At 38.8% G+C, this 116,765-nt stretch overlaps 3 protein-coding genes and 1 long non-coding RNA gene across 9 annotated transcripts in view; all 4 read left to right on the top strand.

Moving 5' to 3' along the window:
• The first annotated feature begins 6,562 nt into the window (after positions 1-6,562).
• LOC119720643 lies at positions 6,563-42,778 on the top strand. 4 transcript variants are annotated; one of them, XM_038190420.1, is made up of 16 exons: positions 6,563-6,825; positions 11,033-11,186; positions 11,515-11,611; positions 13,915-14,058; positions 14,973-15,143; positions 16,460-16,588; positions 17,756-17,927; positions 30,128-30,246; positions 31,194-31,511; positions 32,530-32,716; positions 34,667-34,815; positions 35,440-35,596; positions 36,980-37,089; positions 37,959-38,114; positions 40,152-40,292; positions 42,245-42,778. In XM_038190420.1, the coding sequence occupies exons 2-16, from the start codon at positions 11,043-11,045 to the stop codon at positions 42,649-42,651; spliced, it is 2,601 nt and encodes an 866-aa protein (XP_038046348.1). In that variant the 5' UTR covers positions 6,563-6,825; positions 11,033-11,042; the 3' UTR covers positions 42,652-42,778. The 4 variants fall into 4 exon arrangements, with proteins under 4 accessions (XP_038046348.1, XP_038046344.1, XP_038046347.1 ...); XM_038190416.1 differs by having other exon boundaries at positions 6,563-6,832; XM_038190419.1 differs by lacking the exon at positions 6,563-6,825 and adding an exon at positions 8,102-8,453.
• A 9,390-nt stretch (positions 42,779-52,168) lies between these two features.
• LOC119720190 lies at positions 52,169-99,820 on the top strand. Of its 3 annotated transcripts, none has more exons than XM_038189769.1 (16): positions 52,169-52,364; positions 56,574-56,727; positions 57,056-57,152; positions 59,455-59,598; positions 60,513-60,683; positions 62,519-62,647; positions 63,815-63,986; positions 88,039-88,157; positions 88,559-88,876; positions 89,898-90,084; positions 92,006-92,154; positions 93,681-93,837; positions 95,594-95,703; positions 96,349-96,504; positions 97,214-97,354; positions 99,288-99,820. In XM_038189769.1, exons 2-16 carry the CDS (start codon positions 56,584-56,586, stop codon positions 99,692-99,694), a joined length of 2,601 nt encoding a protein of 866 aa, XP_038045697.1. In that variant the 5' UTR covers positions 52,169-52,364; positions 56,574-56,583; the 3' UTR covers positions 99,695-99,820. The 3 variants fall into 3 exon arrangements, with proteins under 3 accessions (XP_038045697.1, XP_038045695.1, XP_038045696.1); XM_038189767.1 differs by having other exon boundaries at positions 52,169-52,371; XM_038189768.1 differs by lacking the exon at positions 52,169-52,364 and adding an exon at positions 55,713-56,095.
• Positions 99,821-107,974: 8,154 nt separating this feature from the next.
• Positions 107,975-112,814, top strand: LOC119721057. The gene is made up of 3 exons (XR_005270140.1): positions 107,975-108,221; positions 111,671-111,773; positions 112,596-112,814. It is a non-coding gene; the product is annotated as an uncharacterized LOC119721057 (long non-coding RNA).
• A 1,687-nt stretch (positions 112,815-114,501) lies between these two features.
• The window catches only part of LOC119720929, an 18,977-nt gene continuing 16,713 nt past the window's right edge, over positions 114,502-116,765 (top strand). The window contains exon 1 of the mRNA XM_038190795.1: positions 114,502-114,677. The gene's annotated coding sequence lies outside the window, so the exon portion shown is untranslated. The remainder of the gene's footprint in view (positions 114,678-116,765) is intronic.

Below are 116,765 nucleotides of genomic sequence, written 5' to 3'. Positions count from 1 at the left end.
GAAATAGAAATAACATATTACATGCGAATTGAAAATTCATTTTGGAGCGAAAAAGTCTTCAAATCTTGGCCAAAAACAGTTTTGTTCTTTTGATTTGCATATCTGTATTTTGAAGTCCTGAAGAGCAAATGGCTGGTGTTAATATTTGATAAGTACTAAGACTTTTCTTATGATTGTATATTTGTATGACTTTTTAAACAGTTCCACACGACATCTATTCTTGTTATATTTCTTATGACATGTATATTTGTATATTTATTACTTTTAAAATAAAATTGTATTTCCCGTGATCGCTTTTTGAGTTTCATCCCCAAAAAACTAATTTTCTAAATGACAATATAATTGTATTCACTTTTGAATGAGGCATCTTACCAAAAAAAAAAAAAAAAAAAATGGCCGACGTTTAATTTATAGTGAATTTGATTATTTTACAAATTAGTCGCAGCCAGACAATAATTCCATTCTCGCTGGGTAGGTTGGTTCCCGTCTCACAGTCAGTATCGATAATGTACATGTATGGACTGGGAACCAGCCTGCTAGCAAGGGGGTTCTGTTTTTGCCTAAAATATAATCCCTTTTTTTTCAGAGGGTTTCAGACGCCCAAGTAAAACAGGGTGTTTTGGGGTTGGAATAGCCTACAAGTTGAATTTGTGGAAGAGCACGGGTAGAGTAATTTAATGTGGGTGTTCTTTTTTGCTTTTAAGGTCCCAGGTGGATGCATAATGAAATATCCTACTGGAGTCTTATATAACGCAGGTATCTTCCAACAATTACGTACTCAAGGCGCTGGAAATTATTTCTATTATTTAATATTAGAGACAAGTAAATGAACATTTTATGAGAAATATGAGACCCACTATGTAGCACCTTATAAGGGTTTACAAGGTGCTGCGGCGCATATTGCAGCCACGGCCAGAAACACTGGGGCAAACCCCTTCTCTTTGTGATAAGTGTTACTGGGTTCTTAAACGTGAGTTACACAACGCGCGGGACCTACGAAGCAATAATGGTAAAGTGCCTTGCTGAAGAGCACAAGCACCATGTTCCCACAGTCAGGGTCTGAACCCATGCACCACAGCACACGAGTCGAACACTATAACCATTGGACCACAGCACCCCACATTAGTTTAATACAATCATACTTTGAAATCTGTTTAGTTAGCATGTGTTATGATATACATCTGTTGTAAATTATTCTTAGCACTTATTTAAAGTGCATGCCAAATTTTGCAGCTGTAGAAATAATATATTCTGCTTGAATTTAAGTTTTGTTAACATTCTTGCTTGCCTTAAAACTTGGTAACAAAAAAGCATATTTATATTGCTGAATTCTACACATACTGAGCAAACGTATGTTACAAATAGAAATAATTGTAAAAAAAAATTTCTATTTTCATACTCGTTTATAAATTAGAGATCTATTTTTTTCTATATCACATGTTATCAGAAAACAAATTGGAAGTTGTATAATTCTGCAAAAATGGCAGTATACTTTGGAAATGTTCGACATATGTATATTTCGGTACTTTTGCTGTGGCATATTTTTATATACATTTGCTTTTTGTATTAATAAATTGCATGCAGCAGGATTATATAACCAAAATGCACTTTCATTATGGTTCATATTTCCTTGGTGAAAAAGGTTGTAAAAATATTTTTTAACAAAATAAATTAGATAGATTTCTGTTTGCTTGCCAAGTTATATTTTTATATTTCCTTATCCTTCTCAAAACAGGGACATTTAGAGGTCTATTTTTTGTAATGCTTATCTGCTAATACTCAGACAGTACTTCTATATCCCTGTACTGCTGTCTATCTTGTGAAGTGATAGAAATATTTAGAAGTTATATTATGCTGAAATTGCTTAGGCCAAAAAAAAAAATAAGTCGGTCTCTGGTCAGCGCGCGCGTCGATTTTAATCATGCGCTTCGATCTTTTTTTTTCCAAAATGTTCCGCAGTAGCTCCAACAGCGCCCTCTATTTCCGCACCTCCTCAATTTTTTTTACCAAAGAGCACCAGGGAATGGGAAATTGCACCAAGGCAAATGATCGAAAGCACCAAGGCAAATTATGGAGGACACCAATGTACATGAGGACACCAAAAAAGCAAAATAGTACCTACCTTGTCTGTACAATCCAAGCTTGAAGAAAAAAAAAAAAGAAGCAAAAAAAAAAAAAAAGCTGTGTGGCCGCGTCAATTCCGGAACTTTGGTCTGACCAGAGACCGAATATTTTTTTTTTGGGGGGGGGGGCCTTATCAACAGTTTTTTTATGTGTATATTTTTGTTATTGTGCCACAGTGGATTTGTAAATGATTAGTACCTTTAATGTTGTAAATTTGAATACTTTTGAACTACAGGGTGACCCAAAAAGAAAGTGACAAGAGTTAGAAAAAAGATATGTGGCTTGCTCCATTTAATAAAAATAACATTGGCATAAAGTACATGTTACTGACTAGTAATCCGTCTGAACATTTCACGTAATTTGCATACTCTATTCACAATTTATTTTTATTTCAATAGAAATACCGCAGAATCCATCATTTACCGATACGCATTGATGGATACCCTTTAAATACAATGAACTAAAGAATTGCCAAGGAAAACAGACACAAATCACCATTCTCATTTCAGAAAAGACCTGATTTATTCCTCCTAAACAAACCACAAAATCTGCCAGTAAAAACGTTTCAGTCTCGACTCAAATAAAATTTTATTTTGAATTTGAATGTCTGGGTGTAATCTCTGGGCCCAATTTCATAGAGCTGCTTATAAGCATGAAATTTGCTTAGCACAAAAAAACCTTGCTTAATATAATCATGTTACCGGCCATGCGATGTACATTGCTTGTGACTGGTATTTAACTGTTGTTTACTTAGCATAACAATCGCATGGAGTTTTGGTGGGTAACCTGATTATATTAAGCGAACTTTTTTTTGCTTAAGCAAAGTTTTTGCTTTAATAAGCAGCTCTATGAAATTGGGCCCTGGTTCTCACTCAACTGTATGGCTTCAATGCATTTGGACAGCTGTAAAAACTAGGCTCTTGTAAAACATGCATAACTTCCAGATATGCCAACCATTACTCTTTTGGAGTAATTATTAGGATTTTGAGGCATGTTACTACTCTAGAAAATTCCAGCTGTCCTATACGCCAACATTGTGGTTATTTGAAAAGTACTGTGGTTACTCTTAAACTGACTGTTGTCCTATGTATTTACATTAGCATTACTCTTTGCAGGAAGAATCATTACTATTTTGTAGACTGTAATGTTGGCATCTCTGTAACTTCTGATAGCAAGGATCAATTTCAGTAATCCTTTTTTTTCTTCAGACGAGTGGAAAACATTGCTTTTTAAGGGGAAACATCATTAATCCTGATCACTTTCTTCTTAACTCGCCCTGTAATATTATTTTATTGTATCCTTTGATACTTTTGCATATACAGATTTGTTTACTTTGATAATTTTACTGTTGCAGATATTAGGTTTTGTCTCACTTTTGTCATTGTAGTTTTGACTACTTTGATATTCTTTAAGGTAGCTAATATATGTACTTGTTGGTACCTTTGCTGATGCAGATTTGAAGACTAGTACTTTTGCAACATAGATTTGTATACTTATGTTTCTCTTTTAGATATTACGCTTTGCCAAGTTTGTCATTGTAGATTTATCTAGTTTGATACTTTTGAGTTAGTTGTTATATGTAATTATTGCTGTCTTTGCTGATGCAGATTTGAAGACTAGTACTTTTGCAACATAGATTTGTATACTTATGTTTCTCTTTTAGATATTACGCTTTGCCAAGTTTGTCATTGAAGATTTATCTAGTTTGATACTTTTGAGTTAGTTGTTATATGAAATTATTGCTGACTTTGCTGATGCAGATTTGAAGACTAGCACTTTTGCAACATAGATTTGTATACATGTACTTATGTTTCTGTTCTAGATGTTAAGCTTTGCCAATTTTGTAATTGTAGATTTGTCTAGTTTGATACTTTTCATGTAGTTGATATATGTAATTATTGGTGTCTTTGCTGATGCAGCTTTGAAGACTAGTACTTTTGCAAGGTACTTTTTGTATACTTATTTTACTGTTGTAGATATTACGCTTTGTCGATGTTGTCATTGTAGACATAGTTATTCGTTGATACTTTTGCTGATGCAGATTTGAGGACTAGATTTCTGTACTTATTTTACTGTTATATAGATATTGCTTTGGCAATAATGTCAGAGTATAATGTATATAGATTTGTATTCTGTCTTGCTTTCAGCATATTTTAATAGCAATACATGCTTCTCGCTGAGTTTAACAGGATATACATATTTTGTAAACAGTAAAGAAAAATGCCTTGAACAGTCTGCACAAATCAAAGAACTTGTGGAATTTGAATGTTCCTTATGATCAGTGATAAGCCATTTGCAAGTGACCTTTTTACCCTTTTGGATTTAAATTTGAAAAACATCTGGTACACTGACTTGCTCAGAATGCCTGGCACATTTAACTTTGATTTCTCCAGACTAAAGACACTGTTGCTAATCACATGATTCGGGGCAACTTTTTGTATAGTTTTGTAAGAGACGCTCAGCGCCAATCGGAGCCAAATCTCCTGTTTAACGTCTGATATGTCAAAGCATGCAGATTTATGCGATCTCGCGCCTCAGCCAATCGGAGTCGACTTTACTGTAAATCGTGACGTCATTTCATTCCCAAGTCAGGACTAAAACTGTGGTTGGTCAATTCGAATGCAGTGTTTTGTAGTACAACAACAGCCGGGCGCGTGTCGCGTAACATAATACAGAGTGCGTGACCACAGTGTCTTGGGTATTTTTTTGTTATCGATGTCTTCGGTGAATGACAGAAAGACCCGATATAGAAAGCGCCCACTGATTGGTTAAAATCAAGAGGTCAAGATGCGGTTGTCCGAGTTGCATAGTTAATCAGCGAATCTGCTCAAATGTTATAGACCATGGCGAAATGTTACATAGACTATGCGGGAGCTGGGGGTTGCGAGCATGAGGCTTCAAGCCTGAAATAATCATGTGATATAGTAACAGTCTCTTTGGCCGGGAGAATGCAAAATTAAAACGTGCAAAAAATTGGATTAGGTCAGCGTTCCAGATTTTATTCAAATTTAACTCGCAAATGGCTTATTGTAGTCCATTCGACCAAATGTAAACGTAAAGTTTTCATTGGTTTCCATGCTGGAATTTTTTATTAGTGCTGAAATCTTCACTCTATGCATTTTATGTCAAGTATAAACATTCGTACAAGCATATTGTAACATTTTTTTTCAACATTTTGGGACTGGTTAAGTTTTCTTGATAAATGGCAAAGAACCAATGGCGTATTCGGGATGGCGTCGTTAAACAAAAGCAAAAAACAAAACACAACAAAACAAAAGTATTTTTAGGCTTCGAGACAGTAAAATCTTAATTGTGCCCCCCCCCCCCCCCCGCATCAAAATCTGGATACGCTATGCAAAGAATGCTGAATAAAATTTATGTAAACTTTTCTATATGTGATTTGAGTGTCTGTGGTTCACCGAGTGTAAAAAATGTGCTCTTGTCAAAGATCAACTTGAAACTTGTAAAACACTTTTTTAGTTTAAATAATGACAAAACACAGAGATGATACGGAAGAATTTACCCCGACTTTTACGAAGTAAAATGTTAAGACACAATACATAGTATGTACATGTAAAGTTCAGTCTTTTATTAAAATTAATTTCCAAAACCTATTTCGATGATGTTTTCACGAAGTGACAAAGACCTGCAAAAATCGATAATTTTTCGATTTAGAGTTTTGCTGGCCAATTTATTGCACATGACAAAAAGAAGAATTTGGCTGAGTTTCAAAGCGCAATATTGTTTACTTTTGTAATTATCGTAAACAAACATTTTACAAAAAGCCTGAAATCCGTGTTTTTCCGTTTTCTCGAAGTGACAAAAACTTACCTCGTTAGCCCTGTCTCAGATTTTGCGCGTTCCGTGTCCAGTGGCGTCACCAGACTTTTCAGTCTGGGGGGCACAGGGGGGCACCAGCATTTGATGGGGGGCACTTAGGTGGATACGGATCGCCGTCCTGGGGGAGGGGTCTAAGGGGAGGGGGTGCCCCCCTCCCCTTTGGAAAATTTTCGCATACGGAGGATGGGCTAGATGCAAAATGGGGCCACATTTGATGCTAAATTCGATCTGAAGATATCTCCAGAAATTGCTATTTAACCAACTCAGATGATGGGAGTTGAATATAACAAAATATATATATATTTTTTTACCAACCCAAATCTCAGATGGGGGGGGGGGGCACTCGGGGGGGCACTAGGTTTTCCAGGGGGCGACGCCACTGTCCGTGTCCATTTGTATATCATAAAAAAAGCCGCGTCGCCGCACCACTTTATGGGCAAGCTCCTTACCAGAAACCGGAGACTTTTTTTGGCCTTGTGGGGCTTTAACATGTATTCACCATTCAGTAAGTTTTACGTGTCGCGATTTTGCCTGAATCGGCACTCCATAAGAGACTTAACTTTCTTTGTAAAAAAAAAAAGTTACAAACTTTTCTTTCATCAGCAGTAAAGTGTAAGAGCGCCATCATGTGTTTCGCGCGCCGTGCGACTCGTCATCTAGCTCGATGCTCAAGATCATCGGGCGATCGCAAAGTGATTTCACGATACGACTCCGAGTGATTTTAAACAAGAAGGAAATCTTATCTTGAGGTCTTTGGGGCGTCGAATCTTAATCTACATGTTGCTTTTGTGTTGTACATTGTTTGAAGTGACAAAGTCCATCGCTCGATCTGATCTTGAAGTTGAATGACGATCTGAAGAGGTATCAGGTAGGCCTAACTAAACCTTTTCGATTTTCGCAATGCATCTGCCACTGGTCCAAGCCCCAAGGGCATGTCATGATGATGTGTCTGGAACAAACCAGGCAACTTGTGCAGGCCATGAGTAACAGTTACAATAAAATACAAATATCATTTGATTCCTCCTCATTTTATATCAAACAAGCTCACCACAATATCACAACTGTAGCCTAATACAATAGTCATCCTGAATCTCTTACTTTTATTCCTAAAGTTTAATAAAAGTAGCATAAAAAAAGCAAAGCAACCACTCTTTTCCTCAACAAAGCTTATAGTTATATTGTTCAATTTGTTGGCTTACGATCATCCACCATGCATACCGATTAACAAAGCGAAATCTCTTTAATTGTGGCAGCAAGTGGGGAATTCCAAAGTGTGCAGTTTTGGCGTTGTAGAAAAGAATCCTGCCTAATTCTGCGCAGGGGACGCTTCATGAAAAATATGTGCTGTCCGGGCCATGTACATTGTAACTCGATATAATTATAAACAGTTTTGTTAATAATAAGTTAGACTTGTTGGCTTTAGGAAAATATATTTCCTGAGCTTTTCAAACATATTTTCTTTGTTTTTCCTTTCTTTTTCAATGCCAATACACTTTTCATAATTTCAAGATTATTTTCAATATCCTATTTTGGAGATTTACACATATTTACATAAATAGATTTTACAGTCAATTGACCGGTTCCGCAATTTGACCAGTTCCGCAATTTCGGAAAACTAGCTCTCGTTTTCAGGAAGACGAAAACGCCAAGGACTTAAACTTTGGTATCGATGGAAAGGTTATTCAATCTACTTTTCAAAAATGGTTTTAGTTTTAGGATACTCACTTGCATTTAAAAATAAATCCCCTGCGACCGTCACTTGCCGTTAACGAACTGCCGAAATGGAACGCGCACGGAAGCGTGATTTCATGTTTGTCGGCCTGCTACACGATTGTTCAGGGGAATTAAATCATGGCCATAGATGCAACTTGTTCGGAAATTATTCATTATTCCACCATACAAATATAAGATTTGAAGTCTTTGAATTTTTTTTTCTATAGGCCTACCCACCAGAGTAACTGCTGGTCGTTTGACCGGTTCCGCAAACGCATTCATACTGCCTATACAATACACTGGCCATGGTGTGACTGTATTAACCAGTGCTGCTATTGATGACAAGTATTGTTGATGGCGGCCCCCTAGCGCGGCGCACATTATTTATTTTGGCATGAATCTTCTTTTTTTTTTTTACAACTTACAAGTTACAAAGAAATAGAGAATTTCTATTAATCCTTGTTTAAAAATGTCGAATTTGATGATCATTTCTGGGTGTTCAGTGAAAAATTGAAAACGAAATTGAAACGATGATTTTGTTTCTGTCCAGCTTCCGGACAGCACTGTAGGTTTTGGATAAAAAAATGTGGACTTCAAAATTTAAAATACAAAAATCTTTCTATAGTGAGCAAAATTCCCACTAAACGTTTTTCCTTTGCTCTAACAAAAATTCACCCCATACTTGGTGTTGAAGCGGTTGTGCCTCAGGGGTTTGGATTCATTTTAGAGTTACAACTCTCAACATCCAGGGTGCATGAGTCAGCCCAGGCTAGGAGGTGAGGTTTGTGGGAAACAATTAAAAATAGTGCATAATAATATGGAAAATAAAACGCAGGTGTGTTTCTAACCCAAAGGACATTTCCAGTAATTTAGTAAATTCAAAATTATCCTTTTTCGGTGGGTCCTTACCTTACTCTTTACCCTTTAAAACAAAAAGAAAAATAGGTCAACTAATATTTCATAATGAAGACCAGTCTCTTGTCAGTACAGAGACACAAATTTTGATTGTTTTCTTGTAGCGCAAAATTTGTCAAAAACTATAAACCATTTCTCATTTTTGTCTCAACTTGGTCATACACTAAATGATTTATATAAAATTTCTGTTTCATACAGACAATGCCAAAGACAAAGAAGAAGATTACGCCAGCCTCCTGATAGGACATAAGAGCTAGGCCATCAGCACATCTTTTTCAGTTTTACCTGTGAAGGTCAAGAAGAAGTTGAATATTATAGTGAAAGTACATGTAGCTGTGTGTCTTCATCACCATTCCTTTGAATTAATTTATTTATGTGACAAGTTCTTTTTTTTGTATAGTGCTAGCTTCTGGACTCTGGAGTGCTTAAATTATTTGTGTATAACAATTAAACAGACATGCAGGTGCCATAAAGGCAATAAATTTAAAGGCGTTACATACATTTTTATTAACCAGTACATGTAAAAGAGAAGTGAGGTGTTTTAAAAACTATGCTACTTTGCATGAAAAACCTACAGAACATGTCTATTTCTGTGATTCATCACCATTTATTTATATGACAGGTATAATTTTGGATTTAAAAGGGGTAGCTTCTTGAGTGCTTTAGTTTTGTATTACATTTACATTTTACACATGCTGGTATCACATGTCAATATATTGAAAGGGTTATCGGGATGTATGTGATGAATGTGTTGACATTTTCTTTTAAGAGCATCACCGAACGGTAGATGAGGTTTGCTAATACAGTTGCCCAAGCATGGTACACGTACAAAGTTAATATGTGCAACAACGTATGAGGAGTAACTGAACCCTCTCTTTAACTTTCCAACGACATTATAATTATAAATTGTCATTGCTATGAAACAGCCATAGGATTTATGACATTTTTAACAATTTGTTTTAATTTGTTTGTGAAATTTAATTTGAATGTGAAACAATATGTATGTGGCCTGTATGTATCTGGCCTGCTGAGGCCTGTTCCCCTCCCCTCCCGGCCCCCAGGTTCCCCCTACTGGATGTTGGTGCACACAAAATTAAGCATATTGTGTTTTTACCCTGAACAAATTGAAACACTTCCCCCCCCCCCCAAAAAAAAAGTAAAATGAAAAAAAGGGGAGGGAATAAACAAAAGTAAATAAATAATAATATTAAATAAACAAATAATATTAATAAACAGTGCTCCCCTGCAGACAATGATTCAGTTCCAATTCATACAGCCATGCAGTCACTTCCTTAAGTGTCATAGGAATTAAAATGATCCTGGAGAAAATATTAATTCAAATTCATAAATAGCTGGTCTGTGCTTATGTGAGAAAAAAGCCCAACCAACTGGAGCAACTCGGTACAAGGTATAAGACAACAACAAAAAAGAAAAATATTAGTGATTGCAAGATGATTGACAGAATGCATAAAAAGCTAGAAAGTCATTTAATTGGATTATTATTATTATTATTCTATCATTTCTGGTAATGAAACCAAGGATTTCTAAAAAGTGCCCCAAGCACTGAAGCTCGCAAACCTGAAGAAACCTGTGGAGAGAAGACAATGAGAAGAAATTACAGATTGAAGCAAGTCAAATAATTATATTAACGTAAACAAAGATCCAACGAACCATAACAACTTCATGGAGTTACATTTTGTCAATTTGGACGCATTATAATGTGCAGACCTTGGCTCATTCACAGTGAAATATAATCCACATCTTTTCTTGGCTGGTTTGGGGGCAAAAACGATCTAGATTTGGCCAGTAAACAAGGAATATTTTCAGTCCAGTCTCACAGAGGGCGCCGTTTGCGAAACCGGAAAACATTTGCGGAACTGGTCAAAGCACCGACCTCTACAAAATGTCCTGGCAAATTTCTCTTTCGAACGATCGCAGAAAACTATTCATATCATGAAGTAGGTGAGTAATTTGCGCAAATTTATAGATAGGTAGCTTCCCGTGAAAGCGCGTTTTTTTTCGCCACAAGACGCTTCAGACGATTTGCGATTGCGGAACCGGTCAAACGACTATTTTGCTTTTTTGGTGTCCTCATGTACATGCACATTGGTGTCCTCCATAATTTGCCTTGGTGCTCTCGATCATTTGCCTTGGTGCAATTTCCCATTCCTTGGTGCTCTTTGGTAAACAAAAATTGAGGAGGTGCGGCAATAGAGGGCGCTGTTGGAGCTACCGCGGAACATTTTGGAAAAAAAAAATTGACGCGCATGATTAAAAACGACGCGCGCGCTGACCAGAGACCGACTTATTTTTTTTTTGGCCTTACTAGTATTTAGACGGTGTCTCTTGTGTTCTTGTTGGCAATGTTGTTGCTTTCGTTTTGTTGGTTGTAGTTAACATTGTTTTGTAGCCGCAACTTTTTAATTTTCATTTGTTGCAGCTGGATCATCATGCAGCAGTACTTCACACCTGCACGTGGATTTGCTTTTGCTGTGATTGTGGTCGCCCTGTTTATGAGCCAAGCCTGCCATGGAAACGTCGACGATGAAAACATGATGTGTTACAAGCCCCCTCCTCCAACAAATTCAAGCACTGTAAGTCCCCGGTTCCTTTTTTTTCTCAGAACATGTTAAATTCAGGATCTTTACATTCTGTTCCTGAGTGATATTTTGCCGGAAGTAAAATGTCGTAAACGAAATTACCCATCTGTCTCCAAGTGATTTTCCTCATTTTACTTGAAGGAACATGAGTGTTACTTGGGGTGGTTACAGTTAGAAATCATTCTGCCAATCAATATCATATCAAGTGAAAGGGCTACCCAATGCAGCCGGGCTACGCGAGGGTTCCGGAAGCTCGCTGCGTGACCTTATACTTTCTGGTTAAGTCTCAATTTGTGATGGAGGTTATTCTTTCCTTGAATAGGAGGACCACAAATTATTTGATGTTGAGATGCAGATTCCTAACGTAGGTGATGTCCAAGCAACGCAGCAGAATGTGGAGTTAAAGATCAATGGCACATGTGAGTTCAGTAGAAGTACATTGTAGGTAACATTGTAAAGCAAGTGTAAATTACAGAGTTAAAAGCATGGATCTAATCACTTTCTTACCCAAGTCCCAGACTGCAGGGACCTTGAGTGCAGAAAAACATGCAGAGCTGACAAAATTCCCCAAAATCTTTCATGATGTATTAAAGACAAGGTCCTCATCAGTATTTCACCAGCCAAGCTTACTGAGTTTTTAAAGGAGACTTTTCTTCAACATTTTGCGCCTGAGAGTGAAGCCAATTGAATTCAATTTGAAGCCAAATGCTATCCGCTCACCGGCAAAGAAAGTACATTCGGGGGTGACCGAACGACGATCTTGCCTGACTGCAATATTTTTCCGCGAAGCGCAGCCACTGCGTGTACATATAGTACAAATCCCCTGGTCTACGCGCGTGCGTCACACACAAGGAACGGTGCGCGCGAGTCAACCAGCGAAATGTATGTGTCTCGCCCATGGGACGTTGTTGCTAGGTAAAAGGGCGCCCTCTTTGTTGGCGCTCAAAGCCCATAGGCTGGTGTCCAACTTTTGAAAAGATTGACACTTCAGTTGTCTGGTGGCATGACTAGAATGTTGGTACATGCATACAGATGCTTCTTTTGACACAGTTGATTGATGTAGTAGGCTACTAATTGAGGGGTGTTGGACTGGTTGTTTCAGGTGCCAGTCTATTTTCTTGTAATTCGGGCGATTCACAATGCAGTGCGCCACCAAGAGTTCGCCATGGAGAGTCCATTATTCAAATTTACGGTCGACAAAAACATGGCCCATTTGAATGATTGTCAGTAGACAAGTTGATCAAATATGTTATGGATTGGAGCATAGCGTTCTGCTGCCTTACATAAAACACCATATTGATAAGAAGAAAAGAAAAGGGCAAGCAAACAGATCCTCGAATTATAGGCTTACGAAACTACTGACCGGAAAAACTAACAAAATCAAATGTCCCGCGCTGCGAATTTGTCGACCATCTCCCACAATGCACTGGGAAAATGAACTCTTCGTGGCAAACTATTGGTGGCGCTCTGCATTGTGAATCGCCTGAATTGCATGCGAATTAGTTCATGTATAAGTTTTGGGACTAGTTACAGTCATACACAGTATTGAGTGTCCCATTTCTGGACATACATGTATCATGTAAACCAATTGTACACTAAATAATGTATTTATTGAAAAGACATAGGCCTACATGCATTTAGGCCACAGTTGCAAGGGTTAAGGCAAATCAGTTGTTGGATTCATTAGTGAATAAATATCATTCAGAATATTCATACTGAGACAGTTTACCCATTCCTATTGGTCCAGAGCCCTTCTCGTGGGTCAGTCTAAACTGCTGGAGGAACACTGGGTGGTTTTACACACTTCATTCCTGCGCTGCTGCGTTCTGCGCCAAATGGTGCAGTGCACGCCGCATGCGCGCCAGTCTCCAAAAAAGGATATTTTTAGCAGTAAGCCCGCAAGCTATCGGTACATATCATAGACACGGCAAGTGGCATAAAAGGGGTGTTTCACAAAATAGTGCTGAGCCCGAACTGCTGAGCCCGAACTTATTTAAAATAAGAGCGGCAATAGCTTGTACACTGCAGAACTGCAGTTACTCTAAACGCCAAACATAATACATGTAGTTGAACCTTAATGCAGTGTCAGCAGAAGAGAAATATCACTTCCCGTGATGTGGAAGCAAAAGGGGGTATTGTGAGCATGCGCATTCCTAAAATGTTTGCCCCAACTTCGAATTGCATTCAGTTCGGCACGCCAATGGCACAGCCTTTAGAACAGTGCCGTGTGCCTGCCTGTGTCCCTGCCGTTAAGAACGGCGATAGCGCAGCAGCCCTGTTGCCCCAAAAGGGCGTTGCCATGCCGAACTCAATTTGCCAAGCCAAATGGTTCTAAACACCGTGCTATCGCTGAGCTGAAGTTTAAAAGCGCCAAATTAATTGAGTTTGGCATGGCAGTAGCATGGTGTCTGGGCCGGGCCTAACTTGAGCTAAATCATTTGACTAACGTGAATTTTTGGCGTGTTTTGACTTTTTGAAAGTGGGAATAATTAGGCCTACTGGTATGCGCTTGGCCGGTACCGTACATGCACGTTTCAAACTGGATAGGGGCCTGGTCGGATAATGACCCTTGCCTTATGATCTGCTCGGGCCATTATCCACGTCCATGCAGGCTCCCAGCCGGTTTGAAATGTTTGTTTAAAACCAGCCAAGTGCATCTTATTCCCTTAGTACACTTGTAATATGTAACTCTAATAAGTGAATACATGTATACTTTTTGCAGGTGCTGTGAGAATCTTTATATCCTACACAATCGACGTCTACATGTTACTAGGCTCGTTTGTTGAGTGCACCTTCATGAATGGCAACATCTCAAGACACCGACCGTTTACTAGTCCCCTCTTGGTGTCCTGGCGACATACCAGGGGTATGTACACGTCCGTGCCACTCTTTTATTGTTTCATTTGTTTCTCCCTCTCTAATTTGTTTTTTCTTCATTAGTGTGAAATTTGTGCTTTAAGTATTTGCAAACATAAAAAACTACCAAATTATTATGAAATAGACTGTATTTGAAAAATACATAGTCCAACGCATCCTGTGAAATCATGGCACCTGGTGTTGTAATTTTTCCAAGAAAATTGGAATTTTTGTATCAATTTTCTAATGATGGTTGGCCGACCATCATTGGAAAAAACTGACTTTTTTTTTACCAAATACTGGCCCCAAATTACCAAATTTAGTTAGTCCACATTTTGTTTGCAATCGGTTACATATTTAAGGGTGGCATGGGTGGCTTTGCGTAAAGCACTCGCCTCTCACCACTGTGGCCCAGGTTCGAATCCTGGCCTGCCCCTACTAAAGAAAAAAAAAGGCCATAATGAGGTTGAGAATCAGTTGAGAGTTACTGTATTGCAAAAGAACTGAACTTTTTCTTCTGTTGAGCAATATTCTTCTGGTGAGCTGGACGAGATTTGGCAACTAAATATGTACAATGTATGAAATATATACTAAAACAAATAAAACATGGTTTATTTCGGGTGGGTAGTCGATTTTAGCTCCCATCGGTATTGGAAGTTTCGCCTTGGAAAGCACAGTAGTCAACTTCCAATATCTTGGGGGCTAATATCGACTATCCACCCTCAAACCATACAAAATATACTGGTATAGTTTTGGCCTTATCACGCTGAAAGTGCATCTCAAAGTCCAAAGCTATCCAGTCCTAATAAGGCTGTTTGTATATCTCAGCATTGCACACTTTTAATAAGAAATGATGAAACTTTTGTTGAGTGATGAGTGTTTAACGATACAAGGATTTACTGTAATTTATCTTTCCCTGGACAGATGATCCGTCGCGCATATTTTCAGATATGAGAACCAACTTCACAGTGGATAACATTGCTGCATCAGAGGGCCGGCTCCAGTTGGACTGCCAAATCAAGTTCACTGATTCTGAAGAAGCTGGTTTACTTGCTGGTCCTCTTATTAGCTCTGTAATAACAATGGAACTGAAAGGTACATTTGCCTGTAGACACCAGAATCTCAGTGTCCAAAACCAGAATTGTAGCGTCGGAAAAAGATCCTTGATTTAGGTACTCAGTGTTGGAGGCGAAACGTCATCGTAGAAAAAATAGAATCTAATTTTCAATAAAAGCTAGAACCAACATTTTAGTATAAGGAACCAGAATATTGGTGTGGGAACCAAAACCCCTGAACTAGAACTAGAACCCATTGTAAAAAATACAAACTCATTTTAGGTAGGAATCAAAACTTAAGTGTAGGAATCATTGCTTCGGTGTAGGAACCAGAACCTCAGTGAGGCTAGTGTAACTACAATCTCGGTGTAGGAACCTTAAACTTCAAGAAACATTCCTACACTAAATACCATAATCAGTCAACCTTAAGGTAGGAACCTGAATCACAATGTTGAAACTATGTGTAGAACCTCAGTGTAGGACATGCAGGATTTAGAACTGCATTGTTACATGTGCTAGAACCAAAACCGTAATGGAAGAGCAAACACTTTGGTGTTTCAACAGGAACCTCAATTAGAAACCAAAGTGTCACCGTAGGAACCATAATGTCAATTTCTAATTACCAGAACCTAAAACATCGATGAAAGCTTGTACCCGAACTTGAGTGTGGGAACCAGAATATTTGTGTGGGAACCAGGACCCCAGTGAATTAGGAGCTAGAACCTCATTGTAAAGAAAAAAACCTCATTGTAATCAAAACAAAACCTCATTGTAGGAATCAGTGATTCGGTGTAAGGAACCAGAACCTCAGTGAGGCTAGTACGTGTACATACCAACCTCTGTGTAAGAACACGAAAGTGTAGGAATCAGAACCTCAAGGTACACGTAGCAATCAGAACTCGTGCTATTCGTGAACCAGATCCTTAATGAAAGCAACTACAACCTACAAAAAGGAACCTTAATTGCAGTGTAGAAACTAGAACCTCAGTGTATGTTATGACCAGAACTTCAACGTGAAAGCAGAAACCTTGATAAAGGAGTGAAAACTTTTGGTGTTGCAACAAGAACCTTAATGTAGACACCAAAGTCTCACTGTGGGAACCACAAAATCAGTGTAGGAACCAGAACCTCAGGCTAGGAACCATCAAGGAGGAACAAAAATCTGATGTTGGGAAACAGAACCTCAGTAAATTAATTAATTCTAATAATTCAAGTGTTTGTATTCAAAAGGAAACCCTTCTGCTAGACCAATTTTTAGCGGTAAAGGCCTCACAAAGTGTTTGATTTGCAATGCACTTATCTCTCCAAGTACCGTTTGTAAAATCTTTTCACATTTCTCTTATTAATCCGGGACAGGTTGTCCTCATGCGAGGTACGGTGTGGACTGTGACCACCGGTGTTCATGCGCCCCTGGCATAGAGTGCCACCCTTTCACTGGTCAGTGCCTCTGCCCAAAAGGACTACAGGGAAGATCCTGCAGCAAAGGTGGGTATTCACTATAGACCTGTCGTCGTCATTGATATTCAGTTGCGCAGAAAATCATATTTTAATGCTGGAAATTAAAGCCCGGGAATGAGTCAGAGAGCTACCGGTACACTCGTCCCTATGGCATTCAAGCAGTCTGCTACCATTATTGATACTTTTACCATAAGCCATTAATTCTGTGGTGTGCGACGCTGACATTGTCAGTACATTTGTCATAAGAATGTTTAATTACTCCATCATGTTTACGTCAAAAAAATTCATAGTCCACAAGTTCCCTATTGAGACATAGCTAAAAAGCATCGTGAGTGCCCCTTTATAACCCTGGTTGAACCTTTGACCCAATATATATATCTGAGGCAAAGATCAGAACCAGGCCAATTCCCATGGGATTTGTATTGTCACTTGTAGTATTGTAATTATATTGTATTCTTATTAGTGTAGTGTAGCTGTAGCTGCTGTTATCACAAGGTCATCAATCATCCTGTCACTAGGCCAAGCCTTGATAGAGGGGGTCTTCATCCTTTTTGGGTGTTGTACCGAGGGGATGGCCAGGCAAAAACCAAGGAGATAAAACTCGAACATTTTTCGGCACGGGTACTGACCAAATACAGAGTAATCTGCAGTTCTGGTGATGGTATTTTTCTGAACTACCCTGCAGGTTGTGGTAAGGCTACCCTTGGGATCAAGCCTTACCTTTTGAGCCTTTTGAATAATCTTCCACTTAATGTTAGGAATGCTGCTACATTGTAGCCTTGGTGTTTTTAATTCAGTGCTGAAGACTCACCCACTTGCGACGCCGCTTGGCATTTCGCAATGTTTTTATTTTGAGTTACAAGCACATCGAGTTGCCGGCGAGTTTTATTTCATTATACAGCAAACGTTAAACAAAAAGTAAAAGAACAAATGGTAGATTTACTGTGGCGATATTTATTGTGGCAATATTTTCGATATCGTTCTTCAATATTGAAAACTTCGATATTTCAATATGATTAAGAAATTTTTATCAGCGATATCGATATCAAAATATATCGAATAATCGAGTTATATTGATACATTGACGGTCCTTAAAGTAATTTTTTTTTCATCATTTGCAAGATATCTTTTAAGTCACGACAATCAGCAGTTTGAAGTTGGCACTTGACTCTTTTGCACTGTTCTTCTACACAGTTGATCCAATGCTGGTGTTTGAAGGCCCTTCTACCGTATTTGTGCGCTACGGGGAGTCTGTAATGCTGACATGCGCTGCATACGGGATAGTGCCGTCACTGTGGTTTTGGGATCAAGATAGGCACAAGTTGGAAGTAACAAGTCACACAGAAGATGTGCCTTATCACCCAAGGTTAGTTGGATTTGGACTTTTTAAATCATTCTTTTTCTGTCACACGCATGCCGTGAATTCCTCTTTTAAATAAAACAACACTGTACATATGAGTCAATTTGTTAACAGTACATGTATATCCGGTAATAAAGATGTTGATCATTGAAATTCTGAATTGTGGGGCTGTACATGCATCATGTGCGGCATGGACTTTGCCTGTGGTTTTCCAAAAGTAGATCTGAAAGGAAAGGAACAAAGTAAAATGCCTGTCCGGAGAGCGGTGGACTGGCCGCTTGATTGTGTGTTTTTTTGGCAAATTGCCTTTAATTTATTAATCAGATACAGGTAATTATGCTACAGTGGGCTTATGAGTCCTGGTCCAAGATCCTGGTATGATGAAAAAAATACCTGGCTTTTATAAAGCAAAATCCCCACATGAAATAAACGATATTGTATGAATTGATTTTCCCCACATGTCACCGAAAAAGGAAAAAAAAGACTCTTCTTGCATTCTCCCTATATAGTCCAGTGCACAATTTTGTCACATATCCACTGGACTAATAGTAAAAGTAATTCAATTTTAGCCATACCCAACTCCTTCAGCCAAATTACATGGAGATGTTTTAGGGTTGTCCAGTTTGGAATAATTTAGTACGTATGTTTGATTACTTGAAACTGCGTTAGACCGAATATTCGGATATAAGTAAATGCCAGCTGCAACTGCGAGCCGTGCCGGTCGAAATGCAGAGCCAACCTCGTGTTCATGGATATGATCTTGCTGTTGTTTCCCATCATGCCTTGCACAATCTTAACCCCTGGAATTGTCTCATTTAAATGTGTCAAATAATGGCACATTTAAATTAGGACTGCAGTCGATGTATCTAACGCACGACGCCATGTTTAAAATGTTCAAAGTTTTTTTTTTTGAAGAACAAATCCTTTCAAACATAAGGTTTTGACGTTGCGTTATTTAGCAAGAATTTGTATTAAATGTACATGTACGTACCGCTTTAACAACCGAAGATACAGGTTCTTTTTGGCAAAAAATGAGGCTACCATAATCCATATCGTACAGGCATCGCGCAGTTTTGAAAAAAATATAATGTTTGTACGTGATGTGATGTGCGTAGCGCGCGAATGCCCTACATGTATAGGGCATGCAATCTTTGAAATGCGCGCGCAGTACGCTCTGAATAGCTGGTCTACGTTGTTTACGTGTTAATCACAGCCAGGGGTTAGTGAAGGAATACGCAAGTGCCCATGGAGTCAAGGCTGATGCAGAGCATGCCAGTTAAACTTTGTGTGCGGCGATCAACATGGTCCTCTGGAGTGATTTGCAGTAAGCATTTTATAGGGCCTAAATGTCAACATGGTCAAGGGCTTAAACCTGCTAAATTTAAAGGATAGGAACGGTGAATCGCAGTTGATCCAAAAAATGTACCGTCGACAAAAAAAGGTGGCACCTGACAATAATGCACCGGAATCTTACAATAAACATGCACGTTTGTTTTGGTTTTTGAATATTCAAACCGGCAAGAAGCTAATCGGATTTTCGATTGATGATCAAATATTCACATTCGGATATTCGGATATATTTGGGACAGTACAGCCCTTAGCTGTTACGTAAAGAAAGTTTCTCAGTGCAGAAAACATTTGCATCCACATTAATTTCTGATTTGCTGATAGTTTGTTATATAAAATCAAAATTTGTATCTTTAATTGAACCCATTAACAACACTAATTTCATCAGCACAAATGTTGCTTTATCGTTTACTTGGAAGATAAAAAACATTGTATTCTTTATCCTTATATTGCTAAATGACACCTTATTCATTTATTCTTATTTGATAGCTAGATTCATTTATGATGATTCATATTTTTGTATGAAGTAGTTCAAATAATTTGTACTTTATTGTAAATCTTTACAATTCAGCCTTTGGGCTGCGACAAATCGATAATGAAACCCTCGAATTGAATTGGTTTGTAGTAAAAAAACTTAAGGTAACCAACTTTGCACAACTTTATATTTGAGGCGTTCGGGCAAAATGAGACAGAACTCAGCAGAGGTCAAAATGAGGAGTTTGAGAAAAGAGAATAAAGTTCTCCTTCATATTGTTTGTTGCACTTCAATCGGACATTCCATTGACAAGTTATGGCTGTTTAAAGTTTGCATTTATCAACATGTCCAAAAGTAAAAACTATTAGAAAAAAGGCCTTTTAATACTAGACTTTTTGACCCCTTAGAAACACTTTTATTCCTCAATTTGTATACTATTTCCTTATTCTGTATGTACGGTACTGTACATATGGAGACATCATCAGTCATCACCGGTACCAAACATCAATAATTGAAACTCAAAAACAAAATCACCCCCATTAAATTTATTGAATTGAATTTATATAGAAATTATTCGCACATGGTGTTTCCGCTAACCTTTCATTATTTAGTATCTCCACCATGCAAAGCCTCAAATCTTACTAATACATGTGTTGATAGATTCAGGCCTGTAACCTGCACAGGGTCTGTGCAGAGGGTTCCCGCTACAGCCAAGGGAACACCTTGAAAATGAGTTTCCAATTTGTCAGTCTGGACTTTGGAAAAACCGAGGGGAATGGGGGGGGGGGGATATAATAAGGGAAAATTCACCGAATTTGGCAGTGAACCAAAAGGGAAGGAATTGGCCAGTTTGGCGCGTGTCAACCATCATGTGCTTTGTCCAAGTTGTCCTATTGACATGACTGCCTACAACATGTACATGGATGTACGTGAACTATATACACCCCGAGGACAGACAGACAACGGGAGAACAACAGATTCTTTGTTGTCCTCGAGAGTTCATCTTTTGCTGAAATCGGTCCTCGGTCATGCGTTTGTGTGCTTACTCTATTGGAGACAAAGAAAAAGACAAAGCATTGTCCTCGAGAGTATAGTAAAACACGACTGCGTGGTTATGCAGTGTGAATGTTACACACCAGTCAATAACAATTACATATGTAGCTGTGCAACACTACTTCTTGTTCTTCCACCAACCTTAAGCGAAAATATTTCTCATGTAATTTTGGGAATTGCTCAGGGAAATGTCAAGAAAAACTCAGTGAATTTTGTTTTCATACATGTAAATTGCTGGGAACCCAAATTTCTCAAATAGTACATGAACTGGTACATGTAGAAGAGTCTGTTGTGTTAAAGCGAAAATATTTCTCATGGAATTTTGGGAATTGCTCAGGGAAACATCAAGAAAACTCAGTGAATGTTGTTCTCATAAATTGCTGGGAACCCAAATTTCTCAAATAGTACATGAACTGGTAGAAGAGTCTGTTGTTTATTTTGCAGCGTTGTGCCGGATGTGGGTTCAGGAAATTGTCTATAGAAAAAAGACTTGGCCGGATAAGGATATAACAATAATGCATAAGCCGGTTACATGCTTATGATGTGAAAAACAAACAAATGACCCTTTGTTGAAAATTTAATACCCTTTTCAACTTCTCACGTATCAGAATCACTATCAGAGATGGAACAAAATAACAGAGTTTTAGGCTTTAGATATCTTGGTACATAACTCCAACATTACATGTACGAGAAGGTTTCATAAATTCTTTTTCTACGATACCGGTACATGTTGCAGGCTAAGTCTTTTTGATAACATTCATTTGAAATTGAAAATTATGATATTGAAACCAATTCCATTCGCTCCACTGTTTGGATAACATTAATTTTTACATCCTTATTGACAAAGACAACACACTTGGAAAGTGTGTTGATATTGTGGGCAAATTTCCAAACCATGCAGCCAAACAAAATAATGATAGTAACACATACTTGTTAGATAACAGCTTGGAAACTTACCGTAGAATGTGAAAAATAAATGGCACACGCAGGACGTTTTCAAAACTCATACAAAATAAGTCATTTTTAAGTACACTTTGTATGATGTTTGCTTCCACTTGACCGACAATTTTAGATTTGAACAGTCTTTGATGAGGATTGTAACACGGTTCAAATTCAGCTGCTGGCCATATGTTGCGTCCTTTGGCAAGCCACTTACTCCAAGTTGCCCCCCCCCCCCACCCCACCCCGGAGTATAAATAGGTACCAGCATTAGCTGGGGAGTAAGTTGCGATGGACCGGCATCCCATCCAGAGGGAAATAGATATTCTCAGTCATTTCATGGCAAGGAAATTTGAAGATAAACGCCAGCCGGAAGGGCCATAGAACATGTGTATTTGCTCATGACAGACTTAAATTTACTTTTACTTTCGTTTTCTCTCTTTTCTTGTTCAAAGTACTCCTTTTTTTTTTCAAAATGTATCCATGTTCCAATTTTTTCAGCATAAGAAAGTGACAATGTTAACATTGTTGAGGATATTTAGAATAGTTGGGACTGTCCCTATGTCACTTTCCCAAACCCTTTACATCTAACTAAATGCCTGAAAGTGCAAGTTCAACTGCAGTCTATACCCGGACTACAACATTTGTGTTCAAGGACACACAATCGCTTGTACAGCTCAAGGCTGTTATTTGGCACGTACCAGCACTGGTATGGCCTATTGAGGAAAGTTCCCACCGAAAAAGAAAAATACCGAGCTGTTCATGCATGCAAAAATGTACAATTGCTCAGGGAAGAAGTCTTTGTGGCCATTTGTATTTTTCCAAGTCCCCCAGGGTGCTTGCATTCCACCAGTGGAATGCAGCCCCATTTTGTTACCCCGTACGCTTGTATCACTTTGTGATGTGGATGTATGTGTATGAATGCTATTTAATAACATCGAAAAGTCTTTCTGTGTGAATAAGCCATTTCGGAGTTACAAAAATGTACTACTGCACGTACGCACATCAGATTCAACGATTTAACGGAAGATAAACAAAGCAGATAAATGCACACAAGTCTGTGGGGGACGTGGTAATCGAATCCACATTTTGCAATTTTGTTCTTGTAAAACAGAAGATGGAAATTTTTGTTCGCACACACAAAAGTTGGAGCACACAAAACAACGTAAACCATGGTGCCGTTGAAAACAATCAACATTTTGCATCTACTTCAAAATAAGAACTTTTCTTTAATTTCGTTGGTACCCCGCTATGACTTTGCATGCGTGTGGCGAACTGTTTAGGCGAGCCCTCAAATTAGAATCCTCCCTGGACCGTTCGGGGTTGAGCCCGCCCAGTATGTTGAAGGGATTGGGACCTTGCATGGAACCGATCGGCCTGGATTAACTCCACCAGGCTTCTGCACCATGGCTCTGGCTCATCACAAAGGAACAAATTTGCGACGCGCTAATCCTCCAGTAGGCAACAATGACTGTGATGAGCTTCATAGAAGTTGCCGCTGGTAATCCCAGCGGGCCGAATAATCCTCCAACAATGGCCAGACTTCAATTTATGTTGCCTATTGTGAAACCCTGAGTCACCAGTTTGGACCGATTGGGGCGTCACGCTTCAGTGACCGGGTGGCTTCTGGCTTCGCACCGATTGGGGTGAAAGAAATTAGCATACCGGACCCGGTACCCGAACGGTCTGATAACTGATGGCTCGCCTTATCCCCCGACCCTAATCGTTGTCATGGGATGTGCACATGCACAGTAGTACATTTTTGTAACTCCGAAATGGCTTATTGTCGTCAATGAATTACAAATATATGTGTTGTCAACACCCTGAGGAGGGATATGGGTGTGGCCGATCACATCAGAGATTACGACACGGAAGATCTGCCACCCAGAAAGACCTCGGCTGAGGCCACCATGATTGACTGATTCAGTCGCATAACCAGGGTTTTGTTTGCCCATTGCAAAATATAATTTTTGCCCCAGCAAATTTGCCGGCAGAGCCTTCGGATATTTTTTGCCTGCCAAAGGAAAAAAGCTGATATAATCATGGAGGCTATTTGACAATACCTAGGTGATGCTAATCATTGCAAGCACGTTTGCCGACGGCCACAATATTTTGCAGAGCAGGAGAATTTAGCCGAGAAAAACAACTCGGGGAAGCTACAAGCCCAATTTTGCATAATTTATAATCCATTTTTGCCGTCCCGAGTTTGCTCTGCAGCATCCCAATTTTGCTTTGAAAATCGGTAGCCTGTTGCAGTCTGCACTCCATTGGTTACACCTTGGGATTGATTGACAAACAGACAGATGGCCAATATGATTGACAATAATCGAAGACATATCACATAAATGGATTGCCAACAGCACACAATGGATTCTCAAAATCCAAAAATGAATTAACAACATCATTTAATAAACTGAGGACATCAAATAATGGGATACCATTATGGATTGTGATAATGAATTTAATGAACCACACGTCGACAATCCATCACATAATAACATAACATCATCACAATTAGATGAGGACATCACATAATGAACTAAGGACATCACATATGAACTGAGGACATCACATAATGAACTGAGGACATCACATTATCAGCAGAGGACATCACATAATGAACTTAGGACATCGATCCCGTTCTGGATTGTCAACATGTGATAATGAATTTAATGAACCAAAGATATCACATAATACATTTACAACATCACAATGAACTGAGGACATCACTTAATGAACTGAGGACATCACATTGTAAACAGAGGACATCACATAATGAACTTAGGACGTCGATCCCGTCCTGGATTGTCAACATGTGATAATTAATTTGATGAACCATAGACATCACATAATACATTTACAGCATCACAATGAACTGAGCACATAATGAAGTGAGGGCATCACATTGTCAACAGAGGACATCACACATATGTATTGAACTTCTGTAAGGATATCACATAATGAACTAAGGACATCAGATAATACTGACCTTAGAACATCCCCTGATGGAATGTGATGATGAATTTAAGGAAATAAGGACATAACATAATACATTTACAACATAACTGGTATCACAATGAACTGAAGAGTCACGTAATGAATTGAGAACATCACATAATGATCTGAGGACGTCACATAATGAACTGAGGGCATCACATAATGTTTAATCCATGGTTTTAATATACTTTGTTAACAAATTCTCTTTCATGTATAATTTGAAACATATTGGAAGCTGGTCTCATCAGCACATTATAGGCTTCCAACTTTGTGATTTAATAAAGCAAATAATAAGAATGACTATAATAATTATGAACTGAGGACATCACATACATTGCACATACCGTACTGGTACATGTACCGGTAGGTATCACATAGTCAGGTAAACATCACACAATTCATTGATGACATTTTACAGCTTAACAATATGAAAGAAAACCTTCTGGTAACATTGTAAATTGGTACATTTGGCATTCCATACTTCACAGTTTACATACACATTTATAGTACATACCCGCTTTCATCACCCAATTGAGGTAATAGTCATCACGTACCGGTACCAATTAAAGGGGCACTTGGTCCTGAAATCCCTGAAAATGTCATGTTTAGGATTAAGTACTTAGCCTATTTCAAACATCTGGTTGAAAGGAAACCAATCTTATGTCTTACCGTTCCCGGGAAAGACGAAAAAAAAAACCGGTTGAGTACGAATACGTTTTTGTGTCGTTCTCATGCACATGTGACGATATACACGTGTGTCTCGGGAACAGCGGTGACCAATCACCAATGAAAAAAAAAAATGGTTTCTTCAACGTCCGCAAAAGGTGAACATTTTACGATTGAAATCACAACTAGCATAAAAACAGCTAAAATTTATGGGGTCGCAAAAGTGGACCCCGAAATTCGTTTTCACACGCATAATGCAGGGATAACACAAAAACGCCCACTTTTTAAAGGATAGTTGTGTGGATGTTTATATCCTACTTTTAAATGTTCTTTCAGATTAACATCATCTCTTTCAAAGTGTGTTTTGTAGCCCAATTGGGCTGTTCCAGGAGCCAGTGTCCCTTTAATGCTATAGGTAATAGTCTGGGGAATCCCCTGGAAATTGGTAAATGCTTGCTGTATTGGACCAGACAAAAAGCTATAGGGTCATTCCATGCCAACTCAACAAATGGTGCACACCATCACCTCTTGGATTTTTTTCTTTTTTGGTGTACTGAAAGATACTTAGGAGAAATGCAAATTCTGAAAATTTGGGGTCTCTACGACTTTTCGTTCTTGCGCAACAGCATTTTGAAATTTGAGGTGGGCGGGGCCAAAAGTGCGTCGCATCATGAAATTCAATGTTTAAAGGGCCATATATTTAAAACTATACCCCCCAGACATTTCAAACTTGGTAATCTGGGCTATTTTTTGCTGTAGATTTCAAATATTTAAACAGAAAGAAAGTAGCTTGTTTCATTTTTAAGTTAGAGGGGCCCCAAAATGGCCCAAAACTCATCTGGACCAATGTTCGGGGGGGGGTGTAAGTCAAAAATTGAAAATATTTTTTTCACCAAATTTTTTGCCTGTAATAGCCCCCAATTGAAACTACTTTCATGTAAAATCTTACACTTATATTAACTTCATTGAATAAGATATAGCCCTTGCAAAAAGCAAATTGTTTATTTTTACGATAACTTGACCCCCCCAAAAACCAACGTCAGACATTCCGCACCAAATTTTGCTTCACATATGTTTGAGGTTGGTCCTTAGTGAAGTCCTCTGAAAAGTTTCATGTTGGTGTCTAAATGTCTTCAGTGGATAGCTGGGCTTTATAATGAGTCTATATCTTACGATGCTGGTTCCGTAACATACAAGTACACGTACCGGTACCTAGAATAACAGCAGTCGGTACATAAAGAACAAGTTGGGTATGAAACTTAGCTTACATTTGTACATGTAGACTTTTGATCAGTTGATATAATTGTTTACAGTTTCACAGGTGAAATTATGCATTCCTTGTGATGTAGTTTTGATGAAGTTGAATGAGTTGCATGATGGTTGGCTCACTAAGTTTGTATTGCCTTCCACCGCTATGTAGAAGTTATGGTGTTGGTACGCAACACAACACATCAACAAATGGAATGTTACATTTATCCTCTCTTTGTGGCCAATAGAGAGTATTTGTTGATTCCGTCCTGTACATGAAGCAGACATACACATCCTCATGAAGTTGTGATACATCTTCTACAATAGCAATGTACCAAACATCATCATAGACCACACAAACATATTTTCCTGGGTTGAGGTTAGCTGCTACAATTGGTGCATGATGAGTTTGAGCATACATGCAACTCCTTGGATGAACTAGGTTTCCCCTTATCCATAATGAAAACTAAGATCAATCAGGTTTAACCATAGACCCTCTACTCAAACTGAATCATTTCTCTTTGGTTCAGGTTAGTGCTATACTATGCTATGCAAGTGAGAACTGGTTAATTACTACAATGTACACATGACATGCATGCTGTGTGATGAGCACATGGAAAGAATAAGACTGTCAAGTCATTTAACCTAATTTGCATATAATGCACACGTAGGTCTACAAGCAACTGTTTATTGAGCAGGAAATGGGTAGTCTTGACCCAAGTCTTTCAAAAGTCGGGGGATTTTGTTGTGCTGGTTCCGTAAAATACAAGTACATGTACATGTACATGTACATGTATGTTACGGAACCTGCAGCATCATAAGATATAGACTCTTTATAAAGCCCAGCTATCCACTGAAGACATTTAGACACCAACATGAAACTTTTCAGAGGACTTCACCAAGGACCAACCTCAAACATATGTGAAGCAAAATTTGGTGCGGCATGTCTGACGTTGGTTTTTTTTTTGGGGGGGGGGTCAAGTTATCGTAAAAAGAAACAATTTGCTTTTTGCAAGGGCTATATCTCATTCAATAAATTTAATATAAGTGTAAGATTTTACACGAAAGTAGTTTCAATTGGGGGCTATTACAGGCAAAAAATTTGGTGAAAAAAATATTTTCAATTTTTGACTTACACCCCCCCGAACATTGGTCCAGATGAGTTTTGGGCCATTTTGGGGCCCCTCTAACTTAAAAATGAAACAAGCTACTTTCTTTCTGTTTAAATATTTGAAATCTACAGCACAAAATAGCCCAGATTACCAAGTTTGAAATGTCTGGGGGGTATAGTTTTAAATACATGGCCCTTTAAACATTGAATTTCATGATGCGACGCACTTTTGGCCCCGCCCACCTCAAATTTCAAAATGCTGTTGCGCAAGAACGAAAAGTCGTAGAGACCCCAAATTTTCAGAATTTGCATTTCTCCTAAGTATCTTTCAGTGCACCAAAAAAGAAAAAAATCCAAGAGGTGATGGTGTGCACCATTTGTTGAGTTGGCATGGAATGACCCTATACATGTACTGGTACAATAGGTCAAGGCAATCTGCATGACTGGCCATGCACAGTAAACTTCTGCTATTTACAAAGTACATGTACCATGATTGTGTACTCAATATTTGCCAAAGAAAATTCCATCCCCTATGACTCCCTATTTTTGGCAAGGCCTACAATGCTTATTTTATTTTACAAAGTGCAGTGCTTATTTTACATAATAGATAATTAATAAATAATTTTACAAGAAATAGACTGTATGGCACATATATGCTGACATGAAACAACCAGACCAACATACACCCCCTTAATTAGTACTGCTTTAATCAACTGTGTCAAAACAAACATCTGAAATTGGTCTGTATTTCTACTCATTTCTCCACAGTCTAATTGCCACCAGACTGCTGGACTAGAGGGCAGTCTTTTCAAACAGTTGGACCATGGTTGGACATGTCCCAGTCTAGTCTTTGGCCTCAAATTGAAATCGCTTGGCTTCACCCTCAGGTGCAACGTATACATACATATATTCAGGAAAAGTCTCCTTGAAATATTAAATTAACCCTAACTCCCTAGGGGGTGTGCAAAATTATATTGAAATTGGAGGATTCAGGCTGTTAGGGCTAAGACTTGAAACTTGGCTGACGAAATACTGAGGATCTTGTCTTTGCCTCATAACAATTTAAGAGAATTTTGTCAGCTAATTAAGTTGGCATGAATTTGTTTTTCATGTTTTTTTTCTGCACTCAAGGTCCCAGTCTTGGATCACGCCCAAATTAAGTCACGATATGCTACCAACATTAGCAATGCTGCAAACCTGGGAAATAGCAAACGGGGATCACTCGGAGAGTACGGCTTTATTACACACAAGCTGATTTACCCGATCATAGATCGGGTAGGGCGTATTTGTGTTGGGGTTGAAAATGTGGGGAGTTAAATGTAAATGGGGGATTTAGTTGAGAAGACATGCAGTTATACTATGGAAAAGCAACTTCTGTGGTGCGATATGAGACAATTTGTGACCACTACAACCAATTGTTTTGAGCAAAAGATCATCTTTTAAACATCATTTTCGAGTTTGGAGTCATTGAATCAGCTATTCTGAGCAATAAAATCATTATAGTAGGCTACAATTTTTAATCAGGGACGAAAAAGTGGGGGGGGGGACCAAACGATATGATATCCCCCACTTTAGAACTTTAAAATGTGAGTGGGGGTGTCCCCCACCGATTGAGGCCCATGATAAATTTGTACCATAGCATGTATAGCTGTCTGTAAATTTCCCTGTTGGTCTGTTAAATGGGCATTTTGTAAGGCAGTCACATTTGTGGGAAAACGTAGTTGAAAGACTTACCGCACGGTAGTACACAGGCGAAGGCTTATTGTACAGTTTTGCCAATAAGTCATAATGCAGTAAAACGTGAAGGTGCAACAGTCTGGGTATGGGCGATCAGACTTGTCGTTTACAATGCAAATAATGAGTGTTACCATATTTTCAAGTAAACCACAATCAGGGGAATATGACTAGGTCATGGCTAGGTGTACAACAATTTTAAAGTTGAGCAAAGAAATTGACTGGAGCAGAGTTTGAACCAGTGACATCTGGGCCCAATTACACGGCGCTGCTAAGCACACGATTGTTTGCTAACAGAGCCTCCGTCTATTTCATGGAGACCGTAAACATAAGCACAACAAAAGGAACGCTAACTTCAGAGGAAAAATTTGCTAAACTTAGTGACGTAACAATGGAAATCTCCATGCACGCGCGACTGTTAGCACACACACGCCGTGAAATAGTGCTTAAGGTTAGCAAATGTTTCTGCTATGCTAAGCACAACTTTTGTGCTAACTGTTAAGCAGCGCCGTGAAATTGGGCCCTGGACTTTATCTTAACTTTTGATGGTTCTCGGCTTACTGTCATATTACATGTAAATAAAGGAAAACCCCCAAAATATGATGATTTTTTTCCTCCTTTTACATGTATATGTAGGCCGTTTCACCTGGATACGAATGTCACAGCCACAGGTCCAGAAGTTAACGGCGTCTACACATGCCGTGTCGTGGACAACAACAGGTTGTACAGCAAAAATGTGACAGTTATTGTGACAAGTAAGTCATGCTGTGCTGTGAAGTTTTTAAGTTACAGTGTTGCTCAACTCTTTTGTTCTTGGGACTAATTACCGTAGTGAGTTTTGCTTCAAACAAAACCATACTGAATTTGGTCTTGTACCGGTAATGTGGGGAATATTTCTCTTTTCAGTTTCGGCCGTATAATCCTGGAGTGCATGCTGACTTAAAGGGAAGATACAACATTTGGAAACATCAAAATAAAAATGATTAAATTACCACAAAATTCTGTACTGGACTTTTAGGGAATGACAGTCTAAAGCATCTCATACAATGATGGCTCCTGGTGTGCTGACATTTTCAAGTAAAGTGGTATTTTTGTATCAATTTGCAACCATGGTCGGCCGACCAGCGTTGGAGAAAACTGGCTTTTTTTGAAAAACTGCTCCCAATTTTTCATATTTAGTTTTTCCGCATTTTCTTTGCAATTGATTACACACTTGTGAAGCGGTACAAGCCAGCTAGACTGATTCTCTGACCTTATAATTCCCCATTTTTTTTAGTGGGGTCAGGGAACTGACGACAAGAACATGATTGGTTTTCTTGGTTTTTCCAGCATCTATGAACCCAAAACGTAAAACAAGTCAGTGTAACAATATTCGCTTTAACATACTATTCCTCCAAATCCATTTATTTCTGAAAATTACAGCAAAAGCAAATGTTGTACATTCCCTTTAACAATTTTACTACAAATTTGGCTAACATGTCATTGATAATTGCCAATCTTCTTTGCAGGTAAAGTTCAGATGGTTTAAAACAAATTAGGTCAGAAAATGAACAAACGTTGATGAACTAATTTTTTTGCAGCAATCTGCATTCAAGTTTCAAATAACATACATATACTGGTATGTACATGTCATGCAAGGTGTACTGTAGCTGAGTGATTTCTTATTATTTGTTTGTCATAAAATAATTTAAATCTTCCACAGATATTCCGGATCCTTTCCTGGAAGCACCTAGCAACAAATCTGTGCTCCTTGGACACAGCGTGGAGTTCCGTTGCAGAACCAAACCCGAGGCTGGTACCCTGACCTTGGTGGTGAGGAACCAGACCATTAACCAGTGGCCATCTGATGGAGAGGGGAACCAGACTAGAGGCCAGTCGCTGGTGGTCAGGGAGAGGAACCAGACTGTTTCGATTGTCATTGAGAGCGTGCGATTTGAGGATGCGGGGAGATACAGATGCATTGTGGGCCACGAAGGGGGAAACGACGACGCTGTAGCAGATGCATTGCTCACAGTTCAAAGTAAAAAAATCGTTGTTAGAGTTAAATTTGGGGAAATCCCTTTTTGAATACCAATTACAGTTTCCAACTGTCCCCCTGGAACTGGAAGAGCTACATGTATACTTTTGTCCTCAACCAATCAGAATCAGCTTCAAACGCTGTCACATCCAATCGCTGTTTTTTCTTTTCCAGCTCTTTCAAGTTTAGAGAAGTCACTATTATAAGAAGCCACTTTTAATATTATTTTTAGTAGTACCGGTAGTCCATGTTGAGCACGTTTCAGGCAGCTTTACAGAGATTTACGGTTTATTTCATAATTGTTGAAAAGCTTTAGAGATTGCTTTTACAAGGTGTTATATTTATAGCCTACATACTAATCATTTATGCTAAATAATGCTTTTGAAAAAGGTAAAGGCAAGCTATAACGATAAACTGTATGTACATGTATGCATGAATTGTATGACTTGTATCTATAATGCCAATTACCCAAGATTCCTTATTGTCAGAAATTTGCCAGTAGTGTGCATGAGGTCATAAATAAGCAGCTGGGGTCAATTTCATAGAGCTGCTTAAGCACAAAATTTGCTTAAGCACAAAAACGTCTTGCTTAATAAAATCAGGTTACCGGCCAAAACTCCATGCGATTGTTATGCTAAGTAAACAACAGCTAAATACCAGTCACAAGCAATGTACATCACATGGAGTTTTGGCCGGTAACCTAATTTTACTAAGCAATTTTTTTTCGTGCTTAAGCAAATTTTCTGCTTAAGCAGCTCTATGAAATTGGGCCATCATTGCAAAAAGTACCATACCTCTGTGAAATTAAAGTGGTAAAGCCCACCACAAGTCCATCACAAATCCTTGTCACAATTAAGTACTCAAATGAATGATGTGACCAAAGTACCTGGTACATATATTCCTTTGTTATTGTTCATCAACTGGTACATGTAAGTTTGTGACTGGATGTGTGGAATGACTTGAGGTTTTCTCTTGCCCAGACTTGTGATGGACACCTACTTCTCTCTGTACATTTTCACAGGCCCGGGATCAGAGCCTTTTGTTGCAGACTGGCCATCAGGAGCCGATCTTTCAGGGAGCGTTGTGAGTTTGCGTGAAGGTCAGCTGCTCAACCTAACATGCGCGGTGCGAGAGGCTTATCCAGAGCCACGCTTGGTATGGCTTATTGGACATGAGGACTTCACGGCGAAAGCTAAACTGCGGTCCAGGTATATATTTGAATGCCATCATTGACAGTTTCATTATACATTGTAAGTTTTCGTTTATTTAACTGAATTATACTAGTATGGCCTAGTAATTGTATGGGTTTGTGAATCGTGTTCAGAGGGTCAGGGGTTCAACTTTAGCTGCTTGCAGTATCTTTTGTCCTTGGGCAAGCCACTTTACCCTTTCTTGTCTCTCTCCATCCAGGAGGTCAAATTGGTTTCATGAGCTGTAATGTATAACCTGCGATGTCTTTTATGCAAAAGAAATAATAATAATATTAATAATAATCGAGACTTGTAATGCGCCATGTCTGTCACATAGTGACACTCCTGGCGCAGTTTCTCACTGGATAAAATGCCAGCTTTTCACTGGATAGAATGCCAGATGAGATGGGCTTCATTTGAAGTCCCACATTCATTTTATAAACTTACTTATATTTACTTTATTGCAGTTTTTGTTTCCTATTAAGTAGAGGGTTTCAGTTTCGCTTGATTTGAATGTTTTCCGTCCATAGTGTTTTTCTTTTTCTTTTTCCTTTGTTTTTCTTTTCAATTTTTTAATTTACTTGTATTTGTCATTGTGGTACTCGGGTCTTGTACAAACTATTTCCTTGTTTTCTGAACAAAAAATTAGCTACTAGCTCTTCATCAATTCATGTGTGTTATTCATTTTGGCACTGGTCTTGTAAAAAACTGCTTGCTTTAACTGAAGACAAATGAGCTGCAGGGCCCATAATCTAGTTTATTGGCGTTCATTAAGGACATGTTCTGTCAAAATCAGACTTTTCTGGGCATAAGGTCAAAAATGAGATTTTTGCATATTGTTAAAATATGTTCTGTTTCCTTTTAATAGGTGGTTTAATTTTTGAAACTGGTCATTCCTGGGCAGAGTTCAAATGCTATTTTGAAGTTCATTGGGTCGAAAAGTAAAAAACAGAGAAAATGGACACGAACGTCACAAAACAGACATTTCGTTAACTGATATACCTTAACAAATCATCAAATATACTATAATTAGAGATCAAATTAGGGTTTCAAACTGTTATAGTATATTTTAGACATGCTCAGGATTACAAATATGCAAAAATTAGAAAATGGAAAAAAAATCACCCCCACAGCGTTTTTTGGCTGTATCTCAATTTCAACCTCTGCCCAGAAGCGTCTGCTTTTGACAGAACAGGTCCCGGGCTTGCAATGGATGTTACATGAATAATGAGTGCAATGGTAAGAAGAATTTCATGAGGTGACTGTTCCATCTGGTACTGGACGAAATAATTATTCTTTCCATTCAACATTCATTGTTTTGTATTACACCTGAAAATACATGTATCCGCATCATGCACCTCCAATAATGTGACTTTGCAGTGGAACTTCTACCGTATTTACTGTTGAATGAAACTGCAGTGGACCAGGCCATACTGGTACCTACATGTGGGGTGCTGTGGTCCAATGGTTACGGTGTTCGACTCGTGTGCCGTGGTACATGGGTTCCAATCCTGACCGTCGGAACATGGTGCTGGTGCTCTTGAGCAAGGCACTTTACCATTATTGCTTCGTCCTTCGGATGGGACGTAAAGCCGTAGGTCCCGTGTGTTGTGTAATGCACGTTATTAAAAGAACCCAGTAACACTTATCGCTAAGAGAAGGGGTTTGCCCCGGTTTTTCTGGCAGTGGCTGCAATATGCGCTGCAGCATCTTGTAAACCCTTATAAGGTGCTACATAATGGGTCTCACATTTCTCATAAACTTTATTTACCTTTCTTTAATAATAGACATATCTCCAGCGCTTTGAGTACCTAATAGTTGGTGATACGTGCGCTAAATAAGACTCCGATATTATTATTATTACATGTATGACCAGGATTTATTCAGGTGTTGCATCAGAATTTTTTGCACAAGCTCAGTTTGTTAACCTGTAAACAATTGTTTTGTATCTCCATATTTGTGCTGCAGAACTTCACCTAATGGTGTGTCCTTTGATGTTGAAAGCGACCTCATTTTTGCCCCAACCTGGCAGGATGATGGGAAGATCATATCATGTGTTTCTGATGTGGCCTCCCTTGGGACAGTCTCAAGCCCCGATGTCATCCTCAATGTGTCATGTAAGCACTCATTAGCTGGCTGGCTTAAAGCTATAGTCCATCATTTGCAGCCATCCGAAAAGTAACTGGTGTAATTATTGTTGAAAAACATACTCGGTTAAAAGATAGTAAGGGGACTAAACTCCCTGTGAAATTATTCTTTCTGGCAAACTGTCATTTTGAAGTAATCAACGAAAGAAGGCCTTTCCAATGGTGCGTCTTAAGACGCACCGTAGGAAAATTTAAATTAGTAGTTCGTTTTGTTATTCGGCGAAGTGCGCGCAAGCATTGGCACGACGCACACGCGTGCGCGGTTGCTTTAATTCGTCGGATCGGTGCGCGACATCACATAGCTGCAATCGGCTCAGTGAGAACGTGTATTGGACGCAGAATTAAGGCCCAATTCAAAACATGATTCAGCAACTATTGATTTGAATCGAGATCCTAGAATGTTGTTTTTCTCGAAATATACAGCTAAAGCTGAGCTGAAACCTCATCGGGTTAGTTGTTCAGCACCCTTCTTTAGAACTTGAGCACTTTTGTTGCTTCAAACGAACAAAATGCACAAATTACAAATGATGGACTATACCTTTAAGCCAAAATACTTATTTTAATGATGTCCTGATTTTATTTGCACATCCTTAGATGTTCCCAAGGTGTCCATTTCCCCACGTGAGAAGACCATTCAGCATGACGAGAAGCCCCTGTTCACATGCTGGGCGCCGGCCAAACCGCCGGTCACCAGCTACAACTGGACCCTGCAACAGAAGAACGGCAAGGTCATCCAGCGGTCCACTGGGATGTAAGTTTAGTTTCACTTCAAATCTCTCGCTTGTCCAGCAGCCGCGTTTTCACGAAACAGTGCGTAACGTACGCCGTGCTCAGGATTTAAGCAACAAATTTGTTGGGCAGCTGCGCAATGTACTTATGATCAATTGCAGGAAACTTGGCGTAGCTGATGCGCAACATTTCAAATAATTTAATCATCTTGGACGAGGATAATAATACCATTTAAGACAGCTGTTTGTGTATAATTTCTGTTCGGTCAGTAAACAGTCATTGAATCACCTCCGCCCATAATTTTGAAAACAATTTTGACCAACTTTGGAATCGTGAACACTAAAATTCTGTCACAGGTAAACAAGGAAAATTCATTCAATACAAACGTAAAACTGTGAGTGTCTTGTATCAATCTTGATGAGTTCAGCAATGACAGGTTTCACAATGATTACAATTTGCCAGTTAAAATAATTTATTTTCAGATGTTATGCCATAACTTACGCTGCCTAATTTGATTGTGTAAGTTACTACTATGCCATAATTTGCTGTGTAATTCGTGGACTTTTGTGAGTTGTGTCATAACTGAAATGTTTTGCACGAAAAATGTTGTGAAACTTGTAAAATTGTGGTGCAAATGGAGTTACCCCCATTGCGTAAAGTTACGTGAAATCGGATTCCAGACAATTTTAGTTGCCTAAAAACAGCATTGTGATTTCAAAAATATATCACATAAGAAGCTATATATAGTCAGCTATTTGCCCGTGAAATACATGTACATTTTACACTCCCCGAAAGCACAACATTGTCTGCTATTTATCAGGTGAACAAATTATGAAGCTATCACTACATATTGCACTCATTCTTAAAGTCGAGGTGTTTCAAGCATTTTTGTAGCTTTTTTGGTTGAAGGACCTCAAAATGAGGTCACCAAACTAAGCTAAACTAATTAAGATTCGTATGTTTGCTAGATCTATGAATACTACCGGTAGTCGGGCTCAGATGTTTATTTTTTTTGGGGGGGGGGGGTATCTGGCATCCAGTTTACATACTAGGAAATATGAGGAACATAGACTGTGGTGAAACACAGACTTACAGGCACAATTTCTGCTGGTTTGCAGCATTGCTAATGTTGCTAGCATCGTGACTTCGGGCATGATTCCTGGCTACTTGGCATATACTGGTAATTTATGGCATCTAACTAGCGCCCCTTGATAGCACTGGAACTGGTACATTGTTTTAGAGGTCGCAGGTTCAAACCCCACTTCACTCAATTTACTGGTTGAATTTTATAATAGCTGTAAATACATCTAGTCAGTTTTTGTTTGTAGTTTATTTGATGAGAAGAAATTTCGGATAGGTTTTATATGCCTCCTATTTTTCATACCTTTTGCTGCTTTGGTCCTAGGTCAGTGAGAGTACCAGCTCTAGACCCAGATCACAACATGGCCACCCTCACCTGCTCTGCAACAAATGAGTATGGCACCAACAACAGCAAAGCAGTCATCAAAGTCTTTGGTATGCACAGTGCCCTCTTTAGTTTCTTGTCAAAAAGTGGCAGGCAGGAAATGTGACCTGCCATAACATAATGAGGAATAACCCCCATCTTTGACTTTTCACGTTATGTACATCATATTAAAGTGCAAATCGTTGGCTTTCCAATGATACCAAATTTATTTCTTTAGCTTAATTTATTTCAAAGTGTGACGCAGGAACTTCAACTGTCCCGCCAAGTTCCGCTAACTTCATTTCGAGAAAAACGGCTTTAAAAAAAAAGACACGTATTGCGCCGTCAACGGCAGTGAAAAATGTTCCTTACTTTCCACTTTTGTGGTATTTTTTTCCCAACAAAAATGAATAGGGTGAATCTTGGATACCTTGGCTACTCAAAAATACAAAACAATCAATATCGATTTTGACATGATTTTCTAATATCTGACTTCAGGCGTCGGTTACTCATAACAAGGTTGGGGGGACATTCCTCATTTTGCCACAGTAGGTCACATATAAAATGTGTGTTCACAACTGGACTGTAAAGATGCACTGCAGTCCTCTCCAACAAATTTGTGTTTTTTTCTTCAGACAAAATTCCCACATTTATGTTTTATTTTAATGAAAATTTTAAAAAAGTTCTTTATTTTGGTTTCTGTTTGTATGTTAACAGATCCGCCCTGCAAGCAGACAGGCTCCCAGGCCAGTTCCTAAATTGTTTAATCATGATAGGGGATGGGAACCAGTCTGCCCTGTGTGAGCTGAACTATTGTTTGGCTACAAATAATTGTGAAATTTTTGAAGTATATGCAATTATTCCATGACTAAACATAGACCAATTTCGTTTGTTTGTTGTCTCATTCAAAAGTGAATAATAGCTGTTCTCTGCATCACAGATGACCCTGATGATGACGTGGAGGTTCCCTGGGTCATCATGATATCAGCCCTGTCAGTCCTTGCTATTCTCATGGTAGTCATGCCCATACTCATCTACAGACACCGCGGCAAGATACAGGACCTCTTCTTTAAGAACAAAAAGAAATCAAATCAAGGTAAAAAAACACCCAAATAATAAAATAAAAAGGAGCAAATTCAAGTTGCCATTGGAGGCATATATTTCGTCACCGTTTTCACGAAGAGCCACGTATGTCGATTTTGAAGAAAAAGTGTTTTCGAGATAATCGCAAAAGAATTCCTCATATTTTAAAACTGCAAAAAATACCACTTTGCAACAACTTTGTGAAGCAAGGAAACCATCACACTATTCTGTGTGAGCTGAATTTTTACATGAACCCAGTAATAAGACTTAATTCAGCAGTTAATTAGTGAAAATTAATTAGTAAACATATGTGGCTCTTCGTGAAAACGCAAATTCAGGTTTCCGACATATTGGCCCTTTCTGTTCAATGTGTATTTCCATAGGCGCGCGTGAGTATGCGCGCCCAGCTGAAAATGTAACAAAGATATGTGGCTCTTCGTGAAAACGCAAATCTCACTTGACCTACTTTTACGTATTTCCGTGCAATGGGTTTTGTACGCGTTCAAAGGGCCAAAATGTATGTGGCTCTTCGTGAAAATGCAAAATTCATTTATCGAGATTTTGGCCCCTTGCAACATTAATGTAACTTGGAAATTAATGTTTTGCTTACAGAAACTTGTCAAAATGGTTAAGTACATTGTTTTAAAGCAAAATATTGAAAAAAAATCAAAATCGAAAAAAATGATAATTTTTGACATGTGGCTTTTCGTGAAAACGGTGACGATTTATACTGCTTTATCCACAGGTACGAAAAAATGGGAAAAAGTAAATTCCATTTCAGTCATTGCCATAGGTATTTATTTTGTACTTTTTTTAAAAACTGTAAAGTGACAGAGTAGCATCCCCCTCCTACATGTACACATCTCATCCCTTAAATTTTTGTTAAAGGGAAGATACATCATTTGCAAACATCAAAAAATTGAGTAATCAAATTATCATGAAATATCTTACTGGGTTGTTAGGGAATGACAGCCTAAAGCATCCTTAAAAGTTGTAGCTCCTGGTGTGCTGACATTTTCAAGAAAAAGTATATTTTTCCAACGTTGGTCGGCTGACCAGCGTTGGAGAAAACTGGCTTTTTTTTCAAAAAGTGCTCCTACTTTTTATATTTAGTTTGTCTGCATTTTCTTTGCAATTGATTACACACCGGGGAAGACTACAACCCTGCTATAGACTGATTCTCTGATCGTACAATTCCCAAAAGGCTATAAATTGCTCCGTTTCATCTTAAGTGGGGTCAGGAAACCAGACTACAAGAATATGATTGGTTTTCTTGGTTTTTCCAGCATCTACGAACCCAAAACGTGTTCAACAAGTCATTGTAACAATATTTGCTATAACATACTAATCCTCCAAATCCATTTCTATCTGAAAATTGCAACAGATGCAAATGTTGTACATTCCCTTTAAAAGTCCACTTCTCCTTGAAATGAATCTTTAAGAGATGTTTCACGGATGTTTTCCTGGGGGCTTAAAGGACTCATCCTGTAAGGGTATTTTCACGTTTTTTTAATGGATTATCATTGGTTATACATAATGGTGCACTGTGTCTATTAATCTCCGTGGGTAAACAGAAGACTTTCCCAAGCGTGTTTTCACGGACTCCTAATCCCCCTTAATATGCTGAAAAATCCGTGAAAATTTAGTTCATGGTAAATTCAAGGGAAAATGGCTCTGTAACCAATCTTTAAGGGATGAAGATGTTCATAGTGTCAATTCCTCCCATTAACAAAGAAAGCATGTCTCTAACTCATCAGTGAAATGTGGTCTGCACTAGTTTGTCAGACTGATTTGGGTGATATTTTTCCGCAGAGGTTTTTTTTTGTCAGGAAAATTGCCGATGGACAGTAATGTAAACAGAATATTTGCCCATCAGAGATTCAAAAAAGAAGGGGGGGGGGGCGGGGAGTATTTGACACAGCAAACCTCAATTCGGTTAAAACGCATACTTTTAGTTCATTGCATGTCCTTTGTTGAAGTGCACATTGATAATAAAGCCTACCATATAAAATCATAAATTGTCTGACTTTTAATTGTCTTCACTGAACAGAGGGCAAGTCACATGACGTCTTTGTGGCCTACAAAGGCGGTGGAGACGAGGAAGAGTTTGTGATTCATTGTCTGGTACCCAAGCTCAAGGAGTGGGGCTGTGATGTCTGTGTGCATTATCAGAACTTCCTACCCGGGAGAGGTAATTAAAAAAGGAACCAGTCTGATTATGCCTTTGACATTTCTGACTATGACGGGCTGGGAATATTAACTCTTTCAGAGCCCGCGAAATTTGACAAGTTTAACCCTTAAGTGCCCAACTTCGAGCGTTTTTGTTAATTGTTCAAAATTCTGTTAAAAAAAAAAGGAAATAAGTTTTACTCACTAAATTTGTTGTTGTTGCTCTCTGGTATATCCTTGGTACATTGGAAAGTCAAAAGTAGTCAAATACATAGTGATACACCCTGAAACACTGTCCTGCACACAGGGGAATTCCGCACTTGTTGCCCAAAATACGAGTTTTAGTGCTGCGCCCTCTCGCAAGAACTCGAATAAAGAAATAAATACAGGTCGTACATGCATGAAAATGGCACCATTAGAAAGAGCGAGAGCACCCCCTTTTGATAACATGTTTACTCTACCTCGCACATGTACGAGGCTTGGCGATTTTAATCAGGAACATTACCTCGTACATGTACGAGGTTGGCGCTTTCGTACTAACAAATATACCTCGTACATGTACGAGTTTGGCACTAACTGTAGAAGGTGCAGTGTCAAAAGCCCAAGCTGAAACCAACATTAGACAGCTATATATTGGATTAAAGCTATAGTCCATCATTTGCAGCCATCCGAAAAGTAACTGGCGTAATTATTGTTGAAAAACATACATGTACTTGGTTGAAAGATAGTAAGGGGACTAAACTCCCTGTGAAATTATTCTTTCTGGCAAGCTGTCATTTTGAAGTAATCAACGAAAGAAGGACTTTCCAACAGTGTGTCTTAAGACGAACCGTAGGAAAATTTAAATTAGTAGTTCGTTTTGTTATTCGGCGAAGCGCGCGCAAGCATTGGCACGACACACACGCGCGCGCGGTTGATATAATTCGTCGGATCAGTGCGCGACATCACGTATAGCTGCAATCGGCTCAGTGAGAATTCAGGCCCATTTCAAAACATGATTCAGCAACTTTTGATTTGAAATTGAGATCCCAGAATGCTGTTTTTCTCGGAATGTACAGCTGAAGCTAAGCTGAAACTTCATCAGGTTAGTTGTTCAGTATCCTTCATTAGATTTTGAACACTTTTGTTGCTTCAAACGAGCAAAATGCACAAATTACAAATGATGGACTATATCTTTAAGTCTTACAGTCTGTGATTTGCAGCGGAATTGAGGATTTGCATCCACAAGACGTCCCGTGAACGGTGCAAGATCTGCCATTTTGGAAGTCTAGCATGCTTGATCAATCATACAGAACATTGCATTGTTGGTAATGTGCATGTTCTGCAGTTTTTTGTCACTGTCAATATCCAATTTTTCTCCCAAAAGTCATTAGTTACCCCCCCCCCCAAAAAAACATTTGAACACTGAGGACATGAAAGATGATGAAATAAGCTTTAATTTGATATGTGACTCAAACACCTTACAGAGTTGTGAGTATTTTTCCTCAGAATTTCGGAAGTGGGCCTATTTATCACCGGGGTCTATGGCGGCTTATTTAATAGACGTCCAATATATGGCGGGTGTGTGAGTGACCACTGACCTGTGAAATCATGTGAGATTCCTCAAAAGGCTATTCTAGTGACCATCTGTTTCTGAGTTGGTAACTCCCTCTTGTGCATGTCACTCACACTCTCGAAATTGATACATGTAAGTTATTGAAACGAGCAGCAAACACCAGTTTTGTTGGAGTATCGAATCCATCCAAGCATGACCGTGACGCAAATTTCCTTTTTTTTTGTGGGGGCAATAATGCACCTGGGGGAGGGGGAGGGGGAGGGGGGGGGGGCATTGGAAATTTGTGGGGCCTCATGTGCCACACCAGGCCTCCACAATCCTTTGCCTTAAGATTTTGAACGATTAATTTTGCTTCACACAAAAGAAACTGCAACTGATCGTATGTACCGCTAAGACTCACTTTGTGTGTTCATTTTCAGAAATTGTTGACAACATCACGGCTGCCGTCGGCAGCTGCCGCAAGACGCTCCTGGTCTTGTCCCCGGACTTCATGGCCAGCGAGTGGTGCTACTTCGAGTTCTTGTGCGCCGTGGACGAGATGCTGCGGAACCAGACTAACTTCATCATCCCGCTGATGTTCGGTGATATCCGCAACGAGGAACTGTGCCACAGCATGCGCAATCTTCTGGATACCGTCTCGTTCATCCCGTGGCCGACCGGAACCAGTCATCAAGGGCAGACCGATGAATTCTGGAAGCTGCTGAAGAGGGCTGTGGAAACGGAGTTCAACGTGAACAAGGAAGAGAGAACAAGCATGACAGGGGAGTTGGAGGAAGTCAATAATAACATGGCAGATGAAAGGGATGACAACGTTTATCTCATTTAAAGCTAGACTCCATCATTTGCAGCTATCCAAAAAATGACTGGCGTAATTATTGTTGAAAAACAAACTTGGTTGGAAGATAGTAAGGAGACTAAACTCCCTGTGAAATTATTCTTTCTGGCAAGCTGTCATTTTGAAGAAATCAACGAATGAGGGCCTTTCCAATGGTGCGTCTTAAGAAGCACCATTGGAAATTTCCGTTAGTATTTCGTTTTTTTATTCAAGCGTTGACACGACGCACACGCGCGCGCATGTGCTGTAATTCGTCAGATCGGTGCCCGACATCGCGTAGCTGCAATCGGCTCAGTGAGAACGTGTCTCGGACGCTGAAATTCAGGCCCAATTCAAAACATGATTCAGCAACTTTTGATTTGAAATTGAGATCATACAATGCTGTTTTTCTCGGAGTATACAGCTGAAGCTGAGCTGAAACTTCATCAGGTTAGTTGTTCAGTGCCCTTCTTTAGATTTTGAGCACTTTTGTTGCTTCAAACTTACAAAATGCACAAATTACAAATGATGGACTATACCTTTAATAGTGAATAAAACTGCAAACTGCTTTCTGACTGGATTGACCTAACATATTCTAATCCAAGAACTTCTGACGACCTGATGTTGCGATCTTAACAAGATTTTGTTCTTTGCCTCTGAAGATTATTCAAATCTGCTAAAGAGAAAAAAAAGTCTTGCCAATCCACATCATGTTTCATTGATCGTTTTGAAGTTCCTGTTGCCCCATGCTATTTTTCTGAAGTTCACCCCCCCCCAAAAAAAGACATGTACATGTAGATTTTGTTTTTAAATGCTAGTTTTTCTAGCAGTGACAAGTTATTCACCTTTGAATGAGAAGTCGAATGAAACAAATTGCCCATGTTTTGTGATGGAGTAGTTACTTTTGAAATTTTGAATAATTTGCAGCCCGTCCGTAACGCAAAAAAAATAGTATTCACTCTGTCTGTAAAAATTTAAAAAAAAAAACAGCCAAAAAAAAAGAAGAAATTTAAAAAACAAATTGCTGCATGAATTCCAGAATTTTGGTTTGACCAGAGTTTGGCTATTTTTTTTTTGGGCCCAAATTAGGTGGACCTCTGGTGTGCATAGAGCAGGGGTGTGAAATCTCAGCTTTAAAGCTGATTTCAGCTTTTTTGTTTTGGATTTCAGCCTTTTTTCCTCACTTGCTGTGTACAAAAGTATAGGAGATTTTCAAAGTCCAGCCTTTTTACACCTTTTTCAGCTGTTTTCAGCTATTTTTATCAGCAGTCACTCACACCCCTGATAGAGATGCAATAGATGGAAAAAAAGAAGAAATAGAAATAACATATTACATGTGAATTGAAAATTCATTTTTGAGCGAAAAAGTCTTCAAATTTTGGCCAAAAACAGTTTTGTTCTTTTGATTTTGCATATCTGTATTTTGAAGCCCTGAAGAGCAAATGGCTGGTGTTAATATTTGATAAGTACTAAGACTTTTCTTCTGATTGTATATTTGTACGACTTTTTAAACAGTTCCACACGACATCTATTCTTGTAGTATTTCTTATGACATGTATATTTGTATATTTAGTACTTTTAAGATAAAATTGCATTTCCCGTGATTGCTTTTTGAGTTTCATCCCCCAAAAAACAAATTTTCTAAATGACAATATAATTGTATTCACTTTTGAATGAGGCATCTTACCAAAAAAAAAAAAAAAAAAAATGGCCGACGTTTAATTTATAGTGAATTTGATTATTTTACAAATTAGTCGCGGCCCGACAATAATTCCATTCTCGCTGGGTAGGTTGGTTCCCGTCTCACAGTCAGTTTCGATACTGTATGGACTGGGAACCAGCCTGCTAGCAAGGGGTTTCTCGGTTTTTGCCTAAAATATAATCCCTTTTTTTTCAGAGGGTTTCAGACGCCCAAGTGAAACAGGGTGTTTTTGGGTTGGAATAGCCTACAAGTTGAATTTGTGGAAGAGCACGGGGAGAGTAATTTAATGTGGGTGCTTTTTTTTTGCTTTTAAGGTCCCAGGTGAATGAAATATAATACTGGAGTCTCATATAACACAGGTATCTACCAACAATTAGGTACTCAAGGCGCTGGAAATTACGTCTATTATTTAATATTAGAGACAGGTAAATAAAAAATTTATGAGAAATATGAGACCCACTATGTAGCACCTTATAAGGGTTTACAAGGTATAGGTTTCGTCAGGCTTTCGGGCTACAGTGCCTAGGGCACTTTTGAGGAATCCTTGGTTTCATTACCAGAAAGACATAAAATAAAATAAGGTGCTGTGGCGCATATTGTAGCCACTGCCAGAAACACTGGGGCGAACCCCTTCTCTTTGCGATAAGTGTTACTGGGTTCTTTAATGTGAATTACACAACACACGGGACCTACGAAGCAATAATGGTAAAGTGCCTTGCTCAAGAGCACAAGCACCATGTTCCCACAGGCAGGGTTCGAACCCATGCACCACAGCACATGAGTCGAACACTGTAACCATTGGACCACAGCACCCCACATTAGTTTAATACAATCATACTTTGAAATCTGTTTAGTTAGCATGTTTTATGATACATCTGTTGTAAGTTATTCTTAGCACTTATTTAAAAGTGCATGCCAAATTTTGCAGCTGTAGAAATAATATATATTCTGCTTGAATTTAAGTTTTAAAGTTAGGTTTTGTTAACATTCTTGCTTGCCTTAAAACTTGGTAACAAAAAAGCATATTTATATTGCTGAATTCTACACATACTGAGCAAACGTATGTTACAAAAAAAAGTCCTGTAGAAATAATTGTAAAAAAAATATATCTATTTTCATACTCGTTTATAAATTAGAGATCTATTTTTTTCTATATTACATGTTATCAGAAAACAAATTGGAAGTTGTATAATTCTGCAAAAATGGCAATAAACTTTGGAAATTTTCAACATATGTATATTTCGGTACTTTTGCTGTGGCATATTTTTATATACATTTGCTTTTTGTATTAATAAATTGCATGCAGCAGGATTATATAACCAAAATGCACTTTCATTATGGTTCATATTTCCTTGGTGAAAAAGGTTGTAAAAATATTTTTTAACAAAATAAATTAGATAGATTTCTGTTTGCTTGCCAAGTTATATTTTTATATTTCCTTATCCTTCTCAAAACATGACATTTAGAGGTCTATTTTTTGTAATGCTTATCTGCTAATACTCAGACAGTACTTCTATATCCCTGTACTGCTGTCTAAGTTGTAAAATGATAGAAATATTTAGAAGTTATATAATTCTGAAATTGCTTATCAACAGTTTTTTTATGTGTATATTTTTGTTATTGTGCCACAGTGGATTTGTAAATGATTAGTACCTTTAATGTTGTAAATTTGAATACTTTTGTTACTTTTGGAACTACAGGGTGACCCAAAAAGAAAGTGACAAGAGTTAGCAAAAGATATGTGGCTTGCTCCATTTAAAGGGAAAATACAACATTTGCAAACATCAAAAAATAAAACTAGCAAATCATTTTGAAATACCTTGCTGGACTGTTAGTGAATGACAGTGTAAAGCATCCTGTAAAATCATGGCACCTGGTGTACTGTCATTTTCAAGAAAAGTGGTATTTTTGTATCAATTTCCAACGCTGGTCGGCCGACCAGCGTTGGAAAAAAAACTGGCTTTTTTCCAAATACTGGCCCCAATTGACCATCGCACTTGTTTGCAATCGATTACACACCTATGAACGGGTACAAGCCAGCTAGACTGGTTCCCTGACCTTACAATTCCCCAATGTATGTAAACTGCTCTGTTTCTTCTTATATGGAGTCAGGGAACCAGACTACAGGAAAATGATTGTTTTTCTCTGTTTTTATAACATTTTCGAACCTAAAACCTCAAAAAAGTCAGTGTAACTATATTTGCTATATATTTCCAACCCCCCAATTCCATCCATTTCTGAAAATTACAGCAAAAGCAAATGATGTATATTCCCTTTAATAAAAATAACATTGGCATTAAGTACATGTTACTGACTAGTAATCCGTCTGAACATTTCACGTAATTTACATACTCTACTCACAAGTGATTTTTATTTCGACAGAAATACCGCAGAATTCATCATTTACCGATACGCATTGATGAATACCCTTTAAATACAATGAACTAAAAAATTGCCAAGGAAAACAGACCCAAATCACCATTCTCATTTCAGAAAAGATATGAATTATTCCTCCTATGCAAAACACAAAATCTGACAGTAAAAACGTTTCAGTCTTGACTCAAATTATATTTCTTATTTTGAAGTTGAATGTCTGGGTGTAATCTCTGGGCCCAATTTCATAGAGCTGCTTAAGCATAAAATTTGCTTAAGCACAAAAAAACCCTTGCTTAATATAATCATGTTACCGGCCAAAACTCCATGCGATGTACATTGCTTGTGACTGGTATTTAACTGTTGTTTACTTAGCATAACAATCGCATGGAGTTTTGGCGGGTAACCTGATTATATTAAGCGAACTTTTTTTTTGCTTAAGCAAAGTTTTTGCTTAAGCAGCTCTATGAAATTGGGCCCTGGTTCTCACTCAACTGAATGGTTTCAATGCATTTGGACAGCTGTAAAAACTAGGTTCTTTCAAAACATGCATAACTTCCAGAGATGCCAACCATTACTCTTTTGGAGTAATTATTAGGATTTTGAGGCATGTTACTACTCTTGAAAATTCCAGCTGTCCTATACGTCAACATTGTGGTTACTGTGGTTTCTCTTAAGGCCAAAAAACCCCAAAGTCTCCGGTTTCTGGTATGGAGCTTGCCCAAAAAAGTGGTGTGGCGACGCGGCTTTTTTTTTTTTTTTACCTGATTTTTTTGCTTCAAATGTCTGCTGATGACTGCAAATGGTGCCCGACTAAACTTAGTGCAAATATATGGGAGTCCAGAGAAGCCACATAAAGCTTATTCTCTACCATAACCCAATCTAAAAACACGTTAAAATTGTGCAGCAGCAGGATTCCAGTCAAACCAGTGAGTTTGGCGGTTTTGAGACATCATCTTTCATTGAAAAAAAAACTTTTTTCATTTTGCCGACGCACATGGCTACGGCGACGCGCGCGCATACCAGAAACCGGAGACTTTTTTGCTTTGGCCTTAACTTGACTGTTGTCCTATGTATTTACATTAGCATTACTCTTTGCAGGAAGAATCATTACTATTTTGTAGTCTGTAAAGTTGGCATCTCTGTAACTTCTGATGGCAAGGATCAATTTGAGTAATCCTTTTTTTTCTTCAGATGAGTAGAAAACATGCTCGTTTAATACCTGCTTCATTGGTGTATCAAATTTAATTGCTTTTAAGGGGAAACATCATTAATCCTGATCACTTTCTTTTTAACTCTCCCTGTAATATTAATGTATTCTTTGATACTTTTGCATATACAGATTTGTATACTTTGGTAATTTTACTGTTGCAGATATTGGGTTGTGTCTCACTTTTGTCATTGTAGTTTTGTCTACTTTGATACTTTTGAGGTAGTTGATATATAATTGTTGGTACATTTGCTGATGCAGATTTCAAGACTAGTACTTTTGCAACATAGATTTGTATACTTATGTTTCTTTTTAATTACGCTTTGCCAATTTTGTCATTGTAGATTTATCTAGTTTGATACTTTTGAGTTAGTTGTTATATGTAATTATTGCTGTCTTTGCTGATGCAGCTTTGAAGACTAATAGTTTTGCAACATACTTTTTGTATACTTATTTTACTGTTGTGGATGTGACGCTTTGGCGATGTTGTCATTGTAGACATGTCTAGTTAATCGTTGATACTTTTGCTGATGCAGATATTAGGTTTTGTCCACTTTTATCATTGTAGTTTTGACTACTTTGATATTTTTTAAGATAGCTAATATGTACTTGTTGGTACATTTGCTGATGCAGATTTGAAGACTAGTACTTTTGCAACATAGATTTGTATACTTATGTTTCTCTTTTAGATATTACGCTTTGCCAAGTTTGTCATTGTAGATTTATCTAGTTTGATACTTTTGAGTTAGTTGTTATATGAAATTATTGCTGACTTTGCTAATGCAGATTTGAAGACTAGCACTTTTGCAACATAGATTTGTATATATGTACTTATGTTTCTGTTCTAGATATTACGCTTTGCCAATTTTGTCATTGTAGATTTTTCTAGTTTGATACTTTTGAGTTAGTTGTTATATGTGATTATTGCTGTCTTTAAATTTGCTGATGCAGATTTGAAGACTAGCACTTTTGCAACGTAGATTTGTATACTTATTTTACTGTTCTAGATTTTACGCTTTGGCGATGTTGTCATTGTAGACATGTCTAGTTAATCGTTGATACTTTTGCTGATGCAGATTTGAAGACTAGATTTCTGTACTTATTTTACTGGTATATAGATATTGCTTTGGCAATTGTGTCAGAGTATAATGTATAGATTTGTATTCTGTCTTGCTTTAAGCATATTTTAACAGTAATACATGCTTCCCACTGAGTTTAACAGGAGTAAAGGAAATGCCTTGAACAGTCTGCACAAATCAAAGAACTTGTGGAATTTGAATGTTCCTTTGATCAGTGATACGCCATTTGCGAGTGACCTTTACCCTTTGTGATTTAAATTTGAAAAACATCTGGTACACTGACTTGCTCAGAATGCCTAGCACATTTAACTTTGATTTCTCCAGACTAAAGACACGGTTGCTAATCACATGATTCGGGGCAACTTTTTGTATAGTCGTGTTCCCTAACATGGCGCACTTCGAAGCTTACCCAACTTTCATCGTGTAGTGTTGCCAAACCTCTTTGTTGACAAACCTCAAATTCATGCAGTAAAATACTGGTACTTTGACCTTATTAATGCATGCTATTTAACCTCTGTGAACTATTTCGGTTTCATAAAATTTAATCCGAAATTCCAAAACGTTGGTGTCCGGAAATTGGGCACAAATTCGCGGAGTGTTCCCTAACGTGGCGCACTTAAATAACTCTAGGAAAATTCCAAATTAACATTGAAGAATTTCTGTTAACTTGATAAATTCTGATAAATCATTATTATCTCTACTTACATACCCAGCCAGATGTTTGTCAGAAAATTATTTTCTTATCATTTTCGGGGCATTTTCAAAGTGTTCACTTTGCACTTGAAAATAAAATCGGAAAATCACGCCAAAATAATTTTTTCTTCTAACTTTGTAACAGGTGAATAGAATCACGATTTATGAACGGGAGTGTTTAGAACTTGATGAAATGTCACTTTCTGTGAAATTTCAGTTAAAAGTTTTGCTCTAGCTAGGCGCTACAGGCGAAAAATCAAAGTGCGCCACGTTGGGGCCGCGCCACGTTAGGGTACATCAACAATATAGTTTTGTAAGAGACGCTTAGCGCCAATACTTTGTTCACAACGGGTGAGAATGGAATTTACACCAGACCCGTTATCCACGGAGCCAAGTCTCCTGTTTAACGTCTGATATGTCAAAGCATGCATATTTATGCGATCTCGCGCCTCAGCCAATCGGAGTCGACTTTACCGTAAATCGTGACGTCATTTCATTCCCAAGTCAGGACTAAAACTGTGGTTGGTCAATTCGAATGCAGTGTTTTGTAGTACAACAACAGCCGGGCGCGTGTCGCGTAACATAATACAGAGTGCGTGACCACAGTGTCTTGGGTATTTTTTTGTTATCGATGTCTTCGGTGAATGAACGAAAGACCCGTTTTAGAAAGCGCCCGCTGATTGGTTAAAATCTAGAGGTCAAGATGCGGTTGTCTTGCATAATTAATCAGCGAATCTGCTCAAATGTTATAGACCATGGCGAAATGTTACATAGACTATGCGGGAGCTGGGGGTTGCGAGCATGAGGCTTCAAGCCTGAAATAATCATGTGATATAGTAACAGTCTCTTTGGTCGGGAGAATGCAAAATTAAAACGTGCAAAAAATTGGATTAGGTCAGCGTTCCAGATTTTATTCAAATTTAACTCGCAAATGGCTTATTGTAGTCCATTCGACCAAATGTAAACGTAAAGTTTTTATTGGTTTCCATGCTGTAATTTTTTATTAGTGCTGAAATCTTCACTCTATGCATTTTATGTCAAGTATAAACATTCGTACAAGCATATTGTAACATTTTTTTTCAACATTTTGGGACTGGTTAAGTTTTCTTGATAAATGGCAAAGAACCAATGGCGTATTCGGGATGGCGTCGTTAAACAAAAGCAAAAAACAAAACACAACAAAACAAAAGTATTTTTAGGCTTCGAGACAGTAAAATCTTAATTGTGCCCCCCCCCCCCGCATCAAAATCTGGATACGCTATGCAAAGAATGCTGAATAAAATTTATGTAAACTTTTCTATATGTGATTTGAGTGTCTGTGGTTCACCGAGTGTAAAAAATGTGCTCTTGTCAAAGATCAACTTGAAACTTGTAAAACACTTTTTTAGTTTAAATAATGACAAAACACAGAGATGATACGGAAGAATTTACCCCGACTTTTACGAAGTAAAATGTTAAGACACAATACATAGTATGTACATGTAAAGTTCAGTCTTTTATTAAAATTAATTTCCAAAACCTATTTCGATGATGTTTTCACGAAGTGACAAAGACCTGCAAAAATCGATAATTTTTCGATTTAGAGTTTTGCTGGCCAATTTATTGCACATGACAAAAAGAAGAATTTGGCTGAGTTTCAAAGCGCAATATTGTTTACTTTTGTAATTATCGTAAACAAACATTTTACAAAAAGCCTGAAATCCGTGTTTTTCCGTTTTCTCGAAGTGACAAAAACTTACCTCGTTAGCCCTGTCTCAGATTTTGCGCGTTCCGTGTCCAGTGGCGTCACCAGACTTTTCAGTCTGGGGGGGCACAGGGGGGCACCAGCATTTGATGGGGGGCACTTAGGTGGATACGGATCGCCGTCCTGGGGGAGGGGTCTAAGGGGAGGGGGTGCCCCCCTCCCCTTTGGAAAATTTTCGCATACGTAGGATGGGCTAGATGCAAAATGGGGCCACATTTGATGCTAAATTCGATCTGAAGATATCTCCAGAAATTGCTATTTAACCAACTCAGATGATGGGAGTTGAATATAACAAAATATATATATATTTTTTTACCAACCCAAATCTCAGATGGGGGGGGGGGGGGGCACTCGGGGGGGCACTAGGTTTTCCAGGGGGGGCACGTGCCCCCCCTGCCCCCCCCCCCCCCCCCCCCCCCCCCCCTTGGCGACGCCACTGTCCGTGTCCATTTGTATATCATAAAAAAAGCCGCGTCGCCGCACCACTTTATGGGCAAGCTCCTTACCAGAAACCGGAGACTTTTTTTGGCCTTGTGGGGCTTTAACATGTATTCACCATTCAGTAAGTTTTACGTGTCGCGATTTTGCCTGAATCGGCACTCCATAAGAGACTTAACTTTCTTTGTAAAAAAAAAAAAAGTTACAAACTTTTCTTTCATCAGCAGAAAAGTGTAAGAGCGCCATCATGTATTTCGCGCGCCGTGCGACTCGTCATGCATCTAGCTCGATGCTCAAGATCATCGGGCGATCGCAAAGTGATTTCACGATACGACTCCGAGTGATTTTAAACAAGAAGGAAATCTTATCTTGAGGTCTTTGGGGCGTCGAATCTTAATCTACATGTTGCTTTTGTGTTGTACATTGTTTGAAGTGACAAAGTCCATCGCTCGATCTGATCTTGAAGTTGAATGACGATCTGAAGAGGTATCAGGTAGGCCTAACTAAACCTTTTCGATTTTCGCAATGCATCTGCCACTGGTCCAAGCCCCAAGGGCATGTCATGATGATGTGTCTGGAACAAACCAGGCAACTTGTGCAGGCCATGAGTAACAGTTACAATAAAATACAAATATCATTTGATTCCTCCTCATTTTATATCAAACAAGCTCACCACAATATCACAACTGTAGCCTAATACAATAGTCATCCTGAATCTCTTACTTTTATTCCTAAAGTTTAATAAAAGTAGCATAAAAAAAGCAAAGCAACCACTCTTTTCCTCAACAAAGCTTATAGTTATATTGTTCAATTTGTTGGCTTACGATCATCCACCATGCATACCGATTAACAAAGCGAAATCTCTTTATTTGTGGCAGCAAGTGGGGAATTCCAAAGTGTGCAGTTTTGGCATTGTAGAAAAGAATCCTGCCTAATTCTGCGCAGGGGACGCTTCATGAAAAATATGTGCTGTCCGGGCCATGTACATTGTAACTCGATATAATTATAAACAGTTTTGTTAATAATAAGTTAGACTTGTTGGCTTTAGGAAAATATATTTCCTGAGCTTTTCAAACATATTTTCTTTGTTTTTCCTTTCTTTTTCAATGCCAATACACTTTTCATAATTTCAAGATTATTTTCAATATCCTATTTTGGAGATTTACACATATTTACATAAATAGATTTTACAGTCAATTGACCGGTTCCGCAATTTGACCAGTTCCGCAATTTCGGAAAACTAGCTCTCGTTTTCAGGAAGACGAAAACGCCAAGGACTTAAACTTTGGTATCGATGGAAAGGTTATTCAATCTACTTTTCAAAAATGGTTTTAGTTTTAGGATACTCACTTGCATTTAAAAATAAATCCCCTGCGACCGTCACTTGCCGTTAACGAACTGCCGAAATGGAACGCGCACGGAAGCGTGATTTCATGTTTGTCGGCCTGCTACACGATTGTTCAGGGGAATTAAATCATGGCCATAGATGCAACTTGTTCGGAAATTATTCATTATTCCACCATACAAATATAAGATTTGAAGTCTTTGAATTTTTTTTTCTATAGGCCTACCCACCAGAGTAACTGCTGGTCGTTTGGCCGGTTCCGCAAACGCATTCATACTGCCTATACAATACACTGGCCATGGTGTGACTGTATTAACCAGTGCTGCTATTGATGACAAGTATTGTTGATGGCGGCCCCCTAGCGCGGCGCACATTATTTATTTTGGCATGAATCTTCTTTTTTTTTTTTACAACTTACAAGTTACAAAGAAATAGAGAATTTCTATTAATCCTTGTTTAAAAATGTCGAATTTGATGATCATTTCTGGGTGTTCAGTGAAAAATTGAAAACGAAATTGAAACGATGATTTTGTTTCTGTCCAGCTTCCGGACAGCACTGTAGGTTTTGGATAAAAAAATGTGGACTTCAAAATTTAAAATACAAAAATCTTTCTATAGTGAGCAAAATTCCCACTAAACGTTTTTCCTTTGCTCTAACAAAAATTCACCCCATACTTGGTGTTGAAGCGGTTGTGCCTCAGGGGTTTGGATTCATTTTAGAGTTACAACTCTCAACATCCAGGGTGCATGAGTCAGCCCAGGCTAGGAGGTGAGGTTTGTGGGAAACAATTAAAAATAGTGCATAATAATATGGAAAATAAAACGCAGGTGTGTTTCTAACCCAAAGGACATTTCCAGTAATTTAGTAAATTCAAAATTATCCTTTTTCGGTGGGTCCTTACCTTACTCTTTACCCTTTAAAACAAAAAGAAAAATAGGTCAACTAATATTTCATAATGAAGACCAGTCTCTTGTCAGTACAGAGACACAAATTTTGATTGTTTTCTTGGAGCGCAAAATTTGTCAAAAACTATAAACCATTTCTCATTTTTGTCTCAACTTGGTCATAAACTAAATGATTTATATAAAATTTCTGTTTCATACAGACAATGCCAAAGACAAAGAAGAAGATTACGCCAGCCTCCTGATAGGACATAAGAGCTAGGCCATCAGCACATCTTTTTCAGTTTTACCTGTGAAGGTCAAGAAGAAGTTGAATATTATAGTGAAAGTACATGTAGCTGTGTGTCTTCATCACCATTCCTTTGAATTAATTTATTTATGTGACAAGTTCTTTTTTTTGTATAGTGCTAGCTTCTGGACTCTGGAGTGCTTAAATTATTTGTGTATAACAATTAAACAGACATGCAGGTGCCATAAAGGCAATAAATTTAAAGGCGTTTCATACATTTTTATTAACCAGTACATGTAAAAGAGAAGTGAGGTGTTTTAAAAACTATGCTACTTTGCATGAAAAACCTACAGAACATGTCTATTTCTGTGATTCATCACCATTTATTTATATGACAGGTATAATTTTGGATTTAAAAGGGGTAGCTTCTTGAGTGCTTTAGTTTTGTATTACATTTACATTTTACACATGCTGGTATCACATGTCAATATATTGAAAGGGTTATCGGGATGTATGTGATGAATGTGTTGACATTTTCTTTTAAGAGCATCACCGAACGGTAGATGAGGTTTGCTAATACAGTTGCCCAAGCATGGTACACGTACAAAGTTAATATGTGCAACAACGTATGAGGAGTAACTGAACCCTCTCTTTAACTTTCCAACGACATTATAATTATAAATTGTCATTGCTATGAAACAGCCATAGGATTTATGACATTTTTAACAATTTGTTTTAATTTGTTTGTGAAATTTAATTTGAATGTGAAACAATATGTATGTGGCCTGTATGTATCTGGCCTGCTGAGGCCTGTTCCCCTCCCCTCCCGGCCCCCAGGTTCCCCCTACTGGATGTTGGTGCACACAAAATTAAGCATATTGTGTTTTTACCCTGAACAAATTGAAACACTTCCCCCCCCCCCCACAAAAAAAAAGTAAAATGAAAAAAAGGGGAGGGAATAAACAAAAGTAAATAAATAATAATATTAAATAAACAAATAATATTAATAAACAGTGCTCCCCTGCAGACAATGATTCAGTTCCAATTCATACAGCCATGCAGTCACTTCCTTAAGTGTCATAGGAATTAAAATGATCCTGGAGAAAATATTAATTCAAATTCATAAATAGCTGGTCTGTGCTTATGTGAGAAAAAAGCCCAACCAACTGGAGCAACTCGGTACAAGGTATAAGACAACAACAAAAAAGAAAAATATTAGTGATTGCAAGATGATTGACAGAATGCATAAAAAGCTAGAAAGTCATTTAATTGGATTATTATTATTATTATTCTATCATTTCTGGTAATGAAACCAAGGATTTCTAAAAAGTGCCCCAAGCACTGAAGCTCGCAAACCTGAAGAAACCTGTGGAGAGAAGACAATGAGAAGAAATTACAGATTGAAGCAAGTCAAATAATTATATTAACGTAAACAAAGATCCAACGAACCATAACAACTTCATGGAGTTACATTTTGTCAATTTGGACGCATTATAATGTGCAGACCTTGGCTCATTCACAGTGAAATATAATCCACATCTTTTCTTGGCTGGTTTGGGGGCAAAAACGATCTAGATTTGGCCAGTAAACAAGGAATATTTTCAGTCCAGTCTCACAGAGGGCGCCGTTTGCGAAACCGGAAAACATTTGCGGAACTGGTCAAAGCACCGACCTCTACAAAATGTCCTGGCAAATTTCTCTTTCGAACGATCGCAGAAAACTATTCATATCATGAAGTAGGTGAGTAATTTGCGCAAATTTATAGATAGGTAGCTTCCCGTGAAAGCGCGTTTTTTTTCGCCACAAGACGCTTCAGACGATTTGCGATTGCGGAACCGGTCAAACGACTATTTTGCTTTTTTGGTGTCCTCATGTACATGCACATTGGTGTCCTCCATAATTTGCCTTGGTGCTCTCGATCATTTGCCTTGGTGCAATTTCCCATTCCTTGGTGCTCTTTGGTAAACAAAAATTGAGGAGGTGCGGCAATAGAGGGCGCTGTTGGAGCTACCGCGGAACATTTTGGAAAAAAAAAATTGACGCGCATGATTAAAAACGACGCGCGCGCTGACCAGAGACCGACTTATTTTTTTTTTGGCCTTACTAGTATTTAGACGGTGTCTCTTGTGTTCTTGTTGGCAATGTTGTTGCTTTCGTTTTGTTGGTTGTAGTTAACATTGTTTTGTAGCCGCAACTTTTTAATTTTCATTTGTTGCAGCTGGATCATCATGCAGCAGTACTTCACACCTGCACGTGGATTTGCTTTTGCTGTGATTGTGGTCGCCCTGTTTATGAGCCAAGCCTGCCATGGAAACGTCGACGATGAAAACATGATGTGTTACAAGCCCCCTCCTCCAACAAATTCAAGCACTGTAAGTCCCCGGTTCCTTTTTTTTCTCAGAACATGTTAAATTCAGGATCTTTACATTCTGTTCCTGAGTGATATTTTGCCGGAAGTAAAATGTCGTAAACGAAATTACCCATCTGTCTCCAAGTGATTTTCCTCATTTTACTTGAAGGAACATGAGTGTTACTTGGGGTGGTTACAGTTAGAAATCATTCTGCCAATCAATATTATATCAAGTGAAAGGGCTACCCAATGCAGCCGGGCTACGCGAGGGTTCCGGAAGCTCGCTGCGTGACCTTATACTTTCTGGTTAAGTCTCAATTTGTGATAGAGGTTATTCTTTCCTTGAATAGGAGGACCACAAATTATTTGATGTTGAGATGCAGATTCCTAACGTAGGTGATGTCCAAGCAACGCAGCAGAATGTGGAGTTAAAGATCAATGGCACATGTGAGTTCAGTAGAAGTACATTGTAGGTAACATTGTAAAGCAAGTGTAAATTACATAGTTAAAAGCATGGATCTAATCACTTTCTTACCCAAGTCCCAGACTGCAGGGACCTTGAGTGCAGAAAAACATGCAGAGCTGACAAAATTCCCCAAAATCTTTCATGATGTATTAAAGACAAGGTCCTCATCAGTATTTCACCAGCCAAGCTTACTGAGTTTTTAAAGGAGACTTTTCTTCAACATTTTGCGCCTGAGAGTGAAGCCAATTGAATTCAATTTGAAGCCAAATGCTATCCGCTCACCGGCAAAGAAAGTACATTCGGGGGTGACCGAACGACGATCTTGCCTGACTGCAATATTTTTCCGCGAAGCGCAGCCACTGCGTGTACATATAGTACAAATCCCCTGGTCTACGCGCGTGCGTCACACACAAGGAACGGTGCGCGCGAGTCAACCAGCGAAATGTATGTGTCTCGCCCATGGGACGTTGTTGCTAGGTAAAAGGGCGCCCTCTTTGTTGGCGCTCAAAGCCCATAGGCTGGTGTCCAACTTTTGAAAAGATTGACACTTCAGTTGTCTGGTGGCATGACTAGAATGTTGGTACATGCATACAGATGCTTCTTTTGACACAGTTGATTGATGTAGTAGGCTACTAATTGAGGGGTGTTGGACTGGTTGTTTCAGGTGCCAGTCTATTTTCTTGTAATTCGGGCGATTCACAATGCAGTGCGCCACCAAGAGTTCGCCATGGAGAGTCCATTTTTCAAATTTACGGTCGACAAAAACATGGCCCATTTGAATGATTGTCAGTAGACAAGTTGATCAAATATGTTATGGATTGGAGCATAGCGTTCTGCTGCCTTACATAAAACACCATATTGATAAGAAGAAAAGAAAAGGGCAAGCAAACAGATCCTCGAATTATAGGCTTACGAAACTACTGACCGGAAAAACTAACAAAATCAAATGTCCCGCGCTGCGAATTTGTCGACCATCTCCCACAATGCACTGGGAAAATGAACTCTTCGTGGCAAACTATTGGTGGCGCTCTGCATTGTGAATCGCCTGAATTGCATGCGAATTAGTTCATGTATAAGTTTTGGGACTAGTTACAGTCATACACAGTATTGAGTGTCCCATTTCTGGACATACATGTATCATGTAAACCAATTGTACACTAAATAATGTATTTATTGAAAAGACATAGGCCTACATGCATTTAGGCACAGTTGCAAGGGTTAAGGCAAATCAGTTGTTGGATTCATTAGTGAATAAATATCATTCAGAATATTCATACTGAGACAGTTTACCCATTCCTATTGGTCCAGAGCCCTTCTCGTGGGTCAGTTTAAACTGCTGGAGGAACACTGGGTGGTTTTACACACTTCATTCCTGCGCTGCTGCGTTCTGCGCCAAATGGTGCAGTGCACGCCGCATGCGCGCCAGTCTCCAAAAAAGGATATTTTTAGCAGTAAGCCCGCAAGCTATCGGTACATATCATAGACACGGCAAGTGGCATAAAAGGGGTGTTTCACAAAATAGTGCTGAGCCCGAACTGCTGAGCCCGAACTTATTTAAAATAAGAGCGGCAATAGCTTGTACACTGCAGAACTGCAGTTACTCTAAACGCCAAACATAATACATGTAGTTGAACCTTAATGCAGTGTCAGCAGAAGAGAAATATCACTTCCCGTGATGTGGAAGCAAAAGGGGGTATTGTGAGCATGCGCATTCCTAAAATGTTTGCCCCAACTTCGAATTGCATTCAGTTCGGCACGCCAATGGCACAGCCTTTAGAACAGTGCCGTGTGCCTGCCTGTGTCCCTGCCGTTAAGAACGGCGATAGCGCAGCAGCCCTGTTGCCCCAAAAGGGCGTTGCCATGCCGAACTCAATTTGCCAAGCCAAATGGTTCTAAACACCGTGCTATCGCTGAGCTGAAGTTTAAAAGCGCCAAATTAATTGAGTTTGGCATGGCAGTAGCATGGTGTCTGGGCCGGGCCTAACTTGAGCTAAATCATTTGACTAACGTGAATTTTTGGCGTGTTTTGACTTTTTGAAAGTGGGAATAATTAGGCCTACTGGTATGCGCTTGGCCGGTACCGTACATGCACGTTTCAAACTGGATAGGAGCCTGGTCGGATAATGACCCTTGCCTTATGATCTGCTCGGGCCATTATCCACGTCCATGCAGGCTCCCAGCCGGTTTGAAATGTTTGTTTAAAACCAGCCAAGTGCATCTTATTCCCTTAGTACACTTGTAATATGTAACTCTAATAAGTGAATACATGTATACTTTTTGCAGGTGCTGTGAGAATCTTTATATCCTACACAATCGACGTCTACATGTTACTAGGCTCGTTTGTTGAGTGCACCTTCATGAATGGCAACATCTCAAGACACCGACCGTTTACTAGTCCCCTCTTGGTGTCCTGGCGACATACCAGGGGTATGTACACGTCCGTGCCACTCTTTTATTGTTTCATTTGTTTCTCCCTCTCTAATTTGTTTTTTCTTCATTAGTGTGAAATTTGTGCTTTAAGTATTTGCAAACATAAAAAACTACCAAATTATTATGAAATAGACTGTATTTGAAAAATACATAGTCCAACGCATCCTGTGAAATCATGGCACCTGGTGTTGTAATTTTTCCAAGAAAATTGGAATTTTTGTATCAATTTTCTAATGATGGTTGGCCGACCATCATTGGAAAAAACTGACTTTTTTTTTACCAAATACTGGCCCCAAATTACCAAATTTAGTTAGTCCACATTTTGTTTGCAATCGGTTACATATTTAAGGGTGGCATGGGTGGCTTTGCGTAAAGCACTCGCCTCTCACCACTGTGGCCCAGGTTCGAATCCTGGCCTGCCCCTACTAAAGAAAAAAAAAGGCCATAATGAGGTTGAGAATCAGTTGAGAGTTACTGTATTGCAAAAGAACTGAACTTTTTCTTCTGTTGAGCAATATTCTTCTGGTGAGCTGGACGAGATTTGGCAACTAAATATGTACAATGTATGAAATATATACTAAAACAAATAAAACATGGTTTATTTCGGGTGGGTAGTCGATTTTAGCTCCCATCGGTATTGGAAGTTTCGCCTTGGAAAGCACAGTAGTCAACTTCCAATATCTTGGGGGCTAATATCGACTATCCACCCTCAAACCATACAAAATATACTGGTATAGTTTTGGCCTTATCACGCTGAAAGTGCATCTCAAAGTCCAAAGCTATCCAGTCCTAATAAGGCTGTTTGTATATCTCAGCATTGCACACTTTTAATAAGAAATGATGAAACTTTTGTTGAGTGATGAGTGTTTGACGATACAAGGATTTACTGTAATTTATCTTTCCCTGGACAGATGATCCGTCGCGCATATTTTCAGATATGAGAACCAACTTCACAGTGGATAACATTGCTGCATCAGAGGGCCGGCTCCAGTTGGACTGCCAAATCAAGTTCACTGATTCTGAAGAAGCTGGTTTACTTGCTGGTCCTCTTATTAGCTCTGTAATAACAATGGAACTGAAAGGTACATTTGCCTGTAGACACCAGAATCTCAGTGTCCAAAACCAGAATTGTAGCGTCGGAAAAAGATCCTTGATTTAGGTACTCAGTGTTGGAGGCGAAACGTCATCGTAGAAAAAATAGAATCTAATTTTCAATAAAAGCTAGAACCATCATTTTAGTATAAGGAACCAGAATATTGGTGTGGGAACCAAAACCCCTGAACTAGAACTAGAACCCATTGTAAAAAATACAAACTCATTTTAGGTAGGAATCAAAACTTAAGTGTAGGAATCATTGCTTCGGTGTAGGAACCAGAACCTCAGTGAGGCTAGTGTAACTACAATCTCGGTGTAGGAACCTTAAAGGGAATATACAACATTTGCAAACATCGAAAAATAAAACTACCAAGTTTTTGTGAAATACCTTAATAGGATGTTGGTAAATGACAGTCTTAAGCATCCTGTAAAATTATGGCGCCTGGTATACTGTCATTTTGAAGAAAAGTGGTATTTTTGTATCAATTTCCAACGCTGATCGGCCGATCAGCGTTGGAAACAACTGGCTTTTTTTTCAAATACTGGCCCCAATTGACCATTGCACTTGTTTGCAATCGATTACAAACCTATGAACGGGTACGAGCCAGCTAGACTGGTTCCCTGACCTTACAATTCCCCAATGTATGTAAACTGCTCTGTTTCTTCTTATATGGAGTCAGGGAACCCGACTACAGGAAAATGATCGTTTTTCTTGGTTTTTATAGCATTTTCGAACCCAAAACCTCCAAAAAGTCAGTGTAACTATATTTGCTTTATATTTCCAACCCCCCAATTCCATCCATTTCTGAAAATTACAGCAAAAGCAAATGATGTATATTCCCTTTAAACTTCAAGAAACATTCCTACACTAAATACCATAATCAGTCAACCTTAAGGTAGGAACCTGAATCACAATGTTGAAACTATGTGTAGAACCTCAGTGTAGGACATGCAGGATTTAGAACTGCATTGTTACATGTGCTAGAACCAAAACCGTAATGGAAGAGCAAACACTTTGGTGTTTCAACAGGAACCTCAATTAGAAACCAAAGTGTCACCGTAGGAACCATAATGTCAATTTCTAATTACCAGAACCTAAAACATCGATGAAAGCTTGTACCCGAACTTGAGTGTGGGAACCAGAATATTTGTGTGGGAACCAGAACCCCAGTGAATTAGGAGCTAGAACCTCATTGTAAAGAAAAAAACCTCATTGTAATCAAAACAAAACCTCATTGTAGGAATCAGTGATTCGGTGTAAGGAACCAGAACCTCAGTGAGGCTAGTATGTGTACATACCAACCTCTGTGTAAGAACACGAAAGTGTAGGAATCAGAACCTCAAGGTACACGTAGCAATCAGAACTCGTGCTATTCGTGAACCAGATCCTTAACGAAAGCAACTACAACCTACAAAAAGGAACCTTAATTGCAGTGTAGAAACTAGAACCTCAGTGTATGTTATGACCAGAACTTCAACGTGAAAGCAGAAACCTTGATAAAGGAGTGAAAACTTTTGGTGTTGCAACAAGAACCTTAATGTAGACACCAAAGTCTCACTGTGGGAACCACAAAATCAGTGTAGGAACCAGAACCTCAGGCTAGGAACCATCAAGGAGGAACAAAAATCTGATGTTGGGAAACAGAACCTCAGTAAATTAATTAATTCTAATAATTCAAGTGTTTGTATTCAAAAGGAAACCCTTCTGCTAGACCAATTTTTAGCGGTAAAGGCATCACAAAGTGTTTGATTTGCAATGCACTTATCTCTCCAAGTACCGTTTGTAAAATCTTTTCACATTTCTCTTATTAATCCGGGACAGGTTGTCCTCATGCGAGGTACGGTGTGGACTGTGACCACCGGTGTTCATGCGCCCCTGGCATAGAGTGCCACCCTTTCACTGGTCAGTGCCTCTGCCCAAAAGGACTACAGGGAAGATCCTGCAGCAAAGGTGGGTATTCACTATAGACCTGTCGTCGTCATTGATATTCAGTTGCGCAGAAAATCATATTTTAATGCTGGAAATTAAAGCCCGGGAATGAGTCAGAGAGCTACCGGTACACTCGTCCCTATGGCATTCAAGCAGTCTGCTACCATTATTGATACTTTTACCATAAGCCATTAATTCTGTGGTGTGCGACGCTGACATTGTCAGTACATTTGTCATAAGAATTTTTAATTACTCCATCATGTTTACGTCAAAAAAATTCATAGTCCACAAGTTCCCTATTGAGACATAGCTAAAAAGCATCGTGAGTGCCCCTTTATAACCCTGGTTGAACCTTTGACCCAATATATATATCTGAGGCAAAGATCAGAACCAGGCCAATTCCCATGGGATTTGTATTGTCACTTGTAGTATTGTAATTATATTGTATTCTTATTAGTGTAGTGTAGCTGTAGCTGCTGTTATCACAAGGTCATCAATCATCCTGTCACTAGGCCAAGCCTTGATAGAGGGGGTCTTCATCCTTTTTGGGTGTTGTACCGAGGGGATGGCCAGGCAAAAACCAAGGAGATAAAACTCGAACATTTTTCGGCACGGGTACTGACCAAATACAGAGTAATCTGCAGTTCTGGTGATGGTATTTTTCTGAACTACCCTGCAGGTTGTGGTAAGGCTACCCTTGGGATCAAGCCTTACCTTTTGAGCCTTTTGAATAATCTTCCACTTAATGTTAGGAATGCTGCTACATTGTAGCCTTGGTGTTTTTAATTCAGTGCTGAAGACTCACCCACTTGCGACGCCGCTTGGCATTTCGCAATGTTTTTATTTTGAGTTACAAGCACATCGAGTTGCCGGCGAGTTTTATTTCATTATACAGCAAACGTTAAACAAAAAGTAAAAGAACAAATGGTAGATTTACTGTGGCGATATTTATTGTGGCAATATTTTCGATATCGTTCTTCAATATTGAAAACTTCGATATTTCAATATGATTAAGAAATTTTTATCAGCGATATCGATATCAAAATATATCGAATAATCAAGTTATATTGATACATTGACGGTCCTTAAAGTAATTTTTTTTTCATCATTTGCAAGATATCTTTTAAGTCACGACAATCAGCAGTTTGAAGTTGGCACTTGACTCTTTTGCACTGTTCTTCTACACAGTTGATCCAATGCTGGTGTTTGAAGGCCCTTCTACCGTATTTGTGCGCTACGGGGAGTCTGTAATGCTGACATGCGCTGCATACGGGATAGTGCCGTCACTGTGGTTTTGGGATCAAGATAGGCACAAGTTGGAAGTAACAAGTCACACAGAAGATGTGCCTTATCACCCAAGGTTAGTTGGATTTGGACTTTTTAAATCATTCTTTTTCTGTCACACGCATGCCGTGAATTCCTCTTTTAAATAAAACAACACTGTACATATGAGTCAATTTGTTAACAGTACATGTATATCCGGTAATAAAGATGTTGATCATTGAAATTCTGAATTGTGGGGCTGTACATGCATCATGTGCGGCATGGACTTTGCCTGTGGTTTTCCAAAAGTAGATCCGAAAGGAAAGGAACAAAGTAAAATGCCTGTCCGGAGAGCGGTGGACTGGCCGCTTGATTGTGTGTTTTTTTGGCAAATTGCCTTTAATTTATTAATCAGATACAGGTAATTATGCTACAGTGGGCTTATGAGTCCTGGTCCAAGATCCTGGTATGATGAAAAAAATACCTGGCTTTTATAAAGCAAAATCCCCACATGAAATAAACGATATTGTATGAATTGATTTTCCCCACATGTCACCGAAAAAGGAAAAAAAAGACTCTTCTTGCATTCTCCCTATATAGTCCAGTGCACAATTTTGTCACATATCCACTGGACTAATAGTAAAAGTAATTCAATTTTAGCCATACCCAACTCCTTCAGCCAAATTACATGGAGATGTTTTAGGGTTGTCCAGTTTGGAATAATTTAGTATGTATGTTTGATTACTTGAAACTGCGTTAGACCGAATATTCGGATATAAGTAAATGCCAGCTGCAACTGCGAGCCGTGCCGGTCGAAATGCAGAGCCAACCTCGTGTTCATGGATATGATCTTGCTGTTGTTTCCCATCATGCCTTGCACAATCTTAACCCCTGGAATTGTCTCATTTAAATGTGTCAAATAATGGCACATTTAAATTAGGACTGCAGTCGATGTATCTAACGCACGACGCCATGTTTAAAATGTTCAAAGTTTGTTTTTTTTGAAGAACAAATCCTTTCAAACATAAGGTTTTGACGTTGCGTTATTTAGCAAGAATTTGTATTAAATGTACATGTACGTACCGCTTTAACAACCGAAGATACAGGTTCTTTTTGGCAAAAAATGAGGCTACCATAATCCATATCGTACAGGCATCGCGCAGTTTTGAAAAAAATATAATGTTTGTAAGTGATGTGATGTGCGTAGCGCGCGAATGCCCTACATGTATAGGGCATGCAATCTTTGAAATGCGCGCGCAGTACGCTCTGAATAGCTGGTCTACGTTGTTTACGTGTTAATCACAGCCAGGGGTTAGTGAAGGAATACGCAAGTGCCCATGGAGTCAAGGCTGATGCAGAGCATGCCAGTTAAACTTTGTGTGCGGCGATCAACATGGTCCTCTGGAGTGATTTGCAGTAAGCATTTTATAGGGCCTAAATGTCAAGGGCTTTAACCTGCTAAATTAAAATGATGGGAACGATGAACTGCAGTTGACAAAAAGGTACCGTCGACAAACAAAATGTGGCACCTGACAATAAGGCCCCCCCCAAAAAAGTCTCCGGTTTCTGGTATGGAGCTTGCCCAAATAGTGGTGCGGCGACGCGGCTTTTTTTTTTTTTTACCTGATTTTTTTGCTTCAAATGTCAGCTGATGACTGCAAATGGTGCCCGACTAAACTTAGTGCAAATATATGGGAGTCCAGATAGGTCACATAAAGCTTATTCTCAACCATAACCCAATCTAAAAACACGTTTAAATTGTGCAGCAGCAGGATTCCAGTCAAACCAGTGAGTTTGGCGGTTTTGAGACATCATCTTTCATTGAAAAAAAAACGTTTTCATTTTGCCGATGCGCATGGCTACGGCGACGCGCGCGCATCAGTGATGTAGTGCCTTGATGCTGGGCCTTGGCCTTAAGGCTGCCTTAAGGCTGGATTTTAGGGCCTCGGCCTTGGCCTCGAGGCTTGAGGGCAAAAGCCTTGGCCTTGGCCTTGGCCTTGAGGGTTCAGGGCCTTACAATTTTGAGTCAAGGCTCTTCAAGGCCCATAGATTTTTGCATTTTCCATATAAATCTGTTCGAAATTTTGCTGTTACCATTTTAATCATATTACCGTGGAGGAGGGAAGCACCCTATAGATTTGTGTGTTGGGCACACTTCCACTTTTGTAGCATCACATTTTGTTACCATTGTAGTAGATTTGATGCAACAATATTCCGTACACTTGTGGGGCTAATGAGATGATCACTTTAATTGCATATAACTATGGAATAGATCTGATTTGTTGAATATGTCTCCCTGATAAGTGCTAAAGATTTGCATGTATCTGTTTTAGATAATGCTGATATTTCTGACCATGTTGGGCCAGCAAATAAAAATTTCCTAAATCAGTTTCTTGGATCCCCCTTTTGTTACACTTGGGAGAATTGTGTGTCAATATAAAAGTAAATCATTATTTTGTTTAGTTAAACCATATTGAAGACCTGAACTTATACTTTAATAGATACAGTGCAGTCATAAAACGGTGTACGTAGGCCTATGCGAGCATGTTGATTGCAATTAAAGAAATGTTGTTCTTCGTCACGAGCAATCCGTGATGATAAGGGCGGATGCAGGGGGGCCAAAAGGGGCCATGCCCCCCCCCCCCCCAAAAAAAACCGAAACCATTTTTTTTATGTGACATCGTAATAAAGGCAGGCAATGAGTACACCACCATCTTTTCCTCAAAAAACATCGGTTAAAATGGTCAGAAATTGCCTCAAATCGCACCACAGAGCATCTAGAATCCAAAAATTTTTCGGGGCCCTTAAGCGGGCCCCGAAGCCCAAGCCGTAATTTTTTGACCCACTTTTTTTTGGGGGGGGGGGGGGGGAACAAAAATTTCTTTGCCCCCCCCCCCCAAAATTGTGTTCTGGATCCACCCTTGCGTGATGATGTGTCACTCATGTGACTATAATTAGTTCTATATCAGTGGTCATTTCATAAAACAGGGCCTTGGCCTTGGCCTTTGCCTTGAGGGTTAAGCCTTGGCCTTGGCCTCGAGGCTTGAGGGTCAAAGCCTTGGCCTTGGCCTTGGCCTTGAGGGTCAAAGCCTTGGCCTTGGCCTTGGCCTTGAGGGTCAAAGCCTTTGCTCCAACACTGGCGCGCATACCAGAAACCGGAGATTTTTTTGGGGGGCCTAAAGCACCGGAATCTTACAATAAACATGCATATTTGTTTTGGTTTTCGAATATTCAAACTGGCAAGAAGCTAATCAGATATTCGATGATGATAAAATATTCACATTCGGTATATTCGGGACAGTACAGTCCTAAGCTGTTACGTAAAGAAAGTTTCTCAGTGCAGAAAACATTTGCATCCACGATAATTTCTGATTTGCTGATAGATTGTTATATAAAATCAAAATTTGTATCTTTAATTGAACTCATTAGCAACACTAATTTCATCAGCACAACTGTTGCTTTATTGTTTACTTGGAAGATAAAAAACATTGTATTCTTTATCCTTATATTGCTAAATGACACCTTATTCATTTATTCTTATTTGATAGCTATTCATTTATGACAATTCATTTTTTCTATGAAGTAATTCAAATAATTTGTACTTTATTGTAAATCATTTACAATTCAGCCTTTGGGCTGCGACAAATCGATAATGAAACCCTTGAATTGAATTGGTTTGTAGTAAAAAAAAAATTAAGGATACTTTTTTTTGCACAACTTTATTTTTGAGGCGTTCTGGCAAAATGAAACAGAACTCGGCAGAGGTCAAAATGAGGTGCTTGAGAAAAGAGAATAAATTTCTCCTTCATATTGTTTGTTGCACTTCAATCGGACATTCCATTGACAAGTTATGGCTGTTTAAAGTTTGCATTTATCAACATGTCCAAAAGTAAAAACTATTGGAATTTTTTACTAGAATTTTTGACTTATACTTTTCTCCCCTTAGAAACACTTATACCTCAATTTTTATACTACAGCCTGTCTAAAAAAAAATGGTACAATCAAAAACGATTTTTTTTTCAATATTAAATCTCAACATAAGTAAGTCGTTTTGAGCATCACATTAAAGAAATAAGACCAGGCTTTCCAATACTTTTTGTTTCATCTCATTTGCTTTTGTCAATCCAGAGATAACTCCAGTTTACTGCGGAACACACAAATCGAGTTTGTTTCTCTTGCCAAGTTGCAATCTTTTGTGAGCTTCAAGACAGCATGGCACAGTACTCGAAACAACTCTGCCCATGCATAAAAGTGGCACAAAATCGATTTTGGTGTATCGCACTAAATTGATTATCTCTCTGAATTGACAAAAGCAAATAAGATCAAACAAACACTATTGGAAAGTCCAGTCTTTGTTCTTTAATATTATGCCAAGTAAGAATGACTTATTTTGAAATTTCCTATTTAACCATTTTTTTTCTGATTGTACGGTACCATTTTTTTTTAGACAGGCTGTATTTCCTTAAAATACTGTATGTACTGTACATGGAGACATCATTTGTGTACGTACCGGTACGTACCAAACATCAATAATTGAAACTCGAAAACAAAATCACCCCCATTCGGTGCTGTTAAATTTATTGCTGTTTTCTGCCCAACATGTACATGTACTTCCTGTGCCCAATTCCGTCTATGCTGCCAGAACGCCTTACATGTACGTACCGGTAGTTGCTTTTAAACAATCTTTTCTTACTCAGCTAGTGTATGTTGATATAATACATGTGTTGATAGATTCAGGCCTGTAACCTGCACAGGGTCTGTGCACAGGTTCCCCCTACAGCCAAGGGAACACCTTGAAAACGAGTTCCCAATTTGTCAGTCTGGACTCTGGAAAAACCTAGGGGAATTGTGGGGGGAAAATATAATACGGGAAAATTCATGGAACTTGGCAGTGAACCAAAAGGGAAGGAATTGGCCAGTTTGGCATGTGTCAACCATCATTTGCTTTGTCCAAGTTGTCCTATTGACAAGACTGCCTACAACATGTACATGGATGTATGTACGTGAACTATACACCCGAGGACAGACAGACAAAGGAAGAACAACAGATTCTTTGTTGTCCTCGAGAGTTCATCTTTTGTTGAAATCGGTCCTCAGTCGTGCGTTTGTGTGCTTACTCTATTGGAGACAAAGGAAAAGACAAAGCATTTCCTCGAGAGTATAGTAAAACACGACTGCGTGGTTATGCAGTGTGAATGTTACACACAAGACAATAACAATTACATGTAGCTGTGCTACACTACTTCTTGTTTTTCCAACAACCTTAAGCGAAAATATTTCTCATGGAATTTTGGGAATTGCGCAGGGAAATATCAAGAAAAAGTCAATGAATTTTGTTTTCATAAATTGCTGGGAACCCAAATTTCTCAAATAGTGGTACATGTAGAAGAGTCTTTGTGCTAAAAGCGAAAATATTTCTCATGGAATTTTGGGAATTGCTCAGGGAAACATCAAGAAAACTCAGTGAATTTTGTTCTCATAAATTGCTGGGAACCCAAATTTCTCAAATAGTACATGAACTGGTAGAAGAGTCTGTTGTTTATTTTGCAGCGTTGTGCCGGATGTGGGTTCAGGAAATTGTCTATAGAAAAAAGACTTGGCCGGATAAGGATATAACAATAATGCATAAGCCGGTTACATGCTTATGATGTGAAAAACAAACAAATGACCCTTTGTTGAAAATTTCAACTTCACACGTATCAGAATCACTATCAGAGATGGAACAAAATAACAGAGTTTTAGGCTTTAGATATCTTGGTACCAGTGGCGTACGCAGGATTTTTTCAAGGGGGGTGTTTCAAAATTGGATGTCGTCATTTATGACGCTAGAAATGAAGATGGTAAATTGTGTTGGCGCCAGAAATAAAAAATAGTATCAGTGGGCTAAACTTTACGCTTAAATAAAAGTCAGGAGTTTATGTTGGCGCCAGAAATAAAAGAGGGTATATTTGGACGGGTTAAACTCGAAGGGCCGGGAACCCACGACCATCAGTTATCTTTTTGAGCTAAAGCATAGTAAATCGGGAAAAAAAATGTTCTGTGTCTTTAGAGTATGATGAACATATGAGTAAAGGGGTCAATGTGGGCAGTCCCCTCCCTCAACAGCATTTAAACCAAAAAAAAGAAGAAATTCAAGAAAAAAAGTGACACGGGCTGCGGAAGTGCTAGGATCTGTTCTTGTTATTGTCTAAAATCACTCAGCTTCGTCCCCTGGATCTCATGATTCTCATCCGTTGGGAATCTTTGTGTAAACCGCCCCCACCCCTAAGGCCAAACTTCAGATACAGGATACATATGCGCTCTGGTCACAGGAGCGGATTCAGACTGCCATTTGCCGGGGGGCCTAGAATTATTGTAATGAAGGGTCCAGGACCTGCGAAGCCCTTACGGCGTGGGGTCCGGGGCCCGCTTAAGGGCCCCGGGAAAAAATGGGATTTTAGATGCTCTGTGGTGCAATCTGAGGCGATTCCTGGCCACTTCCACCGTTTAGAAAACGTTTTAAACATCGAAAATTCCATTTAAATTTGTTATGTTTTTTTTGTTGTTTATAAAGTTTGTTACGTACTCAAAGTTGAGAACCATGTTCCATCTCCGTATTTTTTCACAATTTTCTATTTTGGAAAGGGATTTATGCCACTTAAGGTACAAAATGGTGGGGGCACCGCTAGGGTGAAATTATAGCATAGAGGGAATTTGAATCCCGGGACATACCGTTATTTCGTTTTACCGTTTTGGATTTCCTCAAAAACAAAAACAGTAAACGAATCATCGACCGTTTTGTCGTTTTATAGTGTTATAAGACGACAAGCGGTATTAAGATAAATACGGTTTCTCCGTTTTATAAGTTTAGTAAAATTCATTATAGCATAACGATCAATGATTTTTGTTTTACAGATTACACAAATACAGACTGTTTTTTTATTCCAGTGTCATGGTTAACAGTCCGTGGTGCATTTTGTGGCGGTGGGCAAGGGGGTGGAGGGGGACCATTACATGTTTTACACGAAGAAGTGTTACCTCAGCATAATTAATGCGTGATGTGATTCCTGGCGCGGACCCTGACCCCTTTCTCATGCGATTCAGTCAAGTTGGTGGGGCTTAAAGAGTTCCAAGCAATATGGCGCTAGAAAACTTCAAGGGAGGACATTACTTTTCACAATGGAAACAGGATGGTAATAAGACGTTTGATGAAGTTGCAGACATTTTGAAGGAAACTGGGGTTCAAGTCGACGCGGCTCTTCAATAGCCAATTCGCAAATTTTGTCGTGAGAACGAAATGTAAGGAGCGGGGCCCAGGCAATGAGTCGATCCCAAGGGCGCATTAATTAACATTCCGGTGCATTGCTTAATTGCCGAACCTAAAATCAAAAAATGGTCGGTAAGACTATTGACCGTTTTGTCATTGTCATGATTTTGTAAAACAACACTCTAAAAATAAAGCAACTAACCGTTTATCGCTTTCTACAATTAAAAACAACAACAAAAAGTATTTTGTGTGTGTGACTTAATACCGTTTGACCGTTTTACAAAACTGTAAAACGAGAAAACGGTCAATGGTTCGTTTACTGTTTTTGTTTTTGAGGAAATCCAAAACAGTAAAACGAAATAACGGTATGTCCCGTGATTAATTTGGCCGGAGGACCAATGCGAGCGCGGAGCGCGAAGCACTTACGGCGTGGGGTCCGGGGCCCGCTTAAGGGCCCCGGGAAATTTTGGATCGTAGATGATCTGTGGTGCAATCTGAGGCGTTTCCTGGCCACTTTCCCCTGTTTTTTTTAGCAGAAGTTTTTTAAATTATAAGGGGATATTTTGTTTCATTTGTTTCAAATACATATTGGCCTATATACTCTTGCTCTTAAGTGTCTTCTGTATTCAAAGCTTAAAGTTGAGAACATGCACATAATTTGTAATTGTTCCGCGCTCGGTCACATAACTCTCTTTTCCCCTCATATTTTTACATGGCAAAGGGGGGTGTTTAACAGCCAAAACACCCCCCCTGCGTACGCGCCTGCTTGGTACATAACTCCAACATTACATGTACAAGAAGGTTTCATAAATTCTTTTTCTACGATACCGGTACATGTTGCAGGCTAAGTCTTTTTGATAACATTCATTTGAAATTGAAAATTATGATATTGAAACCAATTCCATTCGCTCCACTGTTTGGATAACATTTAATTTTTACATCCTTGTTGACAAAAACAACACACTTGGAAAGTGTGGTGATATTGTGGGCAAATTTCCCAACCATGCAGCCAAACAAAATAATGATAGTAACACATACTTGTCAGATAACAGCTTGGAAACTTACCGTAGAATGTGAAAAATAAATGGCATGCGCAGGACGTTTTCAAAACTCATACAAAATAAGTCATTTTTAAGTACACTTTGTATGATGTTTGCTTCCACTTGACCGACAATTTTAGATTTGAACAATCTTTGATGAGGATTGTAACACGGTTCAAATCCAGCTGCTGGCCATATGTTGTGTCCTTTGGCAAGCCACTTCACTCCAAGTTGCTCCAAGTTGCTGGGGAGTAACTTGCGATGGACCGGCATCCTATCCAGAGGGAAATAGATATTCTCAGTCGTTTCATGCCAAGGAAACTGAAGATAAACGCCAGCCGGAAGGGCCATAGAACATGTGTATTTGCTCATGATAGACTTAAATTTACTTTTACTTTTGTTTTCTCTCTTTTCTTGTTCAAAGCACTCCTTTTTTTTTCAAAATGTATCCATGTTCCAATTTTTTCAGCATAAGAAAGTGACAATGTTAACATTGTTGAGGATATGTAGAATAGTTGGGACTGTCCCTATGTCACTTTCCCAAACCCTTTACATCTAACTAAATGCCTGAAAGTGCAAGTTCAACTGCAGTCTATGCCCGGACTACAACATTTGTGTTCAAGGACACACAATCGCTTGTACAGCTCAACGCTGTTATTTGGCACGTACCAGCACTGGTATGGCCTATTGAGGAAAGTTCCCACCGAAAAATAAAAATACCGAGCTGTTCATGCATGCAAAAATGTACAATTGCTCAGGGAAGAAGTCTTTGTGGCCATTTGTATTTTTCCAAGTCCCCCAGGGTGCTTGCATTCCACCAGTGGAATGCAGCCCCATTTTGTTACCCCGTACGCTCGTATCACTTTGTGATGTGGATGTATGTGTATGAATGCTATTTAATAACATCGAAAAGCCTTTCTGTGTGAATAAGCCATTTCGGAGTTACAAAAATGTACTACTGCACGTACGCACATCAGATTCAACGATTTAACGGAAGATAAACAAAGCAGATAAATGCACACAAGTCTGTGGGGGACGTGGTAATCGAATCCACATTTTGCAATTTTGTTCTAGTAAAACAGAAGATGGACATTTTTGTTCGCACAAAAGTTGGAGCACACAAAACAACGTAAACCATGGTGCCGTTGAAAACAATCAACATTTTGCATCTACTTCAAAATAAGAACTTTTCTTTAATTTCGTTGGTACCCCGCTATGACTTTGCATGCGTGTGGCGAACTGTTTATCCCCCGACCCTAATCGTTGTCATGGGATGTGCACATGCACAGTGGTACATTTTTGTAACTCCGAAATGGCTTATTGTCGTCAATGAATTACAAATATATGTGTTGTCAACACCCTGAGGAGGGATATGGGTGTGGCCGATCACATCAGAGATTACGACACGGAAGATCTGCCACCCAGAAAGACCTCGGCTGAGGCCACCATGATTGACTGATTCAGTCGCATAACCAGGGTTTTGTTTGCCCATTGCAAAATATAATTTTTGCCCCAGCAAATTTGCCGGCAGAGCCTTCGGATATTTTTTGCCTGCCAAAGGAAAAAAGCTGATATAATCATGGAGGCTATTTGACAATACCTAGGTGATGCTAATCATTGCAAGCACGTTTGCCGACGGCCACAATATTTTGCAGAGCAGGAGAATTTAGCCGAGAAAAACAACTCGGGGAAGCTACAAGCCCAATTTTGCATAATTTATAATCCATTTTTGCCGTCCCGAGTTTGCTCTGCAGCATCCCAATTTTGCTTTGAAAATCGGTAGCCTGTTGCAGTCTGCACTCCATTGGTTACACCTTGGGATTGATTGACAAACAGACAGATGGCCAATATGATTGACAATAATCGAAGACATATCACATAAATGGATTGCCAACAGCACACAATGGATTCTCAAAATCCAAAAATGAATTAACAACATCATTTAATAAACTGAGGACATCAAATAATGGGATACCATTATGGATTGTGATAATGAATTTAATGAACCACACGTCGACAATCCATCACATAATAACATAACATCATCACAATTAGATGAGGACATCACATAATGAACTAAGGACATCACATATGAACTGAGGACATCACATATGAACTGAGGACATCACATAATGAACTGAGGACATCACATTATCAACAGAGGACATCACATAATGAACTTAGGACATCGATCCCGTTCTGGATTGTCAACATGTGATAATGAATTTAATGAACCAAAGATATCACATAATACATTTACAACATCACAATGAACTGAGGACATCACTTAATGAACTGAGGACATCACATTGTAAACAGAGGACATCACATAATGAACTTAGGACATCGATCCCGTTCTGGATTGTCAACATGTGATAATTAATTTAATGAACCATAGACATCACATAATACATTTACAGCATCACAAAGAACTGAGCACATAATGAAGTGAGGGCATCACATTGTCAACAGAGGACATCACACATATGTATTGAACTACTGTAAGGATATCACATAATGAACTAAGGACATCAGATAATACTGACCTTAGAACATCCCCTGATGGAATTTTCAACATGTGATGATGAATTTAAGGAAATAAGGACATAACATAATACATTTACAACATACTGGTATCACAATGAACTGAAGAGTCACGTAATGAATTGAGGACATCACATAATGATCTGAGGACGTCACATAATGAACTGAGGGCATCACAAAATGTTTAATCCATGGTTTTAATATACTTTGTTAACAAATTCTCTTTCATGTATAATTTGAAACATATTGGAAGCTGGTCTCATCAGCACATTATACATGTAGGCTTCCAACTTTGTGATTTAATAAAGCAAATAATAAGAATGACTATAATAATTATGAACTGAGGACATCACATTCATTGCACATACCGTACCAGTGGTACATGTAGCGGTAGGTATCACATAGTCAGGTAAACATCAAACAATTCATTGATGACATTTTACAGCTTAACAATATGAAAGAAAACCTTCCGGTAACATTGTAAATTGGTACATTTGGCATTCCATACTTCACAGTTTACATACACATTTATAGTACATACCCGCTTTCATCACCCAATTGAGGTAATAGTCATCACGTACCGGTACCAATTAAAGGGGCACTTGGTCCTGAAATCCCTGAAAATGTCATGTTTAGGATTAATTACTTAGCCTATTTCAAACATCTGGTTGAAAGGAAACCAATCTTATGTCTTACCGTTCCCGGGAAAGACGAAAAAAAAAAACCGGTTGAGTACGAATACGTTTTTGTGTCGTTCTCATGCACATGTGACGATATACACGTTGTGTGTCTCAGGAACAGCAGTGACCAATCACCAATGCAAAGAAAAAATGGTTTCTTCAACGTCCGCAAAAGGTGAACATTTTACGATTGAAATCACAACTAGCATAAAAACAGCTAAAATTTATGGGGTCGCAAAAGTGGACCCCGAAATTCGTTTTCACACGCATAATGCAGGGATAACACAAAAACGCCCACTTTTTAAAGGATAGTTGTGTGGATGTTTATATCCTACTTTTAAATGTTCTTTCAGATTAACATCATCTCTTTCAAAGTGCGTTTTGTAGCCCAATTGGGCTGTTCCAGGACCCAGTGTCCCTTTAATGCTATAGGTAATAGTCTGGGGAATCCCCTGGAAATTGGTAAATGCTTGCTGTATTGGACCAGACAAAAAGCTATAGGGTCATTCCATGCCAACTCAACAAATGGTGCACACCATCACCTCTTGGATTTTTTTCTTTTTTTGGTGTACTGAAAGATACTTAGGAGAAATGCAAATTCTGAAAATTTGGGGTCTCTACGACTTTTCGTTCTTGCGCAACAGCATTTTGAAATTTGAGGTGGGCGGGGCCAAAAGTGCGTCACATCATGAAATTCAATGTTTAAAGGGCCATATATTTAAAACTATACCCCCCAGACATTTCAAACTTGGTAATCTGGGCTATTTTTTGCTGTAGATTTCAAATATTTAAACAGAAAGAAAGTAGCTTGTTTCATTTTTAAGTTAGAGGGGCCCCAAAATGGCCCAAAACTCATCTGGACCAATGTTCGGGGGGGGGTGTAAGTCAAAAATTGAAAATATTTTTTTCACCAAATTTTTTGCCTGTAATAGCCCCCAATTGAAACTACTTTCATGTAAAATCTTACACTTATATTAACTTCATTGAATGAGATATAGCCCTTGCAAAAAGCAAATTGTTTATTTTTACGATAACTTGACCCCCCCAAAAACCAACGTCAGACATTCCGCACCAAATTTTGCTTCACATATGTTTGAGGTTGGTCCTTAGTGAAGTCCTCTGAAAAGTTTCATGTTGGTGTCTAAATGTCTTCAGTGGATAGCTGGGCTTTATAATGAGTCTATATCTTACGATGCTGGTTCCGTAACATACAAGTACACGTACCGGTACCTAGAATAACAGCAGTCGGTACATAAAGAACAAGTTGGGTATGAAACTTAGCTTACATTTGTACATGTAGACTTTTGATCAGTTGATATAATTGTTTACAGTTTCACAGGTGAAATTATGCATTCCTTGTGATGTAGTTTTGATGAAGTTGAATGAGTTGCATGATGGTTGGCTCACTAAGTTTGTATTGCCTTCCACCGCTATGTAGAAGTTATGGTGTTGGTACGCAACACAACACATCAACAAATGGAATGTTACATTTATCCTCTCTTTGTGGCCAATAGAGAGTATTTGTTGATTCCGTCCTGTACATGAAGCAGACATACACATCCTCATGAAGTTGTGATACATCTTCTACAATAGCAATGTACCAAACATCATCATAGACCACACAAACATATTTTCCTGGGTTGAGGTTAGCTGCTACAATTGGTGCATGATGAGTTTGAGCATACATGCAACTCCTTGGATGAACTAGGTTTCCCCTTATCCATAATGAAAACTAAGATCAATCAGGTTTAACCATAGACCCTCTACTCAAACTGAATCATTTCTCTTTGGTTCAGGTTAGTGCTATACTATGCTATGCAAGTGAGAACTGGTTAATTACTACAATGTATACATGACATGCATGCTGTGTGATGAGCACATGGAAAGAATAAGACTGTCAAGTCATTTAACCTAATTTGCATATAATGCACACGTAGGTCTACAAGCAACTGTTTATTGAGCAGGAAATGGGTAGTCTTGACCCAAGTCTTTCAAAAGTCGGGGGATTTTGTTGTGCTGGTTCCGTAAAATACAAGTACATGTACATGTACATGTACATGCATGTTACGGAACCTGCAGCATCATAAGATATAGACTCTTTATAAAGCCCAGCTATCCACTGAAGACATTTAGACACCAACATGAAACTTTTCAGAGGACTTCACCAGCACAACAAAATCCCCCGACTTTTGAAAGACTTGGGTCAAGACTACCCATTTCCTGCTCAATAAACAGTTGCTTGTAGACCTACGTGTGCATTATATGCAAATTAGGTTAAATGACTTGACAGTCTTATTCTTTCCATGTGCTCATCACACAGCATGCATGTCATGTATACATTGTAGTAATTAACCAGTTCTCACTTGCATAGCATAGTATAGCACTAACCTGAACCAAAGAGAAATGATTCAGTTTGAGTAGAGGGTCTATGGTTAAACCTGATTGATCTTAGTTTTCATTATGGATAAGGGGAAACCTAGTTCATCTATATGTTTGAGGTTGGTCCTTGGTTTCAGGTTTCAGGTTTCAGGTTTATTTCCATACTATAAGGTAATTCAGTTGAATAATATACATCAGGTAAACATTTTAACGAAACTTTGAAATAATAGTATGGGGAGGCCAGACAAGAAGCCGAAGCTTGTACTAGGTCTGCCCCCTTCACAAAGAATACATGTAGTTATACAATTCATGAATAATCATAGGATATATCAATAATATGTGATTACATTACATTAAATTCACGAGCTCATGCAAAACTTTCCAAAAAAAAAGAATAAGTTACTTGAGGGAAATTTACCATCCTTGACTTTACATGTGTTGTTAATAATTTTACTTGGCAATAAAGTAATAATTTTGCTCTTAATCACCATTGACATTAACCGTAGAGAGAAGTAGTTTTTTATAATACAATTTACATGCTCTAATTGAGGTCATTGGGCAGAGAGATCGAATTTTATTCCAAAGGAGGGGCCCCTGGTGTCGTACAGTTGAGAGGTGTAGAGATGTTCTAACTTTATTAAGATGAAGCTTATTTGACGATCTTGTGTCGTAATGATGAATATCTGTGTTCATTACAAAAAACGATTTAATATTCAAAGGCAGTATGTTTTTTTCAAAATTATACATCAGAGCACACAATTTATATTTATAAAGATCATATACAGATAAGGTGTTGAACTTAACAAATAGCGGGGCAGAGTGATCCTTAAAACTAGAACCATTAATCAGTCTTAAAGATTTCTTCTGTAAAACGAGCAATTTATCAAGGTAGGTTTTATGAGTATTTCCCCAGGCAAGTATACCATATTGAAGATGAGGCAAGGATAACGTATTATAAATTGAAAATAAAACACGGGATGGGACAAAATATCTAAGTTTTCTAAGAATACCAAGGTTGCGAGATATAAGTGTAAGGACTTTCTGACAATGATTTTTCCACGTTAACTTATCATCAATAATGACCCCCAAAAACTTACAGGAATCAACCTTTTCAATATGATGATTGTTAAAACGAATCTGAATACTTTTATCTACAATTCGATTTGTAAAAACCATCGTATGTGTTTTCTTAAAATTCAAAGATAATTTATTACATACAAACCACTCAAATACATTAGTAAGCTCATTGTTCATTATGTCAACAGCATCATTCAAATGTTTACTACTGTAAAATATATTTGTATCATCTGCAAATAAGATGAACGTCAGAAGTCGAGTAGAATTACAAATATCATTAATATAAATAAGAAATAAGATAGGTCCTAGGATTGAGCCCTGAGGTACACCACATGTGATTGGTTTGTAATTGGACTTTTTATTTTGCCAGACAACAAATTGTTTCCTATTTCTCAAGTAATCTTTAAACCACTCGAGTGCAGTACCTCTGACACCATATGTTTGTAGTTTATTAATTAGAATATCATGATTTATTGTATCAAATGCCTTAGAAAGATCCAAAAAAATACCAATTGTATGTTCACGTTTGTCCAGACTAGATGTTATTTTATCAACTAAATCAATCAAGGCAAGTTCAGTTGAATATTTGGCCCTGAAGCCATACTGAGATTGTGACAGTATGTTAAATTTAGCAATAAATTTTTCTAGACGGTTTGCAACTAACCTTTCTAATAATTTTGAGAAGCATGGCAATACAGATATGGGGCGATAATTAGTGACATTGGAACGATCACCATTTTTGTAAACTGGAGTAACTTTAGTAATTTTAAGTTCATTAGGGACCTCTCCGGAAATTAAAGAGTGATTAAAAATATCTGTTAAAGGGTGAACAATAAAAGGAGCAATATTTTTTATCAAAATATTATCAAGTTCATCATGACCAGAGCTCTTCTTATTTGGAAGTTTACTGATACAATCAAATAGTTCTTCCTCGGTGACTGGGCTTAAGAATAGAGAATCGGGAAAGTTACCTTTGATATGTGTTATCGGGTCAGAAGTACTATGTTGTATCTTAGAAGCTAAATCTGGACCAATGTTAACAAAATGTTGATTGAAATGCTCTGCAATCGTTTGAGGGTCGTTAACATCATTATTGTTTATTTTGATCGAGTTAATTGGCTTGATGTTTTTGCGCTTTTTATTTAAAATTTCATTTATGATTTTCCAGGTATTTTTTATGTTGTTTTTTTGTTGCCCAAAAGACTCTGAGTAATATATTTTCTTGGAGGCTCTAATAACGGTGGTTAATTTGTTTTTATATCTGTTATATTTGAGTTTGTTGATCTCAGAAGGTTTTGTAAGAAATACTTTATACAGTTTATTTTTCTTTTTTATAGACTTGAGTAGACCTTTGGTAATCCAGGGATTTTTAGGTTCTTTATTGTGATGTCTACACTTTTTATAAGGCATGCATTTATCAATGAGTTCACTTAGCTTGGATATGAACTGCGAGTATCGCAAATTTACTCCATCATCGGTAATAATTGAACCCCAGTCAACTTGAGCTAATTCACCTTTCAGAGCAGCAACATTTCTGGCTGATGTATTCCTTTTCCAAAAGGAACTAGATTGTTGATTAGCTTGAGCAAGGTTAAGGTTGGAGCCAAAGAAAATGATTGGAAGATGATCGCTGAAATCCGATAGAACAATAAAAGTGGAAAATGGTTCAATGTCGTTAGTAAAGATATTATCAATCAGTGTTGCTGAATTTTGAGTTATTCTAGTTGGTTTGTCAATAGTTGGGCGAAACAAGTAAGTATATAAGAGGTTTAGTACATCATTAGTTCCTGCGTGAGATTCACAGTTAAGAAGATTAATATTAAAATCACCTAACAAATAACATTTTTTGGATTCGGATGCAATTTTTTCCAGAACTGATTCGAGGTCTTCTGTGAAGGTCTGAAGACATAAACCAGGGGGTCTGTAGATCAAGCCAATTATAATGTTACTTGTTTTTGTTTTTATCTCAATAAATAAGGATTCATGGGATTGAGTCGGAATTGACAGATCGGGGCGCAATACATAAGTCAGTGAATCTTTAACATACATCATCACACCTCCGCCAGTTTGATTTTGTCTGTTTTTAAACTCAATGTTATAACCTGGCATGACCAAAAGGGGATCAGGGTCTGACTTCAGCCATGTTTCAGTAAGGCCGATAATTTGAAATTCGTGCCTTATTTCTAAGAGCGAATGCTGCAGGGAATCAAAATTTTTATTTATACTTCTTATATTTGCGTGATACAATGAAAAGGAATCACCTTTCTCAGTATATTTGGCCTGCACCTGGTCTTCACTAAGGTATTCGGACCCGCATGTACTTTGCAGGAATTCGGCGTATTCAGTATCCAACGGTACGGGATTAAAGACGTAATCGTTGAGGCGATTTATGACATCACTATCTGATGAATGGTGTGCGTCTGTACTACTTAAACTTTCATTGAAACTACTGCTGTCACTTAAATAGCTACTGCTAGAACTAGACATAAGGATTTAAATTACAATAAGACATTAATGGAATGGAATGGCCAGAATAAAAGCCGTTACTAAGGGCTAGTGAAGGGCGTCCACAGCAACGTTTCAATGTAAACAAGATACTGAAACTATGAACATGTTTCAATACCAATGAAATATGGAAGATGATGTGTTTACTAGGGTAGACAATGATCATAAATTCACACATTATTTTGTTATAATTACATGCACTAAACCCCAAATATTTGGTGACTTAAGGAGACATTGAAATGATATTATAAGAAGGTGATCTGCCAGATATTGCAAGATTTTGGTGATGTTAAGGATGGTAGTAGTTGTGAATAAGAGGAAAGAAACTGTTACCATATTTAAGTAGTAAACTTAAGTAGTAAGTTACAATGTAGCTAAAGCAAGATGTTATATACCTTATTGATCGGAGTTAAGATATCGGGTTAGATTGCCCCATTCTGAAGGTCTTGAATGAACCGCTCTTGAGTTTGTAGCTGATGACTGCTGGTACTGACATGGGGATGTAGGCGAATTGTACCCGTGAGTCCTGCCGAATGGATTGTAGGTGTTGTTCCCTAAGTCGACGTCTTTGCTCACGGATCCTCTGGGTGACATCATCGCTTATGAAGATGTTGGAGCCTTGGAATGGGTTGTTCTTCAGGTGGCGAGCGGCGTTCTTGATGATGTATTGCCTGTCCGTATACCGCAGGAGCTTGCAATGAATCAGCCGCGGGCGTTGGCGTTGGTTGGGGCCCGTGCTTGGTGGCCGGTGTCCAGGAGTGCGGTGGGCTCGCTCTATCTCTATTTCAGAGCCTCCATCAAGCTTCATGTGGTCAGCCAGGAATTTCCCGATGAACTCCTCACAGGACTGGCCGTTTTCTGCGCCCTCGGGGATACCATGGATCACTATGTTGTTCCGTCGGTTTCGATTTTGGAGGTCATCGATTTGGTCATCGAGTTTACTGAATTCCAGGTGGTTACACTGGCTTCTGTTGTCGATGAGATCCTTGAGAGACCGGCAATTCCCCTCGACCATTTCCACCGATGTTTTCAGATCATCAATCCCCTTGCTGTTAATGTCAACACGGTGATTTGTCTGTTGATAGCTGGCTTCTAGAGTGGAAAGACGTACCCCCATGTTGTCAAGTGATTGGAGAATTTTGTCCAGCTTGTTGTTTACATCGGACAGGGCGTCACGGCAAAACTGGCAGCCATCTTGAATTTCACCGCCAGTTGCTGGGGGAGCTGGTGAAGGTTGGTCGTTTTTCCCTCGTTTTCTTCCGCTTCGCGTCGATTTACTGACATCAGGGGAGTCAGTCATGGTCACCAAGGAGTGAAGATGTTATGATGCAGATAAAAAGTAGGATATTTTGCGGTTTTCGACTAAATTTCGTTGATTTTTCAGGAGCGATCTTACAAGTCTATAAAAAAGAAAAATAAACTGTATAAAGTATTTCTTACAAAACCTTCTGAGATCAACAAACTCAAATATAACAGATATAAAAACAAATTAACCACCGTTATTAGAGCCTCCAAGAAAATATATTACTCAGAGTCTTTTGGGCAACAAAAAAACAACATAAAAAATACCTGGAAAATCATAAATGAAATTTTAAATAAAAAGCGCAAAAACATCAAGCCAATTAACTCGATCAAAATAAACAATAATGATGTTAACGACCCTCAAACGATTGCAGAGCATTTCAATCAACATTTTGTTAACATTGGTCCAGATTTAGCTTCTAAGATACAACATAGTACTTCTGACCCGATAACACATATCAAAGGTAACTTTCCCGATTCTCTATTCTTAAGCCCAGTCACCGAGGAAGAACTATTTGATTGTATCAGTAAACTTCCAAATAAGAAGAGCTCTGGTCATGATGAACTTGATAATATTTTGATAAAAAATATTGCTCCTTTTATTGTTCACCCTTTAACAGATATTTTTAATCACTCTTTAATTTCCGGAGAGGTCCCTAATGAACTTAAAATTACTAAAGTTACTCCAGTTTACAAAAATGGTGATCGTTCCAATGTCACTAATTATCGCCCCATATCTGTATTGCCATGCTTCTCAAAATTATTAGAAAGGTTAGTTGCAAACCGTCTAGAAAAATTTATTGCTAAATTTAACATACTGTCACAATCTCAGTATGGCTTCAGGGCCAAATATTCAACTGAACTTGCCTTGATTGATTTAGTTGATAAAATAACATCTAGTCTGGACAAACGTGAACATACAATTGGTATTTTTTTGGATCTTTCTAAGGCATTTGATACAATAAATCATGATATTCTAATTAATAAACTACAAACATATGGTGTCAGAGGTACTGCACTCGAGTGGTTTAAAGATTACTTGAGAAATAGAAAACAATTTGTTGTCTGGCAAAATAAAAAGTCCAATTACAAACCAATCACATGTGGTGTACCTCAGGGCTCAATCCTAGGACCTATCTTATTTCTTATTTATATTAATGATATTTGTAATTCTACTCGACTTCTGACGTTCATCTTATTTGCAGATGATACAAATATATTTTACAGTAGTAAACATTTGAATGATGCTGTTGACATAATGAACAATGAGCTTACTAATGTATTTGAGTGGTTTGTATGTAATAAATTATCTTTGAATTTTAAGAAAACACATACGATGGTTTTTACAAATCGAATTGTAGATAAAAGTATTCAGATTCGTTTTAACAATCATCATATTGAAAAGGTTGATTCCTGTAAGTTTTTGGGGGTCATTATTGATGATAAGTTAACGTGGAAAAATCATTGTCAGAAAGTCCTTACACTTATATCTCGCAACCTTGGTATTCTTAGAAAACTTAGATATTTTGTCCCATCCCGTGTTTTATTTTCAATTTATAATACGTTATCCTTGCCTCATCTTCAATATGGTATACTTGCCTGGGGAAATACTCATAAAACCTACCTTGATAAATTGCTCGTTTTACAGAAGAAATCTTTAAGACTGATTAATGGTTCTAGTTTTAAGGATCACTCTGCCCCGCTATTTGTTAAGTTCAACACCTTATCTGTATATGATCTTTATAAATATAAATTGTGTGCTCTGATGTATAATTTTGAAAAAAACATACTGCCTTTGAATATTAAATCGTTTTTTGTAATGAACACAGATATTCATCATTACGACACAAGATCGTCAAATAAGCTTCATCTTAATAAAGTTAGAACATCTCTACACCTCTCAACTGTACGACACCAGGGGCCCCTCCTTTGGAATAAAATTCGATCTCTCTGCCCAATGACCTCAATTAGAGCATGTAAATTGTATTATAAAAAACTACTTCTCTCTACGGTTAATGTCAATGGTGATTAAGAGCAAAATTATTACTTTATTGCCAAGTAAAATTATTAACAACACATGTAAAGTCAAGGATGGTAAATTTCCCTCAAGTAACTTATTCTTTTTTTTTGGAAAGTTTTGCATGAGCTCGTGAATTTAATGTAATGTAATCACATATTATTGATATATCCTATGATTATTCATGAATTGTATAACTACATGTATTCTTTGTGAAGGGGGCAGACCTAGTACAAGCTTCGGCTTCTTGTCTGGCCTCCCCATACTATTATTTCAAAGTTTCGTTAAAATGTTTACCTGATGTATATTATTCAACTGAATTACCTTATAGTATGGAAATAAACCTGAAACCTGAAACCTGAAACCAAGGACCAACCTCAAACATATGTGAAGCAAAATTTGGTGCGGAATGTCTGACGTTGGTTTTTGGGGGGGGGTCAAGTTATCGTAAAAATAAACAATTTGCTTTTTGCAAGGGCTATATCTCATTCAATGAAGTTAATATAAGTGTAAGATTTTACACGAAAGTAGTTTCAATTGGGGGCTATTACAGGCAAAAAATTTGGTGAAAAAAATATTTTCAATTTTTGACTTACACCCCCCCGAACATTGGTCCAGATGAGTTTTGGGCCATTTTGGGGCCCCTCTAACTTAAAAATGAAACAAGCTACTTTCTTTCTGTTTAAATATTTGAAATCTACAGCAAAAAATAGCCCAGATTACCAAGTTTGAAATGTCTGGGTGGTATAGTTTTAAATACATGGCCCTTTAAACATTGAATTTCATGATGCGACGCACTTTTGGCCCCGCCCACCTCAAATTTCAAAATGCTGTTGCGCAAGAACGAAAAGTCGTAGAGACCCCAAATTTTCAGAATTTGCATTTCTCCTAAGTATCTTTCAGTGCACCAAAAAAGAAAAAAATCCAAGAGGTGATGGTGTGCACCATTTGTTGAGTTGGCATGGAATGACCCTATACATGTACTGGTACAATAGGTCAAGGCAATCTGCATGACTGGCCATGCACAGTAAACTTCTGCTATTTACAAAGTACATGTACCATGATTGTGTACTCAATATTTGCCAAAGAAAATTCCATCCCCTATGACTCCCTATTTTTGGCAAGGCCTACAATGCTTATTTTATTTTACAATGTGCAGTGCTTATTTTACATAATAGATAATTAATAAATAATTTTACAAGAAATAGACTGTATGGCACATATATGCTGACATGAAACAACCAGACCAACATACACCCCCTTCATTAGTACTGCTTTAATCAACTGTGTCAAAACAAACATCTGAAATTGGTCTGTATTTCTACTCATTTCTCCACAGTCTAATTGCCACCAGACTGCTGGACTAGAGGGCAGTCTTTTCAAACAGTTGGACCATGGTTGGACATGTCCCAGTCTAGTCTTTGGCCTCAAATTGAAATCGCTTGGCTTCACCCTCAGGTGCAACGTATACATACATATATTCAGGAAAAGTCTCCTTGAAATATTAAATTAACCCTAACTCCCTAGGGGGTGTGCACAATTATATTGAAATTGGAGGATTCAGGCTGTTAGGGCTAAGACTTGAAACTTGGCTGACGAAATACTGAGGATCTTGTCTTTGCCTCATAACAATTTAAGAGAATTTTGTCAGCTAATTAAGTTGGCATGAATTTGTTTTTCATGTTTTTTTCTGCACTCAAGGTCCCAGTCTTGGATCACGCCCAAATTAAGTCACGATATGCTACCAACATTAGCAATGCTGCAAACCTGGGAAATAGCAAACGGGGATCACTCGGAGAGTACGGCTTTATTACACACAAGCTGATTTACCCGATCATAGATCGGGTAGGGCGTATTTGTGTTGGGGTTGAAAATGTGGGGAGTTAAATGTAAATGGGGGATTTAGTTGAGAAGACATGCAGTTATACTATGGAAAAGCAACTTCTGTGGTGCGATATGAGACAATTTGTGACCACTACAACCAATTGTTTTGAGCAAAAGATCATCTTTTAAACATCATTTTCGAGTTTGGAGTCATTGAATCAGCTATTCTGAGCAATAAAATCATTATAGTAGGCTACAATTTTTTATCGGGGACAAAAAAGTTGGGGGGGGGGGACCAAACGATATGATATCCCCCACTTTAAAATGTGAGTGGGGGTGTCCCTCACCGATTGAGGCCCATGATAAATTTGTACCATGACATGTATACCCGTAGCTGTCTGTAAAGTTCCCCGTTGGTCTGTTAAATGGGCGTTTTGTAAGGCAGTCACATTTGTGGGAAAACGTAGTTGAAAGACTTACCATAGGACACAGGAGTGTCATGGCCTCGTGGAGTGTCATGGCCTAGCGGTTAAGAACACCGGACTCTGGTGTTCTGGTGTTTCAGCGGCAACAGTGGCGTGGGTTCGAGCCCGGGTCTGGACACTTGTGGCCTTAAGCAAGGCACTTAACCATTATTGCTTCCTCCTTTGGATGGGACGTAAAGCCGTAGGTCCGGTGTGTTGTGTAATGCACATTAAAGACCCCAGTAACACTTATCGCTAACAGAGAAGGGGTTTGCCCCGGTGTTTCTGGCAGTGGCTGCAATATGCGCCGCAGCACCTTGTAACCCTTAAAGGTGCTAGATAATGGGTCTCATATTTCTCATATTAAGGGCCTCCATGGAAAGCAGTGCCCTGCACTGATCGGAGCTACCCTCACTCATGTCACTAAAGATGACGTAAATAAAAAAATTAATAAATAAATAAAACAGGCGAAGGCTTATTGCTAATAAGTACAGTTTTGCTAATAAGTCATAATGCAGTAAAACGTGAATGTGCAACAGTCTGGGTATGGGCAATCAGACTTGTCGTTTACAATGAAAATGTTGAGTGTTACCATATTTTCAAGTAAACCACAATCAGGGGAATATGACTAGGTGTACAATAATTGTAAAGTTGAGCAAAGAAATTGGCTGGAGCAGAGTTTGAACCAGTGACATCTGGGCCCAATTACACGGCGCTGCTAAGCACACAATTTTTTGCTAACAGAGCCTCCATCTATTTCATGGAGACCGTAAGCATAAGCACAACTAAAGGCTTCGGAGGAAAAATTTGCTAAATTTAGTAACGTAACAATGGAAATCTCCATGCACGCGCGACCGTTAGCACACACAGGCCGTGAAATAGTGCTTAAGGTAAGCAAATTTTTCTGCGTTCACAACTTTTGTGCTAACTGTTTAGCAGCACGGTTAAATTGGGCCCTCAGGAATGTATCTTAACTTTTGATGGTTCTCGGCTTACTGTCATATTACATGTAAATAAAGGAAACCCCCAAAAATATGATTATTTTTTTCTTCTCCTTTTACATGTATGTAGGCCGTTTCACCTGGATACAAATGTCACAGCCACAGGCCCAGAAGTTAACGGCGTCTACACATGCCGTGTCATGGACAACAACAGGGTGTACAGCAAAAATGTGACAGTTATTGTAACAAGTAAGTCATGCTCTGCTGTGAAGTTTTTAAGTTACAGTGTTGCTCAACTCTTTTGTTCTTGGGACTTTAATTACCGTAGTGAATTTTGCTTCAAATAAAACCATACTGAATTTAGTCTCGTACCGGTAATGTGGGGAATATTTCTCTTGACAATTTTGGCCGTATAATTGTATGCTGACTTTACAAAATTTGGCAAACATGTCATTGATGATTGCCATATCTTTTGTGCAGATAATGGAGTTGAGATGGTTTTAAAAAAAAAATTAGGTATATATGGGGCAGAAAATGTACAAAAGTTGATGAACTAATTTTTTTGCAGCATAATGTGCATGTCATGCAAGGTGTTAGCTGGGTGATTTCTCATTATTTTTTTGTCAAAGAATAATTTAAATCTTCCACAGATATTCCGGATCCTTTCCTGGAAGCACCTAGCAACAAATCTGTGCTTCTTGGACACAGCGTGGAGTTCCGTTGCAGAACCAAACCCGAGGCTGGTACCCTGACCTTGGTGGTGGGGAACCAGAACATTAACCAGTGGCCAACAGATGGAGAGGGGAACCAGACTAGAGGCCAGTCACTGGTGGTCACGCAGAGGAACCAGACTGTTTCGATTGTCATTGAGAGCGTGCGATTTGAGGATGCGGGGAGATACAGATGCATTGTGGGCCACGAAGGGGGAAACGACGACGCTGTGGCAGATGCAGTGCTCACAGTTCAAAGTAAACAAATCTTTGTTAGAGTTAAATTTGGGGAATCCCTTTTTGAATACCAATTACAGTTTCCAACTGTCCCCCTGGAACTGGAAGAGCTACATGTACTTTTGATCCTCAACCAATCAGAATCAGCTTCAAAAGCTGTCACACCCAATCACTGTTTTTTCTTTTCCTGCTCTTTCAAGTTTAGAGAAGTCACTATTATAAGAAGCCACTATTATTATTATTTTTAGTAGTAGTCCATGTTGAGCACGTTTCAGGCAGCTTTACAGAGATTTTCGGTTTATTTCATAATTGTTGAAAAGCTTTAGAGATTGCTTTTACAAGGTGTTATATTTATAGCCTACATACTAATCATTTATGCTAAATAATGCTTTTGAACAAGTTGAAAGGCAAGCTATAATGATAAAATGTATGTACTGGTACATGTATGCATGAATTGTATGACTTGTATCTTTAATGCTGATTACCCAAGATAACTTATTGTCAGAAATTTGCCAATAGTGTGCATGTGGTCATAAATACATGTACATGTAAGCAGGGGTCAATTTCATAGAGCTGCTTAAGCACAAAATTTTCTTAAGCACAAAAACGTCTTGCTTAATAAAATCAGGTTACCGGCCAAAACTCCATGCGATTGTTATGCTAAGTAAACAACAGCTAAATACCAGTCACAAGCAATGTACATCACATGGAGTTTTGGCCGGTAACCTAATTTTACTAAGCAATTTTTTTTCGTGCTTAAGCAAATTTTCTGCTTAAGCAGCTCTATGAAATTGGGCCCATTGCAAAAAGTACCATACCTCTGTGAAATTAAAGTGGTAAAGCCCACCACAAGTCCATCACAAATCCTTGTCACAATTAAGTACTCAAATGAATGATGTGACCAAAGTACCTGGTACATATATTCCTTTGTTATTGTTCATCAACTGGTACATGTAAGTTTGTGACTGGATGTGTGGAATGGCTTGAGGTTTTCTTTTGCCCAGACTTGTGATGGACACCTTCTCTCTGTACATTTTCACAGGCCCGGGATCAGAGCCTTTTGTTGCAGACTTGACATCAGGAGCCGATCTATCAGGGAGCGTTGTGAGTTTGCGTGAAGGTCAGCTGCTCAACCTAACATGCGCGGTGCGAGAGGCTTACCCAGAGCCACGCTTGGTATGGCTTATTGGACATGAGGACTTCACGGCGAAAGCTAAACTGCGGTCCAGGTATATATTTGAATTCCATCATTGACAGTTTCATTATACATTGTAAGTTTTCATTTATTTAACTGAATTATACTAGTATGGCCTAGTAATTGTATGGGTTTGTGAATCGTGTTCAGAGGGTCAGGGGTTCAACTTTAGCTGCTTGCAGTATATTTTGTCCTTGGGCAAGCCACTTTACCCTTTCTTGTCTCTCTCCATCCAGGAGGTCAAATTGGTTTCATGAGCTGTAAAGTATAACCTGCGATGTCTTTTATGCAAAACAAATAATAATGGTATTAATAAAAATGGAGACTTGTAATGCGCCATGTCTGTCACATAGTGACACTCCTGGCGCAGTTTTTCACTGGATAAAATGCCAGCTTTTCACTGGATAGAATGCCAGATGAGATGGACTTCATTTGAAGTCCAACATTCATTTTATAAACTGACTTGTATGTTTACTTTATTGCAGTTTTTGTTTCCTTTTAAGTAGAAGGTTTCAGTTTCGCTTGATTTGAATGTTTTCCGTCCACAGTGTTTTTCTTTCTTTTTTTTCTTTGTTTTTCTTTTCAATTTTTAATTTTCTTGTGGGTGTCATTGTGGTACTCAGGTCTAGTACAAAATATTTCCTTTTTTTCTGAACAAAAATGAGCTACTAGCTCTTTATCAATTCATGTGTGTTATTCATTTTGGCACTGGTCTTGTAAAAAACTGCTTGCTTTAACTGAAGACAAATGAGCTGCAGGGCCCGTAATCTAGTTTATTGGCGTTCATTAATGACCTGTTCTGTCAAAATCAGACTTTTCTGGGCATAAGGTCAAAAATGATATTTTTGCATATTGTTAAAATATGTTCTGTTTCCTTTTAATAGGTGGTTTAATTTTTGAAACCGGTCATTCCTGCGCAAAGTTATGCTATTTTGAAGTTCATTGGGTCGAAAAGTAGAAACAGAGAAAATGGACACGAACATCACAAAACAGACATTTCTTTAACTGATATACCTTAACAAATCATCAAAAATACTATAATTAGAGATCAAATTAGGGTTTCAAACTGTTATAGTATATTTTAGACATGCTCAGGATTACAAATATGCAAAAATTAGAAAATGGAAAAAAAATCACCCCCACAGCGTTTTTTGGCCCTATCTCAATTTCAACCTCTGCCCAGAAGTGTCTGCTTTTGACAGAACAGGTCCTGGGCTTGCAATTGATGTTACATGAATAATGAGTGCAGTGGTAAGAAGAATTTAAGAGGTGACTGTTCCATCTGGCACTTGACGAAATAATTATTCTTTCCATTCAACATTCATTGTTTTGTATTACACCTGAAAATACATGTATCTGCATCATGCACCTCCAATTACGTGACTATGCAGTGGAACTTCTACCGTATTTACTGTTGAACGAAACTTATAATTTTGAAGTAGGCCGGGCCATACCGGTACCTACATGTGTACATGTATGACCAGGATTTATTCGGGTGTTGCATCAGAATTTTTTGCACAAACTCAGTTTGTTTAGGCGAAGTAAAAAAAACAAACATGTTTCTCGTCCCCGCCCGCTTCCTTTTTGGAGGCCACCTGGATTTGTTTAATTATTTTTTATTTTTGAAAAATGCAATAAAAAAGCACCGAAAAAGTCCAGGGTTAAAGGAAATGTATCTAAAACTGTTCATTGTAGACCAATACAACTCTAAATGACACTGTAAATATATTCAGTTCTCTTCTCCAACTTGTCTTTCATTTTAAAAGTGTCTTTGAACAGTGGAAACACCAACGGTTACAGGAAATTTTATAATGGCGGCCATCTTGAAAAAAATAAAAAATAAAAAGCCCCTCTTCCTCCTTTTTTTCAAAAACACGGACGAGAAACATGTTGTTTTTTTTTTATTTGGCCTTACCTGTAAACAATTGTTTTGTATCTCCATATTTGTGCTGCAGACCTTCAGCTAATGGTGTGTCCTTTGATGTTGAAAGCGACCTCATTTTCGCCCCAACCTGGCAGGATGATGGCAAGACCATATCATGTGTTTCTGATGTGGCCTCCCTTGGGACAGTCTCAAGCCCCGATGTCATCCTCAATGTGTCATGTAAGCACGGATCCTAGACACCAGGATAAATGACTGTTCTGAGCTCTAGTACAAAATGCACTCAGTGGACTTGCCTTAATTGGTTAGACGCGTGATAACGGGCATTAAGACCCGTTGGTGCGTAATCGCGAATTTTCCAGATGTGCCATTGTGTTTGGTTTTTGCACGACATCTAAAACGGAAATATTCATGAAACTGTAAGTAAAACTACTTCTTATTTAAGATATAGTTGTTCCACATTATTTAAAAAATAAATATATAACAGATGGTATTGTGCAGTTTTTGTCGTCATAGATGAAGTATTTACCCGGGAAGTAAACGTTAAATTTCGAGGAGAACACCGTTTACCCAAATTTCGTTTTTAATTTTTAGAGAGATAGGATGCCGAACCGATGAAACGAAAGCGACATTTCATTGTTCATCTTAAAGCTAAAGATATTGTGCTCGGCGTTACCATGGTTATGTAGTTATCACTTATCAGAATTCAATAATAAAGACCAAAAACGTAGACTCATGAATATTCAAAAATATAATTTGCTGGCTTGACAGACTTCGAGGCCAGATCGGGCGAAGAGCCTTGCAAATCTGAAAGCCACCGCGCGCAGTGGTCTTTGTTGAAAAGTATTCATGGTATTTGCCACCAGTACAGGCCGTTATCACACGTCTAACCAGGAGTAGGGCCGAGTCGTTAATCCTTGTGTGTAGGATCCGTGATGTAAGCTCTCATTAGCTGGCTGGCTTAACCGGTCTGGCAATAGTCTTGGCCCAAGACGCTAGTGATCCATAGTGGATGGTGCATGGTGCGCCCTCTATGGCACAACAATTAGACCAGCGGGCCTACTCGCACTTAGTCTATGTAATAGACTCAGTGCCGAGGCAAAAGCCATGGTCTATTACATTTGAACAGATTCGCTGATTAATTATGCAAGACAACCGCATCTTGGCCTTCGGCCTTGTGGTATTTGAGATACAGACTCATCACTTTATTATTCTGTGTTCCAATCGCTCATGGTGTAACTTATAATATTTGGGAGATACAGATGCCAATCAGTTCTGATATTTCACAAAAATGTGGCATTTGACAAACAAAACCTCTCAACTCGTATGTATGATGTGTTGCTGCAACCTACTTTTGGTACACAAGGTCTATCCGCTCCATTCACAAGTAACCCCCCCCCCCCCCACCACCACCACCAGCAAAGAAACTATACAGTTGGGGGTGACTGAACGACGCCATCTTGCCTGACTGTAATATTTTGCTACGAATCGTTGCCACTAGCTGCGTTGTGCATAGTAAAAATTCCCTGGTGTATGTGCGTCACACACAAGGAACGGGTGCGCAGCAAACGTTTGTGTCCTGCCAATGGGACGTCGTTGCTTGGTAAAAGGGCGCCCTCTTTGTTGACGCACAGAGCCCATAGCGAGTGCAGTGAAACCATAAAAGCAAAGATTGCCATACAATGGGTTCATCATTAAGCCAAAATATTTATTTTAATGATGTCTTAATTTTATTTGCACATCCATAGATGTTCCCAAGGTGTCCATTTCCCCACGTGAGAAGACCATTCAGCATGACGAGAAGCCGCTGTTCACATGCTGGGCGCCGGCCAAACCGCCGGTCACCAGCTACAACTGGACCCTGCAACAGAAGAACGGCAAGGTCATCCAGCGGTCCACTGGGATGTAAGTTTAGTTTCACTTCAAATCTCTCGCTTGTCCAGCAGCCGCGTTTTCACGAAACAGTGCGTAACGTACGCCGTGCACAGGATTTAAGCAACAAATTTGTTGCGCAGCTGCGCAATATACTTATGATCAATTGCAGGAAACTTGGCGTGGCTGATGATGCATAACATTTTTAAATAATTTAAATATCTTGGACGAGGATAATAACAGCCTTTACGACACTGTTTGTGTATTATTTGTATACTCATTCAATCACCTCCACCTGTCATTTTGAAAGTAATTTTGACAAACTTCGGAATCGTGCGTCAACTCTAACTGGCATTCAGTTATTCCAAGTTGCAACACTCGTGGCTCACAGCCAACTGACACACCTGAGCGAGCAGGACGCTCAGCGGGCATCCCTCAACACAATGCCCAAGGCTCACAGCCAAATGACACAGTCGAGCGAGCAGGACGCTCATCAGGGATCCCTCAACACAATGCCCATGGCTCACAACCAACTGACACACCCGAGCAAGCAGGGCGTGCCCAGCAAGCATTCCCAATCCTAACAAATCCTACTTAAGGAGTAGTATCTCCAACTATCTTCAGTCTCCTGACAATGACTAGAGCAGGCTAGTCGAAACGTTGAGACCAAAGACAAGTTCGTTTAGAACTTACAGCAGGACTGTTCTTAACAGAACAAAAAAAACAAACTTTAAGTTGATAATAAGCAGGACAAGTTCTTTTCAGAACTAATATCTTCTAAGCAGTAGTTATTACCACATGGTGTTACCGCAAACCAAAACGATACCGATACCCCACCATGCAAAGCTTCAAATCTTATAACTCTAAAAATGCTGTCTCATGTAAACGGCTCATAGTGTAGCTACATTCTTCAACAAGTTTGGAGTCCGCAGACCAGCTGAACTCCTTTCACATGCCTCAGGAGACTGCTTGGCATCAAATGGCAGGACAGGATCTCTGACACAGAGGTTCTGCAGATGGCTTAAATGACAAGCATTCCAACACTTCTCAAGAGGGCCCAACTCAGATGGACGGGGCACTTGGGACGTCTGATGAGCACCTACCAAAGAGGCTGCTCTATGGTGAACTGAAGGAGGGAAAGTGCTCACAGGGGTGTGGGGGGGGGGGGGGGGGGGGTTGTAGACTGAGAAAGCGCTTCTAAGACAGCTCACCTAAGCAGCAATTAACGCGCACAGCTTGAGCAATGCGCCCAATGTAAGCAATGCACTGCTAAGTCAACAATGTGCACTAATGTAAACAATGCACTGGTAAGTCAACAATGTGCACTAATGTAAACAATGCACGGCTAGGTCAACAATATACACTAAGTAAACAATGTACACTAAGTAAACAGTGTACACTAAGTGTACACAGAGCGCGAGCAATATACGACCTTACCGTCCGCTGTCCACAGCACAACTCCTCCGCGCGATAACGTGAATAGCCCTCATGTGAACATGCATACGCCGCACAAACACATATGCATGTACTAAACCTATGGACCTAAGGCAACCAATAGCGTACGCGCAATCAGCCACTGGGCTCTTACGCTCCGCCCAGTCACCAACACACAGTGAATTTACGTTGTTGCAATAGGAATGACATAGTAAATAAACTAGCTATAAGTCCCTACACTTTCCGCTACACTATCGTTGAACGCCTTGACCAAGGCTAAGTAAATGGTGGATTATTATTTCCCTTCATTTTTTAAAATGTTTTTGTTTTTCATACTTTGCTGCTCCGGTCCTAGGTCAGTGAGAGTACCAGCTCTAGACCCAGATCACAACATGGCCACCCTCACCTGCTCTGCAACAAATGAGTATGGCACCAACAACAGCAAAGCAGTCATCAAAGTATTTGGTATGCACAGCGCCCTCTCTAGTTTATTGTCAAAAGGTGGCAGGCAGGAAATATAAAATGTACAACTTGACTGTAAAGATGCACGGCTGTCCTCTTTTTGTTTTTCTTGAGACAAATTGCCCACATTGGTGTTTCATTTTAATGAACATTTTAATGTTTCCGTCGTGGCCATCTGCAACTCTCTGAAAAAAGTCGACTGGCTCCCGGTCCCTACATTTTAAAATCACAATAGGGGGTGGGAACCAGTCTACCCTGTGTGAGCTGATTGACTGTTGTGATGAAGTACATGTAAACAAGGGCGGATCCAGAACACAATTTTTTTGGGGGGGGGGCCAAACAAAAATTGTGTCTCCCAAAAAATTTGTTGGATTCTCGATGCTCTGTGGTGCAATCTGAGGCAATTTCTGACCACTTTAGCCAATGTTTTTGAGCAAAAGATGGCGGTGTACTCATTGCCTGCCTTTATTGCGACGTCACATAAAAAAAAAATATTGGTTTCGTTTTGGGGGGGGGGGCATGGTCCCCTTTGGCCCCCCCCCCTGGATCCGCCCTTGCATGTAAATATTCTGTGACTAAACATAGACCAATTTTCGTTTGTTTGTTGTCTCATTCAAAAGTGAATGATAGCTGTTTTTTGCATTACAGATGACCCTGATGATGACGTGGAGGTTCCCTGGGTCATCATGATATCAGCCCTGTCAGTCCTTGCTATTCTCATGGTAGTCATGCCCATACTCATCTACAGACACCGCGGCAAGATACAGGACCTCTTCTTCAAGAACAAGAAGAAATCAAATCAAGGTAAAAATAAACACAAGAGAGCAACTCAGTTCAAGATGCTATTTGAGGAATGCTCACAGGTATCATGAGAAAATTGGGATTGAGTCCATTTAAAGGTAGAGTAGTTAATCATTTGCAGAGCTCTATCCAAAATGTGAGGGACCAAAGGGTACCGTTAAAAAGCTTACCTGGTTTAAACATAGTAATGACACGCAACTTCCTGTGAAAATAATGATTAATATTATTTCATCTTGGTTTTTTTTGACAAATGATTAAGTTAAAGGCATTTACTAATGTGTTTTTTTTTTCATTTTTTTTTTTTTAAACATAAACCATGTTTGTGAATATGGATAATGAAAATATAGATATCAAACAAACCAAAAATCATATACATGTACATGCAGAATCACTTTTTGATGATTTTGTCCTCATTAGCAACAGCAGCTCACACGTTTTTGCAATACCTGACTACCCTTTTTTGTAGAGCCAGTCACATAGCATCCCTAATTGCTGACTGACCAAGACAAACAGTAATGCGACCCGGGGGGGGGGGGGGGGGACTTTTCATGTTGCATATCCCAGATCCACAAAAGTGTCTAAATCTTCAATAGATACTTTCATTACTTTCCATGTGTTTTGTTGAAGTGCATAATGAAAACTTTGATAAGAAACTTTGACTATTACATAAAATCGTAAGAATTTCTTGTGTTTTATTGACTTCATTGAACAGAAGGCAAGTCACATGACGTCTTTGTGGCCTACAAAGGCGGTGGAGACGAGGAAGAGTTTGTGATTCATTGTCTGGTACCCAAGCTCAAGGAGTGGGGCTGTGATGTCTGTGTGCATTATCAGAACTTCCTACCCGGGAGAGGTAATTAAAAAAGGAACCAGTCTGATTTATGCCTTTGACTTTTCTTACTATGGCTGGGAATATTAACTCTTTCAGTGCCCGCGAAAGTTTAACCCTCAAGTGCCCAACTTCGAGCGTTTTTTGTTAATTGTTCAAAATTCTGTTAAAAAAAAAGGAAATAAGTTTTACTCACTAAATTTGTTGTTGTTGCTCTCTGGTATATCCTTGGTATATTGGAAAGTCAATAGTAGTCGAATACATAGTGATACACCCTGAAACACTGTCCTGCACACAGGGGAATTCCGCACTTTTTGCCCAAAATACGAGTTTTAGTGCTGCGCCCTCTTGCAAGAACTCGAATAAAGAAATAAATACAGGTCGTACATGCATGAAAATGGTACCATTAGAAAGAGCGAGAGCGCCCCCTTTTGATAACATGTTTACTCTACCTCGCACATGTACGAGGTTTGGCGATTTTAATCATGAACATTACCTCGTACATGTACGAGGTTGGCGCTTTCGTACTAACAAATATACCTCGTACATGTACGAGTTTGGCACTAACTGTAGAAAGTGCAGTGTCAAAAGCCCAAGCTGAAACCAACATTAGACAGCTATATATTGGATTAAAGCTATAGTCCATCATTTGCAGCCATCCGAAAAGTAACTGGCGTAATTATTGTTGAAAAACATACATGTACTTGGTTGAAAGATAGTAAGGGGACTAAACTCCCTGTGAAATTATTCTTTCTGGCAAGCTGTCATTTTGAAGTAATCAACGAAAGAAGGACTTTCCAACAGTGTGTCTTAAGACGAACCGTAGGAAAATTTAAATTAGTAGTTCGTTTTGTTATTCGGCGAAGCGCGCGCAAGCATTGGCACAACGCACACGCGCGCGGTTGCTAAAATTTGTCGGATCAGTGTGCGACATCGCGTATAGCTGCAATCGGCTCAGTGAGAATTCAGGCCCATTTCAAAACATGATTCAGCAACTTTTGATTTGAAATTGAGATCCTAGAATGCTGTTTTTCTCGGAATATACAGCTGAAGCTGAGCTGAAACTTTATCAGGTTAGTTGTTCAGTATCCTTCATTAGATTTGAACACTTTTGTTGCTTCAAACGAGCAAAATGCACAAATTACAAATGATGGACTATATCTTTAAGTCTTACAGTCTGTGATTTGCAGCGGAATTGAGGATTTGCATCCACAAGACGTCCCGTGAACGGTGCAAGATCTGCCATTTTGGAAGTCTAGCATGCTTGATCAATCATACAGAACATTGCATTGTTGGTAATGTGCATGTTCTGCAGTTTTTGTCACTGTCAATATCCGATTTTTCTCCCAAAAGTCATTAGTTACCCCCCCCCCCCGAAAAAATTGGAACACTGAGGACATGAAAGATGATGAAATAAGCTTTAATTTGATATGTGACTCAAACACCTTATAGAGTTGTGAGTATTTTTCCTCAGATTTTCGGAAGTGGGCCTATTTATCACCAGGGTCTATGGCGGCTTATTTAATAGACGTCCAATATATGGTGGGCGTGTGAGTGACCACTGACCTGTGAAATCACGTGAGATTCCTCAAAAGGCTATTCTAGTGACCATCTGTTTCTGAGTTGGTAACTCCCTCTTGTGCATGTCACTCACACTCTCGAAATTGATACATGTAAGTTATTGAAACGAGCAGCAAACACCAGTTTTGTTGGAGTATCGAATCCATCCAAGCATGACCGTGACGCAAATTTCCTTTTTTTTTGTGGGGGCAATAATGCACCTGGGGGAGGGGGAGGGGGAGGAGGGGGCATTGGAAATTTGTGGGGCCTCATGTGCCACACCAGGCCTCCACAATCCTTTGCCTTAAGATTTTGAACGATTAATTTTGCTTCACACAAAAGAAACTGCAACTGATCGTATGTACCGCTAAGACTCACTTTGTGTGTTCATTTTCAGAAATTGTTGACAACATCACGGCTGCCGTCGGCAGCTGCCGCAAGACGCTCCTGGTCTTGTCCCCGGACTTCATGGCCAGCGAGTGGTGCTACTTCGAGTTCTTGTGCGCCGTGGACGAGATGCTGCGGAACCAGACTAACTTCATCATCCCGCTGATGTTCGGTGACATCCGCAATGAGGAGCAGTGCCACAGCATGCGCAATCTTCTGGATACCGTCTCGTTCATCCCGTGGCCGACCGGAACCAGTCATCAAGGGCAGACCGATGAATTCTGGAAGCTGTTGAAGAGGGCTGTGGAAACGGAGTTCAACGTGAACAAGGAAGAGAGAACAGGCATGACAGGGGAGTTGGAGGAAGTCAATAATAACATGGCAGATGAAAGGGATGACAACGTTTATCTCATTTAAAGCTAGACTCCATCATTTGCAGCTATCCAAAAAATGACTGGCGTAATTATTGTTGAAAATCATACTTGGTTGAATGATAGTAAGGAGACTAAACTCCCTGTGAAATTATTCTTTCTGGCAAGCTGTCATTTTGAAGAAATCAACAAATGAGGGCCTTTCCAACGGTGCGTCTTAAGAAGCACCATTGGAAATTTCCGTTAGTATTTCGTTTTTTTATTCAGCAAAGCACGCGCAAGCGTTGACACAACGCACACGCGCGCGCAGTTGCTGTAATTCGTCAGATCGGTGCCCCACATCGCGTAGCTGCAATCGTCTCAGTGAGAACGTGTCTCGGACGCTGAAATTCAGGCCCAATTCAAAACATGATTCAGCAACTTTTGATTTGAAATTGAGATCATAGAATGCTGTTTTTCTCGGAATATACAGCTGAAGCTGAGCTGAAACTTCATCAGGTTAGTTGTTCAGTGCCCTTCTTTAGATTTTGAGCACTTTTGTTGCTTCAAACTTACAAAATGCACAAATTACAAATGACGGACTGTACCTTTAATAGTGAATAAAACTGCTGCAAACTGCTTTCTGACTGGATTGACCTAACATATTCAAATCCAAGAACTTCTGACGGCCTGATGTTGCGATCTTAACAAGATTTTTGTTTTTTGCCTCTGAAGATTATTCAAATCTGCTAAAGAGAAGAAAAAAAATCTTGCCGATCCACATCATGTGAGTAAGGTCTTTCATTGATCGTTTTGAAGTTCCTGTTGCCCCATGCTATTTTTCTGAAGTTCCCCCAAACAAAAAAAGACATGTACATGTAGATTTTGTTTTTAAATGCTAGTTTTTCTAGCAGCGACAAGTTATTCACCTTTGAATGAGAAGTCGAATGAAACAAATTGCCCATGTTTTGTTATGGAGTAGTTACTTTTGAAATTTTGAATAATTTGCAGCCCGTCCGTAAGACAAAAAAAAATAGTATTCACCTTGTCTGTACACAAAAAAAAACCAGCCAAAAGAAAAGAAGAAAATTTTAAAAAAACATTGCTGCATGAATTCCATAATTTTGGTTTGACCAGAGCTTGAATATTTTTTTTTTTTGCCCAAATTAGGTGGACCTCTGGTGTGCATAGAGATGCATTAGACATGTTAGATGGAAAAAAAAAGAAGAAATGGAAATAACATATTACATGTGAATTGAAAATTCATTTTGAGCGAAAAAGTCTTCAAATCTTGGCCAAAAACAGTTTTGCTCTTTTGATTGGCATATCTGCATTTTGCAGCCCTGAAGAGCAAATGGCTGGTGTTACTATTTGATAAGTACTAAAACGTTTCTTCTGATTGTATATTTGTATGACTTTTACACAGTTCCACACGACATCTACTCTTGTAATATTTCTTATGACATGTATATTTGTATATTTATTACTTTTAAAATAAAATTGCATTTCCCGTGACCGCTTTTTGAGTTTCATCCCCCAAAAAACAAATTTTCTAAATGACAATACAATTTTATTCACTTTTGATTGAGACATCTAACCCCCCCCCCAAAAAAAAATGGCCGACGTTTAATTTATAGTGAATTTGAGTACTTTACAAATTAGTCGCGGCCCGACAATAATTCCATTCTCGCTGGGTTTGTTGGTTCCCGTCTCACAGTCAGTATCGATAATGGACTGGGAACCAGCCTGCTAGCAAGGGGGTTCTGTTTTTGCCTAAAATATATCCCTTTTTTTTCAGAGGGTTGCAGACGCCCAAGTAAAACGAGGTGTTCTTGTTTGGAATAGCCTACAAGTTGAATTTGTGGAAGAGCACGGGTACAGTAATTTAATGTGGGTGTCTTTTTTTTGCTTTTAAGGTCCCAGGTGGATGCATAATGAAATATACTACTGGAGTCTTATATAACGCAGGTACCGGTATCTTCCAACAATTAGGTACTCGAGGCGCTGGAAATTATGTCTATTATTTAATATTAGAGACAGGTAAATGAAAATTTTATGAGAAATATGAGACCCACTATGTAGCACCTTATAAGGGTTTACAAGGTGCTGCGGCGCATATTGCAGCCACGGCCAGAAACACTGGGGTGAACCCCTTCTCTTAGCGATAAGTGTTATTGGGTTCTTAAACGTGAGTTACACAACACGCGGGACCTATGAAGCAATAATGGTAAAGTGCCTTGCTCAAGAGCACACCATGTTCCCACAGTCAGGGTTTGAACCCATGCACCACAGCACACGAGTCTAACACTGTAACCATTGGTCCACAGCACCCCACATTAGTTTAATACAATCATACTTTGAAATCTGTTTAGTTATCATGTGTTATGATATACATCTGTTGTAAGTTATTCTTAGCACTTATTTAAAGTGCATGCCAAATTTTGCAGCTGTAGAAATAATATATTCTGCTTGAATTTAAGTTTTAAAGTTAGGTTTTGTTAACTTCTTGCTTGCCTTAAAACTTGGTAACAAAAAAAGTATATTTATATTGCTGAATTCTACACATACTGAGCAAACGTATGTTACAAAAAAAGTCCTGTAGAAATAATTGTAAAAAAAATATATCTATTTTCATACTCGTTCATAAATTAGAGATTTTTTTCTATATCACATGTTATCAGAAAACAAATTGGAAGTTGTATAATTCTGCAAAAATGGCAATATACTTTGGAAATTTTCGACATATGTATATTTCGGTACTTTTGCTGTGGCATGTTTTTATATACTACATTTGCTTTTTGTATTAATAAATTGCATGCAGCAGGATTATATAACCAAAATGCACTTTCATTATGGTTCATATTTCCTTGGTGAAAAAGGTTGTAAAAATATTTTTTAACAAAATAAATTAGATAGATTTCTGTTTGCTTGCCAAGTTATATTTTTATATTTCCTTATCCTTCTCAAAACATGACATTTAGAGGTCTATTTTTTGTAATGCTTATCTGCTAATACTCAGACAGCACTTCTATATCCCTGTACTGCTGTCTAAGTTGTAAAATGATAGAAATATTTAGAAGTTATATAATTCTGAAATTGCTTATCAACAGTTTTTTTATGTGTATATTTTTGTTATTGTGCCACAGTGGATTTGTAAATGATTAGTACCTTTAATGTTGTAAATTTGAATACTTTTGTTACTTTTGGAACTACAGGGTGACCCAAAAAGAAAGTGACAAGAGTTAGAAAAAGATAACATTGGCATTAAGTACATGTTACTGACTAGTAATCCGTCTGAACATTTCACGTAATTTACATACTCTACTCACAAGTGATTTTTATTTCGACAGAAATACCGCAGAATTCATCATTTACCGATACGCATTGATGAATACCCTTTAAATACAATGAACTAAAAAATTGCCAAGGAAAACAGACCCAAATCACCATTTTCATTTCAGAAAAGATATGAATTATTCCTCCTATGCAAAACACAAAATCTGACAGTAAAAACGTTTCAGTCTTGACTCAAATTATATTTCTTATTTTGAAGTTGAATGTCTGGGTGTAATCTCTGGGCCCAATTTCATAGAGCTGCTTAAGCATAAAATTTGCTTAAGCACAAAAAAACCCTTGCTTAATATAATCATGTTACCGGCCAAAACTCCATGCGATGTACATTGCTTGTGACTGGTATTTAACTGTTGTTTACTTAGCATAACAATCGCATGGAGTTTTGGCGGGTAACCTGATTATATAAAGCGAACTTTTTTTTTGCTTAAGCAAAGTTTTTGCTTAAGCAGCTCTATGAAATTGGGCCCTGGTTCTCACTCAACTGAATGGTTTCAATGCATTTGGACAGTTGTAAAAACTAGGTTCTTTCAAAACATGCATAACTTCCAGAGATGCCAACCATTACTCTTTTGGAGTAATTATTAGGATTTTGAGGCATGTTACTACTCTTGAAAATTCCAGCTGTCCTATACGTCAACATTGTGGTTACTGTGGTTTCTCTTAAGGCCAAAAAACCCCAAAGTCTCCGGTTTCTGGTATGGAGCTTGCCCAAAAAAGTGGTGTGGCGACGCGGCTTTTTTTTTTTTTTACCTGATTTTTTTGCTTCAAATGTCTGCTGATGACTGCAAATGGTGCCCGACTAAACTTAGTGCAAATATATGGGAGTCCAGAGAAGCCACATAAAGCTTATTCTCTACCATAACCCAATCTAAAAACACGTTAAAATTGTGCAGCAGCAGGATTCCAGTCAAACCAGTGAGTTTGGCGGTTTTGAGACATCATCTTTCATTGAAAAAAAAACTGTTTTCATTTTGCCGACGCACATGGCTACGGCGACGCGCGCGCATACCAGAAACCGGAGACTTTTTTGTTTTGGCCTTAACTTGACTGTTGTCCTATGTATTTACATTAGCATTACTCTTTGCAGGAAGAATCATTACTATTTTGTAGTCTGTAAAGTTGGCATCTCTGTAACTTCTGATGGCAAGGATCAATTTGAGTAATCCTTTTTTTTTCTTCAGATGAGTGGAAAACATGCTCGTCTAATACCTGCTTCATTGGTGTATCAAATTTAATTGCTTTTTAAGGGCGAGACATAATTAATCCTGATCACTTTCTTTTTAACTCTCCCTGTAATATTAATGTATTCTTTGATACTTTTGCATATACAGATTTGTATACTTTGGTAATTTTACTGTTGCAGATATTGGGTTGTGTCTCACTTTTGTCATTGTAGTTTTGTCTACTTTGATACTTTTGAGGTAGTTGATATATAATTGTTGGTACATTTGCTGATGCAGATTTCAAGACTAGTACTTTTGCAACATAGATTTGTATACTTATGTTTCTTTTTAATTACGCTTTGCCAATTTTGTCATTGTAGATTTATCTAGTTTGATACTTTTGAGTTAGTTGTTATATGTAATTATTGCTGTCTTTGCTGATGCAGCTTTGAAGACTAATAGTTTTGCAACATACTTTTTGTATACTTATTTTACTGTTGTGGATGTGACGCTTTGGCGATGTTGTCATTGTAGACATGTCTAGTTAATCGTTGATACTTTTGCTGATGCAGATATTAGGTTTTGTCCACTTTTATCATTGTAGTTTTGACTACTTTGATATTTTTTAAGATAGCTAATATGTACTTGTTGGTACCTTTGCTGATGCAGATTTGAAGACTAGTACTTTTGCAACATAGATTTGTATACTTATGTTTCTCTTTTAGATATTACGCTTTGCCAAGTTTGTCATTGTAGATTTATCTAGTTTGATACTTTTGAGTTAGTTGTTATATGAAATTATTGCTGACTTTGCTGATGCAGATTTGAAGACTAGCACTTTTGCAACATAGATTTGTATACATGTACTTATGTTTCTGTTCTAGATATTACGCTTTGCCAATTTTGTCATTGTAGATTTTTCTAGTTTGATACTTTTGAGTTAGTTGTTATATGTGATTATTGCTGTCTTTAAATTTGCTGATGCAGATTTGAAGACTAGCACTTTTGCAACGTAGATTTGTATACTTATTTTACTGTTCTAGATTTTACGCTTTGGCGATGTTGTCATTGTAGACATGTCTAGTTAATCGTTGATACTTTTGCTGATGCAGATTTGAAGACTAGATTTCTGTACTTATTTTACTGGTATATAGATATTGCTTTGGCAATTGTGTCAGAGTATAATGTATAGATTTGTATTCTGTCTTGCTTTAAGCATATTTTAACAGTAATACATGCTTCCCACTGAGTTTAACAGGAGTAAAGGAAATGCCTTGAACAGTCTGCACAAATCAAAGAACTTGTGGAATTTGAATGTTCCTTTGATCAGTGATACGCCATTTGCGAGTGACCTTTACCCTTTGTGATTTAAATTTGAAAAACATCTGGTACACTGACTTGCTCAGAATGCCTAGCACATTTAACTTTGATTTCTCCAGACTAAAGACACGGTTGCTAATCACATGATTCGGGGCAACTTTTTGTATAGTCGTGTTCCCTAACATGGCGCACTTCGAAGCTTACCCAACTTTCATCGTGTAGTGTTGCCAAACCTCTTTGTTGACAAACCTCAAATTCATGCAGTAAAATACTGGTACTTTGACCTTATTAATGCATGCTATTTAACCTCTGTGAACTATTTCGGTTTCATAAAATTTAATCCGAAATTCCAAAACGTTGGTGTCCGGAAATTGGGCACAAATTCGCGGAGTGTTCCCTAACGTGGCGCACTTAAATAACTCTAGGAAAATTCCAAATTAACATTGAAGAAGTTCTGTTAACTTGATAAATTCTGATAAATCATTATTATCTCTACTTACATACCCAGCCAGATGTTTGTCAGAAAATTATTTTCTTATCATTTTCGGGGCATTTTCAAAGTGTTCACTTTGCACTTGAAAATAAAATCGGAAAATCACGCCAAAATAATTTTTTCTTCTAACTTTGTAACAGGTGAATAGAATCACGATTTATGAACGGGAGTGTTTAGAACTTGATGAAATGTCACTTTCTGTGAAATTTCAGTTAAAAGTTTTGCTCTAGCTAGGCGCTACAGGCGAAAAATCAAAGTGCGCCACGTTGGGGCCGCGCCACGTTAGGGTACATCAACAATATAGTTTTGTAAGAGACGCTTAGCGCCAATACTTTGTTCACAACGGGTGAGAATGGAATTTACACCAGACCCGTTATCCACGGAGCCAAGTCTCCTGTTTAACGTCTGATATGTCAAAGCATGCATATTTATGCGATCTCGCGCCTCAGCCAATCGGAGTCGACTTTACCGTAAATCGTGACGTCATTTCATTCCCAAGTCAGGACTAAAACTGTGGTTGGTCAATTCGAATGCAGTGTTTTGTAGTACAACAACAGCCGGGCGCGTGTCGCGTAACATAATACAGAGTGCGTGACCACAGTGTCTTGGGTATTTTTTTGTTATCGATGTCTTCGGTGAATGAACGAAAGACCCGTTTTAGAAAGCGCCCGCTGATTGGTTAAAATCTAGAGGTCAAGATGCGGTTGTCTTGCATAATTAATCAGCGAATCTGCTCAAATGTTATAGACCATGGCGAAATGTTACATAGACTATGCGGGAGCTGGGGGTTGCGAGCATGAGGCTTCAAGCCTGAAATAATCATGTGATATAGTAACAGTCTCTTTGGTCGGGAGAATGCAAAATTAAAACGTGCAAAAAATTGGATTAGGTCAGCCTTCCAGATTTTATTCAAATTTAACTCGCGAATAGCGTATTGTAGTCCGACCATTCGACCAAATGTAAACATTGTAGGCCTAAAGGTTTTATTTGTTTCCATGCTGTAATTTCCTATAAGAGTTGAAATCTTCACTCTCTGCATTTTATGTCAAGTATAAACATTCGTACAAGCATATTGTAACATTTTTCAACATTTTGGGACTGGTTAAGTTGTCTTGATAATGGCAAAGAACCAATGGCGTATTCGGGATGGCGTCGTTAAACAAAAGCAAAAAAAAAACAAAAAAAAAAACACCAAAAGTATTTTTAGGCTTCGAGACAGTAAAATCTGAATTGTGCCCCCCCCCCCGCATCAAAATCTGGATAACTATGCAAAGAATGCTGAATAAAATTTATGTAAACTTATCTATATGTGATTTGAGTGTCTGTGGTTCACTGATTGGTGTAAAAAAGTGCTCTTGTCAAAGATCAACTTGAAACTTGTAAAACCCCTTTTTTTTTGTTTAAATAATGACAAAACACAGAGATGATAAAGAAGAATTTACCCCGACTTTTACGAAGTAATATGTTAAGGCACAATACATAGTATGTACATGTAAAGTTCAGTTTTTTATTAAAATTAATTTCCAAAACCAATTTCGACGATGTTTTCAAGAAGTGATAAAAACCTGCGAAAATAGATAATTTTTCTAAATTTGGGTTTTGCCGGCCAATTTATTGCACTCGACAAAAAGAAGAATTTGGCCGAGTTTCAAAGCGAAATATTGTTTACTTTTGAAATTATCATAAACAAACATGTTACAAAAAGCCTGAAATCCGTGTTTTTTTATTTTCACGAAGTGACAAAAACTTATACCTCGTTAGCCCTGTCTCAGATCTTGCGCGTTCCGTGTCCATTTGTATATCATGTAAAAAAAAAAAAAAAAGCCGCGTCGCCGCACCACTTTTTTGGGCAAGCTCCATACCAGAAACCGGAGACTTTTTTTGTTGGCCTTTTGGGGCTTTACATGTATTGACCATTCAGTTAGTTTTACGTGTCGCGATTTTGCCTGAATCGGCACTCCATACTTTCTTTTGTAAAAAAAGTTACAAACTTTTCTTTCCGCAGTAAAGTGTAAGAGCGCCATCATGTGTTTCGCGCGCCGTACGATCTCGTCAGATCATCTCGATGCTCAAGATCATCGGGCGATCGCAAAGTGACGTGCGATTTCACGATACGACTCCGAGTGATTTTAAAAAAGAAAGACATCTTATCTTGAGGTCTTTTAGGGCGTCGAATCTTAATCTACATGTTGCTTTTGTGTTGTACATTGTTTGAAGTGACAAAGTCCATCGCTTGATCTGATCTTGAAAGACGATCTAAAGAGGTAGGAGTAGGGACTCACCTTTTTGATTTTCGTAATGCTCTGTCAGTCCAAGGGCATGTTGTTGTTGTGTCAAACCAGGCAACTTGTGCAAGCCATAGGGGCCGATACAAATATCATTTGATTCCTCCTCATTTTATATCAAACAAGCTCTCCACACCTCCAACATTGACCAATATCACAACTGTACTGTAGCCTAATCCTGAATCTCGTAGGCCTAGCCTACTTTCGTTTTATTCCTATAGATTAATAAAAGGAAAGATTCCCATGTATCCTCGATCCTCTAGGCCCCTCCTTTTTCCTGCGCAGCTGCGCAGATAAGGCTTTGCAACCAAGTACTACAGAGTAGCATAAAAATAGCAAAGCAACCACTCTTTTCCTCAACAAAACTATATTGTTGGCTTACGATCATCCACCGTGCAAAGCGAAATCTCTATATTTGAGGCAGCAAGTTGGGAATTCCAAAGCGTGCAGTTTTGGCGTTGTAGAAAAGAATCCTGCCTAGGCCTAATTCTGCACAGGAGACACTTCATGAAAAATATGTGCTGTCCGGGCCATCACATCCGCCATGTGACTCAATATAAACAGTTTTTGAAAAAAAATAAGTTAGACTTGTTGGCTTTAGGAAAATACATTTCCTGAGCTTTTCAAGCATATTTTCTTTCTTTTTCCTTTCTTTTTAAATGCCAATAGGGGGCCTACACTTTTTGTAATTTCAAGATTAGGAAAAATTCTGCCAACCGGACACCACTTTTTTCAATTAATTTTCTAGCGCCAAAAGTTACCTCTTTTTATGGTTATTCCCTCCACTTTCCCTCCTCTACTCTCACCCCCTCCTTTCCTTAATTTCTATTTATCAATCAGTCGCTCACTTCATCGAGATTGGAACCTCGGACGCTTGCTTGATACACGGGTCTCTTAACCGATAGGCCGCGCACGATCGCTGTTGCAATGATCAATCTTTGGACGTATTTGAAGTATCCATTGAAATAAACTAAATATTCATGAGAAAATAAATATTCATAATGACGTATTGCACTATCATTGGCCGGCTCATGCGACGTCTCATGCGACGTCATGGTTATCGATGTCATGCGTATAACGTACCGCTGTTCCAGACACTTCAATCAGTTTTGACCGGCTGCTTCAACTCAGATCTGCACTACATGTGCATGCAAAATGTGCTCCAAAAACACATTTTTACCAATTTTTTTTCGCATGTCCACTCTTTCCTGGATTCCTCTTGGTTGAAATCACAAGGTAAGGTAAAAATTTGGATGTTTGGCGGCAGGTAAGTGTGTCCGGTTGGCAGAATTTTTCCAAAATATAAGAAATGTGTCTTTTTAGTTGCACCGTAAGTTTTACATCCTTGTAGAAACTGCAAATTCTTATCTATGAAATCTTTAAGTATAATACTGACGATATTGGGAGACCAAGAAAGGTCACCTTTCGGTCATATTTGACTTCTGCAGGCCCGGAAGCATCTGCCTGCATTTGTTCTTAGTAATTAGCTGTAAAATGCCGATGTTTTTCATTTTTTGCCTGAATTCATGGGAAAGCCTTCAATTTCCACATTTTTTTCAGCTGCTGGTAAAGCTCGTGCATCAAAGGATATGATCCCAGTGAAAGGTTGTCATTTTTTAGGATGCATGCCTTGCAAAATATAAGTTAAAGGAGAGGGCGCAGAAATAGGAGCGCGTAGCTTTAGGAGGTCTGACAATTCATGATATCTAGTTTATTTACACTTTAGGATCACACTCACCCTGGATAAAAAAGACGTCCTGCCTTTTCTCAGACGTTTTATGTAATTTCCAGGTTCGTTGCACACATTTGCATATATCTATAGAGACTAGCATTTGTGAAATTCGCCAGTGGATGCAAGATAATTTCTTGAAGTTAAATGATGATAAAACAGAATTTATGATGATTGGCTCCCCACAACAACTTTCAAAAGTCAATATTCCCTTCATTAGTATAGGCGATTCTCATATCACTCCAGTTGGCCAAGCCCGTAATCTGGGTGTTATTTTTGATTCTTCATTGTCACACAAAAGTCAAATCTCCAATATTGTTCGTTCAGCTTCATTTCATATTCGCAACATCAGCAAAATCAGAAAATATCTCAACCGCAACTCGACTGAACAAATCATACATTCTTTTGTTACGTCGAGGCTAGACATGGGGAATTCCCTTTTGTTTGGTCTTCCGCAAGAACAACTCACCAGGCTCCAACGTATTCAGAACACTGCTGCACGTGTGGTCACATTAACCAGAAAATCCTCCCACATCACCCCAATCCTGAAAAATCTACACTGGTTACCAGTCTCCTCTCGGATAATCTATAAAATGATGTTGTTGGTTTACAAAGCTCTAAATGGCAAAGCGCCCTCATACATCATGGACATGCTTTCCACTTACAGACCCTCCCGCACTCTCCGATCCAGTAACAAGCATCTACTACATGAGCCAAAATCACACCGTATTTGGGGAGACAGGTCATTCTCTGTAGCAGCACCTCGTCTGTGGAATCGGCTACCTATTCACATCAAAACCTCAGAAACCATTCAGTCCTTCAAAACAGCTCTAAAACTCACCTCATGTCGTTAGCTTTCAATTAATCCCTTGCATTTATGTTTATTTTGTTTTTCTGCTCTTCCGTTACTTACCTTACTTTGTTTAGTTTGTTTATTAATTCATAAAATCATATTGATTTTGTTTACCTACTTTTGCTGCTGTTTTGCTTGTATACAATTATGTATAGCGCCTTGAGCACCTCACGGTGGATATGTTTGCGCTTTATAAATGTCCAATATTATTATTATTATCTAAATTCCAACATCAAAAAGATCACGCGCTTGCTGGAACGTCAGTCACGTAATTCACACTACACCAGCCCAGCTGCGTTTTGTGTGACATCGCGCAGTACGCGCGACGCCAATGTCCTTATAAGGTAACAAGTTGTGGAGGGGCATTCCATATTATAGTCGGAGGGGTGTTTTGTAAAACATGAAGTAAAATTGTTGAACAAAATGGTTGGCAACGTCTAGTTTTGCCTTTTTTGACTTTTGGACAGAAAAGATTTTTTTTTTTTCACCGAAAAGGTATTTATGAATGGGAATAAATATGTGTTCCGTCGGTATTGAACACTCTGTTTAAGACAAGTGGGAGTCTGGATGGGTGATAATTACCCATCCAGACTCCCACCAGTCTTAAACAGAGTGTTATAATACCTCCCGAACACACATTTATTTCCATATTAATTACTAGCTTCCTTGCAAAACCACTGATGAACTAGTTAGGCCTATAGCGAGCTACCGGTAGGATCATGGCATTGTGCCTTTGCCATGTTTTCTTCAGGCACAAGTTTCCAATTGACACAATCAAAGAAAAAAGTTAACAAAAAAGATTTTTTTCTCAATCTTATTCGGTCTTTAAATGTAATATTCTTTCAGCAGGTCTGCGGTACGATGTCTTCTTTTAGAAATGCACCTCTTTGTTTGATCTTGGTGACTGTTGAAATTGCATTGCAACTTGCTCTGACTTCCGACACGTCTGGTAAGTCTACATGTGGGCCTCTATATATGCTGATAGCCGACCATCGTCGGAAAAAAACCCTGACTTTTTTCAAATACTGCCCCCAATTTACGAAATTAAGTCAGTCCATATTTTGTTTGCAGACAGTCACACATCTATGATTGGGTGCAAGCGAGCTGATTCCCTGACTTGACAATTCCCCAATGTCTATAAATTGCTCGTTTTATCTGAAGTATTGGGTCAGGGAACCACACTACAAGAACAGCATTTTTTTTCTTGGTTTTTCCAGCATCTATGAACACAAATCTGGTCGGTATAACAATATTTGCAATAAGATACTAATGCCCAAGTCCATTCATTTCTGAAAATTACAGCAAAAGCAAATGTACGTTTACATGTAATACGTTTATATGTAATACCTTTAAAACATGGAGTACTGTGGCCTCGTGGTTAAGAGCACTGATTCGTGGTCTGCGGGTAAAGCTGCAGGTTGTGGGTTCGAGTCCTGCCGGGGTCATGGTGCGTGTGCCCTTGGGCAAGGCACTTTGTCACTCATTGCTTCTCTCCACCCAGGAGTAAATGGGTACCTGTGAGGGCAGAGATGGTTATTGTGATTGAATTAGCTTCCTTGCGCCTAACAGGCTGCATCGAGCTGTATACTCCCCAGGGAGCTGAGATGGTATTTGGAATGTTTTATGTGCCCAATGAGCAGGGGTAATAATGATGTAGCACCTTGAGCACCAGTCCTGGTGGATACGTGCACTTTATAAATATCCATTATTATTATTATTATGTCCTGTGTACACACTTTTATGAGTTACATAATTTTATCATCTTTTGCAGGTTATCACTTATCAGTTGGTTCTCACAGAACTGACGCGGGATCGCTGAACGGCAAGTTTTATTTGGAGAACTCACAAGTGGTAAGAAAGTTATATTAGTACATCACAAGTCCGCTAAAAGTTAATCACAAGTCTTCAAAAGCGACAGGGATGAACAGTTACTTGTCATGGACTTGTGATGGACCTGTGATGGACTTGTGATGGACCTGTGATGAACTTGTGATGGGCTTGTGATGGACTTGTGATGGACTTGTGGTTGACTTGTGATGGACTTGTGATGGACTTGTGGTTGACTTGTGATGGACTTGTGATGGACTTGTGATGGACTTGTGAGGGACTTGTGATGGACTTGTGATGGACTTGTGATGGACTTGTGATGGACTTGTGATTGACTTGTGATGGACTTGTGATGGACTTGTGATGGACTTGTGATGGACTTGTGAGGGACTTGTGAGGGACTTGTGAGGGACTTGTGATGGACTTGTGATGGACTTGTGATGGACTTGTGAGGGACTTGTGATGGACTTGTGATGGACTTGTGATGGACTTGTGATGGACTTGTGATGGACTTGTGAGGGACTTGTGACGGACTTGTGACGGACTTGTAATGGACTTGGGATGGACTTGTGATGGACTTGTGTGATGGACTTGTGATGGACTTGGGATGGACTTGTGAGGGACTTGTAATGGACTTGTGATGGACTTGTGATGGACTTGTGATGGACTTGCAAAACAAAATCAGGCAAACTTTACTCACTCTTTAGCCAACAAAAATCTCCACAATTTTCATGGGGCAAAGACAAGGTCCTCAGTATTTCACCAGCCGAGTTTTAGGCCTGCATTCATCTTTTAAAGGAGACTAATAACGTTTTGCACCCGAGAGTGAAGCCAAGTGATACTCAATTTGAAGGCTAAGACTAGAATGGTTCATTTTGGGAAGATTGACCCTTCAATTGTCTGGTGGCATGATTGTGGATATGTGCAAAACTAGAGACTGTGTACCAGATGTTTCTTTTCACACGAATGATGAAGTCCAAAAACGGAATGGTTGTTTCATGTGTCAGTCTGTTTTCTTGTATTGCATTGTTTTTACTATCATAAGTTTTGGCACTCTCGTACACAGTATGAAGAGTCCCAAATTTTTGGACTGGGCCGTCCCTACTATGGTGTTTCCACTAACACATAAATGAGGACGGTCCTAGCTTAAGTTCGGACCATGATCTAGTTGGAGGCCTTACACTCTTAAAGGTAGATTAGATCATTTGTCATTTGGTATTTTTTTTCGTTTGAAGCACATTGTAACAACAGTGCTAAAAATCTAAAGATGGGTGCTTTACAACTAACTTGATGAAGTTTTAGCTCTGTGAATGTTGTATATTCCGAGAAAACAATATTCTAGGATCTCAATTTCAATTCAAAAGTTGCCAAGTCATGTTTTGAATTGCGCGGGAAATCAGCATCCGGGACACGTTCTCATTCAACCGATTGCAGCTGCGCGATATCACGCAATAAACCAACGAATGATACCAACTGCGCGTGTGCGCATCGTTTCAACGCTTCCGTCTACCCATACATGGATTCGCCTAATTACAAACCAGTTCTACTTACGGAAATTTCCAAAAAATGCTTCACTTGACGCATCTTTGGAACATGCCTTCTTTTAGTGTTTTCTTCAAAATGACAGCATGCCAAAAAGAACAATTTCACAGGGAGCTTATTGCCATCCCCATCTTTAAACCAAGTACGCTTTTCAACAATAATTTTGTCAGTTACTTTTTGGATAGCTGCAAATGATCTACTCTACCTTTAAAGTTGGGCCGTCGCAACTATGTATTGTGTTCCAACTGGAACAGATTGGGACAGTCTCAGCTTAAGTTAGGACTATGGCCTTAATGGGGCCTGACACTCTTAATGGATTCTGTCCAAGTAGGTACTCCAATGTGAGATAGCAGCTGATGATGGAAACGATGGGATTGACACCAGATCTATCGGACATTCCTTTGCCTCCATGGGATTGGCACCGGTTGTCACACTCAGGAACACCACCTGGATTCGAACCATCCACTTCCCCCTAGAATCTTGGGTAAGTCTGCAAGGATTGACATAAATCATCTGTAATCACTCTGTACAAACACAACCTGGATTTGAACCGTCCACTTCCCCCTAGAATCTTGGGTAAGTCTGTAAATTATCTGTAATCACACTGTACAACTCAAACTGGATTTGAACCATCCACTTCCCCCTAGAATCTTGGGTAAGTCAGCAAGGATTGACATAAATCATCTGTAATCACACTGATACAAACACAACCTGGATTTGAACCATCCACTTCCCCCTTGAATTCAGGGTAAGTCCTATGCAAGGAATGATTTGTAATCATACTGTGGAACACAAGCTGGATTGGAACCATCCATTTCCCCTAGAATATAGGGTACCGGTACATTTAAGTCCTATGCAAGGAATGATTTGTAATCATACTGTGGAACACAACCTGGATTGGAACCATCCATTTCCCCTAGAATCTAGGGTAAGTCCTATGCAAGGATTGATATACATGTATCTATAAATGATTTGTAATTATACTGTCATACTCTGGAACACAACCTGGATTCGAACCATCCACCTCCCCACAGAATTATGGGTCCTATATGCAAGGATTGATCTGTAAAATGATCTGTTATCACACTGTACAAACACAACCTGGATTTGACCCATCCACTTCCACCTAGCGTCTTGGGTAATTAGCCCTATGCAAGGATTGATATCTATAAATGATCTGTAGTCATACTGTAGAACACAACCTGGATTCGAACCATCCACTTCCTCCTAGAATCAAGGGTTAGCCCTATGCAGGGATTGATCTATGAATGATCTGTAGTCATACTGTTGAACACAACCTGGATTCGAACCATCCACTTCACCCTAGAATCTAGGGTAAGTCCTATGCAGGGATTGCTCTATATATGATCTGTAATTATAGGCCTACTGTTGAACATAACCTGGATTCGAACCATCCCCTTCCCCTAGAATCTAGGGTAAGTCCGTATATGTCCGTATATGCAAGGGATGTATAAATGATCTGTAATCACGCTGTAGAACACAACCTGGATTCAAACCATCCACTTACCCTTAGAATTAATCTAGGGTAACTTGAAGTCCGATGCAAGGATTGATATCTACAATATAAATGATCTGTAATCATACTGTTAAACCCAACCTGGATTGAACCATCCGCTAGAGTCCAACCATCCACTAGAGTCTAGGGTAAGTCCTATGTACAATCATACTGTGGAACCCAACCTGGATTTGAACGATCCACTTATCCTTAGAATCTAGGGCAAGTCCTATGCAAGGATTGATATCTACAATATAAATGATCTTTAATCATACTGTTAAACCCAACCTGGATTGAACCATCCACTGGAGTCCAACCATCCACTAGAGTCTAGGGTAAGTCCTATGTACAATCATACTTCGTACTGTGGAACACAACCTAGATTCGAGCCATTCTTTTCCCCCTTTTTTGGGGGGGTCAATTTTTTTTTAGTCCCACGATTTGACCGTGGTAAATGGGTGTAAATGGCGCCACCAACTTCAAAATAGTCCGCGTTCCCCCCCCCCCCCCCCCCCCCCCCGGAAAAAAACCCTCAATTTGTTTTCTGCGGCCAACAGTTTTGGGCAACATTTTAGGAAAACAATTTGGAAAAAAATTCAAATTTCAAAAAAAACCCCAAAATTGTGAGGCCCCCAAGTCAAATCCAGGGTGCGTCACTTATCAAGGGTAAGTCATTGGTAAGAATTGATGTGTTTTACAGTGCGACAGTGGTACATCGTGTGGATTCGAACCATCTACACCCTGCATGATTTTCTTTGCAAGTCTTCGGCAATAGACATGACAGAAAAGTCTACCAGGATTCCAATCATCTGTACTCCTGTGGCATTCTGTTCATGATAACTTAGAAACACTTGCCACAGTCAAGAAGTATTCTCTAAAATTCATTGAAACATGAAATTCTGAATTTCCATGAATTTTATCTGGATGTGAAATGTCCCTCTTCATCTAACATCTCTTGCAAGAGGAAAAGCCCTCTTAAAGTGGAACCTTCCTCAATTTAAAATCGGTAGTAAGTCGCTACACTCATCAGAACTGTGTCTGTTTTTATTTTTAAAA

This window comes from Patiria miniata, unplaced genomic scaffold (genome assembly GCF_015706575.1).
Source record: "Patiria miniata isolate m_02_andy unplaced genomic scaffold, ASM1570657v1 HiC_scaffold_9, whole genome shotgun sequence".
NCBI lineage: Eukaryota > Metazoa > Echinodermata > Asteroidea > Valvatida > Asterinidae > Patiria > Patiria miniata.
This window is presented reverse-complemented; position numbering and strand designations above follow the sequence as displayed.

Coding starts and splice junctions, on each gene's coding strand:
- LOC119720643 (XM_038190420.1), top strand. CDS start 11,043: ATGCAGCAGTACTTCACACCTGCACGTGGATTTGCTTTTGCTGTGATT. Junction 16,589..17,755: donor GGGAAGATCCTGCAGCAAAG/GTGGGTATTCAC, acceptor TCTTCTACACAG/TTGATCCAATGCTGGTGTTT. Junction 35,597..36,979: donor ATCCAGCGGTCCACTGGGAT/GTAAGTTTAGTT, acceptor CTTTGGTCCTAG/GTCAGTGAGAGTACCAGCTC.
- LOC119720190 (XM_038189769.1), top strand. CDS start 56,584: ATGCAGCAGTACTTCACACCTGCACGTGGATTTGCTTTTGCTGTGATT. Junction 62,648..63,814: donor GGGAAGATCCTGCAGCAAAG/GTGGGTATTCAC, acceptor TCTTCTACACAG/TTGATCCAATGCTGGTGTTT. Junction 90,085..92,005: donor AAAGCTAAACTGCGGTCCAG/GTATATATTTGA, acceptor TTTGTGCTGCAG/ACCTTCAGCTAATGGTGTGT.